Here is a 144,179-nt window from a genome sequence, read left to right on the forward strand (position 1 = left end):
GGATTTGATTACTAGCATTATGATAATTTTTGTAGCATCATTTATACATAGTGATAGCATGTAATATTTTGATTATGTGTCGTATGTTTATATCTTTATATATAGAAATAATATATATAAAATGAGCCGATGAAAAATTAAAATCAGGAAAAGTCGTAATTAGAATTCTAAAAATTCAATAAATCAGGAATATGAAATCAATGACTTCAAACAATTCACCCTCTCTCTCATAAGATAAAATGTATTTGAGTGATATAATGCGTCATCTTTTGCTATTAAAGTTTCAACTGACTAGCTCAGTCTAAGATCTCTCTTAAAGAAATCTTCAAAAATTTTGATAACTTCATCTTATTACAATTTCCAAGATAAATAAATAGAGAAGAAAACTTAATTTTCGATGATTGTCCTCTAGAATGCATCATTTTATGTTATTATTATTCCCTTCGTCCTTCTCATTGGTTTACAGTTTTTTCTACTGCTTAGTACTTATTTAACTCTTATAAAACATAATATCATAACTTATTTTTATGATTTTTTTTTTGTGTGTAAAAACTTAAACGCTAGATTTTCATTCGGAAGAAAAAAAATTATTTATGAAACTACATCTTTTGAAAACCATAAAATACGTGTAACTTATCACATCCAAGTACACGACTTTGGAGACATAAAAAGTACTATATATAACAATACAAACATATATCAAATCATCAAAACATTATAGACTACCACTATATTTTAATAATGCTACACAGAAAATGTAATTCCAATAATCAAATCCGAACCTGACTTCAGTGACAAAAAAAAAAAGCTGAACCCAACATTAGTGAGTAAAATAAAAATAAAAAATATTAGAGTTGAGTTGTTAGTTTCTAAAGACGCAATAGGTTTAATGACAAAAAAATTTATCTTAATGCTAGTAATCAAATCTGAATCTAAGCTGGTGGCTAAAATAAAATTCAAACCTAACATTAGTGACTAAAAGAAAAAAAATTTAGTTGAGTGGTAAGTTTTTAAAAACACAATAAGTTGAGTGGCAAAAAAATCTTTTTTCCCCAAAAAAATGCTAATGATGTTGCAGATTTCAGAAAACAACAGTTTGGTAATTTTTTAATATTTGCTTATTTCTAATTAGAATATAAAAAAATATTGTAGATTTTTCCAAAAGAATGGAAGGACCTATTTTTTCTAAAAGCATTACCAAAGAGTTTTCAAACAAAAAACTGTTGTATCTGCCTTAAACTAGCTAATAAAGCTAATAACCGGTGCATGCAACCATCTATACTATCTATCTATACTATAATAAGCCAACATGGGTATAATTTGTAGTCCAAGATTTTAGTTATATTTTTTGGTTTGATACTCTCCTTTTGGGACTATAAGTCTACAAATGTGGAGTCTATTAGTATTATATTGTTAAACAGTTTCAAATACTAAAAACACTCATAACAATACATTATCATATAATATTTCATTAAAAAAATTATAATTATGTTATAAATAAAATTATAAATATACAATTTTGAATATCTTTTTTTAAAAGAACTTTCATATAACTCTTTTTAACTTAACGTGTTCTATTTCAATACAAACACGAACCATTACATAACTCTATCTAATTTTAATCTCAAAAGTTATTGTTGTCAAAAAAGCCAAGATTAGAAAATTAAGTTGAAATTTGATTAATTAGATTACTTAATTAGATTACTGAATCTTTCGAAGGTATTACACGATCGACTATGTTTGGAAAAGATTTAGATTTTATGATTTTTTTTATTTTTAAATATACATGTACTAAATTCGGATTAAATGTACTAAAATCCTTATAATATATATTAGAGTTTGTCCATTTTCAAGTAATCGGGAGAAAATATAGTCAGTTAAAAAATATAATTTAATTAAAATTCAATCCATTAATACTAAAATACTAATAAAATGATGTTAAAATTTAAATTATAAATAATAAATTACAAACTATATACCCGCCCGTGCTTCGCACGGGTTAAAGGTTAGTACTTTTTAAAAGTATAAGTTTATTTTAATAATTTGTATGATATATATGAATATTTTTATAATAATTATCTGTATTAATAATATATAATATATAATATATAATTATTAAATTTATTTTACGAATTATTTTAATAATCTTTTATATGCTGATTTATACGTGATTAAAATCAAGATTTTTAAATAAGTGAAAATAAAAAAATTTGGTGATGATTTAATAATTATATTCTTATTTGAATAGAAAATTGAAAGCGGGAAAATAGTTATGAATTTTATAATAAAAATTATATTATATTTCAAAACCTTCTTTTATTTGGTTTTATACATAAAAAGAGTAATATTCTAATTTCAAAACCATTTTTCTTTTTGAATTTCACAAAATCTACTTATATTTTGTTTCGAACACAAAAAAAATATTAGACCTATTTTATTTTTGACGTGAATGGAAGAATACATTAAAATATAACTGCCAAGTACAACCTGACTGTGAAACAAAAAAACGAGATAAACAAATAGTCGTTTTGTTTTCGGATTACTTTACACATAGAATATCCAAATTCTTTGATCTAGGAAGTGTTATAACGAAATTTTGAACAATCCAATCAACATCAATTATGAAAGTAGCAGCAAGACAATTGACCTTCACATTGGTACCATCTGCAGCCCAATGTTCAGATCTATCATAAAAGTGATTTAAATCATCGATGGTGTAAATTATTTTTCATATTTAAATTTTATATGTATAAATATTTTGTTATTATGAATATAATTGTTTATCAAACAATAAAATCTAACAATTCGTATTTATATTTTGTATTTAGAACATACAATGAATAAAAGTCATATTTCAATTATAAAACTTACTTTAATTTGAATTATACAAAACCAACTTTTTTTTTGATATTTATGAAACGTACTCTTATTTTTTTTTTTAGAACATAAAACCAATACATAATATTTTATTTTATTATTTTGAAACAAAGGTGTTAATCTAATAATAAAAAGCCATGCGGCATCTACACCAATAATCGAGTCGAACAAACACTAATTTGCAATCGCCTTCTCATAAAGAGACAGTTAAATGATATTTTGAAGAAAATGTATATACAAATACAAGTACCCGCTTCATGCATGCTCGTTGGATTATTGGTACTCTCTTCATCATGCCCTGACAGAGATATCGTTTGAGCTATCGACCAAAACGGCGATTCCATACAAACTTTCATCACCAAATCAAGACTCCGCTTACAATTAAGAAGCGAAAAACAAAACCCTCACCAAGGAGAGAAAACAACCTTAGATCTGAAGAACAACCACAAAAACAAGAGAAACCGGACTGAAAATCCACCCGCTTGAAACAGATAAGAAAGACAACGAAATCTCCGATGGTTTTAGATCTAAGAATTCTCTCGAGTGTAGATCCGGAGCAGAACCACAAAAACAAGAGAAATCAGACTGAAACTCACCCGCATGGAAAAAAGACAACGAAATCTCCAATGGTTTTAGATCTAAATTTCCCGAAAGGATGTATTATTCAAAAACTAGAATGAAAAACAAAGCAATCAAGTGATTCGGGGCTTTCCAACGGTGAAAACCGATGGAAGCCCCAGACGGCTACGACAAGAGAGAGGTTAGAGAGAATTAGGGTTAGGAGAGAATATTAATACATAATATATTTTGTTAACAAAGATATTTTATTTACAAAACCTACTTTGCCGTGCACATTTCATATGGACGCACAGGGCAACACACCACTGCACTTAACTGCAAATTCAGATGCAGAGGGAACTTATTCATTTTGTGCAAAATCATTATCTGGATATGATATTTTCTTAGGTTCTTCTTTAATATCTTGGAAAACTAAGAAGTAGAGAAAACAGTGTCTAAAGCAGTGCAGAAGCTGAGTACAAAAGTATGAGTTATACAACTTCCAAGTTGATTTGGCTTGAAGGCTTATTCAAGGATCTTCATGTTCAAATTCCTCTGCCTATTGACCTTTATTGTGATCACACTTCATCTCAGCATATTGCAGAGAACAAAATCTTTCAAGAGAGAACTAAACATTTGAAGATTGATTGCCATTTCATTAGGCAATATGTGGATTCTGATTTCATTCGAATTTCACATATTAGCACTTTTATCCGGCTAGCTGATATACTAACAAAACCATTAGATGCAGCACAACACAAGTTTCTTAGTATCAAGCTTGGTCTTCAATTTGATCCGCCTTGATGACCAGCTTGGGGGTATTGAGCTATATACATTGTAAATAGATTCTAGAGTCTTCTGATGAATAGTTAGTTAGAGTTAGTTACAAGAGAATATTCTGTTAGAAGTGATGTATATATGTACATGTAAATGCAGCTCATGGACCAACACAATTCAATATACAGTTTTTCATTGTTCATTTCCTTCTCTGCATCACTGCAATGGAGATCAAATAGGCTACATCTTATCAATCTCGGTAAGTTTGGAAGGCTTTGGCTCTCTTTTTCGGATGTAACAAGTAAAAGCAGATATCATAAGATGCTATGCTACAGTTACTATAACTTCCTCCCAGTACTTCTGTAATGCAATATGTACAAGCACTGTCATTATGTATCAGTATAAAATGCCCGCAAGAAAATCTACGACTTGATCAACTAAGTGGAGCTATTTGCATTGTCAATCTCTTGGATAGAGAAATATCAAAGTATTGGCTAGACGAAGAATCTGATTCCTGAGCTTTTCTGTCGATAAAAAAACCAGGCTGCTTCGGACTAGGCAGCTCAATGTTACTACTCAGCATCAGAACCACAAATGACATTGTCGGCCTATCTTCAGGATATGGCTGCACACAAAGTAAACCAATTTGTATTGATCGCAACACTTCTGACTCATCATATGACTCCACAATCGCACTTGAAATCAAATTCACCAGATTTCCCTCTTGATACAGCCTCCATGCCTGCAAGAAAGTGTGAATGAAGAGAGTTGGTGGTTTACATCATATATTATGATCCGCGAGAAAGATATTGACACTTACATGGCCAAGAAGGTTAAGGTTTGGGTCTGGATCATAAAATCCTTTCATCCTTCTGCCGCTTACTATTTCTAATAATAATACACCAAAGCTGTAAACGTCAGATTTGAGGGAGAATATTCCATCGAGGGCATACTCTGGAGACATATAACCGCTGCAAGAAATTTGAGGCAAGATCAGATCTGGAAAATAATGGATTCAAAGATATAAGTGTTGTAAAGTTTCTTACAATGTCCCAACCACTTTTGTTGTATTTGTAATCCTTCCACTTCCTCCCAAAATTCTAGCCATCCCAAAATCAGATATTTTTGGATTCATCTCACGATCGAGCAAGATATTGCTGGCTTTTAGATCTCTGTGAATGATCCTCAGTGCAGAATCCTGATGTAAATACAGAATTCCTCTGGCTATGCCATTTATGATGTTGTAGCGTTTTGGCCAATCCAAGGACTTGCTTAGTTCTTTGTCTGTTCAAAAGAAGTTTTGCTCATGCTGTTAAACAATATCATTATTAAATCTAGTACTTCTTGGAAAAATTTACTCAACAGGCAGCAGATAAGAGACTCAAAGATTAAGAAATTGTATGGAAACTAAAATAAACCGTACCAAATATTAGGGAATCTAAACTTTTGTTTGGCATGTATTCGTAAATCAACAGCATTTCCCCTTCCTCAATAGAACATCCAAGAAGCCTCACAAGATTTCGATGCTGAAGTTTGGCTATAAATGAAACTTCAGTCTTGAACTCATTTATACCTTGTTTTGAATCCTTCGAAAGCCTCTTAACTGCTACTTCCTGTCCATTGTCTAGAGTTCCCTGAAAAATGAGTGTGACAGTTCACTATATTGCTCAGTCAGGTGTGTTAATTTGGTGGTCCTTCCGACATTGTCTTACATAATATGATGAAACTAGCACTACCCAATACGCCAACTAACATATGCTACCAAGAAGTTCTATACCACAATATGATTGCATATATTCTCATAGTTGCGATACAGCATAATAATTACCTTGTATACAGAGCCAAATCCGCCTTCACCAAGCTTATTCTTTGGTGAGAAAAAGTTGGTAGACTTGGCAATTAGCATGACATCAAAGAGAGGTAAATCAAAATAAGGCTCGTCGTTTTCTGTGGTACCAATTCGTTCTTGAGGGAGTAGTACTATTCCTGTGAATTGAGATATGCAACTTGAGCAATTGTAAGACAATCGAGTATATAGATATAGCATTACATAACATACTCTAACTAGTTTGAAACCAAATTGTTATAATTGAGCAAATTATAGGTATTTTTCGGGTTTAAGCAGAGTTCCAGAAATACTGTCCCCTTGAATCAGCACATCTAAATTTCACAGAATATGATTGGCAAGTGAAATGCAAGTATATAGTTAACGACAAATTTACCTCTTATCCTTCGCATCCTCTTCCTTAATGCATGAATCACATATAGGCCTACTAGCACTGTTAGTACTACTAACAGAGAAATGCTTATGTTTCTGACTCGCCTTTTCCCTTCTAAGCTCCCCGCTGCCTCTGACGCACTGATTCTTACATAAAGATCTAGCCCATTTTCCCTATAGTTTCTGATATCAATCAAATCGCCAATCCACATCATGCATCCAATCCCACCTTCTCTGATATCTATATTAGAGTAAGCTTTACAAGAGCAATTCTTAATACAAGTACTTTCACACTCCTCCAGGTTCATGTTTGGATTAAACCACGTCCGACTTGTGTCTGGCAATTTCAGGCCAGAGTACCTCACAAACCTGTCCCCAGTACCGCAACCAAATGGAGTTTTCAGGACACATCCATCTGACCAATCTGTTAATCTCCATTTTTCTGGGTATTTAGGCTGATATCCTTTTAAACATCCGCAGATGCTCTTACCTAACTGGGCTTGCGCAATATTACAACTACCATATGGCCCGCATAATGCATAGCGATCACAGGCATCCCTCTCTGCAGTACTATATGCTTCCCAATTTTGAGTAGCATCAGACCATCTAACAAATTGTGCTTCTCCACTCAGCTTCAACACGACTCTCATAGCAATAGAACTATTAACAACATCAAACGATACCGTAATTTCTTTCTGATTGTAAACAGGAAATACATTAAAACTTAGATCAAGTATAGACAGTGATGAGCCACTAAATTGTACACCATCCCATGGTCCAAATCTGAATTGCACGTTTGTACCTCTTAATACAAGTAACTGTGGAATTCCATTACGGTTAACCCTTGTCGTGTAATTACCTGGAGAAGGGTCATCGGCACTTTTCCAAGACGTTAGGTACGTGTTTAGTCCTGTGACCAAATCCCATCCAAGCTTCATGCCTGGCAGAAGACTATCTGTAGGATGATCAAAACTCTGCCACAAAAAATTCACAGGATCAGCCTCTTTACCATATTTCACAACAAGATTTCCTGAATCCAGTAACTGTGCCACTGGATTAACCGCGGAGCTAGATGAATTTGATGACCAAATCACAAGATCACTACCATCAACCAGGACTAAACTCCCATTGACATTGATTCTCAACACTCCTGAATTATCACGAACTGGAATCCCTCTGTTGGCTACCCACACTACCGTCCTATTCGCTATATTTTTGTACCATATCCCTATGTACCGATTTGTAGAATGACCTGGACTGAAAAATCCCAGTTCAAACATTCCACCAGCTGATACAATGGTCAAATTCATGTCATCTCTGAGACCTTGCTTTGCAGATATGGTATCTCCTGCAGAGGAATTTGCTACCAAAGTCGAAAATATAATGCAAGATAAGAAAATTATGGCTTCGCCGCTATAAATTAATCCTCTCATAGCAGTCTGAAAAAAATGGCTTGGTCAGGATGAAGATGAATGTGACAGAAAATCTTAGTTGATATGCAATATAAATGAAAGCATCCAGCTGGAATAGTGTGTATAAATCTGCAACCATCACAAAGTCAATGGCTGATAATATGGTTAATATAAAAAATGGTTATTAATATTCCGTGAGGATCTTATGACTAATAAAGAATTAGTGTGTATGATTAGATAGCACAATATACAATCAATAGTTGCTCATCCTGGCTGTTGTTCAGCTTGTCCACACCTATGTTCTCATAGCTTTTCTGCCACAATATATTATTTTGATATATGGTTATTTTGTTCATACTTACTGTACTATTTAGGCAAGTTTCATTTGGGTTGTTCAAAAGTTTTCAGATTATAAAAAAGATATATGTACTTAGCAGGTACTTGTGCCTGGATATGGATTAGGTGATGATTATGTTTGTCATAAGATTGAGAAAAAGAAAATTCTGCTTTTCATGATATGGGCACATAAAAAGATTCAAAATTTTAACTTCCTTTTTCTAATGCTTAGCCTGGGTTTAGAATTGGCAAGTTAACAACTTTTTCGAACAACAAATTTTTTGGCTTGGAAGCTACATGTCTCACTATCAAATTATCAGAACTAAACTAATACATATAGAGCACGATTGGATAGCCCAGTGGTGGGTTTATCCTCTGTTGTCCCGGGATACCCGGGTTCGACTCTGGCTCACCCCGAGAATTATTAGAACAGATACTAATTTGTAAGGCATATAAGCCTGCATTGTCAAAAAAAAAAAAAAAAAACTAATACATATATCGTAAATACTATGAAACAAATATCTGCATACTCTCTTCATGCTTATAAAAAGGTAATAGTTTCAGAAAACTTTCATACTATCCTAATATGTATTTGTAATTAATCAACTCACAAATTTTGTAGAAGACAGTGTCTTTTTTTTTTAGTTATTACCCTAATACGTATTTGTATTTTATGCTATGTTACTCAGACTTTACCGGGAACGACACTTATTCTGTATCGAATTTGAAATGTGGACACTTGGATAGAGAGAAGTAAAAATAGAAAACAAGAAAAATTTTATGGATTGATATGGAAAACACGACGAGCATGGAAGATGAAGATCGACTCAGCAAGTTGCCAGTTAATTTGATTCATCAAATAACTGCTCTTTGTGGATACAAGATTCACAGTTCAAACATGCGTTCCAAGCGATGGAAGCATCTTTGGACTAGTCTTCATTTTCTCAATTCCAATGGAAACAAGCAAACATTCATGGAATCCAGCGTTGGAGTTTACCGAACCTAACAACTCTACTTCTGGAGTAGTACAAATATACTTAAAAATCCAATTTTCCAAAATCATGTTTATAGGCCTTAAACATTTTGAGTTGCCAAAATCTTTCGGTTTGTCTGCTTTAGAAACACTTCCTCCGGAACTGTGCACTTTTCATATTCCTACTTCCTTTTTTGTGTAATTGAAATATAATGAATTGGAAAATATGCAACTTATACCAAAAAAATCCAGGTGATTAGTAAAGGGATGCAAAACGTAAAAAGAGTTCAACTTTAAGGAAGATATTACATTCCAGGAAAAAACAAGTTCATGGAGTTCAAATTCATAATCTATATGGGGGTAACAGAGCAAAATTATTGATATAATAAGCCTATTACACTAGCTTCGTTAAAGATTGACCAAGTTCTAAGAACTTGGGTCAGTTTAGGGCATATTCTATCTACTGAGATTGAAGATTAACTGTATAAAGATCATGACCAGATGTAGATGAAGAGCCATACTTTATATCATCAGATGTATCACCAAAGGTTTGTGAGTGAGCACTTGAGCTTCCGTATATGCCCTGACCATACTTATCTCTGAGCCCTTGAAACTTTAAATAATCTTCCCCATGCATTTCTGTATGATTAAGTTTTAGCTTCTGAATGCGCATATCACCTTTAAGCATACTCAATACACAAGACATAGTTGGCCTAAGTGCTGGAGATGAATTAGTACATAGTAGAGCTACTTTGATCATTCTCACCGCCTCTTCCTTGTTGTAATTCGAACCCAATCTCTGATCAACTAGATCCAGCAAGTTCCCATTTTCTTGTACATTAAGAGCCTGAAAAACAAGATTGTTAGGTTGGATATGGAAAAAGATCCATTTTTATATATTTGTAATTAATTTCAGATCACAATAACTAAGAAGTCGTTAACGGCAAGGAACAAAAATATCCAGTCTTACCCAGTCAAGAAGACAGACAAAATTTTCATTTGGACGATATTTCATGTTGTTCTTGCCAGCAACAATTTCAAGTGCAACAACTCCAAAACTGTACACGTCTGCTTTATCTGTCAAATAACCCCATAGTGCATATTCTGGTGCCATATATCCACTGGGACATAAAATCAAATATCAAAAGATGTTCTGTCCACTATATTTTGCTATCTTTTACCTTAAAAATTTAGTGTCATGGTAGTGGTTGGACATAAACTGAGCACAATGGTGCAAAAAGCTAGACTCATAAAAGTGCAACTATGGTCTAGACTTTTGCAAGTTATTACAGAGAGAACTCAATCCGGGAGAACTGCATAAGAACATTTAATTTATATGATAATGAAATTTACTTATTATTTTTTTGAGTGAGGAAGAACTCTTACATAGTTCCAGCAACTCTAGTTGAAATATGAGTGTTTTCCTCTTCATCGAGCTTGGCTAAACCAAAATCCGAGATTTTTGGATTGAGATCCTTGTCTAGAAGAATGTTGTTTGCTTTGATGTCTCTATGGACAATTTTAAGAATTGATTCCTCATGCAGATAAACCAGCCCTCTAGCTATACCAATGCAGATATTTTGTCTAGTAGCCCAGTCCAGATCCAACCGTGATGTTTCTGGACCTGCAAATGAAATTACTAGACCCCTTATATATAGTAGAACAATATATTAAAAATAGAGATACAATGTAACAGTATGATACTATCAACTAAAAATTATTGCAATGATAAGAATTATCGATATGTTTACAGAACATATTAAAAATTAAACTCACCAAACAGAGCCCGAGCAAGACTGTTATTTTCCATGAACTCGTACACTAGCAATAATTGTTTACGCTCAGTACAGCATCCATGCAATTTTACTAGATTTGGGTGCCTTAAACCAGAAATCATGCCTATCTCATTCACAAATTCACGAGACCCTTGATTTGATTTTGATGAAAGCTGCTTAACAGCAATTATAGTACCATCCAACAATACACCCTGCAATGTAGTGGAATATAACAACAGATAGCTTCTGTTAAGTTAAAAGCCTGTTTAATTATATTCAAAGCAAAGGAGAAGGCAGAAGCCAATATATATCGATATTCAAAATTGCAGTGTGTGTTCCTGTAAGATATATGTTGCTATTTACTTTGAATACAGGTCCAAAACCACCCTCTCCAATCTTGTTAGCTGCAGCAAAGTTATCTGTAGCAGCTTTTATTTGTTGAAAGGTAAATACTCCAGTCTGTAAATCCAATCCTTTCAGTGCTGTAGAACACATTTTTTAGAATGTTAATCAAATCTTCCAAACCAAGTAGTGTAGTGATTTTGCATATTCTATAATTCTGTTTTTCTTATCCTTTCGTAATAATATACACCAATCAATTTTACTGTTTGTTTTATTTCTTAAGTAGAATTCCTTAATGATGACCAAGTATATGCAACATATATTGTCCTTGTATGCATATATATCTTATGAATGAAAAACATAAATTCTTTGTTAATATATGAATAAAATGTACACATCACCTTCTTCCCTTGATAGTCGACTTCCCAGATAACCCTTCCACCAAGAAATACCAGAAAAAGTAAGAAGCAATAATCCTAAAGCAACAACCACGACTGCAATGATAATCTTTCGTTTCTGATCAGAATTTGAAAGTTTAGGAGGATTATCTGCAAGACAAGAAAATTATGGAAAAGGTATATTATGATGCACAAATTCTGTCCGTTGGCATTCAAAGACAACGGGTAATATATTTAGTAGCAAAATTAACCTTTTTACCTGAAGTACATCAAATCTATTGATGTGTTTCCAAATGTTTAAAGACAGAAAATATATCATAAATATAAAAAGAATTTTAAGCAAACTATATATCTTACCAGATTCTATAGAAATGGCTGATATTAGAGGGCCATAAATTCCTCTAGTAGGTACAGCGTTTGTGCCCTTCCCCGTGTAAACAAAGCGAATTTGTAAAGTTTTGTCATTTACAACTGCATTAATTTTTCGTTTTACTGCCTTGTCAACTCCTTTTGCTTCGTGTTCAATATCATAATCCTTTAGTTTTAGTTCATCCTGTACAGGAAAATTAGTTGAATGCAGCACACTACTTCACAATAAATGAACATTAAAATGCTATCTACAGTGGTATAGATAACCTGGACATAAACATCAAAAATTCGTCTTCCAAGACTCTGATAAGAAATATTATCCCTGAATATGATCTCAGCGAAGTGTAGTGTCACAGTGTAGTTTCCATTAGCTAAACAGCGACCATAGTACGTTAATGACACGGGAGACATGCGGGCTCTTGTGTACAATTTCCAGTCATTCATTCTAAGAACAGATGCATTGTTTGCTGTATACTGATCATTTGACACTTCTTTAGTCCACAAAAAGTATCCTGTAGTACTAGCTCCCCAGTATCCTTCTTCATAATCATATTTTGCTGGACCTACTGAATCTTCATCCCCTTCATAAGTTCTGTTGCCAATAGTAACTTTTTCCCCCCCACAATTAATATGCAGTGAATACCGATCTACAAAACACCAGCATTTTTAGATATTATCTTTCAGTTATGCCGTCATTGTTTCTTTTGAATGACAGAAGATCATTCAGTACCTTTTCAATATTATTGGACAAAAGATTCTTGATTATAATATTCAGCTTAGCCAAGTTTCTTGAAAGGGGAAAGATTGAAAACCATCAAATGCAACTATATATGATGCTATGTGCCTTGCAAGAATTAATATTTCGTTTTTTCAAGTACAAGAATATTGCTGGTTTGTTTTTGAACATGGTGATACTAGAATTAGGAACGGTCGAATCTAACATCTGACTGAGTCAAGGCCTCACACTTGAGCCTTTAATAGGTTCTGGAAGAATTAGTTACTCAATATGGTATCTAAGAGGCTCTTGTGCTTGAGTCCTCCCACCCCTAGTTATTTGAATTTTCATTTTTGTTTGTTTGTCTGTTGGATGTTGTTGTCTATCTGTTCACTCGCACGAGTGAGGACAAGTGTTGAATGTAATATGTTGTCCAATTAAAGACTCCACCTAACACTTGAAGAGTTGGTTACTTAACAGAAACAAATGCACAGAAGGGAAAAAGTTTTACCGGGGGGGGGGGGGGGGGGGGGGGGAGCAAAATTACACAGAATAAATGAAATGAAAGATAAAATGAAAACAAAAGCACGAAATTAAAAGTGAAATACTTACCCTCTGAACAAGGAAGGCGATCAAGGCAATTGCCATGCGTCCTGGTTTAAATATTTAAAGCAGATAAGTAGACAAAGCCTCAGTAAGACATACAAACCTAAACTAAGATTTCATAAGCGCAAATGCAAAAGAACCAATTCAGAGCTTACAAGTTATTCCCATAGCTTCTGAACAAGTTTCTGTTTAAAGGAAAATAATGAAGTCTTAGTACTTGAATTTTTTGTGAATGTCAATAAAGGAAAGCTAACATATGTATTTCACAGCTTACAATGAATCCCTGCAAGGTTGTGGCTCAAGAGAAAATTTATTGTACGATAGATCTATATTACTGCATAGAAGCAAACATTTCGTTAGAGGTTATAGTATTTGGTAGAAACGTGTGTAAGAATTATAATAGACAAACATAATGCAGCAGAGAAAGCTACCATATGAAGTTCGAGAAATAGGATGTTGCATTCTAACATTACCCGGGTAATCATGATTAAACCTAGTCTATTGTCTAGCTTGATCTCAATGTATGTATGCATCTATGGAATAGATTAGTAACTTATATCAAAAGAGAAATTATACTCCAAAATCTTGAGCAGCCATTTCTCCATACAACCTCGGCCAATTCGAAACACAAAAAGACATCTCCGTCGTCAGTGCAAATCATTGTCATCAATCACCATCAGAATCCCATCAACCCTCCGAAATTCCTCTATCAAAGTATTTCTTAATTAGACAGAACTTTTAATCTTACCTCCTTTTTACGTAATTTTAATAGTATTTTTATATAATTTATAACACATAAGCTAAATTATAAATACTGATATTAACATTTTAAAAATGTTTTATACTACAAAAAAAAATATATGTATCACCAATTCACCATGCACGGGAATCTAGTATCAATATAAAGCACCTAAACGTACATTGTCATATTGCATATATTAGGCATTCTCCCACTTCAAGCTCGAGAATGAAATTTGATATAAGAGATCCCCGAGCTTAAAGCAACTAACAGTTATTCCCCAAAACAAGCCAGGTTGTAAGATGTTCATAATTCAAACTTCACATCATCAATTATCCAGCATGCCAGCATACAGTTTACCAGAATTTATAGGAATTGCAGTAATACTAATCAACACCCCTCGTTGAAACTCAGAAAGCATGACTTAGGCAAACGTCTTATAATACATCCTTTTCTGTTAAAAAGTCAAATACAATTTTATGTTAAGATCCGTAACCAACTTTTATAAAATTTAAAGCATCATAGGAAGGCCTTAAAAGATCATATTATTCAACACTCCCCCTCAAAAATAACCAAACTTATGAACCAAACAAACAAACAAAAAATTACATCAAAAAACAATGAAGGGTATTAGAGGACTCGAACTAAAGACCCCTCCATAATCCGTTATGTTACTAACTCATTAAAAAACTTAAAGAGGTAGGAGGAAAGCCTGCCAGGATCATATGTTATTCGACATGATCAAAGATCTCTTCTCCTTAATTTTTGTGCTAGCCGATTATTAGAAGATTGATAATAGGGATAGCTCATTTATTTGAATATAGATCACTTATAGCAGCTGTAATACCTCATTCAATTGTGCAACTTGTTGTTATAATCAGCCAGAATTGTACAATATAAATAATCAATTTAGGACTTTGTACATGGTGTCGAAGCAGACTAGAGTCTAACACTTTTTATGTCCTTCACCTTAACATGTCTGAGAGTCATTATATCATCATGAAAGGCAAATTCCCCATTTCTATTGAACCATCAAAGGCATATTCACCTGATCCTTGAAACATTCATCATTCATACTGTTGAAGCCAATTTTAGTCACACAAAGTTGTAAGGAATTTGGGTGCCTGCTTAGAGAACTTAACTAAGTGTTTGTTGCTTATAAGAATTTTAGACTACACTTGAGAGCTTGTTTTCGAGTATTACAAGCATGTCGAATGGTTTAGCGATTTTAATGTTCTTATCTTGTTTTGTTATTTAAACTCTTCTCTAGGATGAAGATGAAAGTGATCTAATTATAACCTATGTTCTCTCGTTTCTGATTTGCTATTTAATTGATTTTGTTTATCTTGGTGTTCAATTCCTAAATCAGTAATGTTAACAAAGTGATTTTTATACCTCGTGAGATTTTAGTATGTTATCACTAGATGATAAACTTGATAGTATTATGATTGTCTCATTAATTAATAAATTTATTTTCAAAACAATAAATTTATTTTAGGACGAATAGAAAATTGATTAATAATTAGTTAACACAAATTTCATCTCAATATCATTTGTCTTCCCCTACACAAATTTTCTTCTTGTCATTTTATTGACAGCACGTCATATGAAAACAACTTGTTACTGGTGAAATCTATTTATCATATGTAACCCTTATTTACCATAATCTTCCAACCTAAAGTTAATTGAACCCTATACTGCTTAACACAGTTTATTAAACATAAAGCAGTAAGAAATTAAGTAACTGATAGAAAGTTAATTGAACCCTGTATTGCTAAACACGGTTTATTAAACATAAAAGCAGTAAGAACTTAAAAAAATGATGCAATGTATGAATGCATACTCTGCGGGATTTCTGTCTTTGATCCACTGCGGGATATTTCCAGTAAGAGAGTTGTTAGTGAGATACCTGAGTAACACGATGCAAATTCAATGGTTTAAGCACAAACATGCATATCTAATATCTTGTGAACAGATAATTTACAGATATAAATCCACGCATAGTATCATGTAATAAATCATCCATTTGGTTCAACTCAGACTCTACCATACATACAGAGAAGAATAGAACTCTCTGATTATGTACACCAGAAAATGCCCATTTAATCATCCTATGATATTCACAGTTTGATACATACTGGTTGCCATATAACATGTTATTATTATGTTAACCATGGGTTAGCTCTAAAGTTAACACTCAACTGATAACTCCTATTTGCTAATATAAAATAAAATTCAGTTTCTACTGATTGCTTACAATATCTCGAGAGATTTTAGGTCAGTAAGATCGCTGTGTATCTCTCCTGCCAAATTGTTAAAGCTTAGGTCTCTGCAATAAAATAAAACAATGATGCTTCAAACAGGGACTTCAAGACATTCACAAACGCAAGTCCACAAAAAATAAAGGAGACTGTACGGAGGTAGCTAGTATTACAATTTCTGCAACTGTGAGAATTGAGAGAGATATGTAGGTATTTCCCCAGATATATTACAGCTCCTCAACATTCTGTAAGACAGCAAAGAATACTAATAATTTTTTAGAAGTACGGAAATTGCAAATATTATATATGTGTCACTTCTTAGTACAAGTAACTCACAAGGTCTTCAATTTTGTCATGTTTTCTAGCTGTGGAAATTTTGATGCCCCTCCATTTAAATTGGTAATATATCTGCATAGAGGCAAAAGTACTATAGAAGATATGAAAGCGCAAGGATGCTTGTCAAATAACCACTAAAGAGTAGTGCAGATAGTTACTTACAACTCAGTTAAATTACTCAGGCTGGAGATGCTAGAAGGTATCGGTCCATCAAAACCACTAGCTATAATCTCTCTGTATAGCACATTCAGATGGATATTTCACTGTAAGTCCTCTATGATGAGCTATCACTCGAAATCTAATTATATAATTATGAACATATAAATTGTAAAAGGAAAAAACTTACAACTTATCAAGTTGTTTCCAACTCTGAAAATCGGGTAATTTTCCGCTGAAGTTGTTGGTACTTAGTCTCCTACATTAGCCAAATCAGTTGTAACTTCATTGTTAAGAAGAAAAAAAAAAGGGGGGAAATGAGTAATTAGATATCATAATGTAGTACAACAATTAGCCAGCAGACTCACATTTCTTCCAAGTTAGTTAAGTTACTAAGCTCCATAGGCAATTGTCCGGTAAGATAGTTAACATTAATAGTGCTTCAATGGACAATAATAAAAAAAAAGTTTGAGTGCAAGCCATCTGTATACAGTGAGATACAAAATGCATTTCATCGTCAAAATATTAGTACTGAACTACATAACTGAATTAGATATAAAGAAGCCTGACAGGTTTATCAAATTAGCTAGCTTCCCGAGCTCAGGTGGCACTGTTCCATTAAACATGTTGTGTTCAAGGCTCCTGAAAGAATGCTTATTGAAGTTATAATTTCAAGATGAATATGTGTATGCATCTTTGGTTGTGGGAGAAGAAAGCATACAAATATCTGAGAGTAGAAATATTTCCCAAGTATCCAGGAATTGGTCCTGACAAACGATTCACCGTGAATGATCTGAGATGAATTACAAATTTTCACGCGGTTAAATAAGTAATCATATTTATTAATGTACTTGTTATTTATTGTTATATTGAATAAAAATAGCATTTATGTTGATTATTAAGTAAAAGTCAAAAAAAATCAATACTCACATATATTCCAAATTTGTCGAAGCCCATTCAGGGGGTATATTGCCATGAAGGTAGTTGCGAGTAAAATCACTGTAAAAATAATATTGACTTTGCATTGGCAACATGAAATCTCAGTAACTGAAACATATGACTGAAAGAATTCTTACACATGTTTTATGTGAAGCAGCTTGGCTAAGGATGGTGGAGGTATACCATCAAGATCCTGCCCTTTGAGGAACCTACATCACAAAGATCCATTGTCAGGTCTGAAGACAAACATGGAGCTTTTAGATTTTTGCAATCCATAAATGCTGATATATTACAACTGTTTTTTGCTAGTTTACAAAGCCATGCTTTGGTTTGTTAAAACCAATCAAGGTTATAATTTAACTAGTGAATACATACATGCTCTCAACGTGACATATGTCACCAGGATAGGAGCAATTGCAGAGTACAGAATTGTTATACTGTGGCATTTCCTTTATTTTTGTAGTGTTCCAATTTGAGATGTTTGGATCATCTTTATCACAAGGATTTACACTGAAATTCCAGTCCTTTTTTCCCACTTGATTAGCTATTTCACGTAGGGCTTTTACTGCATATATCAAACTCACATGTTTCAGCAAACTAGTACTATTTAAGTTAATCATTCAGAAAACAGTTTTCAAGATAAAACATGTAGCAATCTATTGTAACAAAAAGGAATGTTTGTTTATATTTCCAAGAAAGAACTAAAGAAAAGAAACCAGGTGAATCCGTGTATTGAGAAAGTTGTTTTCTGGATTTTCCTTACCTTCCTCCTGTGGAAGATGCCCACTCTGCCCTTCAACAAAGCCTTCTTTCAACCCTGCTAACATGACAAGAACAAGTGGAAGAATAAACGTAGATCCTAAAGTATGCAAAGCTTTCGCCATCTCTTTTCTCTTTGTACTAAAAATCTTAAGCTAATGCAGACTATGCTTATACCATTATATAAATGTAATAATATACACCATGATTCTATCAAGTTGCAGACAAGTAGGAACTTTCCTCCTCATCGATAAACCAGGTCGTTATAAGTAGTCATTTCAGAGACGCAGGAGTTACTATTAGTGGATACTTGAGACATGATGTCCCATGATAGACATTATAAAATAAAATTCAACTACAATTATGTTGAAATCATTCACAAATTGATGCAAAAAGATGTCAACGGTTACTAAATTTAATGTGGACGACCAATACTGGTCTTGATCTTCTTAAAGGAAATCAAATCTAGTTAGAAATCACATCAATCTTTTCTTCTTCTTTGACTATGCTAATTACACCTTCAATACAGGTCAAGAGCTCAGTGTTAATCCTTCATGACAACTATCATTCCGTGAATCAAACACACCGAATGGCAATTTAAGCGATCAATTCTCCTAAAACATCGAGATATAGGAGTAGGGCTTACAATATGAGAATATTGGGGGTTGCAAGACTCGAGTCTCGTGCTTGAGCTCTGATACCTAATAGGCTAATACCAAGTTAAGTGACCCCTGGGAGGAAGTTTATCAGGATCATACTCTATTCTATCCGACTTGTAAACGTTAATAAAGCAGGATGAAGCTTATGTCGCATTCTGAATCAATTCTCTTTAAATTTGTGTCTTCTGGTGAGTAGGAAACCATATGGAAATATTTAGACTTTTGGAGACTCGTGTTGTTGACTTGATCAACTCGAACATGAATACTGTACTTGGTGAATACTTTTCTCGAACATGAGTACTCTTCTCCATAAATATTCTAGTAGCACGGGGAAAAGTCTGGCGCTCATATTCTAGTAGGAAATTTCCTTCATTTATCGAGTCCCCATTGATAAACCAGGTCGTTATAAGTAGTCATTTCAGAGATGCAGGACTTACTATTAGTGTAAAGCTATTTTCTCTCTTGTAGCATGTGGATACTTGAGACATGATGTCCCATGATAAACATGATAAAATAAAGTTCACCCTCAATAATGTTGAAATCATTTGTAACTTGATGTGGACAACCAGTAGTGCTCTTGATTTTCTTCCAAAGGGAAATCAAATCAAATTTGTTACATCATTCTTTTCTTCATTTAATATGCTAATTACACCTTCGATATAGGTCAAGTGTTAATCCTTTATGACTATTAGCATAAACATAAGTCTATCAATAATGATCTTGAAAATGGAGTTTCGAGTGAGGAAACGTACCAACACATAAGCATAATATATACTCTAGCCTCCTCAACGCACCCTTTTCTTGTAACTTGTTGGTGATCTAACACACACATTGCACCCACCAAATGCCAATTAGGCCATAGTTGAAGAGTCACCTTCATAAAGCTGGATAAATCTACAAGTGTCAAAGCCGTGCAAGTGGAAACGGGGCCTTGCGTTGATCAAAGGGTCACGGGTTCGAATATCGCTAAAAAATTCTCACCCATTGGGTCGGATGTCCTATAACACGCCTTTAACCAAAGCTGGATAAAGCTCATGTCCCATTCCGAATCAATTCTATTTATTTTGTGTCTTCTGGTGGGAGACTCATGTTGTTGACTTGATCAACTCGAAGCAACATGAATACTTGGTAAATACCAAGAACTCTTCTGCGTATAATGGTCATTGCTAGCTGCAGAGGTTCGGGCCAGCTATGTATTACTCTTCCAAATTCTTAATCTGAAATCAATTTTTAGATTCGTCCGCAATGTCTTTGATTTTTGTCAGAGATCATCTTTAACCAAGGATCTTGAGAGGGATGGATTTCTAGTTTTCAAAGAAAATCACCAACTTACATTTATTTTCTTTATGATGCCGATTCAAAGAAAATCACAATTTTTTAAGATAGGGCCAAGTTCGAAACATGTACTGTGTTTAAAGTCTGCTGGGGTGTTTTAAAAATTATTGTGTCACAAAAATGCTGAAAGTTGTTTGGTAAATATTTTTTATATTTATACATTTTGAATTGTAATATTGATAAATAATTTTTTGGTTGAGATTTGGTTGTGAAATTTATAACAACTTCTTGTGAAAGTGGAAAAGCAGTTATTGAGAACATACTTTTCTTAAAAACAGCTTTTAAGTTAAGAGATGTTCAACAATTTTTCACTTGCTTCCAACAAAAAGTTACTCCCTCCATCCCGGCTAATTTTTACATTTGGTTGGAACACCCAAGTTAAAAAAATGTACTATGAGGTAGTGAAAAAAGAGAAAAAAAAAGGTGGGTGGAGTAGTGATTGTCATTGATTTTTAATATATAAAAAAAAATTAGTGAAATGAATAAAGTAGTGTGAGAATTGGAAAAACAGGAAATTAGTGAGACTATAAAGAATCGGAATAGATATCTAACAGTAAAGAAATGATTGGAATGGGTGGAGTATTGTTACTGCGGGCAACGTAAACAGTACCTTAATCTTTGCAGTGCTGGACTGCTGGTGGCAATAGGCGAGGCAAACACTTTCCCGGGAAATGGTGAGAAACCTAGCTGGCCATGTATTATAGCCAAATTCGACATCAACATTGAGCCTACCATCTCCGTCTCCTCCACCGACACTTGCTCCTGCACCTCCTGGTTGATGAAAAGATTGTTACACATTCCATAGTGCAAGCCAAAGGACTGCAGTATTAGAAATTTTATTTGTATTTTTCATTAAAACATTCTAAGCGGTTGTTTGGCTGAGTTTAAAATAAGTGTTTCTTGCTTAAAATAAAAAAGTGAAGTAGAAGTGAGAAGCAAGTTAAGACTTACAAGTGATTGGAAGTGTTTGGGAAAAAAACAGAAGTCGTAGTTAGCATTCCTAACTTTTTATAAGTCTTTCTTAATTTTTTACACAAACGGTACAAATAAGTGCTTGTAACTTATAAATCGAGAAGCTGGGCTTAAAAGCCCGGCCAAACACCTCCAAAAACATATATTACATGTAGAGTTATATTTATAATACACTCAATACTCACATTCACAAAATCATAATATTTGATAATTTATAGAATAAATATTTAATAAGACAAATATTGTATTATTAAGTAGTTATTAGTTAAATGATTAAATAGTTAAATTTAATTAACAAATTATTTAATTAACAAGAATTCAATAGAGAATACCCAGAAGTTGAGTCCTCGATGCAGACAGAAGGTTTAATTATTTCATACGGTATTCTTTATGACAATTAGATGAAATCAGAGGAGAGTAGGATCGTATATGTATGTAATTGCTTATATCTTGTGTTAGTTGTTCTTCGTTTTCTTCTTTTTTTTCTTTGTGCTAAGCTCGTATCTTTTACGGGTGTTTAGTTCATGGTTAACGAGCCTGGTTAACAGAAATCGGAACTTTAATCCATGACAAGTGTTTGGATTAATTATTTGGTGCTATGGAATGGGAACCCCAATCCTTTTAGAGGGTTAAATCATACCCTTCTCACCTCTTGGGTTACCATGCCATTCCCATTCCCATTCCCATTAACCTCCATCCTCATACCCTCCATTCTCATTTCCGATTCCAATTATCAACCCTAATCCAAACGACCCCTTAGTATTTCCTCTCGTGCTAAAGCGCTTCTTCACTGATTTTGGTTAACGGGGCATCGATGGTTCATCTACTCTTCTAAGCTTTATAAACACATCAGACAGAAAAGAAACATATACGGTTAACCATGTGGTAAATAGTTAATCCGCGCTCCTGAACTTTAAACGTTATAACTGCATTAGAGAAGAGAAGAATACATCGGACATAAGAGTAATAAGAAAATTTAATTCTTAAGAAAATTATGATTTGCAATTTTGAGAGTCGAATTAATGTTTCAACCACCATTTCTCCTCTCTTTAATTTTCATTCCCTTCACTCATTAAACTCTTTCGCTCTTCTATTTATCAGTACGTTTTTCGATAAAACCAAGATATGATCATTTTTGGATAATTTATTGTTGTGTTATATTCTGATGTTTTTGTGTGATTTATTATGAATTGATGATGTTTCTAAGAAGAGCATATAAGATATTTTAGGTGATTCGTAAGGCTCACAGCGAATATAGCATAGTAAATATTGTAAAAACTCATCTTTCATGATAAAAAAATTTCATTTTTTGAAAGTCAGTTGATATAATTGGTAGTTAGACTAGTGATGAGGCTTATAAACGTCAATTGCGATGTTACTATGTTCACAACTCATGTAAGTTGGATCACTTCAGACACGATAGTAATATTTTTTTAGATTAAAGAACTTTAATTTTCTATTTGTTAAGCGAACTGAAAACAAAATGACTATTTATTTAGCTCGTTTTTGTTTCACAATCAATTTAAGGATTTGTCTCGACTGGATTTCAGTATTTTATTGAATTTATCACCTATCTTAAAATAAAAGATTAATTGTCGCTATTTTCTAACAGATATTTGTAATTGAATATATAACTGTTATAGGAAATTGGTATTTGATATCTCATTCAAAAAAAATAGTTAGAGTTCAGTGTGTCCTAAAAATCAAAATTAATTGATACAAAGACAAACTTGACTTAATTATGATCAAATATCAGTATAAATTGCTCACCATAAATCTATAGAAATAAATACTTAAAATTAATAAAATGTAATATAAAATTCACATAATTCTAAATTTCATATATTATACTTTTATCGGTATTTGGCACATCCATTTTTACATCTCCTTGTTCTTTCATATTTCGAAACTTTTAAGAATAGTAAAGAGGCAAAGCAAAAGTGGTTCGCACTTCGTATGGCTACTTTACTGTTCATAAATACAAAAAATAATTTTTATCATTATTTTTGTTATTTCACGCTATTTTATTTATCTTTTAAACCGAATTGGATGAAGCCAGAGAGTATTTAGGGGCCGTTTGGATGCCTAAAATAAGTGCTTCTTGCTTAAAATAAAAAAGTGGAGTGGAAGTTAGAAGTAAGTTAAGACTTATAAGTGATTAAAATGTTTGGAAAAGAAGTAGAAGTTCTGAAACAAAAGCTAGCATTCCTAGTTTTTTACAAGTGCTTCTTGACTTTTTACACTACGAACAAGTGCTTATAACTTATAAACCAGAAGCTGGGCTTTTAAGCTCTAAACAAACACCACCTTATTAAATTAAATTTACAGTAATTTTGATTGATCAATCCAAATAACGAACTTCACAGTGTTGTTATCACTCCAACCAAATATCTATCGAAAGAAAATTTACTGTATATCCGTTTAGATTTTAACCGTCAATACGTTCGTAGGCGAATACTTCAGTGCTAATGTTATATTGGTCGTTATCCATTGAAACTGAAAGCGCATGCATGTAACATCACATGAATAATGAAGACATCGGGAAGATTGTTACGTACACAGATGTAGAGATAGATCATCAAGAAACTGCAGGTGAGGCTGCTGACAAGAGCTACCGACCCTTGCTCTATCATTTAGAGAGAGAAGGCTAGCTACACCCCAAAACAAGAACCTATTTCATTAATAACCTGTTTTGACCAAGTTTGCGTAACCTTAAGTAGATTGCTAAACGAGAATTCAAGATTTGAGTTGGAGGATGTGACTTGGTCGACGATATTTTTTATTGTGTACGAATTATTTTTATAATTTTATTTTATATTTTATATTTAGTTGATGTTTATTATTTTGTTAATTTATTTTTGTTTAAATTAAAGATTCATATTTATTGCAGATTTACTAATTATAATCTTATATTTTAATAAGTATAAGAAGGATAATTTGATTGTTTGATATTGTACTGTAGAGTAAATATGAACACTAGAATTTTATTTTATTTTTTTAAAACAAAGATGTTAATTTAATAATAAAAAGTCATACGACATCTGCACCAATAATCGAGTCGAACAAACACTAAATTCTTATTGTTATCGCTTGTTCTCATGAAATGATAGTCAAACGATATTTGAAGACAACACGCATCCCGATTGAATTACTAGTACCCTCCTCATAATGTCCCGATGGAGCTATCGCGTTTGAGCTATCGACCAGAATCACGATTCCATACAAAAATTCATCATCGAATCATGACCATCGCTTATAATAAAAAAGCGAAAACAAACCTCTCCCACGGAGAGAAAACAACCTAAAAATATAAGCCGAAGACCGAAATAAAAGCAAACTGAAAATAAAAAATTTATATCTGATTGTTAAAGGCACAAGATATGCGATTAATTTTCGAATCCAATAAGCTCCGTTTGAATCGAAGAAAAAGTAAACCAGAAGCTCCGCCGATTTAGATCTAGAAAAACAAACCTAACCTGATAAAAAGATGGAAATCCTTTCCCGAAGAGGAAAATAAATGTAGAAAAAAATTTAAATAAAAGAGTTTTCAGCGATGAAACACTACAACCTACAAAATCAACTCAAAATTATTCCCCAATCTCTACCTTCACAACTTCACAAACTTTTTAAAGCAGCGGAAACAACTTATTAACAATGACGGACACACAAGAACAAGCCCCGAACCACGAGATCTCAAAGTCCAACAAGTCAAGGATCTCCTTCTCCATCTGACACCCTTCCCAACGCACTAGCGACACCGTCATCTCCTGCCTCATCAAAACCATCTCCTACCCCTCCATCCTCTCCAGGCGCTACGGCACGCTCCCGAGGTAGAGCCGCCGCCACAGCCAAGCTCATCGAGGAAGAAGCCTTCACCGCCGCATCTAGCTCTGCCGCCTCCGACGACGACGGGATTGAGATTTTCCAAGGGTACTCAAAGGAGATTAGTAAGTGGATGCTCGAGACTAGGAGCGGACTCAGGTTTTTTTTTCTGCCCGAGCTGGAGTAATTTATTTTTCTTTTACAGCGAACAAATATATAAACTAGCCAAAAAAAAAATACAAGCGAACAAATGTGTAAATTAGTCAAAAAAAAAAAAATTACATTGGAAGTGTTAAATTATTTATCCATATTACTAACTATTAGAAATTTATATATAAATTGAAAACAATAAATCAATATTAAATCTAAAGAAACAAATAAAATATTAAAATTATAGTGCCCGTGTACAGAGTACACATAAATCACATACTCAAAACACATCTTAAGAACTTTTTTTTTGTCATACATCTTAAGAACTTAAATAGCTAAAAAAAATGAAAACATATACAATTTAGTTTTATGTACAAGAAGATGAACTAGGCTAATTAACAGGCTCTTATTTTTTTTCAACCGGGTTGGACTTTAATACATATATAAATGTTAATGGGCCGGTGGAGATTTCACCCGGACTAGGGCCAACCCTAGTCTCTTTTACGGTCCGCCCTAACAGTCTCGATCCGGTGGGCCCGGTGGTGAGAAGGTGAGTGAAGGACACGTGGCGGTGGCGGTGACGGTGAAAGTTGAGGAGGAGGAGGAGTCAAGTAAACCAGAAGCTCCGCCGATTTAGATCTAGAAAAACAAACCTAACCTGATAAAAAGATGGAAATCCTTTCCCGAAGAGGAAAATAAATGTAGAAAAAAATTTAAATAAAAGAGTTTTCAGCGATGAAACACTACAACCTACAAAATCAACTCAAAATTATTCCCCAATCTCTACCTTCACAACTTCACAAACTTTTTAAAGCAGCGGAAACAACTTATTAACAATGACGGACACACAAGAACAAGCCCCGAACCACGAGATCTCAAAGTCCAACAAGTCAAGCATCTCCTTCTCCATCTGACACCCTTCCCAATGCACTAGCGACACCGTCATCTCCTGCCTCATCAAAACCATCTCCTACCCCTCCATCCTCTCCAGTTGCTACGGCACGCTCCCGAGGTAGAGCCGCCGCCACAGCCAAGCTCATCGAGGAAGAAGCCTTCACCGCCGCATCTAGCTCTGCCGCCTCAGACGACGACGGGATTAAGATTTTCCAAGGGTACTCAAAGGAGATTAGTAAGTGGATGCTCGAGACTAGGAGCGGACTCAGGTTTTTTTTTCTGCCCGAGCTGGAGTAATTTATTTTTCTTTTACAGCGAACAAATATATAAACTAGCCAAAAAAAATACAAGCGAACAAATGTGTAAATTAGTCAAAAAAAAAATTACATTGGAAGTGTTAAATTATTTATCCATATTACTAACTATTAGAAATTTATATATAAATTGAAAAAAATAAATCAATATTAAATCTAAAGAAACAAATAAAATATTAAAATTATAGTGCCCGTGTACAGAGTACACATAAATCACATACTCAAAACACATCTTAAGAACTTTTTTTTTTTGTCATACATCTTAAGAACTTAAATAGCTAAAAAAAATGAAAACATATACAATTTAGTTTTATGTACAAGAAGATGAACTAGGCTAATTAACAGGCTTTTATTTTTTTTCAACCGGGTTGGACTTTAATACATATATAAATGTTAATGGGCCGGTGGAGATTTCACCCGGACTAGGGCCAACCCTAGTCTCTTTTACGGTCCGCCCTAACAGTCTCGATCCGGTGGGCCCGGTGGTGAGAAGGTGAGTGAAGGACACGTGGCGGTGGCGGTGAAAGTTGAGGAGGAGGAGGAGTCGGTTGCGGAGAGTAATTAGGCGTTTTATTGATTCTATGAGAGAGAGAAAATGAGGTGAGAGAAGTGGAGAGATAAGTAATAAAGAAATGAAAATGTTAATTAAAGAATGTAATATATTTGTAAATAAGATTGAAAAGATAGTATATTTGAAACATTTTTGAAAAGGTAGTATATTTGTAAATAAGATCCAAAAAGTAGTATACATGGTAAATACCTTATTTATTTTATGTATCTAAATATAAAAATATTAATTATTTAGAAATCATTTTCACTATTTTTGAATTTAAACTATTTTATACTCCCTCCGTCCCATTCAGTTGTATACTTTTGTTTTTCACTATTTGACACGCATTTTTAGATTCTTATAATATATAGTTTTATAACTTATTTTTAATTTTTTTTATAAAAATATGAGTGTTATTTTTTTATACAGAAAAAATAATCTTAAAAATAAGTTGCAGAACTATATTTTATTGAAGTATTAAAATCTGTGCCCCGTCATCATGGTTTGCAGTTTTGAGAGTCGACCGTCAAGATTCCAGCCGCCACTTCTCCGCTCTTCATCCTTCATCCCCTCTCCTGATTATTCATCTTCGCTCTTCCATCTTCTCTTATATTTATCAGTTTTATCAATAAAACCAGTATCTAATCCTTTTGGGTGAGCTCTTGTTGAGTACCTTGTCATCAAGGTTGTGCCCATCTTTTTGGGATGTTTGTGTCTGTTTTGATGTTTATGTGTGTCTTGTTATGGGTTTCGATAACGTTTTCAAGAAGGTGTTGCATGATATTTTGGATAATCCGTATGGCTTGTATCAAATATGACACGGTGGTAAAAATCGCAAAAACTCACCTTTCACGACATAATATTGTTCATGTTTTGGGGTCATTTTTTGATCTAATATCAGTGGATGTAACTGATAATTCTGAACATCGGGCTACAGATGCTGCTGCTTATGTGAAGGTCGATTGTGATGCTATTATGTTCACAACTGATGTAGTTTGGATTGTTCGAGATTTGATTGTTATACTTTTTGGTTCAAAGAATTTAAATATTCTATTTGTTAAGCGATCTGAAAACAAAGCGGCTATATGTTTAGCTCGTTTTTTGTTTCTTAATCAGGTTGTAATTGACAGTTCGAGGGTTTGTCTCGACTGAGTTTCGGTTATTTATTAAATTCTTCCCATTGCGTCAAAAAAAATAAAATCTGTGCCCCGTCCCCGCCCCAAAGTATACTATGGACGGGGACAGTAGGAGTAACTGATTAATGTCAGAATTAGTATATAAATAAATTTAATATATTATTTTTTATATGAATGCAAATAAAAAAGTCTATAGATTAGAAATCATTCAAATTTGAGGTAATTGCATATCGCACCCCCTAAGTATCGTTCAAAAACGATAGGGTACATATACTTTAAGAAACTCAACTCGCACCTCTTATGTTTACTTCTCAAAACCGAGATGCACCCCCTGCCGTTAACTTCCGTTAACTCAGTCACTCCGTTAAGTCACTACATATATAATTGCAATTCGGACCCCCTAACTTACGTTCAAAAACGATATTGTACCCGTACTTTTGGAAACCCAAATCGCACCACCTATCATTACATTTCAAGGACGATACATTTATTATTTGCGAAATTCGGGCCCTCTATTATTTGAGAAAACAAATAGACTAGATTTACTTTTTGATGATATTTTTTTTTAAATTTTTGTTTAATTAAGTTATGCCCAAGTCAAAATGATTTTACATATTCAATGATTTTAAATTTTTAGTGACATATGTATTAGGTACTTAAAATATACACTATTTTAAATATAAAAAATAAAATTTATGTGATATTTATTATAAATAATACATAAATTTACTATTGATTAAAATTTATAAATTTTAATTATTTTGTTTTGAAAAATTGATCAAAAAAAAATTTTAAAAAAATATCATCAAAAACTAAATCTAGTCTATTTTAATAAATACATATTTTCAAATAGTTGGTCAAAAATTAGTCAATTTAATTCCTCAAAAAGCAAAAGAGACATGTAAATTGAGACGGGGGAGTATTTTAACGGAAGGTAACGAAATTCAACGGAGGGGTGCGTATCGTTCTTGAGATGTAAAAATAGGTGGTGCGATTCGAGTTTTCAAAAATATGGGTACAATATCGTTTTTGAACGTAAGTTAGGGGGTCCGAATTGCAATTATATATATGGTGATTTAACGGAGTGCACTGAGTTAACGGAAGTTAACGGCAGGGGGTGCATCTCGGTTTTGATAAGTAAAGATAAGAGGTGCGAGTTGAGTTTCTTAGATACTCTATCGTTTTTGAATGATACTTAGGGGGTGCGATATGCCATTACCTTTTCAAATTTTGCAGGTAACTTCCAACCTTGACCCACTTTGACCCTGCGTTGTTTGACAGTAGAATAGTGGGAGCCACTGTTCTGGATTACTCGCTGCTGACTGCCCCATCCTACTGTACTTTGCTCGAAACTAAATATTTTAATATTTTTCAACTCGTTTTCACATGTTTGATATATATAAAATTAAATAATTGAAAGTTGAAATATTAACATAAAATAGAATAAATAGTAAATAATAATAAAATATTTGTTATTATATATCTGAAAATATATAAAAAAAGATTAGAAAATGATCTTTTTTTTGCCCCTATCTCTTTTGCCTTTATCGCTTTCTATGTTGCACAGATACAAAGACCGTATATGTAAGCCAAAGACACAACGTAATCGTTTGTTTTATGATTAGTTGCCAAAATAAAATAATAATATAATACTTATAAATAGAAAATTAAAATTATTAAAGTGAAATGATATTGTCACATACAAACGATATAAACATGCCTTCCATCCCTTCAAGTAGACATAAAACATTATTAACAAAATTTCTTTTTTTTTTAGCTAGATTGAAACTTTGTACATGGCATCTTGCAACTTGGATAACTCAAGCCATTGTGTACAATTAATATTATATTAGTTAGGAAAATGTAAATAATGTTGATAATGTTAATTTTAAATCAAATTATTAGTAAAATTGTGTAAAAGTCAGCTCTATTTTTTTCCCTTTTCCTTTAACTACGTATTGTTATTTTCACAAATATATATATTCATCTCAAATTTTCTTGTTATTTTAATATAGGTAGACTATCCCAATTATATATTATGTATTTAATCCAAATGACTAAAATAAATGAATTTACAAAATAAATGTTAAATTTTTTTGGACTTGATTAATTGATTGCTAGCACTTGTATAGTTGTATCCACCTAATATGTTCATTACACACAACATGAAACACAAGCTCATCACATTTCATCACCAATGCTAAGCTAGCATAAATAAAAACAAAGCCAAACAAGGCACTATGACCATAATTAACCTTTCCCTTTATTTATTTCTGTGGGTTGTTGGTACTTATTACACCACTTTATCTCTCTTCTTGTCTTGAGATAAACAAGGGGAAGAGCTTTATTCAAGCACTTATATAACCTCAGGATACTTCCAATTTCTCCTCTCAAACTCCATCTAAAAACCCAATTCAAATATTAAAACAAAATGCACACTTTTCTTGATGACTGATAGAGGAGGCTGCCTCTCTTGTACATGAGAGAGTGCCTTCCTGTACATTCTAAGACCGACCCATTTCAAAAGAACCTAAATTAAGAGACCCCATTTCTTGAAATCTTACAAAAGCCCATCATTTTAGAGTTTCATTTCTTGCAGATATAGTGTTTGATAGTTTGTTTAACTGAATGGGGGAGTCACAAATGGATTGTAGCAAGTATGTGAGGTATACGGCTGAGCAAGTTGAGGCTTTGGAGAGGGTTTATGCTGAGTGTCCGAAGCCAAGCTCTTCGAGAAGGCAACAGCTTATTAGAGACATTCCTATTCTCTCTAATATTGAACCTAAACAGATCAAAGTCTGGTTTCAGAACCGCAGGTTAACTTCTTTCCTTCAATTAGAGTTTATGTGTATGTGTGTATGTTCCTTTTTGTGTTCCACTTCATTATTATCTTACTTGTAATTTGATTGAAAGGGGAAGCTTTTCTTGAAGTTCATATGGTCATTTGCTTGGATGTTATTTTCAACTTATTGTTTTTACAATTTATTATATGAACTTGAAAGTGTTAATAGAAGCACAATGATAATGTCTGTGTGTGTGTGTGTGTTTTTCTTTTGTGTTTCATTTTCTTTTTCTTTTTTAGAAATTGATAAGAAAATCTTTTGTTGTTGGTCATTCACCTCAAATGCCTGGAATTCAAGATTGATGTTATTTGAACTTGAGTTTTGTCAGAAGTTCGAAAGGAGACATATAGATTGCTATTTTGTGTTAGTTACTAATAATAAAAGCTAAAACAATAAAGTTTGCTTAATTTAGTGGGTTTGATCTGGCTATTTTGGTTCACATGTATCATGATATTGGATTAGTGTTATCATGTAATAGGGACAAAGGGTCTTGCATGTAAAGCTTTTTGAATCATTTTAGTTCTCTTTCTTTTTTTTTGCTCAATGTCCCTCTTTATTATCCATACCCAGAATAAGCCTCTCTGTTGTTATGTTGGTCTGATTTTGAGATTATTTTGGTATTTAATTAATAAAAACTAGGCAGGGCGGCTTTGGTATACTAATTGTACGTAATAATATCTTGCCATATAAACTTGCTCTATGTTTTGGTTAAGACTTAGGATGAACATTTATTATTCTGATACTATTTTGGACTTGGTTTTCAGTGATTTATTAAACGCACACATCTGGCTATAGTGTTTAGATGCTCAAACTGTAGGTTTGACGCGGGAATCATTCTTCGAACTGTTGTATTAAGTTGTGATCATGTGATATAATCTTCGAAGGCTTTTTGAGCAAGATATTTTTTGTTATAAGTAAGATCAATGAAATGTAAGCCTTTTAGTTCCTATGACGACAGAATAAACGTGCTATTGCTTTATTTTATACTTAGATGCCGTGAAAAGCAGAGAAAGGAAGCATCTAGTCTACAGACTGTGAATGGGAAGCTGAGTGCCATGAACAAGCTGTTGATGGAAGAAAATGAACGCCTGCAAAAGCAGGTCTCTCACCTAGTTTATGATAATGGATGCATGCGTACCCAACTGCACACTGTAAGTTCTATTTTCTTAACTTTCTTATTCTATTTTATTATAATATTTTTTTTTCTATGATCTGGACCTGAATATTAGGTTGTCGAATATTATTCTTATATAGTTACTTCTGAATTAGATGATTATGCTTCTATTTCTCTTTCGAGCTAACCAGTAACTATGTATATGAATTGTTATAGGCATCACCAACGACCACTGACACTGGCTGTGGGTCTATGGTCGCGATCTCGCAGCAACAACAGCAAACCTCAACATCTCAGCATCCGCACAGAGATGCTAACAGCCCAACTGGGTAACTGAAACATCTCTACTTAAATGATAAATCTACTCGCTGTTTGAAATTATTGCTTTATACAATTCTTGACTTTATTTCTGTCCTAGTCTTCTCGCAATAGCTGAGGAGACCCTGGCAGAGTTCCTCCGCAAGGCTATTGGGACTGCTGTCAACTGGGTACAGATAGTTGGAATGAAGGTACACCATTTTATACAGTATAGTGCACACACGCACACACATACATGTATACATGGACAAAGTTATATTGCTAATAACTATCGATATTTCAGGCTAACTAATGAACTTCTCACACTTTTTTTTGTTCTTTATCTTCTGTAGCCTGGTCCGGATTCTATTGGCAGTGTTGCCATTTCCCGCAACTGTAGGGGAATAGCAGCTCGAGCCTGCGGTCTTGTGGGTCTCGAACCCAGAAAGGTGGATAATTAGAATCTTATAAATTGCTGTATCTCCATATCCTTAACAATATTAGGATAATTTATATATAGCTTATATCTCCATATATCCTTGAACATACTTTTATCAAATTTGCCAAATATTATGGCTTTCTCATTCATGTACTCAAATACTTATACTTCTTAGGTCGCTGAAATCCTGAAAGATCGTATATCTTGGTTCCATGACTGCCGTTGCCTAGATGTATCGAGTGTATTTCCAACTGGAAATGGAGGAACATTAGAGCTCCTATACATGCAGGTTCGAAGCTGACTGATGGTTCAGTTCAAGCAATTAAATTGAAGTATATTGTTTATGTAAACATGCACTTGTACTTACTTGATTATTTTCTCCTCAGACTTATGCACCTACGACACTGGCATCAGCTCGAGATTTCTGGACATTAAGATATACTACAACTTTAGAAGATGGAAGTCTTGTGGTAAGCTTTTGAGCATGATTACTTTATTCATTTAATATGCTTTACTTAGTATTCGGCCATTGTTTATCCCACTTTTATTATTTCAGGTAATTCTAAACTTAGTTCCATCCATGTATATTCTGTAATAATTTATTTCTCTGTTAGTTGTCCCTTTTCGGTTTATGTTATACGACATTTGCAGGTATGTGAAAGGTCACTGACTTCTTCAACGGGTGGTCCTATGAGGCCTCCCACTGCATGCTTTGTGAGAGCCGACATGTTACCTAGTGGCTATCTGATAAGACCTTGTGATGGTGGTGGCTCCATTATTAACATAGTTGATCATATGGACTTAAATGTAAGTTTCACTTGACTCTGTTTTTTTTTTCATGCCATGGAATCTTATGGAGTAAAATGTTGTGTGTTCTAGCCTTTGACCGTTCCTGAAGTTTTGAGGCCTCTATACGAGTCATCCACAATTTTAGCTCAGAAAATGACTATGGCGGTAAGGATAATAACTAGTGGTCACTAAATTTACTATTATCTGGTTTCTTCTGCAAGCTCATTATTTCTGAATCTCATTTGTAGTCATTACGACACATAAGACAAATTGCTCAAGAAACCAGCGGTGAGATTAAATATACTGGCGGGCACCGGCCTGCTGTTCTCAGGGCATTTCGTCAAAGATTGTGCCGGTAAAAATAAGCTATTAGTTCTATAAAATATATTTAGCGATTTTTCTAACATCTTGCTTTTGTGTACGGCTGTACGGATGGAATTGTTCAAAATTTATTGTCTTTTCTTCTTAATCTTAGATTTGATGAAATTGCTTCGCAGGGGCTTTAATGATGCTATTAATGGATTTGTTGATGATGGTTGGTCGACCATGAACAGTGATGGCTTGGAGGATGTTACAGTCGCCATTAACATGTCTGCAGGGAAATTTCTTAGTTCCCAGTATAACGCATTTTCGATGCTCCCAACTTTTGGTGGAGTATTGTGTGCCAAAGCATCAATGCTTATTCAGGTAACTAAAGATTAATTTTTGTTCTAAGAAACACCGCATTATATCTGTTACAAATGTTCTTCACAGTTCAACCCTTAACCCTGAGTTCGTGCTTGTAAAATTTCTGTGTACATTGCAACTGTGCACATCTAATATGTAGGATGTTCCCCCTCCTTTGCTTGTTCGCTTCCTGAGAGAGCACCGCTCAGAGTGGGCGGACAGTATGATCGATGCTTACAATGCTGCATCACTGAAAGCATCTCCATATGCTGTTCCTTGTGCCAGACCCGGTGCCCCTCCTAGTACACAGGTCATTTTGCCTCTTGCACATTCCATGGAGAATGAAGAGGTAAACCTGGCTCATCTATCTCTCTTCAAAGCTTCAACTGTTCATAATCCACTTTGTAATTACTCCAGGATGATCTTGATAAATTTGTTTTCATTTAGTTGTTGGAGGTTGTCCGGCTAGAAAATCGGGCACCAGAGGACCTGACTTTGACGAGCAATATGTACTTATTGCAGGTTGGTCACTTCTTTAAATACAAGTACTGCCTTTCTTGTTTTTTTACTGGTGTGGCTATTTACTCTAAAACCACTGTGACAGCTATGCAGTGGAATTGATGAGAAAACGGCAGGAGGCTGTGCTCAACTTGTGTTTGCACCTATTGATGAATCGTTCGCTGATGATGCTCCCTTGCTGCCATCTGGTTTCCGTGTGATACCATTGGATCCTGAATCAGTTGAGTCACGTTTCTGATTTGACAATTATAAATTAAGAACAAATCATCTAAAGACATATTTCTTCCACAAGAGTTGGATCTGCTGTGTTATTTAATCTCTTTCTTTTTTCTGTTTCAGGATAAGTCTAGTGCAAACAGAACATTGGATTTGGCTTCTGCACTTGAAGTGAGACATGGTGGTGCACACCCCCATGGGGAAGATAATGCTGGAAATTATAATCTTAGGTCAGTTTTGACTATAGCGTTCCAATTCCCTTTTGAGAACCACTTTAGAGACAATGTGGCTTCTATGGCTCGTCAATACGTACGGAGCGTTGTAGGCTCTGTTCAGAGGGTTGCAATGGCTATTTCTCCATCTCGAGCTAACTTCAATTTAGAGCCAAAACAGCTACCTGGGTCTCCCGAAGCTTTCACTTTAGCACGCTGGATTAGCAGGAGTTACAGGTAGTTCAAATTATACTGAATGCTACATATAGCTTTTATTAATCAGTTTGCGCTTAAAAGATGGACAATAAACTGGATCAGTTTCTTGTTGGTAGCTGAATATTATTAATTCTAGTTGCTGTTTCAAAGCATGCTAGAGTGTCTTGACAGATAGATTTACTGCTGCTTTCTTTATCCTCCTCTCACTTTGAATAAGTAGTTGTAGCAATTTATATGGATGATAATATATGCTGTCACTAACGTCGTTCTATCACCCCTGTCTCGTTATCCTAAATAGATACTAGGAGTCATATTTTGTTTCAATAGTACTTGATCTATCGTTTACTGTCTTCCACTTTTTATAATATGTGCCACTATTGTTGTTCATTTAAGGGTCCACACTGGGGCAGAGCTTCTCAAGACAGAATCTCAAGTGGGCAATGCTGTTTTGGAGCATCTGTGGAATCATTCTGATGCGATACTTTGCTGCTCTGTCAAAACAAATGTAATAAACGAAAATCACAATATATTTGCTTTTTTTACCATACTGCTTAGTCTTCTATTTTCTTCCTTCTTTTAGTGCTTATTGAATCATACTGTATGAACAACATGCTGCTTGATTATATCTGCCTAGATCTGAAAAAGGTCAATATACGATGCTCACAAATTGTGATATTTTGGCAAAATTTCTTGCATAGATATCTCCGGTCTTCTCCTTCGCAAACCAGGCGGGTCTAGACATGCTTGAAACTACATTGGTGGCCCTCCAGGATATAATGCTTCATAAAATTTTGGATGATGCTGGTCAGAAAGTTCTCCTTTCGGAATTCTCAAAGATCATGCAACAGGTAACAATCCTAATAAATGGTTTCTAAATTTAGAGCTAGAAAAGTTATCCTACTACATATATTGGAACTTAATTACTAGAAACCCAGTACCCTAATTTCTTTGATTTTAATGTGTTCCTCAAGATCGTTAAACTGTACTACAATTGCATTGGTTGCAGGGATTTGCTTATCTACCAGCGGGTGTATGTTTTTCAAGCATGGGCAGATCCATATCTTACGATCAAGCCATTGTGTGGAAAGTTCTCAAAGACGATAATTCTGATCACTGCCTCGCTTTCATGTTCCTAAACTGGTCCTTTATCTAGTAGAGATACTATGGAACCCTTTAAATTCAGTGCTTTAAGTTGTGCAACTATATGACATCACTAGTCTGTTTTGCTGGATTATGTAATATGACCTATGCATGTTGTTCTGGAATATTTCTATCGACTTGGATATGATGCATATTATTCTATTTTGTTATGCTTTCTGTTTCTGCATTATATTTACAGAAGTGTATTTTGTATAATGAGTCTTAATATATGCACATCTTATGAGTTCTGAATTGGATGCAAGTGTCCAGTCACTTGTTCTCAGTAGATACTTAAAGAGGGAGGTAGACCAGAATATACTTTCTATATCTTTTTATATGCATAACTTTTGCTACCATAAATTTTTACAATCATGATGGAGGACTTTGCAAATCTTACATGTAAAAATCTACCTCTGATAGTATATTTGTGTGCATGTGTCCAGCTTTCCACAGCCTTTGCTTTTACCAGAACTGTTCTGAATTCTGCTTATGATGCTAGCAATAGCATCTTTTACATAGGCATATACATATAGGGCTGAGTCATTAATTTGAATATGTTTTGGTCCCCCCATGCTGTTTGTCTCTCAACAATAATTATCCTTCTGAACAAACAATACATCACTTTCTTACTTTCTTCTGAACACATTCAAGAAAACAATTTCCACATTCTTTGTATATCGCATTTTTAAGATCCTACCTCCGGAGTGATGGATCCTACTTCCGAGTGAGATATATCGACAAGACATCGATTTAATTCACACATCCCATATAAAAACCAAAGTTCTGTATTGCAGAACACAGATCATGTTGTATACATTGTATTATAAGCTACAAAATGCAGGGTTCTACTAGGGGTGTGGTGAGATGGTGACAATACAATTAACATTGTGTAAAACCAGACCAAATTAGAGGTATAGCCACATATAGTTCCAAACAAAAGCATTTCACCAGCCTCTAATTTATTTAATTAATAACAAACAGTGCAATAACTGCAAGAAAAAATCAGTGTTGTGAATAAAGGCTAGGAGGTAGCAGCATGATTATGAGTAGTGTAGTAGGATGATAATGGGGGATGGGTTGTGAAAACAATAGAGTGGCCCTGCATTAACCACCAAGTAAACAAGAATCAGATTGACTTATCAACATTTTTGACTACTCCTTCTCTATCTACTTTTGCAGTTGTATTACTTCTTAACTCAGTTATCAGGGGAGCTAGTAGCTGCAACTGTTGCACCCCTTTAATACAGTCATTGGTGGTCATTCTGTACTTTACTTCTTTTTATTTTATATATCTTTTATGTAGTAAGGTAAATCTGGATTTTTTTATTTGGATTTACTCATTGTGGATTTGTTATTGATGTGACCAAGTGCCCCTCAAATATGTAGTTGTGTACAAGTATTCTTTCAAGTCAAAATTGTCAAAGCACCTTCTGATATATATCAGAGATGTCTTGGCATATACATATACTGATCTTGAAGCCATGTGACAGATGTCAACTTACAAAATTCTGTACACCATATTGTGATCCATTTCAAGGTCCCATTCGTCAAGTAAAACTGAGAGACCTGGGAAATCCTGGCATTTCATATATACACAAAATCTTACTATTCACGTGGAGACACAATCACCTTACTCTTCTACAGAGCTCACATTGTTAGAAGCCTAGCGACATAGTCCTAACTCCTAATAGAATTGCCAAAATTCTCTCTCCATTATATTATATAGATAAAAAACGATTTTGTAAAGAATGAGTTAAACTTTGGAGTCAAATTTGGTCTTGACCTTTTTCTTTATAATATGAATAATGATTAGAGAAATTATATATAACTAATTATTCAAACTTGTTTTTATAATAATCGCTAATTATTCAAACTTGTTTTTATAATAATCGTCGAATGTATACTTAAACTGAAATATTGGTAATGTGGTTATTCATTGTAAAAATCGAGAATCCAGATTAATCGATGGATGTGTTTATTAGGGAGAAATCTGATGATCGGAGATTAGTCAGAAGGATTAATCAGACTTAAAATTGGATATATTATAATAATATTTAATATATTAGTTTAATTTGATATATAATACTATATCTTTTAAGAAGAATTTATAATGATTAATCGGATTTTAAAAATCATTGCAGAGGCATGCTTGGATTAATAGTTCAGTCCAGAATTTTTAGAATCATGATTATTAGTAAATAACATTTACTTATATATATTATATAACAAAAAGAAAAATATTATGGTTAAGTTTTAAATTTAAACACTTTACACCAAAATTTGATTAAAAGAAATTTAAAATATGAGGAGAAAAATGAATTCCAAATAATTCTCCAAGATACTGAGAGTTCTGAGTACCGATTTGCCCGTACCACAACACCAATTCTCGTTTTTTATAACCTTGATAAAAACAAGGTTTAATTCTCTTAACCAAATGTTTAAGATTCTTGTACCCATTTGTTTAGCAACTGACTGTTCAAGCAGCAACAGATGCAGGATCATCCATGGAAAATGCACACGCACAAATGCATGTATACTCTGGTAACTTTATGAAACTGTAGTCTACAAGTTTAAAGATTTGAAGTTCCATTTTTTTTTTTTTTTGAAAAACATATCTCATGCCCAAATACATAAATTTTATCAGACAAAACAGAAAAGGTTTTGCTACAAACTCCTAATGATTATTTTTGTAATCCCAGACGGCCGATTTATATTGATTTATCATTAATCAAGTGAAACCAGGAATCTCCCCAGGCATCGGAGCCAGCTCATTTTTGTTAAACCTATCCTCCTCATAGAAGGAGGCCCGCACCACCCTACCCCCAAAGAAGCGACCTTCAAGATCAATAAGTGCTTTTGTTGCTTCTCCTTCTCTCTCAAACTGCACGAATATTCTGACTGCTTCATCTGTTGGGAAGTTTGGCTCTGTAATCTCAAATATTAGGACCCTGGTCACATTTCCATACTTCGCACACTCTGAAGCTACCTCCCCTTCTAGATCATCATCAACCTCACCAGGACCCACCTTTCAGAAAGAGCGGATACATGGAGAAAATTAGTACAAGTACTAGATAATATGGATATCCTTTTCAAATAAAACCAACTAGTACTTAGAATCGTATCTATCTTTCGGTCACAAAACTTGTGAAAATATTTTGTGATATAATGTCTTGAGTGAGTAAGAGCAAGTCCAATAGGTGTGCTAAATCAAGTCTTAAATCCAAAAATAAGGAATATGGGATAAAATTGCACTCCAACACTATGCTAGTGATGTGCTAAATCACTAGCACAAGCTTCCCCTTCCCTATTTTTAGAATATGCTAGCCACTCCTAAACTATTTTTATCATTAAAATATTCATTTCTCTCTCTTCTCCACATCATTTCCCTCTCTCCTCCACATCAAAGTTGTTTAAATTTAATATTATTATAATAATAGGGAATGAATATAGGGAGTACTATTGGAGCTCATGTGCTAAATCTTGTGCTAAATCACTAAGACATATTATTTTATAATATTTTTAGGGAACCCCTTAGCATAGTGTTGGACTTGCTCTAATTAGGAGTGTTAAGATATTCCCATGTTTCATTGGATACATAAACAAATTTACAGATGCCCTAATAAGTATTAATAGTGAATTATTTGTAATGCAAGCAACTCGTAAGGTTGCTGTATATATACCAGATAAACACAGAGGCAACAATATAAAGACAAGTTGCAGATAGAACGGGCAAGACAGAGTGACGAAAGAGGTAAATGAAGCAAATCATTGATGATACACCCGAACTAGCCATATATTAAGAGTGAAAGATACAGTCAAAATTTTACACTTGATGATATTGATAACAAGAGAAAATGCCGATTGTGAAGGAATTGGTAGGAGATAGTAAGAACCTATGCATTTAAAACTGAAAACCAGGCATAGTAAGTATCGAATCGTGTCATTTGTAAAGAATAATAACAAACCACTGACTACAAGTTCGAAGCAGCTCTTTCTAATAAATACACTAATAATGTTCATGACCCATCTACACCAACAAGAATACTGATTGTGGAGGACTTAGTAGGAAATATCAAGAACCTATGCATTTAAAACTGAAAATTAGGCAAAAGAAGTATCAAATTGTATCATTGTAAGGAATAATACTAAACCAGTTCTTACAACTTCGCAACAGCTATTTACCAAGAACAACAGTAATAATCTTCATGCCCAATCATAACTCAAACTCAATTAAGCATAGGTACAAATGTCACAATCCTTAAGTATATCAACAGTTCAACACATTAAATGTAGCATGTGTTTTAAAGAGTTACAAGTTTATCAATTGTTAACAGATCATATTCAACTTGTAACACAGCTGAGGGTATTGGCTAGATGTGCTGCTTAGTTTTCCTACCAGACTAGCAGTACATAATTAACAACTTCCTAACCTGATAAACCAACCTCCCCATCTCAACATACTATACGCCTACAGGTTCTGGAAAATATGCATGTGATGGCGTACAACCACTCTACCAGTACCAATCATGACAAGATGACAGTAAAATTAAAGAAAAGAAGTCAACATCTGGAAATCACATAAAGATTTTGTAGGCCTTAATCATGCCAATGCTTTTGTAAGAAGCAACGCATTTAAGATTTGTATCAAGTTGGACATAAGCAATTAGAAAAACTTAATATTCAACATTTAAACAGCAGATAGCAGTAAGTTAATGGTGCGGATCGACCAAAATGATCTATATTGTTATCACAAAGACTACTAGTCAACTCGAAGGTACTCGGGCGCTGGGTTCCTCAAAGCTCGACTTGTTGCCTGTATAACCATGATTATGGTGTATCATCGCCCGATCCAATCAATGACAATACGCAGGAAGGCGTTGGGCATGAACATGATATGATATTTGCTTGTTTTTATTTGGCTAAACATTGTTGAAAGTTGGTATTTGGATGCTATTCTAGTAATTACACTTAATTTGAATTTATATTTCTATTATTTTTTTTATTAAAATTATAAAAATTAAGTGTAATTACTTTGCGACGATCCAGTGTACTCGGGTCATATGTACTCATCAGTCATATGTACTTTGCGATGCTATTCTAGTCATTTTGATCCTGTATAACTCGGGTCGGGTTAAGGTTGATCCAGTGTACCCGAACCCGCCCCGAAATATTTAATATATATAATATATTATGCTAATTATATATTTTATATTACAAAATTACATAAATTTATGATAAATTTATATATTATTAAAGAAAATATTTTTATTGACATGCAAAAAAAATTTCAACCCGTTTCGGGTTCCGGTTGACCCAAAAACTGGACCGGGTAAGACAACCCGACCCATTACCCAAAATTGCCACCCCTAGTGATGATGTATCATCATTCATCCAAATGCAAAGCAAACTAATGTGTCATTCGATATGAATAGTAAGAAAGCATTGTTCAGAAGTTAGCAACAGCTTTAATATGCAATTAAAGACAGAATCAGTACCCATCTCGATCAGATGAAGTCTGCTTGAAGTTCTAAAAAACATGTTTGTGCTTTCACTTACATACTACCAGTACCCATATCGATCAGATGAAGCGCTGCTTTAGTTTAGCTTCACTCCAAGATAAAAAAAACAGCAACTTCCTAACTTGATAAAGTTAACCCCCCCCCCCCCCCCCCCCCCAAAAAAAAAAATAAAATTACAAAAAAAAAAAAATACAACAATACACACCCCTCCAGGACCTAAGAAAATATGTAACTAAGCTGACATACTACCAGAACCCATTTTGCAAGTAAATGTGTTACTTCAGTCTACAAATAAGTACAAAAAAACAGTATATTTTTTCACATAACACATCCTCTAATAAAGTCAAGTTCCAGACAGAATATTGACTGGTATAAAATGCCATAAAAGCAACACATTTAAGAATTTGAATTAAGTTGAACAGAAGCAATCAGAAAAGTCTTTCGGTGTATAAACAGCAGATAATTTAATAGTTCATTGTGCAAATTCGAGGAAAATGATCAACACTGAGATAAGACTTACATGAGTTAAGTTTTGGTTGATATGAATACTCAATTAAACATATTGCCATCTGTGGAATTATGATCTTCGTATATTTTATTCAGTCTCGTGACTCCTGAGAAGAGCTTTAGCTAGTAGTAGAAGAGCTTTAGAAGCGACCCCCACCCCACCCCACCCCACCCCAAATTAAATAATAAAACTACCCAAAATCAAACAAAAATCTTGTGTTTTACATGTTCATTACTTTATCATATCATATTATCATCCAACAAACCAAGGATATTCCTCAACTCACAACTGCTTAAGTCTAACACACGGCAATAAAGAGTGCCAGCACTTTATACACGCTAGAATTAACAATGTATAAATTACTTATTACGAATACAGAACAGACTGATATGTACTTCAAAGGATCACTGACTTGGTATTTTATACATAAATCATACTAACTTCAATGTCATTAGCAAGTATTTCTGGTGTTGAGGAGTTTTTACAGTTTAGATTGTTTTCAGATACTAATTCTTCGCAAATATTAAGAACGGCTGTTCTCTTAAATATCTATACAGAGCAATTCAATGAAGTATCTTCTAAACATCAGACGTAACATCCAACAGCCAACAAACAATCAAACATGTATCAACAATACAAATAAGCATACTACTACAAATAATAACATATCATATCACACGTACCATATTCCTAAGCAACACGACCCTGGTCGGCGTCCCATTAATATTAACACTCTTAACCTTCTTCTCCTTCTCCTGTTTCTCACTAGCATTCACAATAACCCCAGCTCTCCTATCCGTCTTCTTAGCCACCAAAGGCGTGGTGATCCCTTGCTCCTGTTTCCCCAACCCCTGCCCCTGCTTCCACCCCATCTTCGCCATCATCCTCTGTGCCGCCGTCATCTGCCCCCCCGCCCCCACTCCCAACCCTCCCGTCTCCGACTTCCCAATCAAAAACCCATCCCCACTCCCCGTCGGCGAATCCTCCCTCTCTCTCTCCCTCTCCCTCCCCACACTCCCCCCACTCATCGCCGCCCTCCTCTTCCACGCCTCCTCCCCCGAAACCCCCACCTCCCTCTCCCTCTCCCTCTCTCTCTCCTCCCTCTCCCTCCTCTCCCTCTCCTCCTCCTCCACCCTCCTCCTATCCAGCTCCCTCTTCACCCTAATCTCCTTCTCTCTCTCCCTCTTCTCCCTCCTATACTCCTCGTAATCATTCGGCCTAGCCGGATCATACTCCTCCACCACCGAGGCCGTAACGCCAACAAGAGCCTGCTCTCTCCCCACCACAGCCACAACTGGCGTCGAAACACTCACACTCATCGCAGGCTTGGAAGCAGAGGGCTTGGACTTGGCCTGGGCCTTCTGGAGCACGCTGGGGGAGGCGAAAACAGAGGAGGGCTTGCGGAGAGTGGGTGGGGCCATTTTGACGGTGGAGGACCAGACATTGGAAGTGGGGTTCGATTGGCTTTTAGTTTCGTCAGTTGTTGATGATGGAGGTGGCAGATCTCCGTACAATCCTCCTAGCATTGTTAAGGTTGTAAGAGAATTAAAGGTTTGTGTTTGGAGTATTTGTTTGAGTATGAAGTATGAACCCTAGAATTTGTGTTCTGTAAATTGGGGGTAACTTTATGTAAATTGGGTGGTTTTTATGAATGAGTTTGAGCTTTGAGGTAATAGTTTGTTTTGAATTAAAAGATATTTTATAATTTTGGAGTATTTAACTAGAATTTAAAATTATTTTGAAATTTGAAATGAATTTGATCGTAACTTTAATTTATATTTAAAATTCTTGTGATAATATAAAATATATTAAAATTTAATGATGATTATAAGAATGCAAATATTCTTTAATAAAAATGAAGGAAATATATTAAAAATGAAGGAAATATATAGAAATTTTTCGATTTTGTATGTTTGAAAATTGAGTATTTTTCATACTAGCACTTTGAACAAATAGAAAGTATGAATTCGGATATTAAAATTAAAAATTTTAATATCCGAATTTATATTTTTTAGACAAATAAATTGTAGAAAGAAAAATATATAAAGAAGAACATATAGAGATATTATGTATGAATGAAAAATACAAACAGTGTGTAATCAAAACTACAATAAATATAAATATAACCGTTAAAAAAATAGAGTTTGATGGATAGAATTAGTATATACAGAACGGCAATTTCACAAGTACATTAACAGTTTTAAATAATCACATACTATATTCGAATATGTGTCGGAGCAGGTGGGCTTGACCACCGAAAAGGACATTGAACAGGTTTTTTCTACACTCCGCTAGTGCTGCCCAGCACTAATATGCCCATGTCCACATATCTCTTTTCAAGACGAAAAATGGTCATAAAAAAAAATCTATGTGGCAGCTACTCCAAGGAGCCACTGCAAGTAAATGAGTTAGGTAACCTCCGTTGCAGCTGCTCTAAGGAGCCACTATGAGTTATGTAAGAATACTCAGAAGCCCCACTGTCACAAAATAGTAATCATTAACAATAAAAAAAAACAAGTAGTTGCTCAATTAAATATGAGCTGTTGAAATTAACTACTTGATAACATGTTCGCGTTGAAGTGCATGTCATCGTTGTTGAAGTGCATGTCATCGTTCTGTGCAGCAGAAAAGGAGATATAAAACCTCTTCATCCAATCGTACGAGAACACAAGCATTGTGAAGGCATCGAAATTCTCAATGCCTAAAGCATCACATATCTACTTTAAACCGGTTAAAATCCCCTCCCTCCTATAATAGTACCGCAGAACTCATCGCCATTGTCAAGTACATATTTCACCTTTGCTGGCATTTTTTGAATTATTCGGGTCATGAAACTATGCGGGGGAACCTATGATTTCAACAACACAATCAGTACCAAAGAAATTAAATGATAATTGCTACAAAGGTATACATATAAATGCACTCACTAATTCATCAACAAGATATTCTTCGAATCGGATCAAGTACACAAAGTGCCAATCATCTCGGGTGCAGATAACTACAAACATGGGGAAATACATTACAATCGAAAATTGGCTACAGATTGCTACATATAACATGTATCAAGAAAACTGTACTTACATGGAGTAGGACTACAATCCTGTGATGAATGCACAACATTAGGATATTGAATTTCACCAAGATGCTCTCCAACAATGAAAACATTTAAAGTACTTCGGTTTAATGTCTCGAAGAACAAGATTTCACCCCTTTTCAGAGAGAAATCCACGAACAAGTCATGCATGCCTTGAAACCGCTTATTCTGCCTATCAAGAGTGACCCTGATACGATACTCATTACGGAACTTGAGTTTGACAGTGTCGTTCAAACGATTTCCATGGTAATGGATGAATTTCCACGGTATGCACCGCAAAACCATTCAATATACACACATATTCATTAAAAAAATGATTTATACCGTTACCATGCTAATTATATGGAGTAAACAAACCTAATCACTGACCAGGAGATCTGATTGACAGTCATCAACATCCAAAAGCTTCACAAAACGCGAATTACACATATATGATGCCATGAATACTACAAATCACATGCGACAGTTAGGATTTAAACAGGTCAATTGAAGGAAGAAAGGATGAACAAGTACCTTCAGTGAAGAGAAGAATTCAGCTTGCCACTTCAGCAACAACAACATATAACGAGGCTTATGTCTATACTTTTAACTTTTCAATTCTTTTCACATGTAAATTGGTCTAATATGTTTTAACTAATAAATATATTGCTTATATCTTGTTAATTTAGTTTTCAGTTTCAAACTGATTGATTTATAATAACTTCTTTGGGTTGACATAGTTTTTATTACAATTTGTGACATTCAACAATTAATAACTAATAACATGGAGAAAATTGGTTTCAAAAAAAATAACATGGAGAAAATTCCTTATAAATATTTAATATTAATTTTAATATCATTCAAAATGAAATATAGTTTTCCAAACTGACTAATCGAAGCATTAAATTAATAATTTATTTAAATAATGTTAATTGATAACATAATGATTCTATAGACCGTTGTTGCAAAAAAATGAAAACGGACTTAATCAATAAAGTCAAAAAATAAAGAGACAAAGCAAACTAATTAAAATAATCAGGGATTAATCAGATCGATCGGTGATTCATAACAAGCATGATCAGTTCGAGAAGTTATGAACGAGGGATTATTCGATTATTAATCATTAGTGATTTTGAAAAATCATTTTGCATAAAAATCAACATAATTTATTTCTCTTGAACCAAAAAAAAAAAATTCGTAGCAATATATATAAAAAAAACCACCTGCAGGCTGCAACGCAGGCAAACATACTAGTTCAAATATGTGCTAGAGTAGGTGGGCTTGACTACCGAAGAGAACATTTAACAGATTTTTTCTGCACTCCGCTAGTGCTGCCCAACATTAATATGCCCATGTCCACATATCTCTTTTCAAGATGATAAGTGGCCATCAAAAAAATCTATGTTGCAGCTCGAAGGAGCCACTGCAAGTAAATGAGTTAGGTAACCTCCGTTGCAGCTGCTCTAAGGAGCCACTCTGGGTTATGTAAGAATACTTCTTTTATAACAACTTTATCATGACTAGGGGTGTGCATTCGGTTCAGTTAACCGAAAACCGAACCAAAAAACCGAAATAATTTCGGTTCGGTTAACCGAATTTTTAATTTCGGTTCGGTTTTCGGTAGCCAAATTTTGATTTTTCGGTTTTTCAGTTATTCAGTTTTTAAAACCCGGTTAACCGAAAAACCGAATGGTTAACCGATTTTTATATATATTATAAAAATATAGTATTTTTAATTAATAATATAAATAACTTTATAAGTTATACGCGTGTATCTAGTTTGAGAATACATGACTTAAACCTAAATACCAAATTAAACATCAGTTACCATCGGCCATCGCTACCTACAGCTGCGACACTGCGATTCTGCGACACTACCTGCTGCTCAAAGCCTCAATCACATATTCACATCCGGTGATCGATCCAGCCTTGTGTAACTGTGTTGGGTTGTGTGTGTTTTAGATTTGTGTCTATTTGTGTGGTGTGTGTATAGTTGTATAGTTATGTCGCTGATGTTCACTTTTGTTGATGTGCCGCAAGAAATACAAGATTCTGGGTATTTTATTTTTAATAATTTTGACAGCAATTTTCAGTTTTTCATACACTGTTTAACAATTTCGGTTTATAATTTCGGTTTTCGGTTTTAACCAAAATTTAAAATTCGGTTCGGTTACAAAACCGAAATTATTTCGGTTCGGTATTCGGTAGGGATTTTATAGAAATTTCGGTTTCGGTTAACCGAAAAAAAATTCAAATTCGGTTTCGGTTTCGGTTAACCGAATGTACAGCCCTAATCATGACTGATGACTAAGGTAAAAATAGTTCAGCTTTATCATGACTGATGACCAAGCTAAGAAGAGTAAATCTTGGCACACATCCTTATACACTACAAATACACTACTAGTATTAAAAGAACGCCCCTGGCGGGGCCCATTTTAAGAAAATAAAAGACAAACGGTTATTTATAGTGCAATATACTAGTCTTATAATCTAGGTAGTGTTTAAGGATGGGTATCAAGATTTATTCAGTTAAGAATACTTCAGCTTTATCATGATTGATGATCAAAGCTATACAAATATCCAAAATGAGCGACCATATCAGTTCAAATTGAGTATAGATATCAAGATTTATTCAGTTAAGAATACTTCAGCTTTATCATGATTGATGATCAAAGCTATACAAATATCCAAAATGAGCGACCATATCAGTTCAAATTGAGTATAGAATTTTTTAAAGTTCTCGAATTGAAGAGCAGACCTATTAAATTCAATGTTTGGACCGGACTAATCGAAAAATCTAGTTCGGATCAGATTCGAACCTGTTTGGAATGATCGTATTATATGTAAATATGTCTTTTTCTAATTTTTTTATTCAGTATTATATATATCTATATAAACTATATTTTGAGTTTATATAAATTTAGGAATAACTACATATCCTTTTGTTCTGAATAAAAACAATGTGAATTTCAGTTTATCAATGTAATCAAAATATTACTTAATGCTCTCTAAAGGCAAGGTCACGGTTTCATGTTGTGCTCTCTCTAGTATGCTACTAGATACTATGAATTTAATGTTTGGTGAAATATTCTTGTATTTCAAAAATAGAAAAGGAAGAAAACATATAAGCATCTTCTATATGACCACTTAAATAAACTATATGCTGGGACAAGTTATCTATTTATGAACATTGTTATCTTCCAGAAATTATGATCTTAATTCTTTTCTCCGAAGGCAATTTATCTGATTCCTGAGAGATCAAAATATAGGCATCAAGCAACTTCTGATGAGCACTTAACTAGGGAGAAGTACACTCCATGTACACATCAGCCCAACATTTTCCGATGAAAGTATATTTTATTCAAGTATACAGTTTTCATCAGAAATCTGCAACATTAAACGAGAACTAGATTACAACAACTGCATCCAGAAGGCAGATGAAAAGACTGGAACCTCCGGTATATAAGTTACCAATCTATGCCAAGATCTTTTGAGTGGAAGAGTTTATCAATGTACAGAATCACTGCAGCAGATGCGCCAATATATATCTGCATCTGAGTCCTCGCCGAAACCTCTGAACTCAAAATCAAAATAAAAATCCGGGATCGCCTTTAGAACAAGTAACATATGAGATAAACTACTTACAAATAATCAGTATATATACACACTTCCAGTATGACGGCATCTTGCTGTTTACACCTTTCAATAAGCAATTTGCCAAGATTTTTGACCGAGGAGAAACAAAGCATGCATTAGATTATCAATTATTTCTTTTGCACAAAAATGTTATTTACAGCTTACAAAAACAGCCGAGAAGGATCACAAACTTTTGAGTTGTATAGTTGTCTGATATGAAGGTTTTACTGACATATAAGACATTACAGTATTCATTTGTCATTTACCATCCTCCTGAGTACTTGCTACCCTAGGCTTTTATAAAGGGGTCAAAGGAAACTATTTCTAATTATGCTTAAGCTAAACAGGGTAATACCATAAAAGGGAAACAATTTTCAATCACAGTGTATTTGCCAGAAAAAACTCGATGCTAGGAACACAAAGGCCTCATTTGTTTTAATATAACCCACTAACTGCTAGTTCCTTTCAATTGAAATGGGTTGACACTGTTTGGTTCCCTGAATTTTAAAATTAGACGAAGTAACTTATAGTTCCAAGGTATTTGTGGTTACTACAAAACAAGGGAACCTAGTTGCCTAGGTTCCCCATAGTGACCACAAATTACGTAGCATTTGATTTTTGTAATTATCCAATGTACCATGATTAACTATGCAAGTTCTTACCTAAATAGCACATACAAACCAAATCAGTGAAATTTAAGTTTCATATATGGGTACATCACCAACTCCAAGTACGTTAACACCAAAGTTTCTACATGTCTCAGAAAATGTATTGTAGAATGAAATAATCTGTCAAAGATTGACTCACCATCTTCATTGAGCTTCATTAGAAGTTGTGCTTTCGTGGGAAGAGCATACATGCCTGCAGCGACAGCTTTCCTGATAGCCCAATTATGGTGTGGAGCAAACACCTGCGCATAAGCTGTTGAAGCTGGACTCTTCAGGGAATTCTCACTGCCAAAGAAAAACAAAGCAATAGATAAGGACACATGCAGTTTCTGCAGCTCTCCCATTGTGAAAATTTAGTATACTGACTTAAAGATGCTAAACAGCGCAAAGAAACTATTTGAATCCTGCTTTTCTTCAAGACGTGCAAAACAACAAATAAGTGTATAAACCTTGTACAGATTCTACTCATATATTCTTATTGAGCTTATTTATGTATTCAATAGTATACATAGGATCATTTGATTAACAAACTTGTGCCAAGCTCAGATTTCAATCAATAGAGCTAGTAAATTAAGTGACCCATGAAATATGACACTCATTTACCATTTATAAGCCCCATTGAAATCTGGGGAAGCAATAGGGCTATTTTTTGCTATGAGTTGCTAATATTCAATTTTTAGGTAATTTCACTCATCTTTCATGTGACCTCTTCCATTTTGTTACATGTATTAACTAAAAAAATTACACACATACAATTCATAAAAATATATAAGAAAAAAATTACTGATTTCCTGTACGATGTCCTTTTACAGCGAGGATGGAGGGGAAATATAATTTTAATATATATCTTTGTCATTCGATTAGTTATAGTGCATATAAAGGCTATAAATGTTAAGGTCCTAGACAAATATTGATAGAGCAAGTACAGTAGTCCAACCCATTATATTAGTACTCTGTGTACATCCTCTTTTTTTTTTGTGAGACGACCAATAGTCCCAAAACCAAAAGTTCTGTAGTCAATAATGACATTTCTTCTGGATAACCTTAGCACCATGTCTCATAACATCTTTCCACTAGGAAGATCTATATTTTTCTTTCCACAACAGCTAACTTAATCCTAAGCTAAGTTGATCCTTGAGACAAAAAGAATTTTCCTTTGTCCTAATACATTAATTCTCATAGGTTATTATCAGCCTTTGTCTACATTGAGATACTTAAATAAAATTGTTCTAGATGACCTTTTAATGGCATACCATAAGCCAAGAAAACCACTCATGAGTCATGATCAACAATAATCGAATTCCCACCAATTACCCTAGGCTCAGATGGATCCGAATCCACAGGGTTTGACTTGGATTTAAAGAGAAGTAGGAGAATAAAGCAAGTTAGTTCTCCACTGTTGTCTATGTATCCAATCCATAAGATTCTGAGATGTTGAAGATAATTTGTCCCGGGGATTTACTTTGGTGTTGTGGAAAGAACATTACAGATTTTTTTAGTGGATTGGGGAGAAACAACAGAAGTTAGCATGATGGAGAGAAGGTGGGGAGACAAAGAAATGCCTAGATGACAATGGGGTGTGTTTTCTCATCTCTGTCTGAATAAAGGTGACAATGAACAGAGAGTATTAATATTGTGGCCTGGGCTAGTTACAACTCTGGCAGGGTATAAAGAAGTAATTATTGGGCTATCAATATTGTATTTGTCTTTATCGGACCCTATGCTAATAGCCTATCAATATATTATTGTTATTATCACTATTCAAAAGCGGCAGTGACACAACTCATAGGAGTTCATAATCAAATTAGTTTTCCCCTCCATCCTCACTATGAGCGAGATCCTACAAGAAATCGAGAATTTTTTAACACACATTTTTCAAGAATCTTACTAGAGTGACAATAAAGGTATCAGCTTGTAGCCATTCATCCCATTAAAATAGCATATACACATAAAAATGCTCCAAACGAAAACAAAAACATACTCGGTAGCTATAATCTGCTCAAACAAAACCCGGACCATATCAAGACCGCGCTTCACCCTCAACAAATTCCTCGTATGACTGCCACCCTTCCTCACACAGTTAGACTCGATATCTCCATCCATCATTGCTTGTAACGTCGATATTGACTTGGACGCCTCGACAAGATCATCAACCTAAGTATACACATCAAACCACCCAATCCAGATTCCGATCAATAAACCCACTCAAACATATCAAATTCAACAATTCTACACAATATCCTTACTTCATAAACGAATCCTTTTCAAAATAATCAACCTAAGTATACATACACATATCATACTCACTTCCAATGACAAATATCGATCAAAATATGCCATAAATACATCAAAATTCAGTCATTCAACTTGAATCAAATGAAACAAACAACTCGATTCCAAAATAATCAACCAAGATAATGCATATCATATTAATCTAACCAAACATATATTCGCTTGCTTCCGAGACACAAAATCACAAAATACACATATCATCAATTAATCACTGAAACAAAAAAACATATAAAGCAGATTGAGATTGAGTAGCAGGAGTTACTTTGGCGACGTAATCCATCTCGGCGAAGCGAAAGGCGATACCGAGACACCGAAAGAGGGGAGACACGAGAGAACACGCATTTGAGAACGGCGCAAGCTCCATGGTACAGCTATCTAGGGTTTCTGAAGTAGTGTTGTTAGTATCATCATCTTTGTTGATTGAGTTGCTGAGAGATTTAAATGCTTCGGCTATTTTACGCAGCGGCTTGTTGTTGTCATCGGCGGCCATTGAAGAAGAGGGATTTTGGTTGTTTCAGTTTTGAGTAATGGAGTCAGATTTGGTCATCGAAATGCTGTAAGTTCAGACCAAGTACAAACTCATCTATGTGGCAATGGTGAAGAGAAAGGAGTTTTTGTGAGGGAAAATAGACCACTCAATTTATTGTTTGTTTAGAAATTTGCCACCGAACTATATATTTTTTCTTTATATCATTAATGTTAGGTTCGGATTTATTTTTTTCCACTAACGTTAAGTTCGGATTTGATTATTAACATTATATTATTCTTTTTAGCATTATTGAAACATAATGATGGTCCGCAATATTATGGTGATATGATATGTGTCTATATTTTTATATGTAATACTCCATATGAGTCCTAAGTAGTTTACCTTACAGGACGAGAATTTGACACATATTTTAAGGCTTCTAAAAGATTTAGTTTCATAATTTTTTTTAATTTTTTTCCCGAATAAAAATTATGCATTTGAATTTAGGCTTAATGACCTTTTAGCCCTTGAAGTTTGGGTAGAAGTTCCGATGCGGCCTCGAAGTTTAAAAACGTTCCTTTCGACCCTCAAAATATCTTTGTCATACCTTTTAACCCTTATGGCGTATACCGGTATATAACAGGGTGGACAAAATTGACATTTCACACATGAGGTTTAAAAAGGGCATTAAACATTAAAGGTTAAAAGAAACATCTAATGTATTTTAATGTATTCTTTAGGGGTTAAAAGGAACGAGATGTATACTTTAAAGGTTAAAAGGTACGCCCAAACTTTACCCCGAATATGAATTGTCAAGTTTATCCCCCGATTTATACCGGTTTTTTTAAAAAGGGCTAAAAGGTATGGAAAAGATACTTTGAGGGTCGAAAGATACGTTTTTAAACTTCGAGGCCGCATCGGAACTTACACCCATACTTCGAGGGCTAAAAGGTCATTAAGCCTTGAATTTATATACACAAAAATGAAAATCTCAAAATTAAATTATGAAAATTTGTTTTATAAGAAATGAGAACCTTAAAATACGTGTCTATAAAAAAAATTGGAGAGCGGGGGGAGTAATAATAACATAAATGAGCGGTAAAATCGAGAATAATTGTATATATATTGTCTACTTTTTTTTATAGTATTCGTCCTTATTTTTTTACAATAGTATAATAATTGTAGATGACATCTAACCTTGATTTTTATGAAACTATATATAATATAGAGAATAGACAATCATAACTTTTATTTGGCAAAAAAATAAAAATAATTTATGAAACTAAATCTTTTAGAATTTTTAAAATACATGTCAAACTCTCGTCCTCCAAGGTCAACTATCCAGGGGACATATAAAGTAATATATACAAAGATATAGACACATATCAGATCTTCATAATATACCGCAGACTACCACTATATTTTAATAATACTAAAAAAATAACATAATGTTAATAATCAAATCCGAACCTAAGGTTAGTGACTAAAAAAAATCCGAACCTAACATTAGTGACAAAAAAGAAAAAAATTATAGTTCGGAGGCAAATTTCTAAACAAACAATAAGTTGAGTGGCGAAAAAATCTATTTTCCCTTTTTGTGAATTTTGGATGAGTTTGTTTAAATTATAAGATTAATTGAGATTTTAGTGGATTTTCTTTAGTCTTTGGATTTTAATAATGAAATATGTGATTTTAATTTTATATGATTTCTTGATAAAATCTCCTTTGATATAAATTCTTTAGGATATTTCAAAATCTCATAAATTCTGGTGGGTCAAAAACCTTAAAATACATCGAAATTTTTTGTATAATCCATCATTTTATTAAATTTTAAAAAACCTATTAGTATTTGAATACCATCAAATTTTAATCGATTTTAAACAATCACAATTTAATACCATCAGATTTTAAAGCATAATTTAAAATTCTAATTGAATACCACCAGATTTTGAAAAATAATTTAAAATTCGAATTGAGTACCCGAAGATTATAATGAATTTCAAACAATCGCAATCAAATAACCTCGAAGTTCATGAATAAAAAAAATATTTTAAAATTCCAACATAATACACCCATGTAAAGCGTTTATGTGAAATATTTAAGAGAACGAGATTTTGCTATACTTGCCATATGCAGCGAGAAAGAGAATATTGCACCATTATTGAGTTCAAAAGGTTAATGTACAATTTTTTTATTTTTAAAATTTAAATTTATGCAGCTATACAAAATTTTTCTTTTTCATACAATTATTTATATTATATTATTATTAATTTTTATAATTAATAAAATAATCTCTTATCTAAATAGATAAATTAAAAAATTATATTCACTTACAAAAATTTTAACACAATAAGCCACTGTCCGAACTCAGAAGTAGCGAAAAGGTAAGAAGAGAATAAAACTTACAAAAAGTAATCAAAAGTACAGAATCAAGACAACTGCATTCTAATTTCTAATTCTCTCTCTTTCTCTGTTCTCCTAAAGCCTAAACAGCAATCAAAATTCCCTTGTTCTTCTTGCTATTCTCCTTGGTAAGTTCCATATCAGATCTTCTTTCCATTTTTTTTATGTAAAATGATTTTGAAGCAAGATCATAAAGTTTGATGATTTGCCGCATTTAATACCAACATTTTGATTGATTGTATAAGTAGAGGAAAATTGTATTCTTAAGTACTTGATTGATTAATTAATTAGTTCAGCTATACATTTATAGTACAAGAAATGAATTCAGTTCTTACTGAAATGCAGAGTTAAAAATAGTTTCTTTTGTGGTTTATGGTTGTAAAGCTTGAAACTTTATCTAATTAGTCTTTTGAATTGGGTAATTATATGTGATTTTTTTTTTGTTATTATGTGTATACAGTTGGTAAAGGAAGGTATTGTTGGATATTGGTGGTGAGTTAGCAGAGCAATGAGTTACGATAAACCTGAGCCTGGGCTAGACTCAGGTGTGCTCCTACGGATACCTAATCGATTATGTTTATTAATCACTTCATCGATCAAGTGTTGCCTCGTTCTTTGCGTTAATGTCTTGAAAAGCTTGTTTTGTCTTTTCCTAGTTTATGATTCCTTTTCTCATTTTATGCTTTACTCATATATGTGGTTAGAGTGTATAGTTTGCTATTCTCTTGAAAGTGTAAAAGTCGACTAGCTAGGAACTTATATGGGACTGAGGACTAGTAGTCGGATATATGGTGGCAGATTGTTTGCACATTCCGAAGAATTTCCTATATAGTGTTAGTGGGTTGGTTTTAATCCCAACTGATCCCAGAAATTGCAGTGTAAAAGATTGTGAAGACTGATATTCCAAGTGTAATTTGTAAAGACTTGTGTAAATATTGACTTCCGTAAATCAATTTCTAAAATCATCATGTAGTGTCATGATTTATGTGGTAGCTGTATATATAACTTTCAGAAGTGGACTCACATATTTGAGTACAAACCCCATAAGAGGGGTTAACTCGACATTTTTTCTGTTATGCAGGCAAAAGAAAACTAAAGTATCTGTTGCTTGAAAAAGATAATCGTGTTTGTGCTGATTGTTCTGCTCCAGAACCCAAATGGGCGTAAGTGCTATCAAGTTGGTTAATGTGTTATCTGCAGTATTCCATTTCTCCGCCAAATATGCAATCAATGGTTATGTAATATTGAATAATGCTGTTTGTATTGTATGGGTTGCTGTTGTTCAAGAAGTCTGCAATGTCCTTTATTTTTTGGTTTCACTAAAATGTGTTTTGTATGGTATATGGTTGCTAAAACTCAATGTTACATGGTTTCTAATCTAAGAGCATGGATCATTTTAAATTTTTTACTTTTAAGATAGAGACCAAGTTGAACCAACTTTTTATTGATGCTAAGAACCCAATGTAGGCACTAGGCAGTAATCCCGGACCCAATGTAGGCATTAATAAATATTTAGGTTAGATTTCGAACTCAACTCGGTCGTTAACAAACTCGAGTTCGAACATGAAAAATTGATTGATAAGCTAATCGAGTTTGGCTCGACTCATTAAGAAAAAACTCGACTCGGCTCGGTTCGTTTACAGCCCTATCCAAGAACATAGTGGTCAAGGACCGGAGGAAGACTGGTAATAGCATACCAAGGACCGTACTTTTGTTGCGGATAATTAGTGTTCGTGTTTGTGGCTTTATTACTGGAAGTCTACATAGTTTGAGGAGGCCTACAGGATTGTTAGAAGATATTTTTTAAATATATGTTGCAAAATCAAGCTGACCCTCAAAACATGTATTCTCAGACCACCTTGCAGTTATAAATACATGTGAAAATGTACTTAGGCTATGGGTTAATGTTTATGATATGTGAATAACAGAAACTATATCCTTAACTTCCCCACACACAGAATCGTAGGCATGAATTTATTTTTCATAGCAAAATCTTCAATTTTTGTTATCTGAATCCTGAACGGTCAGTATTTATTATGGGTATGTAGAATACATTTTTTAATTTCCATTGTGAGTTATTAGAGGATTTGTTGAACTTGCGATTTCAGGTCTGCCAATATTGGAGTTTTTATATGTTTGAAATGTTGTGATGTGCATAGGAGTCTTGGTTCTCATGTTTCAAAGGTAAACTCTATTGCCCTCTTCCTTTCCCTCTCCTCTTCCTTTAGCTCCTGTATGCATTTTAGTATGTTAAGAGGTCATACATGTTTACTTTTAGGTATAGTGATGTCTGAACTCTGAATACATAAGGTAGTATGTTAAAGATCTTCTCTAGTTTTTCAATTTTTAGGAATTGTCATGTCTACTTGTATGAGGTTTCATGTTCCCGCAAAACAATGAAACCTAATAACCGGACATTATCTATGTTATCTTCATTTAGATATATGAATACACATTATGATTTGAATTTAACAAAATGTGTGTGTGGGTGGGTGGGTTGGGGGGGGGGGGGGGGGATTATTTTATGCATCTCCCATATGATAGTACTCAGAGCTAATAGGATTATTTTATGTATCTTCCATATGATAGTACTCAGAGCTTATAAACAAAGACTGTCTTCAATCATCGGCAGTCATATTCAGATGGGCTGAGTACATTATCTAATATGTCTAATGTTAAACGAAATGTTACATTCTATTTTTTTTGGTGCCGGGTATATGTATAGAGGTGGTCTTTTTTGTATTGTAAGGAGAAATCAGTTCATATGCTTGCAAAACTACCGCCTTTTCAACGTCCACGCATAAGCAATTTTCCTAATTGCCATTGAATTTCATCTTAGATGTCGAATGGATATGAACGTGCTATGTATTTCCATATAACTGTTTTTTCTTTTTAGTACAATGAAGTTTTTGAGTTATTCATGTTTCCTGAGTTTTCCCATCATTATGCTTACATGTTATTAATCCTTAGGACTATGTAGTTATAATTAAACCTGCTACATGTGGCGGCAGGTTTTATCTGTGACACTAGATGATTGGGATGATGATCAAATCGATTCAATGATCGAAGTAGGTGGGAATGCTGCTGCGAATTCAATCTATGAGGCTTGTATTCCTGAAGGAGTCTCAAAGCCGGGACCTGATGCTAGTCACGAGGAACGTTCTAAATTTATTAGGTCAGATTGCCGCAAGTCAATTTTTGTTCAAAAGCAACTTTTTAATTAAGCTACATTGTAACATGAATACTATCTGTTTTGTTGCCTAATTTGAAATTCTCTTTGGTCAATCCGATTTATACTCTCTCAATCTGGTAATAACAATTGAGTCTCTAACTTTCCTGGTGGAAGCACTCACTAGGGATGCCAAACATTGCCAAACCATCATAAAAGTCGCCTATCTCCCATATTTACTTATATTACATAATTCTATAAATATAAAGGTACGGTGACATATGTCATTTGGACAAATGTATATGCTCTAACCATTTATTGGGGGTGCTGAAACTTTGCAACTTTTGTTGACACTCTTTGTGACCCTTGTATGTCCAGTCGAAAGGCACCTAGAGTGCGTCATAGAAAATGACACTCTTTTGGCACCCTGTACTGGATATGCACTTAGATATCAATTGGCATGATGCCTTGAACAGATTCTGAAAAATACTTTTGAGTAACCTCATTTTTTATCCAATATATTTATTTTTTAATTTCCACCTTCTGCAGAGCTAAGTATGAGAATGAAGACTTTCTAGAGCCCAGCTTGCGAATTATGTCAAATTCATCTGACAGGGATTCTCCTAAGAGAAGTTCCTCACAGAAATTTGTGGATGATTTAAGAAGTAGTTCATCAAAGAATACGGTAATTTTGTCATTTGCATCTGCTTTATGTACCCTTTCAATGTGTATTCAATACTCGATAAAGTCTGAGAATATTATAAATATATTCTTAGGAGTCAGTGCTACCATATTGAGTTTATAAGAATTATAGTTAGTGTTCCTACTGCATCTACCGTTTCCACTTGACTATTTCATACGAAGATTCATTTCACACATGTAATGATGTTAGTCTAGGTTTAACGTTTGGGCACTGAAAAACATAGCCAGTATGGATATTAGTATTACTTGTGTTTAGTTCTATATTTAATTACTTTCATCCATCTGACAGCAGGAAGCCATGGTGGTATTTATTGGAATACTAAAGGTCAAAGTGATTGAGGGCAGAAATTTGGCTGTTCGAGATGTGAGGACAAGTGACCCTTATGTTCTCCTGCGGCTTGGAGAGCAGGTTTTGTTATTCTATATGCTAATGATCTTTTGTATGATTAGAAAGGTGATAGGTTAGGATGTTATAACAGGCGATACTTCTCAAGGTGTCAACATCCTTACACAGTCTTTACTTTAGTTTTAACGTGCAGATTTACCTTACCAAGAGCAGGGAAACATGTTAGTTTAGCTATTTTTTTTCAATCCCATGTAGAGATTTATTTTATATGAGTTTTTTTTTTCTGTGATTAGAAGGTCCAAACAACTGTTGTCAAAAGCAATTTGAATCCTGTATGGAACGAGGAACTGATGCTTTCTGTCCCTCAGGATTATGGACTCTTGAAAGTGGTATTATACGATTACTTTCTCATTCATGACAATTTCTTCATTAATAAATTATTGGTATTCTTTTTTTCTCAACTCAACCTCAGAAACCCATCTATCTATATTATATGATTGAAGTCGAACAAAAGAACTTCAGTAGTCGGTCACTTGGGCCAGCCTAAATTGATAAAATATATAAATTGGTTGATCTTTTGTCGTCAGTAAAATAATTGCAAGTCTAAAAGAAATTTCAATTAGTCTAAAGACTCTAAACTACATATAAGTTAATGTTCTGCAATCAAACTAATAATATATATTACCTATTAAAAGCAGGGTCTTAAATAGTATAAATAATTAAGTAATAAAGAAAAATGATTCATCAAAAAATATTTATATTAAAATGCACAAATAATTATAATATGGAGTCTTAAAATAGATCCTACTAACTATTGGTAATATATTTTCTTTTTCCAAATTTCTGAGAGACTAATATATATTAATATACTGGCAAATGTTTCACAGTTTGTAATGCTTGTAAAGAACTACTAGAATTTCTTTATATCTTGATTAACTCCTCATTCCAAGTCCAATGTATCATTTTCTTTCAAAGGCCTCAAATTTCATTTGCATGTGATAGATTTCTTGTTTAGCATAATTTGTTGCCTGCGGAGAGCATCTACCTGCAATCAAATGATTTAAGCACATTCTTTGATGACATTCTTATAATATCTTATTCTCTTGTTGGTCCATTTTCGTATTCTGTTATTACTTGTTATAGATCCTGGGTCTTTTGATTCCACAGGAAGTTTATGATCAGGATACCTTTTCCGCTGATGACATTATGGGAGAAGCGGAGGTTGATATCCAGCCAATGGTAACCTCCGCAATGGCATTTGGAGATGCTGGTATGTTTGGGGACATGCAGATTGGTAAATGGCTGAAATCAAATGACAATTGTCTAACAGAAGATAGCACAGTGAACATCATCGATGGTAAAGTGAAACAGAAGATGACTCTAAAGCTTCAGAATGTAGAATCTGGCGAAATGGATCTAGAAATAGAGTTGATGCCTCTCGACTCTTGAGCAATAGTCAAATACAAAGTTGGTATACTGTTTTAATTTATTGCCACCAAAACTGCAGCATGTGATTTGTATCTTCTTTTCCAGCTAGCTAATGTTGAAATAGATGTGAACCTGAGAAAAACTGAATATGATCAGGATTCAAGAGGGGAAGAAACTTGTTTACAACAGAGGTAGTCCTGTAATATGATTGATGTTCATGTAATATATTCAGAAACAAAGAATTGAAAGCATTTTAGGAATTATTCCTGTACTGTAACATTTAGCAGGCCGGTTGTGCATTTGAATATTGCATGTACAAGCTTTGCACAACTGTTTCAGAAGAAAATTGAAAGGTTTTCTTGACACCTCTCTAGTTTTCTCCTCCGCGTCTTCCCCTTCTTGCTGCATTTCTGCAGTCTCTACTCGCCCCTATACGATGGAAGGACGATAGGTGTGAAAAATGAAAAAATCGCCAAAATTCCATTGTACAAGTTCAAAGTATCTTGGCAGAATGTTGTCTAATATTGAATACCTGAACAGGATTTTACTCTATCTAATCTGGAACATTTGCCAATGACAAAAGGGAACTTGCTGGTTTATATTGTGTAGGTGTGCCCATCAAGCAAAGAACTGCTTCCAAGTTGGAAGTAATTTTTGTTCTTTTTTAGTACATTGGAAGGGAATAAGTAATTTTTACTGTAATAAAAATAGAAAACCCCAAGAAAAGATGAACTAAATATACCAAATAAAATAATGGTAACAAAAGCTAATAACTTGAACTTTTTATGGTCCATCTGGTTATCCAATGAGACCATTTCATTTATGATGAGCTGAGTACTGCTGCAGTTGTTGGTGGATCTTAATCCAAAAAAATTGCACTTTGAAACCAAAGGCTTTCTTGTCTCTTGATTTTGACACTCTGCACAAGGGTTGTTTCATTATCTACCAACAAATACTACTATAGGTTTAGGCGTTTAGCTATAATTAACATCTTAATTTATTGTAAACAGATATGCCAAAATCCCTTCCAATCTTGTTCCATGTTTCCTTTAAAAATAATATTACATGTGCATATAATAATATTATTATACTCTGACTTTTACTTTCAACTTTAATCCAGATAAAGATTAAAATTGTAAAATATTTCTGTTTAAAAAAGCTGATTTTAACATAAATTTATCCGTTTCAAAAAAAAATAAATTTATCATAACATATGAAATGAAAAGACTTTTTTGAATATGAATGTTCAGGTAAGTTCTTTCTTTTTCCTTTTACCTCGAATTTGTTCTTTAATTTTTATTTTATAATTCGTTAATTCGTCATTTGATGTCTCGAATTTGTCCCTGATTTATATCATTTTATAATTTATAAATTCACCGTGGGATGTGTAATGGGAGAGAATTTCATGTCACCCGCCTTTTATTCAACTACTGCAAATAGTTTACGGGTTAATTATCTAGTTGGTCACTGAAGTGGGCTTAATGTATCAATTTGGTCACTGAACTAAAAACGGTATCAAAATGGTCACTAAAGTCACCATAAATATCAAACAAGCACCTCGAAATATAAGTTCAAGCGGTAAAAATATTATTTATAGAGTTTTACACATTATTTTTAAATGCTACCACAATCAACTAAAAGATTATAGATTCTAGTATTTATGATAATATATTTAGATTTTATCAAGTTTATTTATTATTTATTTTTATTATATAATTATTTTCTTTATTTTAATGAAAAATAAATAATAAATAAATTTGATAAAATCTAAATATATTATCATAAATACTAGAAGTCATAACCTTTTAGTTGGTTGTGGTAACATTGAAAAATAATGTGTAAAACTCCATAAATCATATTTTTAATGCTTGAACTCATATTTCGAGGTACTTGTTTGACAATTTACTGTGACTTCGGTGACCATCTTGATACCGTTTTGAGTTCGGTGACCAACTTGATACATTAAGCTCACTTTAGTGACTAACTTGACAATTAACCCAATAGTTTACTCCAATATCTGATAATTTTGCACAAAACCTAAGCAAAAATATCAATATTCAAAATATAAAATAATATTTGTTATTTTAATAAAATATATATGGATGCACTATCATAGTAATGTTAAATTTCATTTTAAATTTATTTCGGTTCAAATGTCATGAATGACAAAAACGCGTTTTGTGTTAGAACTAAATTTAAAATAATACTAGAATAGTTTATTTAGTATTCTATGATTCCTATTATGAGATCATTGTTTACAAGATAAAAAAAACATCTGACATCTTTGTAAAAACCCTTTTTTTTTTGCCCTTTTAATTTTGAATGATAAAGACCTATTCTTAGTATAAGCTCGATTAAGAATATATATATTAATAGGACTTAATTTAAAAAAGTGACTTATCAGTAAAGTAACAAAATGATTTATAATTGATAACTGAACTTGACTTCTAAATTATTAAAATAATTTGGGTAACTTTTATGTATAAGTCCATTGAGTGTTTGGTAATTTAAATTTATAAATTAAAAAAATTCAAATTATTAAAATAAAAGAAACTCTTTTAAGAGATAAATAAGTTTGTTATTTATTAAAAAAAATTAAAAACTTCATAATAAAATGCAAATCATTAAAAAATCTCAAAAAAAGCGAGAGGCCGTATGATTTGGCTTAAAAGAAATGACTTATTGCTTAAATCAGAGAAAAAAATTATAAGTGATAAGTAAACTTGACTTATAAGTTATTAAGAGTACTTATGAGTCAATTGGGTGTGTGTAATTTAAATTTATAAACTGAAAAATTCAAATTATTAAAATATAAGAAACTTAATTAATAAATCAAAACTATTACACATTAAAAATTTAAAAACTTCATAATAAATTGCAAATCATTAAAAAAGCCTTAAAAAACCAGCAATCCAGCTTCTGGTTTTAAAAGCCCCAAAGAAGCACTTATGCTCTTTTTGCCACATGATGAGTAAAAAGTAGAAGAAACTTAAAGTGCTGGAAGAAGCTGAAAGCACGTTAGCTAAACAAGCCTCTAGTATTTGAGGCTTAATAACCCAAAATAAACACTTCTGCTTCTTTTGACAAATATCGTGCCTATTTGGCAAGAGCCGCTTCCGGCTTTTCTGGATAATAAGTCGAATTCTGCTTTTCTTGTCCCGTTTGTGCAAAAAACCAGAAACACTTATAAAAAGTTGAGAATACTAGCTTTTATTTCGGGACTTCTGCTTCTTTCCCAAATAGTTTAATCACTTATAAGTCTGGGCCGTTTGGGTGAACTTAAAATAATTGTTTCTTACTAAAAGTTAAGACTTATAAGTGATCAATGTGTTTGGAAAAGAAGTAGAAACCATGAAACAAAAGCTAGTATTCCTAATTTTTTATAAATACTTTTTGACTTTTTACACAAACAGTACGAATGAATAAGTGCTTCTAACTTATAACTCCAGAAGCCGGGCTTAAAAGCCCGAGCCAAACACCCCTAATTTACTTCTCACTTTTAATCTATTTTTTTACCTTAATTTAAAGTGCTAAAAAAATCCGTAAATGTTTTTTTTTGACAGTGCAGGCTTATATGCCTTACAAATTAGTATGTGTTCTACTAATTCTCAGGACACTGGACAACAGAGGATAAACCCACCACTTGGCTATCCAATCGTGCTCGTAAATGCTTATTTAAAGGTATGCTAAACAACTCCCTTCGTCCCAATGAATAATATACATTGTGATTGAAGACCAAGAAAAAGTGTAACAAAATGAGTGAAGTTAGATGAAAAGTGGGTAAAGTAGTGGGACCCATTTATTTTAATAATAAATTTGAGATAGTGAAGGAAAGTAGTGTGTGTAATATTGTTTTTATTATTATAGAATGGAGATAGTAGAAGAAAGTAGTCACCATAATAGTGTTTTATAGTTTTTATTATCATAGAATGGAGATAGTAGAAGAAAGTAGTCGGTGTAATAGTGTTTTATATTATAAAATGTTGCTATTTTGGGAATGCAAAGAAGTGATGGGACATTCCAAAAAAAATGTATAGAAATGAGTGAGAGATAGTAAATTTTCTAAAAATAATGAATGAAAATGATAAAGGGACACAAAAGCTGAAAAATATTTTGAGTATCTGATTAACAGACAAATGCATGTGAGCCACCTCAGAAAATGATGGAGGTGCATCTTCTGCTGCTGTCAACTCTTTTATATATAGGAAAATGGTCTGAACAATTATTAAATTATTGTCTGATAAGGCAGTTACAACAAATGCTCTGTTAATAAAGTGCATGTATGTAATATTAATATATTATTATACATACATGTTTGTACCTGTACTTGACCCTTTTCTAAACAAACCAAACAGTACAGGATGACATGAATCTTAACCATTACACCCTGTTATGTAACTAGTACTGTACTGTTTTTTATTTTGGTCCCGTCTCTTAAACCCCCCATGTTCTCTGTTTGTATTGTTTTCAGAAAAAAAACAGCTTTTGGACCACCCCTTTTGGTAATTTTTAGAAAAATATTTAGTCCCAAGATTTGTGTCTTGTAATATTCAGTCATATATTCTTTGCCATTCTTGGTTTGCTCTGTCCCCTTTTTCTGGTTATATGTGTTGATTCAGATCTGGGTTTTTGCATTTTGGGTGTTTGCTGTTTAAAGATAGTTTCTTGGATGGTTCTCATGCTGTTCTTGAATCACCATTGATGATGGAGTATAAGCTGTAAAGATTTGTTTGGTGAAGGTAACTTTACATATGTCATGCTGTTTTGAAGTGGGTATTTTTATGGTAATGCTTGTGTATTAGCATTATTATTTTTTTTTTATTGTTTTCTTGATTGATAAAAAAGGGATAGTAACTTTGTTGAAGATTAGGGTTTCAACTTTCATGATTTTCCTTTCATTTGTTCTTTAGTAGTGGTTGGTACTTTTGTGTTAACTGTAAAGGATCTTGAAGTTGAGGTATAAAGAGGAAGAGAGCTATCAAAGTGGTGAGTTATGAAGATAAATGGCAGTAGATTGTGCTTAAATTTGTTGATTGTAGTTTCTTTGTATGTGAGAATTGGAGAAGGTCAGGGAAATTCTATTCTTTTAAACTGTGGTACAAATTCCACCATCAATGTGGGTGGTAGGAGATGGGTTGGTGACTCGGCCACCGGGGGCAATGTTACCCTTAGTTCTTCTGGCATTGAGGTCTCAACTAGTACATTTGATGGAGATCAAACTTATACACCACTTTATAAGACTGCGAGGGTGTTTGTGGATAGCTTGAATTATACATTTCGAGGAGCACAAGGGAGTTATTTTCTTAGGCTCCACTTTTATCCATTCTCCTCTGAGAATCGAAATGTCAATGACTCTTCTTTCGTTGTTCAGGCAAATGGGATAAAATTGTTATCTGGATTTAATGTCCCTGATGAGATATTGCAGAAGAATCTGTACATAGCGAAATTGGGAGGGAATTCGAGTTTTTCATATCTAGTAAAGGAATTCTTTTTCACTGTCAGTGGGGATGTTCTTATGGTTGAATTTATTCCAGCAAAGGGATCTTTCGGATTTGTCAATGCAATAGAGATAGTAAATGTTGAAAATAAACTGTTTGTTGATTCAGTCAGCAAAGTGGGTAGCAATGGGGAGACAAGTGTTTTGAGTTTGAGCAAACGGGGGATTGAGACTATGTATCGACTCAACGTTGGTGGTTCCCCAATTAAAGCTGATGAAGATTTAAGTCTTGGAAGAGTTTGGGAAGCAGATTCAAGCTACATGTTAACTGCAAATGCAGGATCAGATATCCACACTCGTGCAAACATTACTTATGCTTCTGCAAATGATACTTCAATAGCGCCACTTGTAGTCTATAGAAGTGCAAGAACTATGTCCAACACCCAAGTGATGGAGAAGAGATTCAACATGTCATGGAAATTTGAAGTGGATCCTGATTTTGATTATATGATTCGTCTACATTTCTGTGAACTAAGTTTTGACAAGGCAAATGAAAGGATTTTCAGAATCTACATAAATAATAAAACTGCAGCAGACAACTTTGACATTTTTAAGCAAGCTGGAGGGAAATACAAGGCATATCATCAGGATTTTCTTGATATGGTGCCATCAGTGGTAAATACCCTCTGGATACAACTAGGTCCCGACCCGACAGCAGGTGCTGTTGGAACTGATGCACTCTTGAATGGACTGGAGATTTTTAAGTTGAGTCGAAATGGGAATCTTGCCTATGTGGGCAAACTTGAAAATCCAGGAGCAAGAAAAACTTCAAAAAGTGTGATTCTATGGGTGAGCATTGGAGCTGGAATAGCTTCTATTGTCATTATTGCCGCATCAATTGCACTAATCACTTGTTTTTGTCAGAAGAGGAGAAACAAAGAAACTGACACCAAGAAACATCCTCCTGGATGGCGACCACTATTTCTTCTAAACAGCACAGCTAATGCAAAAGCATCTTTGCATCAGAGTTTACACGGGTCGATGGCCCCTAATAGAACTGGTAGACGCTTTACATTAGCAGAGCTTAAAGCTGCAACTAACAGTTTTGAAGACAGTTTAATAATTGGAGTAGGAGGATTTGGTAAGGTGTACAAAGGGGAGATAGAAGATGGAACACTTGTAGCAATTAAGCGAGCCAACCCGCAATCTCAACAAGGTCTGACGGAATTCGAAACTGAGATTGAAATGCTATCAAAGCTTAGGCACAAGCATTTAGTCTCCATGATTGGTTTCTGTGATGAACAGGATGAGATGATCTTAGTATATGAGTATATGGCAAACGGGACCTTAAGAAGTCATATATTCGGAAGTAATCTCCCACCATTAAGTTGGAAGCAACGAATTGAAGTTTGCATTGGTGCAGCTCGGGGGTTGCATTACCTCCACACAGGAGCAGACCGTGGCATCATTCATAGAGATGTTAAGACAACCAACATCTTGTTAGATGAGAATTTTGTGGCGAAAATGGCTGATTTTGGGCTATCCAAAACTGGTCCCTCTCTGGAACACACGCATGTTAGTACTGCAGTCAAAGGAAGTTTTGGATATCTCGATCCAGAATATTTCAGGCGACAACAACTGACTGAGAAGTCTGATATTTATTCCTTTGGAGTGGTTTTGTTTGAAGTTGTTTGTGCTCGTGCTGTCATAAACCCAAGCTTGCCGAGGGATCAGATCAATCTTGCTGAATGGGCAATGCGATGGCAACGACAAAGATCACTTGAAACCATTATCGATCCTCATCTCAAAGGAACATACTCACCAGAATCATTGACAAAATTTGCGGAGATTGCAGAAAAATGTTTAGCAGATGAGGGAAAGAGCCGGCCTGCAATGGGTGAAGTCTTATGGCACTTGGAATATGTTCTACAAGTTCAGGAAGCTTGGTTGCGTTCCATCAATGGGGAAAACTCTTTCTCTAGCAGCCAAGTTTTGGCAGATCACGAGTCAAGGGAAGAAGTGGATGTTCCAGAAGCCACGACATCAGACAGGGGGACTGATTTAGACCCAAAAAGGTTTGAAGATGCATAAACATCAAGATACTTTGGTACAAAAAGTAGTGTTTTTTACTTAATTCTTTTATTTGTTGTTTCCTATACAGAGACCCGAAAGTCTCCACAACATCTATATTGATATGTTGCGAGCATGATTTGTATCTAGTATGCATGCTTATAAGTTTGCTCTTTATGCACTCTGAAGTCTGATCTTCTTATCGGAGGCTTTCTTGAGAGCTACTTACTAGCAGCTATTTATTCTTTTATTCTTCTTTACGTTCTTAGAGAGTTGGGGAGTAGGATTGTAAGCTTGGTTGGAGAAGTTTACTCTCAGATTTTCCATTTATGGATACTAAGATTTTGTTGTCTTAATCCAAGGTATGTTTCTGTTACTAATTCCATGCGAGCTCTTCATTTGTGGTCTGTTTTGAAACCTTAAAAACGGTGTCCTTGTTAATGAAGAATTAGACTGTTCATAATGTTTGCTCACTGATCAGCATATCTCTAACCAAGACAAAAGTTTTTAAAACTCCGGAAATAATTATTCGAGTAAAATACTGCCGCCTCAAGTTTCTCCGAGATTCTGTCAAGGCTGTCAAGGCTCTAACTACGCATAGATGAGGAACTAAGCCTGAACTCCAAGCTCCAGCAATAAGGTGTGATTAACTTTGTCAGATTCCGGGCCAACAAATTGGATCGGACCTGTAAAATGGAGAGCAAGAAGTTACTTATGAGCACTTATCAGCACTGTGTTGCTCATTTGTTGTTCAGCAATGTAAAATAGGTGTACCTGGACTGATGTATTGATTTGTAAGAGCCCACTCTTCACGCATGGATGCAAAACTTTTGAATGGTGCAGCTGCAGATTCATCACCGCAGATTAGATCGCGGTTAGTCGGATATAAGCAGACTAGGACTAAGAAACATCTTCAGCTAAAAACCACGCATTCACTATATAACATCTACTTAAACAAGCAGAGAAGAGGGACAGGGCAATCGAAAGTTCATTTCATTTATCAAGGCAAGTTATGAACTGTAATCTATAGTAAGAGACATCAGAGGGACAGTGTGCTTAAATTTCCTACCTTCAAGCTCCACCATTGCCTTTTTAATGACAGGCTTGAACTTACCTGCGTCGAATGAATCAATATTTAGAAAAAAATATCCAAAAAACGAAAATGAAACAGAGAGAGGAATCCTCAAGCATCTATACCATGTCTCCTTTCAACATCCATTAAAGAGGTCAATGCAGTACCACCAACGGTCCACTCCTCAACTGGGGCAGCCAAATTCCCGACCTACCATGATATCGGAACAAGGCAATTGAATCATGCTGACACCGTAGCTAAACAACTTTTAATGTCATAAACTACAGAACACTGGTTTTTTAGAAGTTGTGTAATGGAAAAGTATAAACTGAAGAAAGCACACACAGAAGAAATCAATCCTGTCTTTCCGCTGTGAAGTAGAGCTCCGGCACCATAACCCAATGCATAGCAGTATGTAGCATCAAACATAGAAGGCAAGCCACACCTACCTTCATAGCTAAATAGTATACATAAAAAGAAAAAGTAGCATCAAGCACTTCTTTCAATAACAGAATGGAGGAATGCGCTCATCAGAAAAAATATTAGAGACTAAATGATCTTCTTATGATAAGAATTCTTATTAACGGTGGTATGTACCCAAAAAAGTGGGATTGTCCTTGAAACTGAGCCTTATATCCTCCCACTTTCTTCCTCTGCTCCAATTCAGCTTCAACCATCTCAATAAGCATTTTCTCTGTTTCGATTTTGGCAACCTAGAGACAAAAGACGAGTGCATATAAATGTTACCATGCACAGCTCAATCTGGCGAATTCTCACATTAAAGGAAGAAAAAGATGATTACCTGGACATTTCCATGTGGATCTCTTTCAAGCATCAGTTGTTCCTGAATTGCAGTAGGTAGTAGTTCAAACAGTTGCAGAGATTGAGATGTAAGCTTCTGTTTCCAGAGACCACCTTCATCGACAGTTTCATGGGCCAAAACTTCATTTAGTTCAGCAATAAGCTGCTGTACCTGTAAATAAGGACAGCAAAATCAGGAGGGATGTATTTTAAAAAATGTACCCATAAAGATAAATTATGTGAGCACAGATTTTTTGATAGTGTCACCAGCATCAGCCAAAAGGACACCAGCATCAAGAAGCTGGTATAAACCAGAGCTCGGGGTTACCTCGGGAATGAAATCAATAAGCCCTTCTGGAATAAGTATCACACCATAGTTATATCCAAGTTCTCCACGCTTGCAGATCACATCAGCAATGTAGTTGGTGACATTTTTAAGAGTCTCCTTTTTGCTGGCCACCTGCAGCAACATTTTACAAAGTTCAGTAAACAATGAGATGTGCATCTGATTTCTGATTCCATAATATTTCTGTAGTGCTAAATATACAATACAACTTCTTTGCTTTAGCTTACCTCTTCTCCAATAAGAGTAATATTTGGATGAGTTTGTAAAGCACACTCCAAGGTAATGTGCGAAGCAGCACGTCCCATCAGTCTTACAACTGTGAATCAGTAGTGCATACAAGAGCAGTTTATGCTTAAAATCATTAGCGATATAAAAAGAGGGAGAATGATTACACAAGGCAATTGCAAAATGGTAAAGGGCATTTGGACATATTCACAAAAGTTATATACAAATTTGTTAAATTCTGTAGAAAATCTCAGAATAAAAGTTATTACATCTAGTGGTCTTTAGTACAATCTGCTAGATGTGAACTATATGATTCTAGTATAAATGAACTGCAATAAAATGACAAAGAGTGTTTGGATGGTCTAACAATACCTCTTACAAGAGGTGGTAGTGGACCATCTATAAATCTTTGAACCTACGAATATTTATAAAAATAACTAATAAGGTCATCCAATATTGAAATTATTCTTACAATGATAATATTTTCCAGTGGAACGAGCATCAGTCATGACATTTCCAATCATCTCAGCATATATCTGCATAAATATGCACACTGTTTACTTATATTTTCATAAATGGAATGAGCAAGTTAATCAAATGGAGAACAATGACATAAAACAGAACATCATGAGTGCAGGGAAATGTTTGATAGGGACTCATCGATCAACATAACCTATTGTATGATGCCATACTTCATCCAAATATATAGCAAGATAATTTTTTTATAGCAATGTATTAAGTTGACAATTTTTGCTCAACCGACAGAATAAAAAAAATAGTATATTTTTAAACAAATACAATAAGATACACTATATAAATGTCAATGCAGCTAAACCACAAACTTCATTAATTAAGGAACAATATATATATGGAGTATAATTGTATAGCATAGTAAAGCTTTGCGATGAAACCTTGCATGCAGTATCAAATCCAAAGCTTGTAGGGACCTCTTTGCATTTCAAGTCACCATCAATTGTCTTGGGGCATCCGATCACCCGGGTTTTCAAATTGTTACTCCTGAGTTGTGCAATTAAAGGAATATAAATCAATGAGTATGTTCAACAGAAGTAAACAAGATTCATAGGCAATGCATAACAGAGTACTGATAGAGTGACATTCCTAATCTTTACGGTAATATCACCTAAAGTTTTCAGCAAGGAGGCAAGCATTGGTGTTTGAGTCATCCCCACCAATCACGACAATCCCATCAAGATCCAGCTTCTGTGCTGTTTCTTGAGCTTGCTTAAACTGGGATCAAACACATGTGATATCAGTTGTCTGAACATCATTTGCAAAAAATAATAAATTGATATAATAGTATTCTTATAGAGTATTATTTATGTAATTAGGAACATGATATTAGGACACGGTAATGAAGCAAGAGTAGAATCAAACCTGTTCTTGAGTCTCAATTTTGTCTCTACCACTGCAAATCATATCAAATCCACCCTGATAAAAGAAATTTGATTTATTAAATCTGACTTCGTCTAGACATCTTTAAAAGTTAAACACTTTGATAAAAGGATTTGACAAGCCAAGTAGCCAACACTAATGCACAATCAGCAAAGGAGCAGTTTATGTATTTTGCAGAGCATACACCCATAGACACACATAAGCATGGCAGGAAAATTTTGTTTCTAGTACAGGAGCATTCATACATATAATGATTTCACTTATTAATCAATTGGCTAAAAGAAATTATTCAGGTCATATCAGAACACAGGCTCGGTAGATACTTATATAAATATGTATCCCAATTCTGATTCATTGTATTTATAGGATAAAAGCAAAATTCTGCACCTGATTTCTGTAAGGGTAAATGTATTCTGAGGTTAATGTCACATATTTACACTTCATGATCCCAGCAGGTCCACCTTTGAAGCCATACAATGTGCTCCCTTTGCAGTGCTCCTGCAAATAATCTATTTCACAGGTACACAAATTGCTTCAATTTCAATCAAATATATAACTTTTGCACAAAAACTAATATACTCATCATGTTTGTCAATCTGAATTAAAATCTCCTGCTATTACTGCAACCAAGATGAAAAACAAAGCAACTCTACACAATTCACTTACGAGTTCCATCAGTAAATTTTTCAGTATTGTAGACTTATAAAAGACTAGGAATCAGAATGTACAGATAACTAGAAAATATAGTGTAATAATTCGTTTTCAGTATAATTAGTGCCTCGTTAAGATCTTTGTCTAATTTCTTTCACAACACGATGCTACAAACTTCTGACAGAAAAATATACAACTGTTGGATCCATTGAATAAGAGAATAGTGAAGCTTTAAATCATCGGAATCATGCTTCTAATACAAGAGGTTTAATTAATGATACCGAAAGCAATGATCCTTACCAAAAATACCAGAGATAACATTATGTCCTCCAGGAGCTTGGCCACCGGACAATACCACACCAATCTTCAGCTTCTGCTCAGATGCTAGTTTACTTCCATCTGCCGGTACCAACAATGCTGATGGCTGTCCGTAAAGACATGGAAACAACTTCGCAATCTCATCTGCAACCACCAATTCATTACTAAATTACACCAATCTATATATCATAATTCACAAATTAAAACAGCTCTTATTATCCACATTTACAATTATGGAAGTGAGTGTGAACACGAAAATATACTAATATACACCTCACTTCTTCAGTTTTAGTGTATAAATAATTTCCGCTCACATATTTATACACTAAAACTGAATACAACAGTTTTAAGGTGAGAACACGTGTGAGACCTGGATTTCCTGCCGCGGAACTAGCAGGACCGTCAACAACATCGAATTGATTTTTGATAACTTTAGGAAGGGGAAGAGAGTGATCCAAACGACTGTTCTGCACGTCACTATACACCGTCGCTAAACGCCCCGTCACCGGAGTTTTAGCGGCGGAGATATCGCCGTTAGCGTGCATTGGAGAAGGCGCCATTGAAGAAAAAGAAGGTTCTGGAATGCAAATGATCGTTTATCGTTTTTCACGCAGCTGTTGTGTTATGGACTTATGTGTGCGTATTTATAGTAGTGTCATTGGAGTGTCCGTCAAGGTGGAGAGGCGGGGGTAATAGTGGAAATTTTTGATGTGCGGTGTGAGCCGTTGATTTGTGTAGGTTGTGATGCGGTGTCGGAACCAAGGAAGAGCTGATTAAGGTTGATTGAAGTTGTGCGCGAATTTGAGAGATTTATTCCCAATACTGAAAATTATTATAAAATAGGGTAATTCTAACTGATATTTAGAATATTAAGATTTCAATTTTTTTCAGAGTTTTAGTTGGGATGTTGGGTTTGTATGGTCAGTGACAGGATTGCAGAATTGTATAACTCGGTTGCCGAATGAAGCTTGCATTAATTTTTTTGCTCGAGTATTCCAATCTGCTAGTCGTGATCAATGTGCTATGATTAGTATGACCTGTTGGAGTTTGTGGAATCGTAGGAATAAGTGGGTCTGGGATCGAATAAATGGCTCCGCGTTTAGTGTTAAAGCTGCTGCTCTGAACTTGCTAACAGATTGGAGAAAGGCTCATGAAAATAATATTCAAAGTACGACACAGAGTCAAGATGGAGTAGGGAGGTGGTGTGTACCACCTGCAGGTTGGAACAAGATTAATATAGACGCTGCTATGCTGCCAGGTGAGTCTATTGGTGTAGGGGCTGTTGTTCGGGATTCAGCAGGCCAATTCATGCGAGCTCGGTGTGGTCAGATCTTAGGTGCTTGGCAGATTCGAGAGGCTGAGGCACTAAGTTTGAAAACAGCATTGTGTTGGGCTAAAGATTTAAATCTTGATCACTGCATCTTTGAATCAGATTCGAAGACCCTTGTTGATGCTTGCAAAGGAGAGCAATGAGATAGTTATTTTCATACTATTGTGTTGGATTGCCTTGATTTGTGTAAGCACTTTAATTTTATGCAAATTGTGTTTGCTCGTAGGTCCGCGAATAGTGTGGCACACATGTTAGCTACACATTCTATGTCTGGCTCTGGAATGGGTTGATGCCCCTCCCGAGTTCATTGATCATGTTTTTATTTCTGATCTTGCTTAAGTAATGAAAGCTCGTTTATTCAAAAAAGAAGGAGAAAATGAGATTGCCATGTTTACAAGATGCATCATACTTTAAAGATTGCTCAATCATTCAAACAAAGACCAAACATTCATAGTCTACCCACAACAATTTTCATTTTCCGTGCTAACATAAATAGTGGTAGTATTTGTCTTTAAATGAAAAAAATACTATTAATATTAACACAAAAAAAATGATAAGTAATATTTTTTTTTATTAAATTAGTTATATTATGTTCATATTCTACACACAGTGTACTAGACATGATCAGTAGTGAATATAAATAATGTGATTAAGCTATCGATGCCAAGTACTAGTCACTTACAAACATGACTATAAAAATCAGGAATCTTAACTAATTGATGACCTGGCGAATCAGAAATTTATTGGAGTATTTTCGCTAAATCGGTAAAATATTTTTCAAGAATTAATCAAAATTTTTTCAATAAATACGGAATATTTAAACTGCTAGTAGGTGCTAATGTGAATGCATAGGAAATTTATGTAATTTAAGTAGTTTGTTCGAATAATTACAAAAGATTTTGATACTCCAAAATATGTAACCATCTACGAAGAGTACAAAGATTATAAGGGAAAATGTAAGATGTAGGTGTCAAGTTTAAGTTATGTTATATACATATTTGTATGTCCCTGATCATTTTAGCCAGATGTGCAAGCCTCTATATACCAAATAGATAACCAATGACAATGCTACCAATAAGAATAAGAATCATGTTTTTGATTAAAATATATAATCAAATAATTAAAGCAAGATCTTTCAACTTAAAAAACAAAAGCAAAAGTAAAGTTCTGTTTTTTGAGTGACTCATAGCATGTCAATGCACCTACTTCTTGGTAATTGTTCTCTGATCACTTGATCACTATGTGTCCATATATCACAAGTACACTGAACCCTCCAAGAGATTCCTCTCCAGCTGTCTGTAATCTTTGTTTTCATGGAATTCTGCAAAGGAGAGGATGCTTGGTAAAGTTTATTGCTTCATCATTGCTTGTTTTCAATCATTTTGCTACTTAGTTTGCTGCATAAAGAGCTATACTGATTACCAGACAATGTGGCTAAGTGTAGGGTACTAAGTGTTTAATCTTTAAAACTTTAGCAAAGGGCTTGTTTATATGATGAAGCTCTTTTTAATTTATAGATGAAATGATCAAACCATGTGAATCTTATCTGTTAAGACAATTTCATAACAGTGGTTAGGTTCCCAACTTATGACCTTAAGTTAATGGGATAGACGTTTTATCCAGTATGCCGCGAGTCATTTTCTGGAAACAACCATCGCGACTCTGTTAGGTAGGGGTCAGGCTGCGTACATTCCATGCCCTGACCCTGATAACTTGGTATGTTTCGGCTCACCTAGAGCTAGCGGCTCAGCTTGTTGCTCGTTTACTTTTTATCTTGGTGCTGTTACAGATTGAAAGGACAATAATGGAAGTCCATGGAACATTTCAAACCAGTAATTTATTCAACAAAAAAGAGCTAATTTCCAGTTGCCCTCCAATCATATTTTTCATAATAATAGCAAATTGTCTAGACCTCAGGGAGAATCATGATTACACCAACCAGCTTGCAAACTTTTTATGTATTAAATTGTTTGCTCAAGTCCTTCATTCCTTTATAAGAATGAAGGGCTCTGGAGAATTAAAGAACCAGAAGCTTAAACCCAAGGGGTGGATGAAGGCCTTCTGCTGCAGCTGTAGGCTAAGTGTGTCTTCATACGACGAAGGTGGGAATTTGGACAGATCCACGACGATAGCAAGTGCAGAACATACTATGGTTCAAGATAAGCTGGATCAGATGATTAAAGAACGGAGGGATGCAAGGCATGAAGAGAGAAGGAAGTCTAGAAGTGAAGGGACTAAGTTTATCGTAATGGTGGCAACTGAGAAGTCATCGTATGATCCTAGAGAAGATTTTAGAGAATCCATAGTGGAGATGATTACGACAAATAATATTTATGAGCCGAAAGATTTAAAAAGTCTGTTGAATTATTATGTTTCAATGAACAAGGAAGAATATAGAGGAGTCATACTTGAGGTATTCCATGAGGTCTGTACTTATATGTTCTTGAATTGTAAATACTACTCATGAGCTGTGTTCATTGAACAGATAGTTATGGCGGAGCTATCCGACTCTGTTCTTCAAACAGATAATTATGGTAGTGCTATGCACTTCCATGAACAAAGACAATATAGTTTAGATGGAAGGAAAGACGATCATGAGTCCTAAGTCCTAATGTCTTAAAACTACCATGTATTTCACTAATGAAGTTGACAGAATTCACCTGTTTTTCAAGCAAGTGTAGAAGACAGGCGACCTTTGAACTCTGTCCTGCAAGAACACATTGAAACAATATTACCTGGCCACAACTGTTCGATTATTCACACTGCACAAAACATGTAATTTTTATTCCACTGTTTATATCTGCCAATAGGCTATAAGCCTATATCACATACATATAATGATAGTTAAGTTGAAATTCTATATAACATTACATACACATATAATACAATAACTGTTCAGTTTGTTCTCCTATAATATAAAATTTCTAGAAACCAGAGTCAAAGATCACCACCATTCTGCAGAATACATATGGAGTTTTAACTTAGCATGGCAACATATCATGGCAACAGGAGGGGACTGCCTTCCTTTATTAGGACAAACACACTTCCTGCATCTCCTCTTGAGATCCGAATCTCTTCATCAAGGTATGTTGTCAAAAGCCAAGATTCTGCATTTCTGGCTGGGATGTTAAACTTAATGGGAGGTTGGCTTGAAATGGTCTTTGCAACAGAGGAAGCGGTGTCTTGCACAGAAGTGAATAAGCCTTTGAAGGGTGATAGGTCTACGCTTTGTCCAAACAGTTCCACATTTTCCGGTAACACGATGGAGTCTGTCAACTGAGGAGTTCCAATGATACCTTCTTCAAACTTTATCTGGTGTTAAAAATAAATTTATATAAGAAAAATTGAGAGCAAAAGGTAGCATATAATGGTATTTAAAATGACAAGGTAATGATAAATAGTTTTTGTGTTCTTAATATTATCTGTGTTTCCAAAGGCAACAAAATAATTTCATTATATCTCATTCGAATTTTGTAAGAACTGAAATATAAGCATTTATATCTCTTGTAGAAGATACATGTAGTGAGCTGCACAGTCTATCGATCATATAATTTATCTGGAGTGATATTTCCAGAACCCCCTAAATATCTTAAATAAACAAAAGTATTCATTAGCAGGTTGAAGAAAGTAAAACACTGACAAGGTAAACAGAAAACAAACCTGAACACGTTTGGGACTTCTGACTTCAAACTTGGCATTTGTAGTGAAGGAAGAGGTAGAGTACGGTCCTGCAAACTGAACACAGTTCTGTACAGTGAAACTGTAAGCATCAATAGTCTGTGATATCTCCTCCACCTTCACCAACGGAAGCGATCCTCTTGACAACAAAGGAAACAATCCCGAGAATGATGTGTACCTGCCGCCCAGCGAAAGAAGTATAAATTCATCAACATAATCACACATTATATACTTATGCAATCATAAAATAATATTATGCAAATCATCATGTCGCATCTCTACCATCATTTTTCATCAACTTGATCATTTTCATATGTTTGGATGAAAACCAGCAACTTCGAATTTTAGTAGTACTATTTAGGTGATATTCTCATGTTCTCATCCATAATCTACTAATCTACTTAGCAATTCCCTTCAAATATAACTTGACTTATAAAGCTATTGCAATCAAAGGTCAGATACACCATCACGAGTGTGAATCGATTTGGTCTTTTCTACCCATAGCTCCTCATCTAACATAGTATACCTTATCAACTATCTAAAATTTCAATAAGCGACTTCCCCCCAACCAATTGCAATAAAATGAAGAATTAAATCAAAATCAACAGAGTATAAGAAATTCCCAACAATTATAATCCGGACCACTAAAACTTTAATTTCTTCAAGCTACTATATTAACTCTAATAACAATCACAAACACAGTAAAACATTCTCTTCACATTTCTTATATAAACAATTTAAACCTTTTTCACAAAATTTCAAAAGATTTAACTCAATTAAAACAAAAAAATTAAAAAAAAATTAATTTTAACTATCCGGTCAACCCAAACACGAAACTTACGAAAGAATCCATTTGCCATCAAGCAGGCTCAACGCCTCAGTAGGAGCCGGCGTGGGATTCATGGCCTCGAGCTGCGTGATGAGCTCCACAATCTCCGCTCTCGTCTCACTCGTCGCACTCAACCCCCGGTTGGTTCCATAAAACGAATCCACCAGCTTCTTCTTCAACACCTCCACCTCCGTCAACTCCTTCGGCGGCTCCTCCGTCGCCGTCGCCGCCTCCGCGGAAAACTCGCCCTCAGCACGAACCCTAACCGCTCGCCCCGATTTTCGCGCCAAAATTGAAGAGCGGGAGCAGCTTTTAGGGTTCGTGAGCGCGAAATTGACGGAGCTGGGGGTGAATAGGGAGGGCTTGGAGGCGAGGCAGAGAGATTTGCATTGGAATTGATTGAGCTGTGATGCCGCTGATAATGATGAAGATGATAATACTCCACTCATTTTTGCTTAGCTAGAGAGATTATGAACTGTGCGTGTGTTGTGACTTTTGAGTCTCAGAGTCGAAGTGTATGTAGATGAAGATACGTGTACCTTGCATTTGTAGGACTTAGGAGACGTGTATATATGTTTAGTTTTTCTGATTGGCGTGGTAATGTAAATAGACAGTTGTACCCTTGTAAAACCCATAATCATATTTTTGAAAACCGAAAAATAATTACTCGACGCTTATCTCTCGGTTCCAACAGGTTATTTACCTTCTCATTTTACACGCATGTTGAGACTCTTATATAGTACAATATTATTACGTATTTTTAGTTTTGTAATATAAGTTTAAAAATCAAATTTTTATGCAAAGCAAAATAATATTAAAAATATAGTGAAAATATATTTTATAAAATGCTCAAGATATGTACGAACAAGTAACGTAAAGAATCTGTTAAGACAGATGGTGTAATATTCTATTTAAATAAAGATTGATCAAATTAATTTTTTTACTTTTTATGATGAAGAGTTAAGTAATATACTACTCTCTCTGTCCCATTTAATTGTATACGTTTCTTTTCAACTGCTCGACACGCATTTCAATACTCTTATAAAATATAGTTCCGTAACTTATTTTTGAGATTTTCTTTTTCTGAATAAAAATATAACATCTAAACTTTAATTCAGAAAAAGAAAATTTTAAAAATAAATTACATAACTACACTTTACAGGAGCATTAAAGTCCGTGCCGCGTCCCTGTCCCCCAATGTATACTAGGGGTAATCAGAAAACCGCCCAAACCGCATAAACCGCCCGCACCGCACCAACCCGCACCACAAAATGCGGTTTTTAATTTTCGTGGTGCGGTTGCGGTTTGAATTTTTCACAAACCGCGCGGTGCGGGGCGGGTTGCGGTTTGACATATTAGTAGTGTGGTTTAAACCGCACCGCACCGCAAAACTATAATATACATATATATATATACATAGAGGGCTACTCTAATGAGAACTTTAAGTGGTGAGAACTAGATACCAGGCTTAAAACAAAAATAGATACTGGGCTTAAAATTAGGACAAGGCCCAATAACATAAACATCCTGGACATCGACGGTTTTTAAAAATTAAAATCAGTATCAAACGTAACCATACACCGTTACCCACTCAAACTCTCACTAGCAAATCACCCCCAAATCACAAAAATCTCTCAACTACGCTGCTCAATCGCCGTGTTTTGCTGTTGAACGCTCCTCAACGCTGCTCAATTTGTTCTTGTAAGTGTTCGACTGTTCGTACACATTGTTCCTTTCACTACTCTAACGAATCACTTTAAATTTGAGTAGTTATGTAAATAGATTCATCATTACGAATCACTGATGTTAGACACTTTGTTTTTCTGCAGATTTCGTGCTTGGACGAAACTCGAGCACTAAAAAACCGGTATGTGAGTTGTATATATCGTATGCATGTGTTTTTAGTTAGTTTTTGTGAAGTGCATATCACTAAATCACTTGCAAATCAATAAGTTTGTATTAATTTTTGATTTTAACTGTGATGAAAGTAACTTGTATACGTGTTTAATTAAAAAATTTGCTTAGGGTTTCGTTCATGATTTAATCAGTTTAAGATGTGCAGAGCAGTAATTATGTATTTGTAGTTTAGTGCTCAGAGGATTTGTGATAGGCAACAGTATGTTTATTGGCTTCCTGTGTTTGCATTTGATTTGTGGTGTTTTTTTTTGTCAAATTGAAAAAGTGGAAATGTGGTTGAGGGGGAGTGTGATCTGAAATGGTAGGATATATATGTTTTCAGCCCCTGAGAGATATATCCACATTCTAAAAGAAGAAAAGTGATTTTCACAAGTTAAGTTGTTTAAGTTGAAGTATCAAAAAGCTCAGGTGAGCGTTTTTGTTTCATAACCTTACTTACTCAAAACTTTAAGTATCAGAGCGCTTATGTATAGAGCGTGTGTGTAATATTGTTTATGTTTCTTAGGACTAGTTCATCTGTTGCATTTATAGTTTTTCCACTTGCACAGGTGCATTTTAGTATCCCGAGAACTTATGTATCAGAGCTTGTGTATAATGCCTCTGGATTGATTGAGTGCTTCTTACCATGGTTGATAGGTTTCACTAAGTGAAGGGGAAGCAAGGTCTTTCCTGTGTAATATGCATATGGAAGGTAAGAAACATATTCACTGATTTGTGCCTATATTGTACTTTTGGCATTTTGTGGACAGATCAAACACAAATCAGATATACATTATATAATTCTGTTGCTAGATATAGGTTTTAAGTGAACACCATGTATGTAGTTGTATAAATACATAAGTTACCTCTAAGAAATCAGTTGTTCTCTTAATTGCAAGCTCTTTGAACTGTTTTATTCACCAATATAATTAGAAATATGCACAAAGCACTTATTAGCACACACAAAGCACTTAATTATACATAAAAAAACACTTAGAGGTATAAAAAATACACTGATTTATAAAATATGCACAAAGCACTTATAATTACACACAGAGCACTTAATATTTAATAAATAAATATTAAATACTCAAGGTATCTAATCTGTTGTTATGTGCTACATGCGCGTGATTTTAAGTGATATATTTTCTTGTATCAGGATCCAGTAGAAGGCAAAGCAAAAGATTAAAAAAAAACATATCTCGAGCACTAAAAAATTGGTATGTGAGTCGTATATATTGTATGCATGTGTTTTTAGTTAGTTTTTGTAAAGTGATTATCACTAAATCACTTGCAAATCAATAAGTTTGTATTAATTTTTGGTTTTAACTGTATTGGAAGCAACTTGTATACGTGTTTAATTAAAAATTTTGCTTAGGATTTTGTTCATGATTTAATTAGCTTAAGATGTGCTAAGCACTAATTATGTATTTTAAGTTTAGTGCTCAGAGGTTTTGTGATAGGCAGCGGTATGTTTATTTGCTTCCGGTGTTTGTATTTGATTTGAGGTTTATATTTTATCAAATTGCAAAAGTAGAAATGTGGTTGAGGGTGATTTGAGGTGTATATTTTATCAATCTGAGCACAAAAGTTCTTTAGATTCTGAGTCAAGCACCTCTTTATAATGTTGCCAAACTGCTGTACTGTAAATTCCAATCTGGATGAAATATTGCTTTGGCATAGGTCAATTAGAAAATAAGTAAGTGATATAGCTGAAACAGCTAGAATGATACCGTTATACGAAGATTTTTCTGATATATCCATATTTAAAAGAGAAGAAAAGTGATTTTCACAAGTTAAAGATGTTTAATTAGAAGTATTAAAAAGCTCAGGTGAGCGTTTTTTATTCATAATCTTACTTACCCAAAACATTAAGTATCGGAGCACTTATGTATAGAGCATGTGTGTAATATTGTTTATGTTTCTTAGGACTAGTTCATCTGTTGCATTTATAGTTCTTCCACTTGCACGGCTGCATTTTAGTATCATGAGAATTTATGTATCGGAGCTTGTGTATAATGCCTCTAGACTGATTGAGTGCCTCTTACCATGGTTGATAGGTTTCACTAAGTGAAAGGGAAGCAAGGTCTTTCCTGTATAAATTTGCATATGGCAGGTAAGAAACCAATTCACTGTTTTGTGCCTATATTGTACTTTTGGCATTTTGTGGTGATATCAAACACAAATCATATATACATTATAGAATTATGTTGCTGGATATAGGTTTCAAGTGAACACCATGTATGTAGTTGTATAAATACATAAGTTACCTCTAAGAAATCAGTTGTTCTCTTGATTGCAAGCTCTTGAACTGTTTTATCCATCAATATAATTAAAAATATGCACAAAGCACTTATTGGCATACACAAAGCACTTAAGTATACATAAAAAAACACTTAGGGCTATAAAAATATACACTGATTTATAAAATATGCACAAAGCACTTAAAATTACACACAGAGCACTTAATAAATAAATATTAAATACTTGGAATACCTGCAACTATTTTAACCTTTTCTGTATTTTTTGTTGATTCAGATGGGATAGAGAGCACAACTTCAATGATTAAGGGTGAAATACTCAAATGCAATCCTTACACCTCACTTGAATGAATACAAAGAGATTGAACCAAAGCGGGCAAAAGGCTTCTACAAAAAGATTGCAAACAAGACACTCATGTCCATTGTACTTGCATCAAGTTCAAAGAAACCCAAGAACACAGAGATTCATGGAAATGTTATATTTTCAGACATTGAAACAGAACATGAAGAAGCATGATGAAGTACCGGCTGCTAGAAAGTTTAATGTATAGAATTCTATTTGTCATAAAAACATATATCACTTGTATTCTACATTTGAATTTCAGTCATTACTAGTGTTTTAAGGAACTTATTGTATTATGCATGTAGAATTTCAATCATTACTAGTGTTTTTTACTCCTCTTTTACATTCAATAAGTAACAATTCACAAATACATAAGTCATTGGAAAACTAAATAGAAAAGAAAGAACTTAAATATCACCATACACATAACATATATACACCAAATAATTCAAAATAAAAGAACATAACGATTCAAAAATTAACATGCACATAGACATGTATAACACCTAAAAAATATGTATTCAAAGCCCCAAAACATGTAATTAAATCACCAAATATACATAAGCTAAAAAATAAAATACAAAGCACTATATATATATATATATATATATATATATATATACAAAGCACCAAAATATATACACACAAAACACTAAAAATATACACAAATCACTAAAATAAAAAATATCTGCTGAACTGAAAACGATGACTAAATCTTGACATTATCATCAATATATTATCTTTACAGAGTCTTAAAAACCACACTATAATTTCTTAACGATATTACAGAGTCTTCAATAAAAAAACTGAGAAAAATAATAAAGTATTTCAACTTAATCTTCATCACTCCCATCAATTTGATAATCCTCTCTGGCAGGTGATTATTTTCTTGCTCCTGCTCCTATGAGCCTCCGTGGCCTTGTTGTCCTTGGCCCTCCTGAACGCCACCACGGCCTTGTTGTCCTTGGCCATGCTCATGTGCCAAGTACGGACATGCCATCTCAAGTTGCCCAGCTCCATTCATCACCACAAAGATCTTAATTGCCTTGGAATCAAATAAGATAGTTGCCATGCTTCCCTGAACAAAAACATCAATCAAGATCACCCTAAATAAATAAATTTATAAACATCGACATATCCAGTGAGAATGAAAAGAACATACTTGTGTGATGTTAGTAAAGGAAACGGTAACATCAAAATCTTCGAGCAGCCTAAAATCTCTAGGTTTAACCTCACAGAGCTCACCAAACTCATTTCATTCAACGGGATTCTGCATTAAGATATTAACCTTGTTCTCTGAATCACCACCACCGAAGGCAAAGGCCACCGAAAAGACATAAAGTCCTAAATAAGTACACAAAGCATTTATTCTGTTGTTATGTAGAATTGAAACCTTTATTAAATGCACAAAGCACTTACTAGTATACACAAAGCACTTACGTATACACAAATATCACTTAGAAGTATAAAAAACACTTAAGAATAAAATATGCACAAAGCACTTAAAAGTATACACATAGCACTTAATAAAAAATTCCTTAAAGTGACAAACTTTAAGGAATTATGAAGACTGTGGGATATTTGTTATGAGACATATGGAGACTTATATGGGTGGACGGAATACCTCGAATACTGGATTTAAAGCAGAGAAGGTACTTGAAACTTAGAGGCGTTTTCACATTATATTATCAAACAATTTACGCAACTATTTTAACTTTTTTTCTATTTTTTTGTTGATTCAGATGGGACAGAGAGCACAGTTGAACGATTAAGGGTGAAATACTCAAATGCAATCCTTACATCTCACTTGAATGAATACAGATTGATTGAACCAAAGCAGGCAAAAGATTGAAACCCAAGAACACAGAGATTCACGAAAATGTTATATTTCCAAACATTGAAATATGACATGAAGTACCGGCTGCTGGAAACTCACACCAGCTACCAAAGAGTCAAACAACTGATCAACAAATGTTCTACAACTATTATCACGACACTTTGGCAAATAATACATACTACCTCCTAGAGTTATACTAAGATTTGAAACAGGGTCATTGCTTTCCACACCCGATGCACTACCAGAACCCTTACCACAAACAGATGTAGTATCATCAACATATCGCTTAACACGTGTTGAATCTACACTACCAACACCTACACGAATTATCACAATTAGACATTAAAAGAACAAACAAAAAAACAGAGCACTATAACAAGCTCTATTGCACAAAAAACTTATATAACATGCTCATCTATTCACAGACATAAACAACAATAACAACAAAACTCAACAAAACAACAAAATTAATAGAACTAACATCACAAAAAACAGTTAAAAATAGATACAACACAAAAAATATCATAAACAAAATAACAAAAAATAAAATTAACAACACAATCAGCAGAATTAATATTCAGAATCTCACAAAAACAAAAATCATAAAAAGCTCAACAAATAGAATCAGACTTTTATATACATAAAACTGAACATTCAATATATTCAAAAATACCTTGATTGTCACTGATTATTAAAATATCTTGAGCAATCATACCGAAAAATATAATATCGATTCTATTGAAGGAAACTACTCAATACTCGATAGAAATAGATTGTTCATAATACTCGAATAATTCAATCACCAAATTCAATTAACACATACATATGGAGCTACATAGCAGTGAGCGATATAGAGAGATGCAGGACCGAGCAAGAGAGAGAGAGAGAGCTGCGGAGAGAAAACACCGCGCGAGAGAGTGAGAGCGACAAAATTAAAGAGAGAAAACACCGAGAGAGAGAGAGAGAGAGAGAGCGGGCGGGCGGGCGGGCGGGAGGGGGGGGGGGGGATAGCATCGGAAGTAATCACAACGAGAAAGTGTCCAAAAAAGTATAAGTAAATCCATATAATTGAGCGGCCAGGATTAACTTTGCTCTTAAAAAAATGAATGGTTGATATTAAATCTCAGTTCTCATTTTTTGAAAAGTTCTCATTTGAGCACAAGCCTATATATATATATATATATAGGGGCTTACTCCAATAGAAACTAAATTAGCCTAGAAACTAGAAACTAGTATCTGACCAATTTTTTATCACTATTTTTGACTGCAAATATCACTCGTTTGTACATCACAAATCACTATTTCCTATACAAGAAATCTCAGAAATATAGATATATAAATATACATATATACAACATATGTCATCATCATCTTCACTCATACCACATTAATGAACCTCCGGGCATCATTATCAACCCATTCCACTGCTACCGCGGTCACCTATACCCACGATTGACCTACCACCGCTTGTCACCATAACTTGCCATTACTAGTGATTATTTACCACCACCACACACCTCATCTCATCATTTTTTTACCATCATAGACCTCCTACAACTATAATTGATCATCAATAATCGATAACCACTAGCAAACATAAGTAATCTTCTCAATTATCAATAATAAAAATTGCTAATTTAACTGCATAAAATAGTGATAAATAGCGTATAAACGAGTGATATTAGTAGTTATAAATAGTGATCATGGGAGTGGTTTCTAGTTTCTAGAATAACATTAGTTTCTATTTGATCACTTGCCTATATATATATATATATATATATATATATATTTGTGATTGTCAAATATAATGATATGATAATACATATATATTATTTATAATTATGTTATATATATATTTGTTAAATCTCTTCAAATAATAGTTAATTATTATTTTATCAATATCGCATTACTATTATACCAAATTTGTATGGAATGATTATATTATTATAACATGTCTCTTTGTAGTTAGTTTTCAAATTTATTATCATATTTACACTTTTGTTTGTGTTATCTAGTAGTTGTTGTGGTTTTGAAATGATAAATATCATATAAATTCATTCTAAGAAAAGGTTTTAATTATTATATATTTAAATTTTATTTTGAACTTCAACTAAAATATTTATTCTTATACAAACCGCACAAACCGCACCGCACCACACCGCATTTTTGTGGTGCGGTTTACGCGGTTTTTATGCTAGCGTGGTGCGTTGCGGTTTGAGTTTTCAACCAAACCGCATACGCGGTTTGGTTCGCGGTTTTAGCGGAAAACCGCACCGCGATCACCCCTAATGTATACTACTCAGGGGGACGGAGGGAGTAGTATACTATTTTATTGATAGGAATATAGATATTTAAAGTACTAAATTTTATATTTGCGAATAATTTTTTTTTTTTTAATGTGAGCCTATATTTTCGGATTGTTATTATTATTACTAGTATATTATATTATAATATTGAGATATGAAGTCGATGATGTTACATGGTGGGCTGGGGGCGATTTGGGCAATATATGTAAAGAGCAAGGGGTACAAGACGCCACGTGAGTAAATTGTGTAGAGGTGTTGGGAGTTTACACTTTTCTTCTCCAACTCTTCTGTTTTGTCGGTTTCTCCAATTTTAGGACGGAAAATAAGAGGCGGATAACAAGTATAGTCACTTGGTGTGTATTTCTTGTCTAGAATGTTCGTTTTATATTCATATTCTTCTGTTATACTCCAAAGTTTTATGATTTATTAGAAAAAGTTTGATTAATTTTTAAAATATAAAAATTTATGATTTTAAAAAAATTTAATAAATTTTTGAGAATTCTGAATCAGTAGATCAATTAATTAGTTCCAATATCCGATTTCACAACCATATTCACGCTTTTTTTACATATCCAATTTTTTTTTTTTGAAACTATTACATATCCAATTTTGATTTATTTGTGTTTCGGATAATTTAGAAACTGTGATTTTTTGTTAAACAAAAACAAAATATATATATCTCTTTAATGCGAATTAAGCAAAAGCTATACCGAAGCAATGTTCAAGAACTCATAAGGTTCTGTGCTCCTGAACTGCACAAGGGGCGTCTAGAGTTCCAAAATATTTAGGACTAGCAGGAGACTAGCCTAAAACTATTTTTCGATATTATTTCACAATTCTAAAATTTTCAAACTTGTAAAAATACTCCCAGAAAATTTGAAAATATAAAGATATTTTCCAAAAATTTGCTTGGTGTTTCTGTAAGATTTTAATCCTAGAACCAATCCGTCCTATGACCATGCATCGGTGTGTATAGCTGCAGGCTGCAGCAGTCTGCATTCCACTATGTTTGTTTCTAGCCACAAGGTCAGGGTTTTGAGTTTTCAATTTCTTAGCATCAGTCTATTAAAATCCCTGCAGGTCGAGATAATCGGTCCTGAACAATAGCAGGACAAGAGCTGGACTCCTGTCAATAGCGATAACAGCATCACAATTCACAGTCCTCCATCTTCCTCTTACGTCCTCTGATGATCCCTGAATCAGCATTATCCATCAACTCATAGAGTGAAGCATCAGAATCAGGGGATACTTCATCCTATAAGCCGAGCCAGATAAACCAGTGCCAGAATCTTGGAAGATGTAACCATGGACTAGTCGTTTCCCTGAGAATCTTTGAATCATTCTAGAATTTTTATAGATGATACTAAGAATGGAATCGAGTTTATAGATCTTTCTTAGGCCAACAACATTGTAAAGATTTAATGCATCTTTCTGAAACGATTCAAAGTTAGTTAAGCATAGGCCCTTGAACAAACACATGACAACAAGAATTCCAAGCAACACAAGCAGTATTCACAAAGCAATCGGTTGTTTACCATAGCTAATATCATTTGCAGCAACTAGATCATTCTTTAAAACTAAAGCTAAAACCAAAACTTTTATCACATAACTTCAAGAAATAAACGAGAATATTTAGGATGAATCCAATATCATACTTTTTTGCACATTCCAATATCATATGAAAAAGTAGATAGCACTGATAATTTGCTAGAGGCATAGCTTAGATCAATTATTAATCTCACTAGAGGAAATGTGTTCTTAAAATTCTTGAATAAATATGATAAATTTGCATAGAAATTACCGAGGATCAAACACAGAATTATAGTAACATTCTATCAAGGTCTTTTTTAGTTCTTACAGTATATCATCTCTAAGGTAGCCAGCAGTAACAGCAAGGCTGTTACTCATAGTTGGAAAGCTTTCTCAATGTGTCATTTGTATATGTAGTATCAATCAGCTTCTTAGTAGGAGTTTCCAAGGCTTTTTCTTCCACCACATTTTGAATGGAAAGAGAAACAGCTGGCGTCATTTGAGCAATGACATTGTCCTGAAAAAAATTGATAAACTACGGTGAGATCTATCATACCAACATCCTTGAGACATGGGTTTTAATTTCCAACTCCAAGCGCTCTCTTAAGAGGAGATTTTTCTTGGACGTATCATGTATATTCAAATCAACAATAATACATGGCAAGCTCAATGACGGTCATTAAGTACCCACATAGCCGCCCTTGGATATCCTGGCAACTATATCTCATGAAAACCAGTAGTTCAAAAGAACTAATTATACATAGTACTTAAAATAAAAAATAAAAAAAGCTAAATCAAGTGTAATGTTCAATGATCATAAGACTAATAAATAGTGCACCATGTCAACGAGTAGTGTGTGAGATAAAATACCTGAGGCATTGGTTTGACAATGCTGGCACCAGGAGAGCCACCGAGTAAGTAGTTCCTGACAGCACTAGATACACTTGATTCTTCGCATCCACGTGGTAGCTTCAAATGCTTTAAGTTATAGAATGGACAATGCCAATGTGCAACAATGTCTAAGAGTTGATAAAGTATCTAGAGGAGTCATACAAAACTTGATTAAGATATTATCCAGTAAGCCTTAGTACAAAGTGAAATAATAATGATTAAATACAAATGGTCGGAAAACTGGTCATCAGCTATCACTCTGGACCATTTATTCTCGGGGTAGAAGAGCACTCTCAGAAGAGACATTACTTAACTTTGATCAAGGCAGAAAACACACTGCATATCGTTTTTACATGATTAGTTCAATAATTGGTTAGTGGGTGAATATGCAAAATCAGTTCTGGCAGTTTCCCTGTGTTGTTCATCGTGCTTAAGTCAGCGTGTCATCAAAATTTAGGAGTCTGTACTATGCTTTATGTTTTACAGAATAGTGTGCAGTTGTGCTCTACTATACCTATGAGTTATAGTTATATTTAACCGACCAATATAGAGTAGCAGAGCAAGCAACATATAGTTTATAACGAATGGTTTCTATTAAACAAAATGTGAACTATTGAACCACCAATAGACTCCGCAATTTGTTGCATTAATCTTGACTAATTTTGATATATTTATATGCAAAATTTCAGATATTGTATCCTGTGAACGACACATGAGACTATGAGAGGGAATATGCCCTGAGAGTTATTTTAAGAGCAAGCCAACTGAATAACATAAAGATATTGGTAATGCAAATTCCTGAATAACAATCAATTTAGATATAAAGTTACCTGAATGATCGCCAAGTCAAGACTAAGAATCTTGGTGCTACCGAGCTGGGAGAACATAGTTTCAATCACATCTTGATAGTGTCTCCAAACCGTCGAGCTTAATGGAAGATCCTGATATTTAATAATTGCATTCTCCAACTCAGAGCCTTCATAGACCATCCGAAAGAAGCCAATTGCTTCAAAATTGCACAGTTTTGGTGCCAACACCACAATTTTGTGCTCAAATATATATACAGCAGATAAGCTGACCTTAATTTTTAGGTTCACCAAATGGGAGCTGGATATAACAAGACGTCGGATATAGTGGTGGCCAAAGTCAATGACAAGATTCCTTAGACTGGCCAGTGCAAGAAAGTAGTCACTCATATCCTCAGGAAAGACCATATCACCAAGCTGTAGAGTTAATAAAGCCGGAAGATCCCAAACTTTTTTGGGCAAAGTGCACTGTTCGAGACATAGTGTTGTTAACATTGGCAGACTAAAGAATTCAGGCAACTCACAGTCTTTAAGAACCAGAATTTTCAAGGCAGGCAGGTTTAAACATAATTCGTGAACCTTATGTTTGTTAGGAAAACGATATCCATATCTCTTCAAATGGAGGGTTGTTAAGTTGGGTAAAGTCCAACAATCCGCTTTCATAACATCCTCAAATTCAAATGGCATTGTAAGTTTAAGCTCTTTTAAGGTTTTAGAGTTGAAGGAAGATAATGAACAATAACGGTGTGATTCAACAGTAAGGTGTTGAACATCATGTGAAACTGCGTACTTAATATACTTTTTCAACAACCATAGATTGAGGCCATTAGTACTACACAAGTTGAGTTTGAGTATCCCAGATATATGGTCCCGCCTATCGAAGACATGGTTCATGAACGTGTAATAATCATGTATGTTATACTCTTTGAAATCGAGAAAAGGGAGAGTAGTCCAGACAAGCTTCCATCGTTTCGAGAGAACGCTGGTTTGAACTGCTAACCGAGCATCCAAATAAGACAATATCTGATGAATCACATCGTCTGACAACATGCTTATTCTATCTTCATCTCCTATTCTAACCGCCTTCTTCCCATCTTTTATACGTGAAATCTCCATGAATAATTTTGACCTACGATCTCTGACCGACGTGCTAAAACTAGGGTTGAGTATGGTTGTGTCCGGGTCCGGAAAAATCCATATAGGTGTTTCGGGTTTCGGTTCGGGTCTAAGAATACTTAAAAAGATTTAAAGTTTATGTATCCATAAAAATATGTGATGTATCTTTAATTTCTTGGTGCAATAATGGGGATTGGGGGCGCCGCGGCTCTTAGCCTCTGACCCTAGTTTTGATTTTGAAAGAGGCAGCGTAGCGACTAGCGAATAACGAGCGCGTGTATGGATTTGGCCCATTTTGGACTATTTGGATTATTGGTTAGTTTTTACTTTTTAGGTTATTAAAATAAAAAGATAAAAATATATAATTCATAAATTATAAATTAATAATAACATGATAAATTATATATTTGTGTAATAATAATAATAATAATAATAATAATACTCTCTATGTCCCATAATTTTTGGCTTGTTATATCACAATTAAAATTACAAGAGAATTACATGTAATTTGTATCATTAAAAAATATATTTTACGTACTTTATCATGCTTATTTTATATTTTTAAAATTACAAGAGAATTACATGTAATTTGTAGCCAAAATTCGGTCAATTTGATCATAAAAAATCAAACAAGCCAAGAATTATGAGACGAAGGGAGTATAATTATACAAATTAATTCAAGTCCCACTGATATTATTATAAGTTGGACATGTGTATTACTATATTAAGAACATATACAAAATTTCCTGGTTTGTAATTTGAATCTAATCAACAACATTTTATAGAAATATATGATATCAAAAAAAACACACACGTATATATGGTTAAGTTTTATAGAGTACAGTAACATACCGGAGTATTGGGGTATGATTTATTCTTTTTAGTTTAATCAAAAATATATAAGTTGTATTGAATGTAATTATCAGTTAATCAATAATATCTTTCAATTTTAACAAGTATATTGCGGAATATAGTGCACTCTGATTCATATAAATAAATAATTAATTATTTTATGTTTTGATTAGAAGATTATGTTGTAAAATATAATTTGTAGGTTGTCAAATGTTTACAAATATTGTAAAGTAAAAAAAATTAAATTTTGAATAACTAGATTATATTTTATCCAATTTCGTACTCCAACACTTCAATACGTATCTATGTCTATATTCGGGCTTTTGCGGGTTTCGGGTTCGGATCGGGTTTCGGATACCGGGTATTTTTCGGGTTCCGATCGGATTCGGATCGGATATCAGATTTCAGATCGGATTCGGATCGGATATCGGATTTCGGATTGGATATCGGATCGGATATAGCTATATCCAAATCCAAATCCAAAAATTTTCGGGTACAAAAATCAAATCCAAATCCAAATCCTAAAAATCGGGTTTGGATTATCCAAAAATTCGGGTTTCGGATCGAATTTTTTTGCCATCCCTGTCTTTAACGTGCTAAACTACGTTTTGAGCGAATTTAAAGTTTTAAACCAAACAAAATTAAAATTCGGTTTTGAAAATCTAAAAACCTAATTTTAACCGAATACTATAAACCAAACTGAACCGATTATCAGGGGATTGGTTCGCATGTTATTTTTGAAATTACGTTTTCTTACTAACCTCAAATAAATAAATTCATATGTTATCATTATTTTTTATCAATAAATTTTTTAGAAAATAAGATGTTATTTGTATAATTTTTCAATAAAAATAATTATAAGTGTTATCTTTGTATGTTAGACATATGTGTTTTGAAAATCCCCTACTTTATCAATTAATCTATGATTAATCTCATGTAATATTATCGTCTATTCAATTTTTGAAATCCGATTAATCCATATAATTTTTTCTTGATCGAAATATATAATAATTTATTAAAATTAAAATATTATATCACTTTAAATATGAACTATTATAGAATTTATGATACTGTAAAGATATATTTGTTAATGAATAACTAATATTTTACCTTGGTTCACGTAGTTTGCAGGCTATTGCGTGAGCTCGTGGGTTTTCGGATGTAATTGAAGGCAAAGAGGGAAGATTTCGCGAGACTTTGCTTGGCAAACGAGTCGATTATTCAGGGCGTTCCGTCATTGTCGTGGGCCCCTCACTTTCATTATATCAATGCGGATTGCCCCGCAAAATAGCAATAGAGCTTTTCCAGACATTTGTAATTCGTAGTCTAATTAGACAACAGCTTGCTTCGAATATAGGAGTTGCTAAGAGTAAAATTCGGGAAAAAAACCGATTGTATGGGAAATACTTCGGGAAGTTATGTGGGGGCATCCTGTATTGTTAAATAGAGCACCTACTCTGCATAGATTAGGTATACAGGCATTCCAGTGCGCACCCGAAGGGTAGCGGCTGCGGGTTACTACGTTAAAAAAAATATATATATAAAACAATATTTAATATTGAAATATATCTGATTATCACTTTCAATAATCTGACCGAATAATTCCCGTTTTTCGATTAACCCTAAATCGATATTTTCAGTCGATTAGGTATGATTCCTGATTTTTGTAACCGTGGTTGTTACGAAAAAAAATAATTCACTTAATTTATAAAAAGAAATTATTTATTTAAAACAGAAAAGAAGATAAATATGGAGAATAGTTTTAAAACAGAGAAACTGCCCGAGAGTCATGTACGACATTTAAATATTTAAATTTACTTATAAAAATTTTATTTATAAAATATACGTCTTAACGGTGAGATTCAGTAATTTTGAACGCTTTGAAATGAAATCTGAATCCAAAACAAAATTTTCAGTTTCTAATTTTCTATTACCAGAACCAAAACAAAACCAGACCATTTAATAACCTGTGTGAATAGCTGCAGCAGCCTCAATTCCAGTCGGTTTGTTTCTAGCCACAGGGTCAGGGTTTTGATTCTTCAATTTCTTAGCATCAGTCTATTAAAATCCCTGCAGGTCAAGAGATAATTGGTCCTAAATAATAAATTGCAGGACAAGAGCAAGACTCATGTTATATTCACAAAAGAATTCCCAGTGTTTACCATATATAGCTATTATCATTTGCAGTACTAGATCATTCTTTGAAACTAAAGCTAAAGCCAAAACTTTTATCACACAACTCCAAGAAAGGAACGAGAAAATTTAGGATGAATCCAATATCATTTTTTTTTTTTTGGACATTCCAATATCATATGAAAAAGTAGATCACTGATAATTTGCTAGAGGCATAGCTTATATTGACTATTACTCTCTCTATAGGAAATGTGTTCTTGAAATTCTTGAATAAATATCATAAATTTGCATAGAAATTTCTGACAGAATTATAGTACTATTCTATCAAGGTTTTTTAAGTTCTTACAGTATATCATCTCCAAGATAGCCGGCAGTAACCGCAAGGCTGGTACCCTTAGTTGGAGAGCTTTCTGAATGTGTCATTCTGTCGAGACGAAGAGTCTGCAGATCCTGTATTTTAATTTTGGCATCATTTATACGAGTGTCAATTGCAAGAAGTTCGTGACCTATAGTCTTTGAAAACAAGAGCCGTTCAATACGGTTGAGATGGTTTATCAGCCAATTTAACTTGAATCCCCATCTCTGCAAGTCAGTAAAAAGAGCCCGATACTCACAGAGCACCTCAGCATTTACCTCAATTTTGGGAGTTTTAACTAAGTTGTTGACTAAGGAGCACAATGTATTCAGCTTCACTGTCCAATTTTTTTTGTTTTTTGTCGGCAACTGCCTAAAGGTTTCTGGATAGCTTTTCATAATCCGGTCAAGCACGCCTACAAACTCCGGATTAACCTCGTGTCCTTGCCATAACACCAAATTACTAATATCTCCTCCAGAAGTTGCTGGAACATTCCTTGCCACTGCAACCGGAGCTTTAATTTTTTGTCCATTCCCAGTGCTTTTATTTGTATATGTAGTATCAATCAGCTTCTTGGTTGGACTTTCCAAGTCTTTTTCTTCCACCACATTTTGAGCAGATAGAGAAACAGCTGGTGTCATTTGAGCAATGACATTGTCCTGAAAATAATTGTTTAACTACAGTGAGATCTACCATACCAACATCAACTTTGAGACGCGGGTTTTTAATTTCCAACTCCAAGCGTTCTCTTCAAGGAGATTTTTCTTGGACATACCATGTATATCCAAATCACCCTTGGATATCCTGGAAACCATACATATCTCACGGAAATAGTAGTTCAAAACAAATAATTATACAGAGTTCAATTTTCTAAAAAAAAAAAAACTAAATCAAGTGTAATTTTAAATAAACATATGACAAGTAATAAATAGTGCACCAGGTCAACAAGTAGCGTGTGTAATAAAATACCTGAGGCATTGGTTTGACAATGCTGGCACAAGGAGAGCCACTGAGTAAGTAGTTCCTGACAGCACTAGATACACTTGATTCTTCGCATCCACGTGGTAGCTTCAAATACTTTAAGTTATAGAATGGACAATGCCAATTTGCAACAATGTCTGGGTTTTGAGAAAGTAGCTAGAGAAGTCATACAAAACTTGATTAAGATATTATCCAGTAAGCCTTAATATAAGTGAGCTAATATTGATTAAACACGAATGGTCGGGAAAACTGGTCATCAGCTATCACTCTGCACCATTTATTCCCGGGGAAGAAGAGCATTCTAAGAAGAGACAATACTTAACTTTGATCAAGGCAGAAAACACATTGCATATTGTTTTTACAAGATTAGTTCAATAATTGTTTAGTGGGTGAATATGCAAAATCAGTTCTGGCAGTTTCCCTTTGTTGTTCATCGTGCTTAAGTCAGCGTGTCATCAAAATTTGGCACTCTGTACTATGCTTTATGTTTTAACCGACTGATAATGAGTAGCGGAGCAAGCAAAATATAGTGTATAACGAATGAAAGTGGTTTTTATTAAACAAAATGTAAACTATTCAACCACCTATAGATTCCGCATTTTGTTGCATTAATCTTGACTAAGTTTGATATATTTATATGCAAAATTTTTAGATGTTGTATCATGTCAACGACACATTAGACTATGAGAGGGATTATGCCAGAGAATTATTTTAAGAGCAAGGCAACTGAATAACATAAAGATATTGGTAATGCAAATTCCTGAATAACAATCAATTTAGATATCAAGTTACCTGAATGGTCGCCAAGTCAAGACTAAGAATTTTGGTGCTACCGAGCTGGGAGAACATAATTTCAATCAGATCTTCATAGTGTCTCCAGGCCGTCGATGTTAATGAAAGATCCCAATATTTAATAATTGCATTCTCCAACTCAGAACCTTCATAGACCATCCGAAAGAAACCAATCGCTTCAAAATTGCACAGTTTTGGTGCCAAAACCACAATTTTGTGCTCAAGTATACTTACTGAACATAAGCTGACCTTAATTTTTAGGTTCACCAAATGGGAGCTAGATATAACAAGACGTCGGATCTTTTGTAAGGCAAAATCAATGACAAGAGTCCTTAAACTGGCAGGTGCGAGAAAGTAGTCACTCATATCCTCAGGAAAGACCATATCAGCAAGCTGTAGAGTTCGTAAAGCTGGAAGACCCCAAACTTTTTTGGGCAAAGTGCACCTTTCCAGACATAGCGTTGTTAACATTGGCAGACTGAATGATTCAGGCAAATCACAGTATTTAATATCTAGAGTTGTCAAGGCAGGCAGGTTCAAACATGATTCGTGAACCTTAAGTTTGGTATGAAAACGATATGCATATCTCTTCAATTGGAGGGTTGTTAAGTTGGGTAAAGTCCAACAATCCGCTTTCATAACATCCTCTGATTCAAGTGGCATTGTAAGTTTAAGCTCTTTTAAGGTTTTAGAGTCGAAGGAAGATAATGAACAATAACGGTCTAATTCAACTGTGAGGTTTTGAACATCATGTGAAACAGCGTACTTAATATACTTTTTCAACAACCGTATGTTGAGGCCATTAGTACGACACAAGTCGAGTTTGATTATCCCAGATTTGTGGTCCCGTCTCGCGAAGACATGGTTCATGAACTTGCAATATATGAAGCTACGAAGTTCCTCCTTGTAATGTATGTTGTACTCATTGAAACTGAGAAAAGGGAGAGTAGTCCAGACAAGCTTCCATCGTTTCGAGAGAACGCTGGTTTGAACTGCTAACCGAGCATCCAAATAGGACAGTATCTCATGGATCACATCATCTGACAGAGTGCTTATTCTATCTTCATTTAATATTCTAGCCTTCTTCCCATCTTTTATTCGTGAAACCTCCATGAATAATTTTGACCTACGATCTCTAACGTGCTAAAACTAGGGTTGGGTATGGTTGTGTACTTGTGTTTGAGCGGTTGTCAATGTCTAAACTAAACCAGAGTGAAATGCGATTTTGAAAATCTAGAAACCTAATCCTAACTAAATACTTCCTCCTTCGCTCCTCATTTGTTTACATCGTGGGGACGGGTCTTGGCACGCGTTCTGATAAATTATTTTCAACTTCTTTTTCTTCTGAGTAAAGGTTTGATGTTTATATTTTCATATAAAAATAAATATTTTTTCAAAACAAGTTATATTAATTATATTTTATATACGTCTTAAAATGCATGTGGAACAATGTAAAATGCGTGTGGAACAATGTAAAAAAGCTATAAAGAAATGAGAGAGAGGGAATACCATAAAACCAAATTGAGCCGTATTCAACAAGTATTTTAATAAATTTTATTTACTATATCAATTTTAATGACTTGTATTTGATTTTGATTTTATTCTGATTTTAGATAAAATTTCACGGAGTAAACAAGAGTCTTTTGAGATTTAAGCATAATGCTTCTAAATTTTATGAATTTTGATGAGATTTCAGATATCTTAAAATATACTGAACAATATCACAAAATTCATCATTTTATAGAAGTCCAAATTTTTTTTTATCAAAATTTAAATAAAATCAGATTTTAATGAATTTTAAATAATCTCAATTTAATAATTACTCAAATGGTGGACCCCTGACTCTACAAAAATCACACCAACTCAAGTGAGCCAAATACATAATTTAATAATTAGCATGTGCATATGAACACACACTAGACTACTCGTAATATCAAACGTTAATTTTAAAATTATGTTATCCTACTAAATTGAAATATATAATTTTAAATGTTATCATTATCTTTCTCTTAATAAAATATTTTATAAATAAAAATGATATTTGTATTACTTTCTAATAAAAATAACTATAAGCGTTATCTTTGTATGTTGTTATGAGGAAAAATAATTCATTTAATTTATAACAAGAAAATATTTATTTAAAATAGAATATTTTTTTTCCAAATTATTAACTAGTAGTAAATTAATGGGTTAATTATCAAACTCATCACTGAAGTGGACAAATGGTATCAACTTCATCACTGATCTCCACGGGGTCTCAAGTTGCTTACTAAACTCGCTTAATGGTATCAAACTCATCACTGCCGTTAAAAAATAGTAACGGAAGTTAGACGGGAGTGACAGATGGGCGGTTGACGTGGCACATTAATAAAAAAGACCGAAGAAAAATAAATGAAAGAAAATAAAAAATAGAAATGCCACATAATTTGAAGTTTATATGTAAATAAAGCATGCAAACTTTTTATTAAATTGATTTTAGGATATAATTATCTAAATAAACGTATCAGACTAAATTTTAATATCTAATTAACTAAACAATTAAGATTAACTTTTATTTTTTTATTAGATTATAATTATTTTTGAATAATATTGAAATGTTTTCTCTTTTAATAAATTTTATTTATGTGAATATTATTGTTGGCAAAAAAATATTTTCAAATTTTGTTTATATCACCAACTTTTTTAAAATTTTAAGAAAAATCTAGAGATTGAACCTAAAGAAATTCATTTCAATTTTTAACACTTCTATTTCTTTTGGAGTTTCTTGTACCAAACAAAAACATGAAAATAAATATATGTAAATTTAACATATGAATCAACACACACCGTCCAAATCTTCAAAAACAACACATAATGTTTAAAAATATTTTTTTACCAACAATAATATTCACATAAATAAAATTTATTAAAAGAGAATACATTTCAATATTATTCAAAAATAATTATAATCTATTAAAAAACATAAAAGTTAATCTTAATTGTTTAGTTAATTATATATTAAAATTTAGTTCCATACATTTGTTTAGATAATTATATCCTAAAATCAATTTAATAAAACATTTGCATACTTTATTTTCATATAAACTTCAAATTATGTGGCATTTCAATTTTCTATTTTTTTTATTTTCTTTCATTTGTTTTTCTTTAATCTTTTTTATTAATGTGCCACATCAACTGCCAATCTGTCACTCCGTCTAACATCTGTTATTTTTTTTAACGACAGTGACGAGTTTGATACCATTAAGCGAGTTTAGTGAGTAACTTGAGACCCCGTGGAGATCAGTGATGAAGTTGATACCATTTGTCCACTTCAGTAATGAGTTTGATAATTAACCCGTAAATTAATTATAAATAAATATGCATATAAAAGTGGAGAATGATTTTAAAATGGAGAAACAACCCGGGAGTATTGTACGATATTTAAATATTTAAATTAAATTATAAAATTATTGTTTTAAAATATGTGGTTCAATAGTTTGATTCGGTATTTGACCAGTTTGAAATGAAAAATGAAACAAAATCAAAAAATTTCGATTTTCTAATTATAAAAAGTCAAACCAAGCCACACCATTTAAAAAACAGAGCACTACCTTCTGCGTTGCTAGAAGCATTGAGACCATCCACTATGTTCTGTTTCTAGCCACAGGGTCAGGGTTTTCAGTCTTCATTTTCTTAGCATCATCCTAGAATGCATCTTAAAATAATTCTAGAATTTTCATAGCTGGATATTCGCAATGAAATTGTGTTTATAGATCTTTCTTAGGCCAACAACATTGTCAAGATTTAACGCATCTTTTAAAAACGATTTAAAGTTAAGCATAGCTCCTTCAGCAAACTGCAAACACATGACAACAAGAATTCCAAGTAACACGAGCAGTATTTACAATAGCAATCCAGTGTTTACCATAGCTAATATCATTCGCAGTAACTAGATCATTCTTTGAAACTAAAGCTAAAACCAAAACTTTTATCACATAACTTCAAGAAATAAACGAGAATAGTTAGGATGAATCTCAATTGAATATTTATCCAAAATTTCTGATAACTTTTTAAAATCCGAGTTAAATAACCTCAAATTTCATGAATGAAAAAAAATCTTTAAAATCTCGATTAAATACACTCTCCTCACTTTGTTTACCTATCAAATTTTGATATATATTTATCTTTCGGATAATTTAAAAACATAGTGATCATCAGGGCGGATCAAGTAAGAGTTCCCGGTAAAACTTTTCTTTTTGACATTTTTTCACAATTCCATATTTTACAAAATTGTGCAAGTGCTCCTAAAAAATTTAAAAAAAAATATATTTTTTTAAAATTTGTTTGGTGCCTCCTAAGATTTCAATCCTGAATCCGCAACTCGTAACCGTAGGTGTGTATAGCTGCAGCAGTCTGCATTCGACAATGTTTGTTTCTGGCCACAGGGTCAGGGTTTTGAGTCTTCATTTTCTTAGCATCAGTCTATTAAAGCCCTTGCAGGTCCAGAGATAATCGGTCCTGAATTATAAATAGCAGGACAAGACCAGGACTCCTGCCAATAGCGATAACAGCATACGTCCTCTGATGATTCCCGAATCAGCAATTATCCATCATCTCATAGAGTGAAGCATCAGAATCAGGAGATACACCGTCCCTATAAGCCAAGCCCGAAAAACCAGTAGCAGAATCTCGGAAGATGGAGCCATGGACTAGTCTTTTCCCCGAGAATCTTTAAATCATTCTAGAACTTTTATAGATAGATACTCACAATGGAATTGTGTTTCTAGATCTTTCTTAGGCCAACAACATTGTAAAGATTTAACGCATCTTTTTGAAACGATTGAAGTTAAGCATAGGTCCTTCAGCAAACACTTGACAACAAGAAATATTCCTAGTAACACAAGCAGTATTTACAATAGCAATCGAGTGTTTACCATAGCTAATATCATTTGCAGTAACCAGATCATTCTTTGAAACTAAAGCGAAAACCAAAACTTTTGTCACATTACTACGGTGATATCTACCATACCAACATTAACTTTGAGATGCGGGGTTCTAATTTCCAACTCCAAGCATTCTCTTAAAAGGAGATATTTCTTGGACATATCATGTATATCCAAATCAGCAATAATACAGCTCAATGATGGTCATTAAGTACCTACAGAGCCACCCACAAAAACCAGTACTTCAAAACAACTAATTATACATAGTTGATTTTTCTAAAAAAAAATATGCTAAATCAAGTGTACTTTTCAAGAAACATATCTAAATTTTATAATGTATCTAATAGAAGTTTGTTTTGATTGCAGAATACAAGAATGTCTGCATTCGTGCCAGCTAAATGCGCTGATGAATTTTACATGATGATAACTGTTGGGAATGTTTATAGCATCAACAAGTTCACAGTCCAGCCATACAAGCCAGAAACTAAGTTTCTTCCAGTACGAAATGACTATCAGCTGGTGTTTAGTAACGACACAAAAATAAAGACATTGGACGTCAATGACACTGAAATCAAAGAAAATAGCTTTGATTTCTATGATCACGGAGATCTTTTAAGCATGTCAAAGCAAACAACTTACTTAGCAGGTATTATATATACTTTCGGCCTCCAAGACAAAAAATTGTAATTTATGTTTCTAATATTTTATGTATTCAACACTCTAGATGTCATTGGAGTAATAAAGAAACTCCCAGAAGTATCAGACTTGATTGACATGGAAAAGCACAGAAGCAAACAAAGTTCTCTATCAGTGATGGAAGGTTAGATTCTGCGAATCCTTAAAGGACATGGAAGCTAGAACAAATTAAAAAATTACAGAATCATCTAACTGTTTGCAGCTCTATTGTAAATGGCACATTCTGGGACAATGATGGAGTCAATTTCTACAAGGCTGTGAATGAAACAATGGAATATCCTGTAATCATTATCCTGGAAAGCTGCAGAGTTGGAACATCGAATGGTAATGTCATTCTAAAGATATATTAGTTTAGGTTTGTCTTCAATAATTTGTTAAAATTTTTGGCTGCAGATGAAGTGGATCTAGGATGTACACACGCAACAAAGTACTACATTAACTACAAGCATCCATGTGTCTTAAATATAAGGAAAATGTAAGTTTCCTGTGGGTTTGGTCTGACATAAAACTCAAACATTTGTTCATATAAAGATATATCTTACTATATTAAAGTTAAGTTTATTACTAATATTACTACTGCATGACTGTTGGTATATGCAGAACACAGTTTTAGCACATGTGAAAGTTAAATCTGTACAAGAAACAAAAAACTGGTTCTACAATTGCTGCACAACATGCGACAGAGCCATTCAACTGGAGAATGAGTTCTTCTTCTGTACACACTGCAACAGAATCATACCACACCCTGATAAGAAGTACACTCATAAACAATAATTTGATATTCAATGTGAATATTTTAGCAACTCAAAAATTGATTAATTGGAAATATATTCACAGGTTCAAAATACAAGTCCAGGCTTACAATTCTACAGGAGATATAGAAATTGTTCTCGGTGATCGGCACTCGGCAGATTCGTACTATTATTGGAAAAAGAGCATATAATGTCATCAAGAAGGTATGCTAGCTCTTATACATTTTTTAAAAATTTGTACAAAAAATTATTAATTGTTATTATTTCTCTTTCAATATTAGGATGGTAATGAAGAAGCTTTCCCACAAGAGCTGAGAACTATAATCAATCAAGACTATAGTGTGATTCTAAGGATTACTGAAATTAACACTGCAAATAAAATCAACATCTACTCAGCAACTAACATATGCAAAGGCTTCCAAAAACCTGAAACAGAAGTGGAGGAAATCATGGAAACCAGTGAACAAATTGGAACTGAGGTAAGAAGAAGATGTTTACACTTATTGTTCTGTTGCAAATGATAAATACTGATTTTTTACCCGTATTTCTTACAGGCAACAACTTCAACATACCACCTTGACAGAATGTCAACACAAACAACAAGGACCTAAAGCTATGGTGGATCACACAGCAGTCATGATTTTTTATCATATCTCTTTAATCTGTCTTCAAAAAATATTTGTGCTCAAGAATGTAATATTGTAAACTTTGAACTTATCAAGATCACGGCCAAAATGGTTTTTTATTGTTGATATCAGCTCTTCTTAGTGCTTTTTATGTTATATATGGTTTCACATATTGATTTAACATGTCATTAAAATAAAATCAATGCAAGTATATATAATGTAAAGGCCCTGCACCGCGGGCACAAATACTATAGTATATATATGACAAGTAAGAGTGCACCAAGTCAATTAGTAGAGTGTGAAATAAAATACCTGTGGCATCGGTTTGACAATGCTGGCACAAGGAGAGCCACCGAGTAAGTAGTTCCTGACAGCACTAGATACACTTGATTCTTCGCATCCACGTGGTAGCTTCAAATACTTTAAGTTATAGAATGGACAATGCCAATGTGCAACAATGTCTGGGTTTTGAGAAAGTACCTAGAGAAGTCATACAAAACTGACTATGATATTATTCCGTAAGCCTTAATATAAGTGAACTAATAGTGATTAAGCAAAAATGGGCGGGAAAACTGGTCATCAACTATCACTCTGGACCATTTATTCTTGGGGAAGAAGAGCAATCTCAGAAGAGACAATACTTAGCTTTAATTAAGGCAGAAAACACATTGCATATTGTGTTTACATGATAAGTTCAATAATTGGTTAGTGGGTGAATAAGCAAAATCAGTTCTGGCAAAATTTTCAGATATTGTATCCTGTCATCAACACATGAGACTATGAGAGGGAATATGCCAGAGAATTATTTTAAGTGCAAGGCAACTGAATAACATAAAGTTACCTGAATGGTCACCAAGTCAAGACTAAGAATCTTGGTGCTACCGAGCTGGGAGAACATAGTTTCAATCATATCTTGATAGTGTCGCAAAGTGGTTGAGCTTAATGGACGATCCCAAAATTTAATAATTGCATTCTCCAACTCAGAACCTCCATAGACCATCCGAAAGAAACCAATAGCTTCAAAATTGCACAGTTTTGGTGCCAACACCACAATTTTGTGCTCAAGTATATATACAGAAGATATGCTGACCTTAATTTTTAGATTCACCAAATGAGAGCTGGATATAACAAGAGGTCTGACATATTGTAAGGCAAAATCAATGACAAGAGTCCTTAGACTGGTAAGTGCGAGAAAGTAGTCACTCATATCCTCAGGAAAGACCATATCAACAAGCTGGAGAGTTCGTAAAGCTGGAAGATCCCACACCTTTTGGGGCAAAGTGCACCATTGCAGACATAGCGTTGTTAACATTGGCAGACTGAATGATTCAGGCAACTCACAGTATGTAAGATCTAAAGTTGTCAAGGCAGGCAGGTTCAAACATGATTCGTGAACCTTAAGTTTGTAATTAAAACGATATGCACTTCTCTTCAAGTGGAGGGTTGTTAAGTTGGGTAAACTCCAACAATCCCCTTTCGTAACATCCTCAGATTCAAACGGCATTGTAAGTTTAAGCTCTTTTAAGGTCTTAGAGTTGAAGGAAGATAATGAACAATGATGGTCTGATTCAACAGTAAGGTGTTGAACATCATGTGAAACTGCGTAATTAATATACTTTTGAAACAACCAGACATTAGTACGAAACAGGTGGAGTTTGAGTATCCCAGATATATGGTCCCGCCTAGTGAAGACATGGATCATGAACTTGCAATATACGAAGTTATACTCATTGAAATTGAGAAAAGGGAGAGTAGTCCAGACAAGCTTCCATCGTTTCGAGAGAACGCTGGTTTGAACTGCTAACCGAGCATCCAAATAAGACAGTATCTGATGAATCAGATCATCTGACAGCTTGCTTATTCTATCTTCATCTACTGTTCTAGCATTCTTCTGCTCATATTTTATACGTGAAACCTCCATGAATAATCTTGACCGGTTTGAGCGGTTTTAAAGGTCTAAACCAAACAAGATTGAATGGTTTTGAAAATCTAGAAACCTAATCCTAACAGAATACTATAAAACCAAATTCACTCCGATTAATGTACGACATTTAAATATTTAACTATTTAAGTTTATTTATGAAAATATTATTTGTAAAATATTGTCTTAATGGTCAGAGTAATTTTGATACCTAAACCAAAATTTTCAATTTTCTAATTACCAAAAAAGAAATCAAACCAAACCATTTAAAAACCTGAGCATCAGCTTCTGCGTTGCTAAAATTTGCTAGAGGCATATCTTACATAAATTACATAGAAATCCGATGATCAAACATAGGATTACAGTAACATTCTATCAAGGTCTTTTTTAGTTCTTACAGTATATCATCTCCAAGGTAGCCAGCAGGAACCGCAAGGCTGGTACCCTTAGTTGGAGAGCTTTCTGAATGTGTCATTCTCTCGACACGAAGAGTCTGCAGATCCTGTAATTTACTTTTGGCATCATTAATGCGAGAGTCAATTGCATGAAGTTCGTGAAGTGTAGTCTTTGAAAGTAAGAGCTGTTCAATATAGTTCAGATGGTCTATCAGCCAATTTAACTTGAATCCCCATCCCTGCAAGTCAGTAAACAGAGCCCGATACTCAGAGAGCACCTCAGCATTTACCTCAGTTTTGGGGGTTTTGGCAAAGTTGTTGACTAAGGAGCACAATGTATTCAGCTTCATCGTCCAAATTTTTTTGTTTTTTGTCGTCAAGTGCCTAAAGGTTTCTGGGTAACTTTTCATAATCCGGTCGAGCAAGCCTACAAACTCAGAGTTAATCTCGTGGCCCTGCCATAACACCAAATTACTATAATCCCTTACAGAAGTTGCTGGAACATTGCTTGCCACTGCAACTGGATCTTTAATCTTTTGCACCTTGCCAATGCTATTATTTGCAATATCAATCAGCTTCTTGGTAGGAGTTTCCAAGGCTTTTTCTTGCACCACATTATAAGCAGACAGAGAGATAGCTGGTGTCATTTGAGCAATGACATTGTCCTGAAAAAAATTGATAAACTACGGTGAGATCTACCATACCAGCATTAACTTTGAGATTCGGGCTTTAATTTCCAACTCTAATCATTCTCTTAAAAGGAGATTTTTTCTGGACGACTCGTGTATATCCAAATCAACAATAATATATGGCAAGCTCAATGACGGTCATTAAGTACCCACAGAGCCACCCTTGGATATCCTGGCAACCATATCTCACGAAAACCAGTAGTTCAAAAGAACTAATTATACATAGTTCATAAAATTAAAAAATAATGCTAAATCAAGTGTAATGTTCAATGAACATAAGACAAGTAATAAATAGTGCACCAAGTCAACAAGTAGTGTGTGTAATAAAATACCTGAGGCATTGGTTTGACAATGCTGGCACCAGGAGAGCCACCAAGGAAGTAGTTCCTGACAGCATTAGATACACTTGATTCTTCACATCCACGTGGTAGCTTCAAATGCTTTAAGTTATAGAATGGACAATGCCAATGTGCAACAATCTCTGGGTTTTGAGAAAGTACCTATAGAAGTGATACTAATAATGATTAAACACATATGGTCAGCAAAACTGGTCTTAGCTATCACACTGGACCATTTATTCTCGGGGAAGAAGAACAATCTTAGAAGAGACAAATCTTAACTTTGTTAATGCAGAAAACAGATTGCATATTGTTTTTTACATGATTAGTTGAGTAATTGGTTAGAGGGTGAATATGCAAAATCAGTTCTGGCAGTTACCCTGTGGTATCGCGCTTAAGTCAGCATGTCATCAAAATTTGGGACTCTGTACTATGCTTTATGTTTACAGAATAGTGTGCAGTTGTTCTCTACTATACCTGTGAGTCATAGTTATATTTAAACGACCGATATAGAGTAGCAGAGCAAGCAACATATAGTTTATGACGAATGAAATTGGTTTCTGTTAAACAACATGTGAAATATTGAACCTATAGACTCCACATTTTGTTGCATTCTTGACCAATTTGATATATTTATATGCAAAATTTTCAGATATTGTATCCTGTCATCAACACAACACATGAGACTATGAGAGGGAATATGCTAGAGAATTATTTTAAGAGCAAGCCAACTGAATAACATAAAGATATAGGTAATGCAAATTCCAGAATAACAATCAAATTTAAATATAAAGTTACCTGAATGGTCACTGAGTCAAGACTAAGAATCTTGGCGCTACTAAGCTGGGAGAACATAGTTTGAATCATATATTGATAGCGTCTCAAGTCCGTCGAGCTAAATGGATGATCCCAAGATTTAATATTAGCATTCTCCAATGCAGAACCTTCATAGACCATCCGAAAGAAACCAATAGCTTCAAAATTGCACAGTTTTGGTGCCAATACCACAATTTTGTGCTCAAGTACACTTACAGAATATAAGCTGACCTTAATTTTTAGGTTCACCAAATGGGAACTAGATATAACAAGATGGCCTATATATCGTTTGGAGAAATCTATGACAAGAGTCCTTAGACTGGCAAGAGCGAGAAAGTAGTCACTCATATTCTGAGGGAAGACCATACGACTAAGCTGTAGACTTAGTAAAGCTGGAAGATCCCAAACTTTTTCGGGCAAAGTGCACCGTTCCAGGCATAGTGTTGTTAACATTGGCAGTGTGAACAATTCAGGCAACTCACACTCTTTAAGAACCAGAGTTTTCAAGGCAGGCAGGCTCAAACATAATTCGGGAACCTTAGATCCTCTGTAAATCCGAGATTGAATATTGCTCTTCAAAAGGAGGGTAGTTAAGTTAGGTAAAGTCCAACAACTCGCTTCCATTACATCCTCAGATTCAAATTGCATTGTAAGATTAAGCTCTTTTAAGGTCTTAGAGCTGAACAAAGATAACGGACAATAACGCTCTGATTCAACAGTAAGGTTTTGAACATCATGTGAAACTGCGTACCTAATATACTTTCTCAGCGACAGTAAATGAAGGCCATTAGTCCGACACAAGTCGAGTTTGAGTATCCCAGATTTATGGTTCCGCCTGGAGAAGACATGTGTTATGAACTTGGAATATATGAAGTTACGAAGTTCCTCCTCGTAATGTATGTTATACTCTTTGAAATTGAGAAAAGGGAGAGTAGTCCAGACAAGCTTCCATCGCTTCGAGAGAACGCTGGTTTGAACTGCTAACCGAGCATCCAAATAGGACAGTATCTCATGGATCACATCATCTGACAGCTTGCTTATTCTATCTTCATCTACTATTCTAGCCTTCTTCTTCCTATCTTTTGTACTTGAAACCTCCATGAATAATTTTTGGCCTTCGATCTCTAACTTGCTAAAACTAAGGCTTCTGGTTTATCATATTTAACAGGCGTAATCTATCTCTCGGAGAAGCTGTACAGGCATGTACTTTGGAATTCAAAGAATCTACTTGAACCATTTTGAATTTGGGCGCTGATATCTGTAGACAGATTATTTATTCTTGGAAAAGGCCAAATAAATTTACAGAGACAATAAAAGAAACTTTGCATAGAAACGAGGGGGGCCGATAGTTAATGGGTAACCAAGATGAGTCTAATATTTTCGAGTTCCATTAAATAGTTCGGGATCGTGTCTGAGTTAATTCACTTAGGGGTCATTTGTTAAATCTGAACAGTCATTTCTGGATCACTGAGACTTCTGGATGATCGGTTAATCTTTATTTCTGGATGAGAAAAGTTGTTTGTTAATATTTTTTATAATTTAGCTGAATGATGAATAATATTTAATGTATTCTACTAAATGATACTCTCTGTGGTCCAATTTATAAGTCCTTTAATTTAAACATAATTTTAGATGTTTTGATCATATAGTAAATATTTATATGTATATTTTTAAAAATAAAAAAACAATATAAATATTTTATTTAAAAAAATTGAAAAAAAATAATTTTAGATATTTGGTCAAACCTCCTAAAAATTCTTGTAAAAAGTCACATCAAAAGAGCATGTAATATAGTATATATAAATATTTGATCACGAAGCAGATGAATATATTATTAACGGAGGGAGCCATACTGAGGTGGATTTTTTATTAGACACTCCGCTGGATGACTGAGGGAGAGGAAATGAGGTCATGTGGTTCAGAAGTTTTTCTTTGTCGTCCAGCCTGTTTAAAGTTTATCAAACGATCTTAATCAAAGAAATTCTGGACGAGTCACATAATTCCTCTCGTTAAGGTGTTATCAAATGAGCCCTAAGTCACAATTTTTGGTTTCATATGAGTTTAATAATCTCAAACTCGGCTCGAAAGATCAATTCAATTTTATTTTACTCGATGATATTAAAAGCTTGAATTTGATAAGTTCCATTCGAGTTCTACTCAATCAAATATATAAAATTTACTCAAATATAAAGTACATATTTAATAATATTTGACTAATATATAAAAATTAATAGAAGCTCGATTATGTTCATGAGTCTAACGAGTCGAGTAATGTCAAAGTTTAATTCAATTGACAGAGTATTTTTAATAACTCTGCTTAATTACCGCCGAATAGAATTCAAATATTTTATGACTTTAATTCGAATAAAACAAGAACGGGGGTTGACCAATTTGCACCTGGACATAGCACAATCAATCCTTCCATATAATTTTAATTCAGTTTTAATTCAGGATATATTCTTTCACGTTTATGAGTTTTTTTAATTTCTGATATAATTAACCTTATAAATTTTTATCTCTAAAAAAAACATACACAGTAGTCAAATTAACCTTGTAAATTTTTTTCTCTAAATAAAAAAACATACACAGTAGTCCAAAAAAACATTTAGCTAGATGTATGTGCTGTGCCTGTTACTAGTATTGAATGCGAACTCTGTCCTTCAAATTGTACTACTCCGTGTTCAATATTTACATGGCATGAGTCAATATAATTTCATTAAAAGAACAAAAAGTAGAATAGTAATTTGACGGAGGCATAGCTTAGATTAACTCCAACTTCTTAAAAATCCTAAATTTTTTACAGTACATCACCTCCAATGTAGCCAGCAGTGACAGCAACGCTGGTGCCGATAGTTGGAGAGCTTTCTAAATTTTGTAATTTTCTTTTGGCATCATCAATGCTAGAGTCAATTGCATGAAGCTCGCAAAGTCAAGAAACAAAGAGCTGCTCAATATAGTTCAGATGGCTCATTAGCCAACTTAAATTGAATCCCCATCTCTGCATGTCGAGAAAAAGAGCCCTATACTCAGCCAGCATTTCAGTGTTGACCTCAGTTTTGGGGGTTCTGGCATAGGCATTTACCAAGAAGCACAATGTCTGCAGCTTCACGGTCCAGATTTTCTTGTTTTTTGTTGGCAACTGCCTAAATGTTTCAGGGTGTCGTTTCTTGATCATGTCAAGCACAAACTCAGGGTTGATCTCATGGCCCCGCGATGACATCAAATTACTATTGTCCCCTGAAGTAGTTGCCGGAGCATTGCTTTCCACTGCAACCGGAGCTTTACTTTGTTGCACCTTGCCAGTGCTTTTAGTTGTACTTGTAGTACCAGTCAGCTTCTTGGTTGGAGTTTCCGAGTCTTTTTCTTGTACCAAATTTTGAGCAGACAGAGAAACAGCTCGCATCATCTGAGGAAAATTTTTAAAAATTATAATTTTCAAGTGTAATTTTCTATGAACATATGACAAGTATAGTGCACCAAGTGATTGAGTAGAGTGTGTGATAAAACACCTGAGGCATTGGTTTGACAATGGTGGCACCAGGAGAACCACCGAGCAAGTAGTTCCTGACAACACTAGATATACTTGATTCTATGCATCCATGTGGTAGCTTCAAATACTTTAAGTTATAGAAGGGACAAGGCAAACGTGCAAAAATGCCTGGGTATTGAGATAGTACCTAGAGAAGTCAAGAAACACTTCATCACAATATGGTCCACTGAACCTTGCTATAAGTGAACTAGTAATGATTCAACACACATTGTTGCACAACTGGTCATTAGCTATCTCTCTGGATCATTTGTTCTTGGCAAGAAGAGCACTCTAAGAAGAGACGCTACTTAACTTTGGTTATGGATGCAAACAAATTGTTACAAGATTAGTAATAAGGACTCAATTGTTTGAACTGCAGACATGTTTTGTCCAATAATTGTTGGATAACTGTAATTTAAATATAAAGTTACCTGAATAGTCTCCTTGTCAAGACTAAGAATCTTGGCGCTACCCAGCTGCAAGAACATAGTTTCAACCACGTCTTGGCAGTCTCTCAAATCCTTCGAACAGAACCAATGCCAAAACTTAATACTTACAGTCTCCAACTCGGGACCTTCATATGCCATCCGAAAGAAACCATTAGCTTCAAAATTGCAGAGTTTTGGTGCCAACACCACAATTTTGTCCTTAAGCACATGTACAGCACAGTAGCTGACCTTAATTTTTAGGTTCACCAATTGAGAACTAGATATAACAAGACGTCCAATACAGTGTCTGCCAAAATCAATGACGAGATTCCTTAAACTGGAAAGTGCAGGGAAGTAGTCACTCATATTCTTAGGAAAAACCATATTGATAAGCTCTAGAGTTATCAAAGCTGGCAAAACCCAAACTTTTCTGGGCAACGAGCACTGTTCCAGACTAAGTGACGTTAAACATGGCAATCTAAACAATTCAGGCAACTCGCACTTTTCAAGACTCAGAGTTGTCAAAGCAGGCAGGCATATCAAACATGATTCTGGAACCTTGCAGATTTTATTAGATTCATTGCTCTTCAATGTCAGAGTTGTCAGATGAGGTAAACTCCAACAATGTGATTCCATCACATCAACAGATTTAAGTTTCATCGTCAAATTCAGTTCCTTTAACGAGGCAGAGCTAAACGTAGATAATGAACAATACCGATCTGATTTAACATGGAGACATTCAACATCATGTGAAATTGCCTGCCTAACGCACTTTTTCATCAGACTTAAATTAAGGCCATCACTAGGACACAGTTGGACTTTGAGTAACCGAGACTTATGGTCTCGGCGAGAGAAAACATGGTTCATGAGGTTAGAATATAAGAAGTTCGAAAGCTTTTTCTCGCGATGTTTGTTACATCCATAGAAATTGAGAAACGGAAGAGTAGTCCATACAAGCTTCCATCGCTTGGAGAGAATGCTGGTTTGAACCGCTAATCGAGCATCCAAGTAAGACAATATTTGATGAATCACATCATCTGACAACTTGCTTATTCGATCTCGATCTTCTACTTTAGCCTTCTTTCGATTTGATTCCTGCATGAATAATTTTTGGCCTACTCGCTCTTTGATCCCTGACATGCTAATAGTATAAATATACAACGAGTGTAATTTGTTTTCGCTCGAAAAAGTCAGGAAAACTCTATTAAATACTTTTGGGTGCCGTGATCTGTTTAATGAAAGGGTGACAAAAACTACATTGAACATAATTTGTATTGAACATTGAACGTGATTTGTATGGAAAAGGGGAGCAGAGAGTAAGCGTAATCAAACTGTTAATATAATTTTAATTCAGTATTTTATATCTAAGAGGGTACGATCAAGAGGCAATTAAAATTTGAATTAAACTTGAAACCCTACTTGTGGATCTATGTAACTGAACACTAAATCATGAAAGAACTTACCCATAGATCTCCAATTGTTTTCAAGTTGGGTAAGTATTGATTCATAATTAACTCTCCAATTGCATCTTATTGTCAGATTGAGTTCTTTCAACGCCAAAGAGCTGAATGTAGATAATGAAAACAACAACAATTTAATTGAACATTCTCTTGTTTTCTGTAGGTAACTGCTCAAAGGTTCCTGGATACCTTTTCATCAGGTGATCAAGCAGGCCTGTGAATTCAGAGTTAACCTCGTGGTCCGGCTTCCAGTCCTTCCAACGTGATCGGAAAGAAGCCAATAGCACTGAAGTTGCAGAGTGTAGGTTCCAACACCTCAATTCTCCAGGCGGATGCATTAGAACTATTCAAAGGGGCCTTGATTTCCAGGTTCACCAATCGCGAACTAGATATAACACAACATCCTATATCCTCTCTTTCAAAATTTATAGCAAGATTCCAGAGACGAGTAATGACTCATATTCTTAGGAAATACCACACTGCTAAGTTCAAGATTTAATGAAGCTGGAATATCCCAAATACTTTCTGGCAAGATGCAAGATTCCAGAAACAATGTTGTTAAAGAAGGCAGACAGAAGAATTCAGGTAACTCACAATTCTCAAGACCGAGAGTTGTCAAGGAGACAAGCATATCAAACACGACATCGGAAATTACTAAGGTGTTGTTTGGAAACATAAATTTCATTTGAAATCCAGAATTTTAAATCACGGATTTGAATTTCAGAATTTTAATTCCAAATTCTTAGTTTGGTAAAAATAAAAATTTCAATTCCAAGTTTTTTTTATGTAAACATTATAATATATCGAGAATTTTTTTTCTTATAGACAAATTATTAGATAAAATATTTCGAAGAAATTTATCAGAAACGGACAAATTTCTTGAAGAAAACAAATCTCTTCTGCATACATAGTACCCACAGAGCTACAATTTAATGCTGCTCTGGCTCTATCAAACAGAAATCATAAACTAGTAATCCAAATTCCAAAGGAATTATGCATGCAGAAGAGATTTTTTTCTTCAAGAAATTTGTCTGTTTCTGATAAATTTCTTCGAGATATTTCAACTAAATACTACGTACATAAACAGTCCTGATAAAAATAAACTACATAAACTGTATTTTGTAATAATAACAATTGACTACACCTCAAGTAATTGAGGTGTATAGTATATGTGTCAAATGTCAATAAGTAACTGGTACTATGTTTTAACAATGGTAGCACTTGGAGAGCGGCCGAGCAAGTATCGTCTCACAGAACGAGATATATAGGATTCCTCGCATCCACGTGGTAGCCTCAAATACTTCATGTTATAGAATGGAGAATACAATTGGTCAAGAATCTCTGAGATTTCAGATAATGCCTAGCAACAATGAAAACATACATATTAGATTATATATAAGAGTATACATTGAAAGTTTGAAACATGATATTATAATGATATAATTATAGTATTTAATTGTATCACATGATTACTTTAAATTAATTTATTTCTGGACTGATTGAAACAGAATTGCTGGATGACCATAATAACATAGGCGATGACATAAAGAGGATTGCAGCCTAACAAGTATGTTCCTACATTCAGTGGTTATAAAATCAACGGACCAAGGAGAGCGATGATAATCGAAAAGGACAGTGCGGTGGTGTTTGTGTTGTTGCAGATACATTAATGCTTCTTGAAAAAGATAAAACTGTTGAATGAAACGATCTATCTCACAATGTTAATAAGCATTGTCTATTAACTTTCCTTCCAACAATGGTATTTATAATATATTGTGTGATGTTCACTAGAACATCAGTTTTCAGTAAACATTTGTCTGACTTAGACAATGCTTTGTCTAAAACTGTTGTTTCAAGATAAATGAATTTATCTACGTACAACATTTCTACACCCTTATGTTAAAGAGTTCTAAACAACAGAGCTCGAAATAATTGTTGCCTATTTAAAGCAATGCACACAACTTAGACAGGAACCCATATATAGGAAACCATCTGTTTTTCTGTAAACCACCATTTGTCTGCAATTTGCATTTATGACAAATGGATATACTTATATAATATGATGTCGGGGGATGTGTAGTACAGTTATCAAAAGTATAGTAACTAAAGTGCATTTGGCCCTAAGTTGAAGATGAGATTTGCAAATAACTCTAATATAAACGATTAAAGACATACAAAAGTTCAGGAACTCTTTTCTCAAGTACACATTTTTTGAGAAGAATATCAACCCAGAAGTTAAAAAGAAGACGTGATGCTTCAATTGGTTACTAAAATACTTAACAGGGGAATTTTTTCAAGCGAAAAATTCAGTTTTTACATATGATGAATCAATTACTCAAAGTCAGCTTCTAAAAACTGCAAATATGGTTTATATGATTGTTGGAGCATAACTATAATTTTAGGCTTGGTTTATTTTGTCAATTTTGTGATTACAGATATAACTAGTTATAGTATCATGAAAGTAAACTATAATTTATAGTTCCTAGCCAGGAATTACACTTCTAATGTTTTGTTCAAAACTATGCAATTAGAAAGTACATAAAATCTGTTTGATAATCGTGTTATGCAACTTGTGCTGACCACAGGTTCCTTGATAACCTGGACCCCTTATTTTAGAGAGCAATTATAAGTACTGCACGACTTACGTAACTTTTGACAGACCATAAGATCCCTACTGATTCCCTTTTAAGAGTAATTACAAGTTTAGGTGAACTACAAGTTATTTTGGGTTACAGGGGAACTAATAATTATAGAGTTGGGTTATATTGAAACAAAAGAAGCCTAAATATTATAAAGGTACCTGAAGGATCACCAAGTCGACACTAAGAATCTCAGCACTTCCCAGTTCTGAAAACATCGTCTCAAACAGGTCTCTATGTAGTTTCAACACCCATGACGGCGTCCTTTTGCTTGGGTACATAGTTCGATCCCAAAATTTGATATTTACTCTCTTCAACTCATCACAGCCTTTCAATGTTGTCCAAAAGAACCCTACAGCACTAAAATTACAGAGCTTCGGCGCCCACACCACAATTTCCCCCTTAATTGCATTGGCATCATTCAAGACGGCCCTGATTTTCAGATTCACCAGCTGGGAGCTTGATATTTCACAATTACATCCTATATCAATATTACCAAAATCTATTGCCAGATCCCGTAGACTGACAAGTGCAAGGATGTATTCACTAAAGTCCACAGGAAAATGCACATTACTAAGCTGCAGAGTTAATAAAGCTGGAAAATCCCACACCTTTTCGGGTAAATTACATGACTCTAGACATAACGTCTTCAAATTAGGCAAACTGAAAGAATCAGGCAACACACATCGGTTAAGAACAAGAGTCGTCAAGCCAGGCAAACACGTCAAACAGAGTATCGGTAACTGACAACTCTTCGTATGACTGTATGATTTTAAACTTAGAGTGTTTAAGCTAGGTAAACTCCAACAATCTAATTCCATGACCTTAGAAGTTTCAAAATTCGTCGTAAGCTTAAGTTCGCGTAACGAGCTCGAATCGAAAGTAGATAACGAACAATAGCGATATGATCTAATATTCATTCGTTCGACGTGGTGTGAAGTGGCGTATTTAACGTACTTTTGCAGCTTCCGTGCAGTGAGGCCATGAGGAGGATGGAGATCGAGCTGCAGGATTTGATGTTCATGGTTTCGATCAGCGAAGACTCTCTTGAGAGTGTTGTAAAAGGCCAATTTGTTAGGGTAATAATATTTGTCGTAGCTATTGAAATTGAGAAAAGGGAGAGTAGTCCAGAGAAGCTTCCATCGTTTCGAGAGAATGCTGGTTTGAACTACTAATCGTACATCTAAGAAACGCATTATTTGATGAATGAGTTCATCGGGCAATTTGCTGATTCGATCTTCTTCTTCTTTACATCTAGCCTTCTTCGTCCGCCTAGCCATTAGACAATGTTCTCCGTTCTTTGTGTGGTCTAATTAGGGTTTGATCTCTCCCTTCACTTAAAACGGTAGTCACAGGCTTGTAGCACGTCTAAGGATAGGATCGGATTTTTTGACATCCAGTTTCGATTCATTAGATATCAGGTCGTCCGGTTCCAGGTCCGGGTATCAAAATAAATATCCAAATTCTATATATCCGTCGGGTTTTTCCGAGTTTCGGCCTCTCGGGTTCGGGATTAATTCGAATACTTAATAAAATAAAATAAAATAGGCTTAATGACCTTTTAGCCCTCGAAGTATGGGTGCAAGTTCCGATGCGGCCTCGAAGTTTAAAAACGTACCTTTCGACCCTCAAAGTATCGTTGTCGTACTTTTTAGCCCTTTTTAAAAATACCGGTATAAATCGGGGGATAAACTTGACAATTCATGTTCGGGGTAAAGTTTGGGCGTACCTTTTAACCCTTAAAGTATACATCTTGTTCCTTTTAACCCCTAAAGAATACATTTAAATACATTAGATGTTCCTTTTAACCCTTAATGTTTAATGCCCCTTTTAGCCCTCACGTGTGAAATGTCAACTTTGTCCATCCCGTTATGTACCGGTATTTTTAAAAAGGGCTAAAAGGTACGACAAAGATACTTTGAGGGTCGAAAGGTACGTTTTTAAACTTTGATGCCGCATCGGAACTTTCACCCAAACTTCAAGGGCTAAAAGGTCATTAAGCCAATAAAATAATTATATACCTATAAAATATGTGATGATTGTTTTTTTTAATTTAGAAATATAGAAAAAGGGGCTCATATGTTTCATCTAGGGGTGAGCATAATCAGATATCCGGTCCGGTTATAAATTAGGATATTCGGTTTTTCGGATCACTAAAATTCTATTCCAGTTCCGGTTCCGGTTTAACCGGATATTCGGATATCTTCTTAAATCAGATCAGAAAACGGATTATCCGGATCCGATTGATACTCATTTCTCATTTCTTTATTTTTTTGCAAATAATATTAAAAAAAACATTTTTATAACCTGCTATGTGTTACCTTTTACTAATAAAATAGTAAATAGATTCATATTAATATTTGATAAGTGAAATAATAATTAGAATGCAATAAGTATCATCTGGTCTAAGTGAATATAGGATAATAATAATAATAATAATAATAATAATAATAATAATAATAATAATAATAATAATAATAATAATAATAATAAGCTAGCATAACATGAGCAATAAATGTGTAAATAATGATTGAATTTGGAAGTCCACAGAAAATTATAAAACACATGTACTAGGCTTAATAATATAAAGTGTGTATTCCATATTTGCTTGGTAACGAGACTGAAATAAAAAGCACTGAGAGCATCTCCAATAGTCTTCTAACATCCTCTTAAAAATAATATAAATAATGTGGCTCCTAACAAGTTATTACATAGATTCTCGTGTCCAACTCCAACAACACTCTTTATCTTTATTCTCTATTTATATTAAATTCATATTTTGAACTCCACTGCTGTACTGCCAACGACCCTTTCTTCCAACGGGAATATGTGCCAATATGTAGTATATAAAAACTAAAAAGTCTGCTTTATCAAGTCACCTGCTTCATAATTTATCTTTTATAAATCAAAGTTAATCACTTCACTTGCTTCATATTTCATATCAATTTCTTTTATAATGGATCCTGATGATATCATAGCATATTTAGATTTAGATCTTAAAAATCTATTTAAAATTTAGTGTTCTGCAGCTGAACCTTAGTAGTTCTATGGTTCTATTTTAAGGACTGGTTCTCTCTTGAGCGCGACCCTATATATATAACTAATAAATTATAGAGTAAAGTGCACTTTGTGTACTCGCACTTTACTCAAGACACCACTTGCAATACTGTAATTCAAAATCAAACACTTGCAATATCAATTTTTGTATTTCATTATATTTTGTTGCATTCCGTTAATTTGAGTTAACTACGTTAAATATTTAGAGAGTAAAGGACACTTTGTGTACTCGCACTTTAGTTAAAGTTCATTTTGTGTACTCACACTTTACAGTAAATTTTCAACTAGAGTATTGCAAGTGATGTTTTTGAGTGAAGTGCGAGTACACAAAATTCACTTTACTCCTTAAATTATTAACGGAGTTAATCCAAATTAACGGAATACAACAAAGTGTAATGAAATACAAAGATTGATATTGCAAGTGCTCGATTTTGAACTACAGTATTACAAATAATGTCTTGAGTAAAGTAGGAGTACACAAAGTGCACTTTACTCTAAATTATAATATTTCAATATATATAGCATACATATAACACACACACACATAACACACACATATATAGACAACCCGACCCGACCCAATACCCAAAATTGCCACCCCTAATTTAGATGAACGAATAATGTCATGTCATTTGGACTTTTCTAAATTGAAAATCATATCATGTGCTGAATGTCGCGTCTCCGAAATCCTATATGACTCGTTCATATATTTGTATTTCACCTTCAAGCTGTTACTTGTCCTTTAGTCTAGCTGTATCACATTAATACGACTGCATATATAGAATGATTATATAAAATAGAGTTTATTGCAAAACGCACCCCCTTGGATTTCCGAAAAAGCATTTATGACCAATACTTTACATAATTGCAGTTTGCACCCCGCTAGTTCGTTCGGCGCGACATTTTGCACCTCTTCTGTTAATTTTGACTGTTAAGGTTAAAAGTCTCAGGGGTAGTTTGGGAAATTTAAAAAAATTAATTTTAACCAGATTTTATTTATTTTTTTAACCCTATAAACGATATTTTTTGAAAAATCTTAAAGAACAAAAGTTGTAAAGAATGAAAAGGTCCTTTTAAAACAATAAAATTCAAAATTATTGAAATCTTTTTTGTAATTGTTTAATAAATTATAAAAAATGGAGATCTTGTAAAAATTCGTAATAAATTCAATTAATTTCGGATTTTGATGATTTTTGATGACTCGGAAAACATTTTCAATTGCCCATAACTTTCGAATTTTATTTCGAACCTGGAATGAATTAGAACCTACTTTAATTATTTTAAAATAAATAATGATTTGTAAACATTATTTCGAAAATATTTCGAAACATAATATGAGGAAACAACATGAACGAAAGTTATAGGCAATTCAAAGAGTTTTTCGAATCATCAAAAATCATCGAAATCCGAAATTAAATGAATTATTACGAATTTTTACAAATATCTAATTTTTGTAATTTATTAAACAATTACAAAAAAATTTTCAATAATTTTGAATTTTATTTTTTTAAAAGGATCTTTTCATTATCTACAACTTTCGTTCTTTAAGATTTTTCAAAAAAATTAGTTTAGAGCGTCAAAAAAATTAAATAAAATCTGGTTAAAATAATTTTTTTGAAAATTCCCAAACTACCCTAAGACTTTTCACCTTAACAGTCAAAATTAACGGAAGAGGTGCAATGTGACGCGCCAAACGAATCGGCGGGGTGCAAAGTGCAATTATGTAAAGTATTGGCCGTAAATGCTTTTTTGAAAATCTAGAGGGGTGCGTTTTGCAATAAACTCTATAAAATATATATTTGTTTGAATAACAATATTAATAATAACAGTAATATTATAATCATAACAACAACAACAACACTAATAATAATAATAATAATGATAATAATATTAATATATAAGTAATTCTATTAGTAACTATTTGGATGATAAAATTTTAACTGATTTTTTAATATTTTTAATCATTATAAAAATGTCATTCAGATATTATTATATCAAATAATATTATTCGTTCAGCTTTCTCTAACTAAAGCTCATTCAGATATAAATAGTTCAGATTTGCCAAATGACCTCCACCATCTACATCTCATCCTCATTTATCTAATAAACTGCAAATATTTCCAGACATTGTGTCTGTTAATACCAATTAGAAAGCAAAAATTACATAATCCGTATATAATTTGGTACATGATTTAAAACTTATCAATATCTGAGATTATGGTTGTCCATGTCTAACATTAAAACATAGGGAAATCTACAAAACTACCTACCTTTTCTTTTATTGTTTTCAAAAATACTACCTTTCAGAATTATTTTTAAAAATACCTTTTCATAAATTTTTTTTTTTTCAAAAATACGGTTTGCAACTTTTGCAACCTCATTTGCAACCTTGGGCGCAGCTGTAGAAGTTGCAAATGAGGTTGCAAATGAGTTTGCAAAAGTTGCAAATGAGGTTGCAAAAGTTGCAAATAAAAATGAACTGTTGCAACTGTTGCAACTGCAATTGCAACTAGTTCAACTGAAAACTGTAAGTTGCAACTTCGAGTTTTCAGTTGCCATTTTCGACCTCTGTTTCGACACACACACACACACACACAAATATATATATATATATATACAAATATATATATATACAAATATATATATATATATATATATATATATATATATATATATATATATAAAAGAATGGCTGTGAGGAGGGGGCTTCTAGACTGAGAATATTGATCAACATAAGAAAGAATAGCTACAATAAAGACGAGAAAATAAAGACTATCTTTCGAAGACGAGATGTCGACGAGATGCGAAGAATAGCTACAATAAAGACGAAAGAATAGCCCTATAACGAACCTCGGGAAGGACCAACCTGTTCCTACCCATTCATCTAGAAAGAAACACCGGAAAGAATGCGAAGGGCCGGTGGCTATATATATATATAAATGACATTTGAAAACTGGAACTTGAAATCAGGAATTCAGTTGCATATGAGGTTGCAACACGGCTGACAATTTTTTTATTCTTTTATGTGAATATTTATGCAACATTTAAGGGTAATTTTTTTGTATTTATTCTTTTATGTGGATAATATGTTGTAATCTTTGTTATTAATTGGTAACTCACAATATTTCAAAATATATATTATACCACATAATATTTATCACTATATTCACAATGTAGCTATATTCCGCATCCCTCTCAATTGGGGGAACCTCTGTTGACCATGAGTATGACCCCATCACAAAGGTTGTATATTAATGAGGACCTGTTTAAAAGAAAATGGTGGCATTATTTTTAAACAATGTGTTGCAACGTTTATATGTGCAGCGCAATTTAGCTAGTAAGTTAAGTTAGCTACGCTATATAGATCAGAAAACAAAGTATGTAGAGTTTCAAATGCATTGACATAACTATATATATATATATATATATATATATATATATATATATCTCACGTAATGCATTAGCTTTCTTGTCTATTAATACTAGATTTGTAATAAATCATAGACTAGATTTCTAATAAATCATAGACTAGTTATTCAAGTTTGTGTTGTTCAAGACAACAAGAGTTTAAGTTTGTGCTGTATGTTTATCTTGTCTATTAATACTAGATTTATGATGTACCCATATAACTCCACACATGAACATGAGATGGACTTTTTCTCTTTAAATAATATCGAGGCAAAATAAAAAGAAGAAAGAATAAAAAGTTGGTTGATTTTAGCTCTAATCTCCTATATATATGCTCACAAATTCTTGCTCGGGGATTTTGGACTGCATATTCTGTCTTCCGACTTTAGACTGTTACTATGGTCAGTTTGCAGCTCCGTGCCTTATCTTTTGTAAGGGAGATATAATGGTGTTGCGTATTTTCATATCAGGAACCCAGTTCGCCAAGAAAAGTCTAAATCAAAGCTGCCATCATCAAGTTTGGGTGCTAGATTTATGGGATTTGATAGCTTGAAATTCAAGCAGCCAATTCACACAAGACTTCGTCTGTAGCCCCGCAAGGAGATCCTCACTTGGTTGACGGGGGATCACATAAATTGAGGTTCAACGAGCAGTCGGAGTGCAAAGACATTTTTGAAGACAAGTCAGGCTCCGATAGAGCTGCAATTCTGGAGCTTCTAAAGAAACGCAAACAACTGTTTGTGAAGCATCTGCAGGACGTGCAAGAGTCATCTTCTAGATCTGTTTGCAGTCACCTGACTATTCCAAAGCAATCAGCTAGCCCCTGAGAAGTATCAAGCTATAAAGATCAAAACTTTCCGAGAAGTACTTCAAAAAAACATTACACTGGCCTTGAGCATGTTGAATTTTTATAAAGATAATAATAAGACTACTAATATAATACAGAAAAACTAACACTTGTATTTATAAACCAGAATCCACTTAATGGCTACATTGTGTTCTCTCTGTTGTAAATAAAACTGAATGTACATGTAGGATATATATACCCTGATAGAAACTGAATGCAAGAGAAACACTAGCTAATAACTACTTCCTACAAATACTCCAACATCCCCACTTATTCAAAACTCCTCCTGATATTACTGAAACAAGCAAATAACCTATTCTATCTCCTATCAACCTGGTTTACGTGATTCAGCACTAACCCAAATAAATAAAACATAATAAAAATATTATTATCTAAAAACATGTTTTAGATTAAATCCCAACAATCTCTCTCTTAATCTAAAACTTGTGAAACACTTCTCTTCATCTTGTGATGCACTTCTCACCACCATCTTTTCATTTTGTGATGCACTTCTCACCACTATCAAGTTTAATGCACTTCTCATCAAAAACAATTTTGAAGTATTTCTCTCCAGGGTGCACTTCTCACCCACAATTCTAAATTAAAAATTTCTTTCATGACCACTTGTGCCATGATTTTCTTCTCACGAACTTCTCCGGCATCGCCTTGTCTTTCTCGGCAACCCTATACTACACATGCATCCCATACTACAAGTGTAGCTTTGCCACCATCCTTCTGCAACGCCTACTTAAAACTACATCTTCTCTGCAACACAACGCCTCTGCAGCACAACGCTCGGCACCCGTGACGCCAACACCCAGCAACAACCCAAAGATCGGAGGAAAGGCTGTTAAGCCCTGATACTCTCTAACCTGGCTCTGATACCATGTTGAATTTTTATAAAGATAATAATAAGACTACTAATATAATACAGAAAAACTAACACTTGTATTTATAAACCAGAATCCACTTAATGGCTACATTGTGTTCTCTCTGTTGTAAATAAAACTGAATGTACATGTAGGATACATATACCCTGATAGAAACTGAATGCAAGAGAAACACTAGCTAATAACTACTTCCTACAAATACTCCAACATCCCCACTTATTCAAAACTCCTCCTGATATTACTGAAACAAGCAAATAACCTATTCTATCTCCTATCAACCTGGTTTACGTGATTCAGCACTAACCCAAATAAATAAAACATAATAAAAATATTATTATCTAAAAACATGTTTTAGATTAAATCCCAACAGAGCAGACATATGAGAATACCGTTCCAACATGATCTTCTATCCCTGCAAGTACTCAGAATCGTCCCAAGCCATCAAAATTTGGCGGGGACGAGAAAGATACTTCAAGATTTGTAATTTTGAAACCAGACTACAGAATGGCACAGGATGCTGTTCACTGCTTTTCATCACATGATCCTTTTGGTCCTAATATCTAGCTCTCATAGTAGAAAATTTGAAGGGAAACCGAGTGATTGAACAAATGATGAAGACATTCTCGAAACATCAGATTTTATTGATGCCCTATCATTCTCAGCATCTCGAGTTAGAGAGACTAAAACAACTGGCAAAAAAGTGGTCAAGGAATTAGGAGAGCCTTCAAAAAATTTTAAGGCAATAGAATCTAAAGAAGCTGCTAAAAGGTTCAGTGGAGAATTGCAAGAGGTCTTTAGTCGCATTAGAACTGATTTTCCATCATATGTTAGAGAGATACATGGTACGCAATGTTATTCATAAGTTTGATATGAAAGAATATTTTGAAATAGTTATAGAGACCTTTAATTTTGAAATATTTGTTAAGTCAAATTTTACAAACAACAGAAAGAAAATGAATTTTACAAACCCATATGGCTTGTTTAAACCTGTATAAAAGACTTCCTCCATTCCAAACCTCACATTCTTCTCTTATAATATTATGTCATAATAATTGTTAATTATGTACAATTTGCACAAGTTTACCAAAAATAAGAGTTCAAATCCATTAGATAAATTTGCCTCTAAACATACAATGAAATGAAGCTTTTATATCTTGCAACATGTGCAAACGATTTAACATTAGTCACTCCATCTAAATTTTACTTTATATTTTTCAATGAGAAAAAGAGGACCAAAAAAAAAAATACTTAATATGATTATTCATGAGTTTTCTATGTTAATGATAGGTACATTATCGTTTTAAAAAGATAATATTTTTATTTTTGTTATACATTTAATTTATATGTGGCAAAAAATTCTACCGAGTTTCACTCTCGAGAAGTTTCTCAATGTTTCTGGACACTTCTAAACACTTTATATATTTTCACTCCATCATTACATGGTATATCAAATATCTTCCTAGAATTCTCTTCGCCCAAGTCTAATCCCATTCATTACAAAATCAATAATTTTTGGCCTTCAACCCAGTTTGCACTCGACATAATCTTTGACAATCGGGAGTCAGGAGGGTCGGCCTAGAAAGAGACTAGTGGCTCGGGGTTTGTCTCCGCCTCTTAGACTTAGAAAGAAGCGAAATCCTACCGTCTTTCATTTAATCTTGGTAAAATTGTCCTCTCGAATTAATCCGATCTTTCTCCTCATTCGATCAGTCTTTTCTTAATTCATCTTGTGTCGCCTAGATCTTGGATGACTTTACCTATCTTTGGTCAGATTTGCACTGTCATACTTGTCTCCTTAACTTTTCTTGAGTTAAACAGGTAAAGCCTCACCTATATTTTCATTCTTCATAGTTGTATACACAATCACTACACAATCACGCATCGGGATTAATTCAAATAGCCGTCATTTTAACGTGTTTTCATTTTACTAGTTATCTTTCTATTTTTATTCCAAATTTGATCAAATATTACATTTTATGAAATATTTTGATGATAAACTTATGTTTATATTTCCATTTAATTTATTTCATGCAGACCTTCCCTGAATAATGAAGAAAATGCTCCAACAAGAATTTGGGTCTTCACATTCTGGGCACAATTCTTTTTTATTTATGTAGCATCTAAGGGTAATTTCTTGTATTTATTCTTCTATATGTAGATAATAAGTTGTAATGTTTGTTATTAATTGGTAATTCACAATATATCAAAATATATATTATACCACATAATATTTATCACTATATTCATAATAACCTAATTCTGCATCCCTCTCTCAATTGGGGAAACCTCTGTTGACCTTGGCTATTACCCCATTACAAAGATTGTATATTAAAGAGGACCTGTTTAGATGAAAATGGCGGCATTATTTTTATATAATGTGTTACAACGTTTATATGTGCGGCCCAGTTCAGCTAGTATGTTAAGGTAGCTGCGCTATATAGATCAGAGAACAAAGTATGCAGAGCTTCAAATGCATTGGCATAACTATATAGATGAGGAAATTAAATGAAGGACTAAAATGTGTTGGCATAACTATGTCTCACTTAAGAGTGCCTCAATATTTACACTAATTTTGTCAATAAAGTCAGGGATCACCTATACATGGTTCATCTGAATGAGTTTCTATTTTTCATTTGTTAGGTGCTGAAGCAGGATCCTCAGGAAGCTCAAAGGAGGTTGACCCGAGTAAAATTTTGGCTCTGGAAATTCCTTCCGAAAAGGATGTGTCATTGACCTGCGTGGTAACAATTAAGCTCTTGCCCTCTGATTTTTTTTTTGCTAGTTCTAAAATTAGTTCTATTTTTTGAAAGAAAGCTTACCTAAATTACAAGCATCAGAAGCATCAGAATTATAAGTGTTCATGAAAACAGGGACGAGTAACGGGAATTCAGCAAATCAAGAGAATGTGAAGGTTGATGTGGAGGTCGAACCAAAGGATTTGCCACCTATGCCGCCAGGATTTCACTTTGTGCAGTCTTCGGCTGTGTTAATTCTGGAGTACTTAGTTAAAAAAATTGTGGGCATTCCTTTGGCTTCTGATTTGGTCAAGGTTAGGGATGGGGTTCAGGTTCTCGATCCTGAAGAACATAGATTTGGTGAGTTTAGTTTATTGATCTACCATCTATAACATTTTTTAATAACAGTGATTTGGTTTTGGATTTACTGTGATTTATTCTTGATGTAGCTTACTTGTTCATCCATTCTATAATATAGTTTTGTGGAATTTCTAGACATTTAATTCTATTAATAATACAAACTTGCAGCTGAAGTATTTGCTTCATAATTAAAAGTGTTCATGAAAACAAATATTTCAAAATACTCATGAAAAAAAAAATTAAAACTATGGGGTGCAAAGTGTAAACCCCACATCTGTTAACTTTAACGGTCAATTAAACGGAGAGTAGTCAAAAGGGTGCAAAGCAAAGCGTTTTTCAAACTTTAGGGTGACTTGATAATGTTGGCCATATTTTGTGAAGACCGTCTTCACATATTTTCACTTGAATGAGAAACATGTGTAGGACGTCAATTTCAATATTGTGTCTATTTTGCATGAAATAGTCAGTGTGATCCGAAGTTTCCTCTCTGAATTTGATGACTTCTGTCACTTGTATTGAGTGCATTAACCATGTATCCTCCTCTTTAAGGAGTGTGGAGTATCTATGAAGTTATGTTCACATTAATTTTGCTGGTGAAAGTCATTAATTTTTGTTAAGGAATGCAGGATTTGACTACATAGCATTGGATGTTAATGAGCTAGTGGGTTCTCACTGCTGGAAATCTTTCTACATTGCTGATGTATTAACTGAAAGTGGTCTTTATGATATGGACACTGACACATTCATGCCAAGTTCAAATGGTGTGAATCCCTCTTGGGTCTTTGCATATTGGTTTATCATTCATAATTTCTACTTGTGAAGTGGTGAATTTTCAAAAAATTCAATTTGCACATTAGGTCACAAAAGTGGACTTCTCTCTTGTGTGTTAAAGTACGAAATCTGAAGGGAAAACGAGCGATTGGACAAATGATGAAGACTTTTTCGAAACATCAGATTCTATTGATGCCCTATCATTCTCAGCATCTCGAGTTAGACTAAAACAACTGGCAAAAAAGTGGTCAAGGAATTAAGAGAGCCTACATAAATTATGAAGGCAATAGAATCTAAAGAACCTGCTAAAAGGTTCAGTGGGGAATTGCAAGAGGTCTTTGGTCTTAAAACTGATTTTCCATCATATGTTAAAGAGATACATGGTACACACCGTTATTCATAAGTTTGATACAAAAGAATATTTTGATAAAAATAGTTATAGAGACCTTTAATTTTGGAATATTTGTTGAGTCAAATTGTACAAACAGAAAAAATGAATTTTACAAACCCATATGGCTTGTTTAAACCAGTATTAACTGCTTATTATGAACAATTCGCACAAGTTTACTATTCAAAAAATAAGAGTTCAAATCCATTAGATAAATTTGCCTCTAAACATACAAGGAAATGAAGCTTTCATCTTGCAACATGTGCCAACGATTTAACATTAGTCACTCCATATAAATTTTACTTTATATTTTCCAATGAGAAAAAGAGGACCAAAAAAATACTTAATATGATTATTCATAAGTTTTTGTATGTTAATGATAGGTACATTATTGTTTTAAAAAGATAAATATTTATTTTTGTGATACAATCAATTTATATAAGTGGCAAAAAATTCTACCGAGTTTCACTCTCGAGAAGTTTCTCAACGTTTCCAGACACTTCTAAACACTCTATATATTCTTCACTCAATCATTACATGTTATATCAAATATCTTCTTTTTCCTCGCCCAAGTCTAAACCCATTCATTACAAAACCAATAATTTTTGGCCTTCAACCCCAGTTCGCACTCGATATAATCTTTCACAATCGGGAGTCAGGTGGGTCAATCCAGAAAGAGACTAGCGGGTCGGGGTTCGTCTCCGGCTCTTAGACTTAGAAAGAAGCGAAATCCTGTCGTCTTTCATTTAATCTTGGTAAAATTGTCCTCTCGAATTAATCCGATCTTTTTCCTCATTCGGTTAGTCTTTTTTTAATTCATCTTGTGTCGGCTAGATCTTGGATGACATTACCTATCTTTGGTCAGATTTGCACTGCCATACTCGTCTCCCTAACTTTTCTTGAGTTAAACAGGTAAAGCCTCACCTATATTTTTCATTCTTCATAGTTGGATACACAATTACGCCTCGGTATTAATTCAAATAGCTGTCATTTTAACGTGTTTTCATCTTAGTAGTTATCTCTCTATTTTTATTCCAAGTTTGATTAAATATTTCATTTTATGAAATGTTTATATTTATATTTAATTTAATTTATGCAGACCTTTCCGAAATAATGAAGAAAATGCTCCGACAAGAATCAAAGGATTTGCCACCTATGCCGCCAGGATTTCACTTTGTGCCGTCTTCGGCTGTGTTAATTCTGGAGTACTTGGTTAAAAAAATTGTGGGCGTTCCTTTGGCTTCTGATTTGGTCAAGGTTAGGGATGGGGTTCAGGTTCTCGATCCTGAAGAACATAGATTTGGTGAGTTTAGTTTATTGATCTGCCATCTATAACATTTTTTAATAACAGTGATTTGGTTTTGGATTTACTGTGATTTATTCTTGATGTAGCTTACTTGTTCATCCATTCTATAATATAGTTTTGTGGAATTTCTAGACATTTTATTTTATTAATAATACAAACTTGCAGCTGAAGTATTTGCTTCATAATTAAAAGTGTTCATGAAAACAAATATTTCAAAATACTCATGAAAAAAAATAAAACTATGGGGTGCAAAGTGTAAACCCCACATCTGTTAACTTTTAACGGTCAATTAAACGGAGAGTAGTCAAAAAGGTGCAAAACAAAGCGCTTTCAAACTTTAGGGTGCATATTGCTAAAAAATATTATTTGAGACCAAATCGAAAAAGCGCCTAAACATAAGGAGTGCAAAGTGTCAATCACTCTAGATTATACCATCTGGTTACTATAAATAAAGCTTGATCAGCTAATCTGATAGTGGACAAATTATAAGATGCTACAACTTGACTCTGCAATTATAGTGAGGTGACTTGATAACGTTGGCCATATTTTGTGAAGACCGTCTTCACATATTTTCACTTGAATGAGAAACATGTGTAGGACGTCAATTTCAATATTGTGTCTATTTTGCATGAAATAGTCAGTGTGATCCGAAGTTTCCTCTCTGAATTTGATGACTTCTGTCACTTGTATTGAGTGCATTAACCATGTATCCTCCTCTTTAAGGAGTGTGGAGTATCTATGAAGTTATGTTCAGATTAATTTTGCTTGTGAAAGTCATTAATTGTTGTTAAGGAATGCAGGATTTGACTACATAGCATTGGATGTTAACGAGCTAGTGGGTTCTCACTGCTGGAAATCTTTCTACATTGCTGATGTATTAACTGAAAGTGGTCTTTATGATATGGACACTGACACATTCATGCCAAGTTCAAATGGTGTGAATCCCTCTTGGGTCTTTGCAATATTGGTTTATCATTCATAATTTCTACTTGTGAAGTGGTGAATTTTCAAAATTTTAATTTGCACATTAGGTCACAAAAGTGGACTTCTCTCGTGTGTTAAATTAAGATACACATGAATTCACGTCTTCAAGAATTGCTTTTGGTAATTAATGGAACTTAAAATGAATAGCATCAACAGATTAACCTTATTACTAGACGATACTGTATTTTTTATGTCTATGTTCAATAGATAGCAACAATGTGAAAGACACTAACTTTTACATTATAGGTTGATCTTTAATTACTCTATCAATGTTATAATTTTAAGTAACAAAATAACTGACTATTTGCAGAATGGGGATAGTTTGTTTCGTAATGCTTCTCACTTTTTGCAGCTTAAGTGCACTCAAGTTCCTGCACAGGGGGGTGCGGCTAAAAGAACTGCAGCCCCATTATTAACACGGAGCACAAAAAGTCGAGGAAGTTGGTGGAAGATAGCTGCGAGGAGCACAGACCTAGTTACTCAGCAGCACCAGTTAAGGGGAGTTTCATCAGTTATTGGAGACATAAGAGATCCAACAATCATGTTGCTGTTCGGACATACAAGGAAATGAAGCTTTCATCTTGCAACATGTGCCAACGATTTAACATTAGTCACTCCATATAAATTTTACTTTATATTTTCCAATGAGAAAAAGAGGACCAAAAAAATACTTAATATGATTATTCATAAGTTTTTGTATGTTAATGATAGGTACATTATTGTTTTAAAAAGATAATATATATATTTTTGTGATACAATCAATTTATATAAGTGGCAAAAAATTCTACCGAGTTTCACTCTCGAGAAGTTTCTCAACGTTTCTAGACACTTCTAAACACTCTATATATTCTTCACTCAATCATTACATGTTATATCAAATATCTTCTTTTTCCTCGCCCAAGTCTAATCCCATTCATTACAAAACCAATAATTTTTGGCCTTCAATCCCAGTTCGCACTCGATATAATCTTTCACAATCGGGAGTCAGGTGGGTCAATCCAGAAAGAGACTAGCGGGTCGGGGTTCGTCTCCGGCTCTTAGACTTAGAAAGAAGCGAAATCCTGTCGTCTTTCATTGAATCTTGGTAAAATTGTCCTCTCGAATTAATCCGATCTTTTTCCTCATTCGGTTAGTCTTTTCTTAATTCATCTTGTGTCGGCTAGATCTTGGATGACATTACCTATCTTTGGTCAGATTTGCACTGCCATACTCGTCTCCCTAACTTTTCTTGAGTTAAACAGGTAAAGCCTCACCTATATTTTTCATTCTTCATAGTTGGATACACAATTACGCCTCGGTATTAATTCAAATAGTTGTCATTTTAACGTGTTTTCATCTTAGTAGTTATATCTCTATTTTTATTCCAAGTTTGATTAAATATTTCATTTTATGAAATGTTTATATTTATTTTAATTTAATTTATGCAGACCTTCCCGAAATAATGAAGAAAATGCTCCGACAAGAATTTGTGTCTTAGCATTTCAGGCACAATTCTTTTTTATTTATGCAGCATTGAGGGGTAATTTCTTGTATTTATTCTTTTATGTAGAATATAAGTTGTGATATTTGTTATTAATTGGTAATGCACAATATAATAAATATATATTATACCTCATAATATTTATCACTATATTGACAATAACCCAATTCTGCATCCCTCTCAATTGGGGGAACCTCTGTTGACCTTGGCTATTTCCCCATTACAAATGTTGTATATTAAAGAGGACCTGTTTAAAAGAAAATGGCGGCATTATTTTTAAATAGTGTTGCAATGTGTTGCAACCTTTACATGTGCATTGGAGTTTAGCTAGTAAGTTAAGGTAGCTACGCTGAGCTCAAACATGAAGGACTAAAATGTGTTGGCATAACTATGTCTCATTTAAGAGTGCCCATGTGATAACTCCAATGGACAAATACATTAGCATACTTATAGTGCTCAAATACAAACTCCTTACAGTACAAAAGTACAAAAAATCACTAAATGTGTTGAACAGAATCACTAAATGTGTGAACAGAATCACTAAATCCACGAGGGGGTCTGATGGAGAGATAAGGGGAGGGGAACACTTACGGGGCGGAGTAGCCGCGTGGTGGTGCAGCGCGATCGGCCGCAGCCGCGACCTGCAGTGCTAGAAACATGATTGAGAGAGAGAGACACGATTGAGGGAGAGGAGGATAGCAGTGGTGATATTGTGTGCGTGTGTATAGCACAGGTCGGAGAATACGAACAACCACCGATGGTGGAGGCGGCGAGGGACAAGGGAGGGAGGGAGAGATGACTAGTGTTCGGCAGTGGCGCTGGTGTGTGGCGCTAGTGGGTGATGGTGGTGGTTGGTGGGGTGGTGGTGGTGGTGATTGGAGGTGATTGTGGTGGTGATGATGTATGTATGTATTTGTTAAATTAAAAACTGCTAATCACTAAATATCATTGATAGAATCATTGGTTTGCACGTTTGTACCCTAAGCAGTTTGTATTGGAGTAGGACCCTTTATATATATATATATATATGTACAAATATATACATTAGCATACTTGTGTGTGTATATATATATTTGTACATATTATATTATATAGGTAATAATTGTAGTGATATTTATAATATCATTGGTTTGCACGTTTGTACCCTAAGCAGTTTGTATTGGAGTAGGACCCTTTATATATATATATATATGTACAAATATATACATTAGCATACTTGTGTGTGTATATATATATTTGTACATATTATATTATATAGGTAATAATTGTAGTGATATTTATAATATCATTGGTTTGCACGTTTGTACCCTAAGCCGTTTGTATTGGAGTAGGACCCTTTATATATATATATATATATGTACAAATATATACATTAGCATACTTGTGTGTGTATATATATATTTGTACATATTATATTATATAGGTAATAATTGTAGTGATATTTATAATTTTCGATTGTTTTTGCTTTATCAATTTTATCTTCTTTTTCAGATGCATGGCCGCCTTAACGGGAATAAAGTTTGTGTTTGATGAGCTAGGCACACATGTGGACACTCTGGTATGTTTTTTTAATTATTTAGTAAAATTACACTTGTGAAATAAAATATAGTAACTTATATTTAATACAATGCACATTTTTGACATTTTCTATTTTCTTATATATTACAACTTACTTATCAATATAATTTTTGAAATATTTGGAATTTAGAAATGTGTCCAAGTTGGAGGAGATATCTTAATAATATCGATATATATATATATATATATATATATATATATATATATATATATATATATATATATATATATATATATATATAAAGAATAGTTATATTTATTATAAATAGGAGGAGTTATTGGAGTTACTCTATTTATCAATTTAAATATTTTTAGAGAAAGATAAATACACAGGCTTAATTTTATAAAAACGATTAACGAGTAAAACAAAAATTTCAAGTACCTACCAATTATGAAATTTTAAATATTTTTATTTTTATTAGATATTGTTATATGTCATATATTATAGCTGTATTTTGTTTGTATTATTAGTTGTAAAAACTGTTCTCCACTCAACATGACCCTATATATATATATATATATATATATATATATATATATATATGGTTGCGCTCCTTAAAATAGAACCAGATAATCTGAACCCTAAATTTTAAATAGATTCTTAGGATGTAAATCTAAACACATGTTTTTTTTGATGTTTTTTTGATGTTCTATGTGTTCAAAAATAATTTTTAAATATAATATAGAGATATTGACATTTGTAGTAACGTGAAAAACTTACTAAGTAACGTAAAGAAATAAAAGGAACATGCCAAAATAGTAACCGTAAAGAAAAGAAATGAGAGCGACAGATGAGTAGTAAAGTAGCCCCAAGGTTGGGAACCGCTCCTTTTATGATTGTATGTAGGTTAGTACGTGCTTGCATTTAATTCTGTTTAGAAAAATGGATACACTTGGACGTCTCACAAAATCCAAGACTTTCGTAAAAAACAATCAAGGCGACCAATTCTTTCTTTCTTGTTAATATTCCTTGCTCATGGTTACAAAAGTTTGAGTTTGAGTTTGTGATGTTTGTTTGTCTTCTCTATTAATACTAGATGTTTCTTCCTTCCTTCTCGTTATTATTTGTTTACACTCCACAAAAATTTCTTTTCAAAAATGCAGATTGTTCTTGTGTGTTATATATCGTGGAGAAGTTGGATATTCCTTAATTCTTAGCTCTCATGATAACAAGACTTTGAGTTTGTGCTGTTTGTTTGTCTTGTCTATTAATACTAAATTCCTGACGATGTACCCATATAACTCCCCGTGAACATGAGATAGGCTTTTTTTCTCTTTAAATAACATTGAAAGCAAAATAAAAAGTTGGTTGACTTTAGTTCTAATCTCCTATATGCTCCCAAATTCCTCCACGGGGAGTTTAGACTGCATATTCTGTCTTCAGACTTTAGACTGTTATTATGGTCTGTTTGCAGCTCCGTGCCTTATCTTTTGTAAGGGAGATATAATGTTGTTGCGTATTTTCATATCAGGACCCAGCATGTTCGCCAAGAAAAGTCTAAACCAAAGCTGCCATCATCAAGTTTGGGTGCTAGATTTATGGGATTTGATGGCTTGAAATTTAAGCTGCCATCATCAAGTTTGGGTGCTAGATTTTATGAAATTTTAAATATTTTTATTTTTATTAGATATTGTTATATGTCATATATTATAGCTGTATTTTGTTTGTGAGAATGAGAACAATTGTTCTGCGCTTCTTAGAAAGTGTAGAACAATTGTTTTGAAAATTTTTCACTTTTTGAATGTTGTATTATTAGTTGTAAAAACTGTTCTCCACTCAACATGACCCTATATATATATATGGTCGCGCTATAAAGAGAACTACTCTTTAAAATAGAACCAGATAACCACTGAGGTTCTGAGAACCCTAAATTTTAAATAGATTTTTAGGATCTAAATCTAAACACATGTTTTTTTCATGTTTTTTCAATGTTCTGTGTGTTCAAAAATAATTTTTAAATATAATATATAGATATTGACATTTTTTGTATGTGAACCCTGACTAATACTAGAAATAAGGTAGAGTTCTATGGGTTCTCTTTAATGGTTCTCTTTTGAACATGACCCATATATGACCCATATATATATTCAAGTATAATTTGTCTTAAACAATCTAGATGTATGAGTTATTTTTTCCTATAAAGGAGTTTAAAAATCTATACTGCTGGAATAAATTATTGAGCAAATAGATGGTTACAAATTTTATCATAAAATGAACAAGTCTAGTATAGATTAGCATTTATGGGTTTTTGATTTTTCTAAAAAACATCCAATAAATACTTATGTTATTATCTCAAATCTTGTTAGAAGTGTCTACAATGCAATATTTTTATATCTAATTTATTAATATTATATAATTTGATTCATATGCAGCTAGAACGGAAAGTGCTTGCTAAGTAGACAAACAATCATAGAAAGCAATGCCGCAAGAAATACGAGAGGATGCTACTTTTTGATCGTGTACGTTCAGCAGTTTTGGAGATTTCACAGTCATGCATGAATCAATGTCCATGGGTGAAGCCAGTGTCAGCTCAATAGCAAACGACCTGCTGATGGAGCCTGTAATGGAATTGCAATTCGATGTGTAGTGTGAGTCATAGGGTTGCAGTATATATTGAAAACAGAAAAAGTGTCTACATTTTACTGTACATGTAGGAAGGCTTGTAATGTTTTGGGGTTTTGATTCCATTGAGTTGATGATTTCGATTATATGGTGTGATTCCTTTCATCCTGGTTTTGATATTCTATGATCTTGTGTTTATCTGCTTCAAAAATAATAGAATTTAAATATTGTTAGAGATGAGATTCTTTCTCGCCTTGTGGTTTCCAAGTCTTATCTAGTTTGGATGCTCGAGCTACTTCTATGTTAGTCTCAAGTGTTTCAGTTAACAGGTTTGCTGGTTTATGTTTGAACAAACCAGAAAATATATAGAAAATGTGAATCTCTGCTTCCGGCTTTAACCCACTATAACACCCCAGTCCCACATCGAGAAGAGTGAGAATATTTGTTCAGTTTATAAGCATAAGTACTACTACCAATTGCACCAACAAATCATGATCTTTTGGTGGCCTGTGGTGGGCTTGTGGATTACCCAAGTTGTTGCAATTGAGCCAGTTTATTTCGGTTTATTTTCGGATTCAGAATTCGGGACTTGACCCGATTTTCGAAAAAGGCTCGGGATTTGACCCGGGTTGTTTCATATGGTATCAGAGCAGGCTCTCGAAAGCTTGTTTCGTCAAGTTGCCGGAGGTGGGGACACGAAGGCTGGTGGTATTATCCCGCAATGGACAGAGATCTGGAGGCGGGGACACGAAGCCAGCCGGTATTATCCCACAATGGCCAGAGAGGTTCGATCTGGGCCTACTACCAATTGCACCAACAAATCATGATGTTTTGGGGGACTGTGGTGGGCTTGTGGATTACCCAAGTTGTTGCAATTGGGTCAGTTTATTTCGGTTTATTTTCGGATTCGGAATTCGGGACTTGACCCGATTTTCGAAAAAGGCTCGGGATTTGACCCGGGTTGTTTCACCCACACTATGACAAGTAGCAGTAGATAGCAGTTAAAGAAGAGTTCGGAATTTCTCTGAACTCCATTTCATACAAGTCATACTAGAGTTTTTCAACCTGGATGATCAATTTTTACTATATAGAATTATTAACACATATAAGTTTTTGAAAAAAAAATTAAAACTTCTGAATTTCAACTACTTTATAAAAAAAAAATTATATCACTTTCTTGTTACACAAATATATATTTTTCAACCTACACTTTAATTAAACCAGAGGTTCAAAGCATCACCAAACATAGTCGTCCAACACCGTGTGAGATTGCATATCAACGAAACATTTTCATCAACCGTAGATCCAGTCGGTTAAAAGAATTGATAGCAAGTCTGGCTATCCGAGATTAATGATTCTAGTGGAGAAGACATGGTTGACAAACTTGGAAAAAACGATTTAACAGTACAGTAACATATAAAAGACATTGAAATCGAGAATTCGAAGAGTATCCATACAAACTTGCATCGCGTTGAGAGCAGATATAAATGCAGTTATTAAGAAAAAATAACACATGTAGTTGGTGATATCTTCATCCTCGTTTATCCAATAAACTCCAAATTTTTCAAGACATTGTGTCTGTCGATACCAATTTTAATTGGAAAAAAAATACATAATCCATAAATATTTGGCACTTGATTTAAAGCCTATCAATATCTGAAATTATGGTTCTCCATGTCTAACATTAAAAGAGATTGCAACAGGGTTTACACTGGTATCAAATTGCATAGTAATAGTAAACATGGCATCTGAAAAATCTACCCCGAATATTAGATTCCCTTGCAGTGTTGTGAAGTAGTAGCCTAACAACAATTATCTCGCAAGCATTCTATGTCAATTCTTGCCAAAAAAAAAGCTTAGAGACTTACAGTAAACCATCTCCAATATAGGAAGCAGTAGCAGAGTGGCTAGTGCCCACTGTCTGTAAGCTCTCGGAATCTGTCGTCTTCAACATATTTTATAATTTGTAAAGAGAGCCTCAAACTCAGTGAGCATCTCATTGTCGACCTCAGTCATCAAAGTCGTTGTAAAGGCATTTACTAAGGAAGCCAACGTATTCAGCTTCACTGTTACAATTTTCTTATTTTTGTTGGTTAACTTCTTAAAAGACTGTGGATACTTATCCATGATGAGATCAAGCATGCTTACAAACTCAGAGTTAACCTCATGGCCCTACCATAAGACAAAATTACTTTTTTCTCCAGTTTTTGCCCGATCATTGCTATTCCCCGAAATCTGAGCTTCAATTGGCGAAACCTTGCCAGCATCTGCTGCACAATTCTCCACCTACACAATTGAAACCCTTTTTGCCAAGGGCTCTTCTAGCACCCCATTTTGTGTTACTAAGGAAACAGCTGGTGCGGTTTGACTAGTCAGATGATCCTGAAAGAAATTTAAGATCCAGGTGAAGAATAGCGATATAAACAATAATTTCAAAGGCATTGGGGAATAATATCCATCTCCAAGCTTACACTCCGAAGATTTATCCTAAACATATATTATAATTAATTAAGGATAATGCATGGCTGGCACAATTTATCACTAAGCACCAACAGAGTGGAGCAGACAATTGATTTTCATCATTCCCCTGTCAAAAAATCTGTAATTTATAGCAGTTCTACATAGTTCAAAACTTGAATGGCACTCAAATTGTACTTTGCTAAAATCACATGACAAATTATAATGCACCAATTAATTGGAGACTGGAGATCTCATCAAGTACCATAGGAAATGTTTTGACGATGATGGCACTTGGAGAACCGCTGAGCAATTACCATCTGACGTGTCTAGATATACTTGATTCTTCATATCCATGTGGTAGCTTCAAATACCTTAAGGAATGAAATGGACAGCGCACATGTAGAAGAACATGGGAGATTTGGGATAGTGCCTATAATAATTCAAACAATATCAAGTAGAATATTAAATATTTGTCAAATGACTTTTCTAATATGAGCCAATATCAAAATGATTTAACATAGATCAAAAGTCAGTTGCTTGTGTACTTTCTTCCTCGAGTATTTATCCATCGGTTAGAAAAAGAAGATGCCCTACATGCCGTGCATTCAGAAAATTGATGAACGAGATGAATTTTTATATAGTAACTATAGATACAATTACGTTAATAATTGGTGAACATAGCCAAGCCAATTTTAAGATTTAACCTCTAATGATAGGCTAAAACTCAACTTAAAGAGACCTCTAGTAATATAGTTGTCCGAGAATTCTTTATATATATAAAAAATCAAATAGAGTGATATCTGAAGGATCCACATGTCAAGAGCAGGAATCTTGGCGCTACTCAATTGTGAGAGCATAACTTTAAACAGGACTTGATATTCTTTTAACGTCCGCCATGGTGTAATATAGTCGTTATCCCAAAATTTGATGGTTACATTCTCCAACTCAGAACTTTCAAATCTTGCCAAGAAAAAACCAATAGCATAGAAATTACGGAGTTTGGGTGCCAACACCACAACTTTTCCATTGGTTAAATTTAAAGAGTACAATGAGACCCTGATTTTCAGGTTCAACAATAAGGGACTAGATATAATACAACAACCTATGTTCTTCACGCCATAGATGTAAGATTTTGCAGACTTGTAAGTGCAAGGAAGTAGTCACTCATACTCTCCGAAAACACCACATTAATCAATTGTAAAGTTAATAAAGCAGGAAAATCCCACACCCGTTCAGGCAAAGTGCACAATTCTAGGCAGAGTGTAGTTAAGGTAGGCAAGCAAAAAAATTTCAGGCAACTCAAATCGATTAAGTCTCAGAGTTGTCAAGGCAGGCACAGATACAAAAAATGATTCTTCAAATTTGGGGATTTTCTTAAAATTGTTGTGGTTCAAATCTAGTGTTGTCAAGTTAGGCAGTTTTACGCAATCTGATGTCATAATTTTACAAAATTCAGATTTCATCGTGAGATTAAGTTCCTTCAAAGAACTAGAGCTAAATGTAGATAATGAACAACATCGATCCAACTTGACGTGCAGACGTTAAGATTGTGTGAAATAGCATACCTAACATACTTTTTTATTGAACGTAGATTCAGGGCATTACCAGGACAAAGTTTGAGTTTTATTGCCAGATATTTACCGTGTCTGCGAGAGAAGAAATGCTGAAAAAATTTGGAAATATTGTTGTAATGTTGCTCATTGCCATCGAAATTGAGAAACGGAAGAGTTGTCCAAATAAGTTTCCATCTTTTCGAAAAAACGCAGGTTTGAACTGCGAGATGAGTGTCCATAAATAGCATTATTCGATGCATCAGATCATCTGGGAGCTTGCTAATTCGATCTTCATCTTCCACTCTTGCCTTCTTCTTCTGTCTATCCATCTTCCACTCCGCGAAAGCAATTAGTTCACTTTTACTTTCTGCGGTTCGCAGAAATTACAAAGATTCCAAATATAACTTTTAACTTATTAATTGTATTCAACCCTAATAAATATGTATATTTGTAGCATTTACTTCAAACACTTTTTTACTTTTTTAAATTTTAAGATACTTAGATTTTAGTAACTCGAAAACATATATTCTCTTCAAAGAGAAATTATAAAATATATATAGAATAAGAAACTGTTAACTTTTTAAAATTTTATGTTTGGGATTTTAGCCCATCCCAATTATCAGGCCCTGACATTATAGTCTCAAAATTTTAATTTGTTTTGATTAAATGAGAATGAACAAAGTAAAAAATAAAATAAACACGTCTATAAAAATTTAAAGAGATGGATGAAATTATATATAAAATCAAATATTTTAGTGATAAAATTACATATAAAGTCAAATAAAATTATATGAATAAATATTAAATATATAAATTATCTTTCTAAATTTTAATACATATTAGAGATTCTAGACCAGCTAAAAGTTATATTATAAAAAATATTAAGTATTTTTAACTAAAATATTATATCAGACACTAGTGTTATTTTTTTAATATTAAAAATCAAATATTTTCTATTAACTAAAATATTTATATCGAACACCAGTGTTAATTTTTTAATATTTTATGTATTGTGATTTTAGCCAATAACTTCCATAATGTTGGCACTAGACTCGTAGTGAAGTTTCAAAATTTTAACTTGTTTTGATTAAATAAGAATGAACAAAGTAAAAAAAAATTCCACATCAACAAAAATCAAAGAGGTGAATAAAAATATATTTAAAATCACATATTTTAGTGATAAAATTATATATATAGTCAAATAAAATTATATGAATAAATATTATATATATATATATATTTATTTAAATTATCTTTCTAAATTCTTAATACATATTAAAGGTTCTACGCCAGTTTAAGGTTATAATATAAAAAAAATTAAATATCATCTAATATAACCTTTTTAAGTTATTTAAATTAAAGTTGAGAATGAATAAGTAATGTTTAAACAAAAACTAATAAAAAAATAAATCAACATATATTGATAAAATATTAGTAGAAGCATTGTTCGAAATAAATAAATAAATATATTACTTAGTTGGCGCATGAATGTATTTATTGCATTCATCCATCCTGTTCATTGCACAAAAAACTAGGGCTAAATTTAATTCGGTATACCAGCTACACAAAATTTTAGGAAGGACATCTTTGTAATCTCTGGACTGAACAAAGTAAAAGTAAAATATATTTAGCAACTACTATGATTTTCTTTAAAAGTCAAGGAGTCGACTTCTTCGATAAGCTTAGGAAATAAAAGGTTGATATATTTTTTTTAATTCTCTATTTTTTTTTCATTAGACATTTTAATTTTCACACCCAGTTTTGGACTTTTTTGTATTATAAAATTAAGTAAAAAAGATCCTTTATGATTTTGTTGGACTAAAATTTGGATTTTATATTTTCAATGAGAAAAAATTTATATTAAGAATTTTGACTATATATTAATCAAGTCATTCAAAAATATATTAAAAATTAAAATTATTAATACAAATATATTATGATAATTTTATGGTTATTTATCTATTTTTTTATTTCTATAACACGTTTTAATTCTGACATTTTCTAGACTAACACGAAGGTAATATATGATAAATATTTTTTTTCTTGTTAGTCGAGATATATAAATTCTGATATACTTGATTTAAATTAATCCTCAAACATCATCATATATTATAATAAAAATATCTATAGATGTATAATAAAAATATTTATTATTTTTAATATTGATTTATAAAATATAAAAAAATCTTATAAAAGTATAATTTCCAGAAAAACGTATAATCATGGAATTATTATAGTTAATTAAATTTTAATTTATTAATATTAAAACACTAATATAATGATATAAAAAAATTACAGATAAAAAGGCTACTAAGCAATACTCTTTCTGTCCTACTCAATTCTTTATGGTTTTGATTTTGTGGTGTCTCATCCAATTATTTATCTTTCAAAATTTACAAAAAATAGTAGATGATCCCACCATTTCCCAACTTTCCGCCCTTTTTACACAAGTTTTAATTTTTTTCCACCCACTTTTACTTCACTTATATCTCTTTTATACATTAAAAATTAGTGGATTTCATAACTTCCCCCAATCTTCTTTATCTTTTTCATTATTTTATACATGTTTTTTAACTTTTGTGTCAAAACGGAAGTTAAAGAATTGGCCGGAATATGTGTAGGCCCTGTGGGCCCAGTATTACCTCTTACCAGTGTAGACTATCTCACTCTCTCCCGTCTCTCTCTTCCCCTCTCCGTGTAAATAAGTCTTAAATGTTGATGCTGCTTCTCATTTCTCAATCTCTCTCTCGCTGATCAATTTCTCTCTCTGCAATCTCTCTCTCTGAGCAAACTTTCTCTGTCGGTTGTTCTTTGCTGAGCCTCAGTTATAATCGCTCTTGGCTAGATTACTGTAAGATCAGTCACACTCCCACGCCCCTCCCGGTCCTTATAAATGGAGATTGCAGGTAGATTGTGTTTTATGTATAATTCTTTATTTATATTTCTTCTAATTAAATCAATGTATAATTCTTTATTTATATTTCTTCTAATTAAATCAATGTGTACATATGAGGTGTTCGCTTTTCATTCTGTTTAGAAAAATGGACAGATTTCGACCTCTCACAAAATCCAAGACTTTCGACAAAAAGGATCAAGGTGACGGCTTCTTTCTTTCTTTCTTGTTAATATTACTTAGCTCATGGTTACAAAAGTTTGAGTTTGAGTTTTGTGATGTTTGTTTGTCTTCTCTATTAATACTACATGCCTTTTCCTTTCTTTCTCGTTAATCGGTTTTAAAAGATGCATATTTTTCTTGTGTGATATTTTTATTTGCTCT

General features: G+C 33.8%; 11 protein-coding genes and 3 long non-coding RNA genes across 30 annotated transcripts; 5 read left to right on the forward strand and 9 right to left on the reverse strand.

Annotated features, from left to right (window-relative positions):
- Positions 1-4,388: 4,388 nt before the first annotated feature.
- LOC108198632 (G-type lectin S-receptor-like serine/threonine-protein kinase At4g27290) lies at positions 4,389-8,325 on the reverse strand. Its single transcript, XM_017366400.2, has 6 exons — positions 6,435-8,325; positions 6,041-6,198; positions 5,636-5,846; positions 5,259-5,496; positions 5,033-5,183; positions 4,389-4,954 (listed from the first exon to the last, which is right to left on the reverse strand). The coding sequence occupies exons 1-6, from the start codon at positions 7,861-7,863 to the stop codon at positions 4,646-4,648; spliced, it is 2,496 nt and encodes an 831-aa protein (XP_017221889.1). The 5' UTR covers positions 7,864-8,325; the 3' UTR covers positions 4,389-4,645.
- Positions 8,326-9,419: 1,094 nt separating this feature from the next.
- On the reverse strand, positions 9,420-21,304 carry LOC108199790 (probable leucine-rich repeat receptor-like serine/threonine-protein kinase At3g14840). 11 transcript variants are annotated; one of them, XM_064083064.1, is made up of 25 exons: positions 21,151-21,304; positions 18,551-18,604; positions 18,163-18,352; positions 17,925-17,996; positions 17,779-17,847; positions 17,570-17,641; positions 17,419-17,490; positions 17,217-17,288; positions 17,039-17,107; positions 16,855-16,926; positions 16,693-16,783; positions 16,530-16,621; positions 16,353-16,424; positions 15,939-16,004; positions 13,631-13,690; positions 13,512-13,541; positions 13,363-13,403; positions 12,303-12,682; positions 12,024-12,219; positions 11,670-11,816; positions 11,290-11,408; positions 10,928-11,138; positions 10,538-10,775; positions 10,122-10,272; positions 9,420-9,998 (listed from the first exon to the last, which is right to left on the reverse strand). In XM_064083064.1, the coding sequence occupies exons 3-25, from the start codon at positions 18,231-18,233 to the stop codon at positions 9,612-9,614; spliced, it is 2,850 nt and encodes a 949-aa protein (XP_063939134.1). In that variant the 5' UTR covers positions 18,234-18,352; positions 18,551-18,604; positions 21,151-21,304; the 3' UTR covers positions 9,420-9,611. The 11 variants fall into 11 exon arrangements, with proteins under 11 accessions (XP_063939134.1, XP_063939132.1, XP_063939133.1 ...); XM_064083062.1 differs by lacking the exon at positions 21,151-21,304 and adding an exon at positions 19,958-20,111; XM_064083063.1 differs by lacking the exon at positions 21,151-21,304 and adding an exon at positions 19,193-19,594.
- A 9,320-nt stretch (positions 21,305-30,624) lies between these two features.
- On the forward strand, positions 30,625-36,999 carry LOC108199848 (homeobox-leucine zipper protein ATHB-14). Its single transcript, XM_017367847.1, has 18 exons — positions 30,625-31,194; positions 32,213-32,372; positions 32,552-32,664; positions 32,754-32,844; positions 32,986-33,081; positions 33,247-33,360; positions 33,458-33,541; positions 33,723-33,878; positions 33,951-34,025; positions 34,109-34,215; positions 34,358-34,547; positions 34,687-34,875; positions 34,974-35,048; positions 35,131-35,265; positions 35,385-35,710; positions 36,083-36,194; positions 36,388-36,537; positions 36,696-36,999. The coding sequence occupies exons 1-18, from the start codon at positions 31,007-31,009 to the stop codon at positions 36,840-36,842; spliced, it is 2,508 nt and encodes an 835-aa protein (XP_017223336.1). The 5' UTR covers positions 30,625-31,006; the 3' UTR covers positions 36,843-36,999.
- Positions 37,000-39,353: 2,354 nt separating this feature from the next.
- On the reverse strand, positions 39,354-44,501 carry LOC108197126 (DNA-damage-repair/toleration protein DRT111, chloroplastic). The gene is made up of 2 exons (XM_017364640.2): positions 43,540-44,501; positions 39,354-39,854 (listed from the first exon to the last, which is right to left on the reverse strand). The coding sequence occupies exons 1-2, from the start codon at positions 44,380-44,382 to the stop codon at positions 39,558-39,560; spliced, it is 1,140 nt and encodes a 379-aa protein (XP_017220129.1). The 5' UTR covers positions 44,383-44,501; the 3' UTR covers positions 39,354-39,557.
- A 4,748-nt stretch (positions 44,502-49,249) lies between these two features.
- On the reverse strand, positions 49,250-53,174 carry LOC108197527 (accelerated cell death 11). 2 transcript variants are annotated; one of them, XM_017365174.2, is made up of 4 exons: positions 52,788-53,174; positions 52,215-52,387; positions 50,373-50,518; positions 49,250-49,503 (listed from the first exon to the last, which is right to left on the reverse strand). In XM_017365174.2, exons 1-4 carry the CDS (start codon positions 53,013-53,015, stop codon positions 49,397-49,399), a joined length of 654 nt encoding a protein of 217 aa, XP_017220663.1. In that variant the 5' UTR covers positions 53,016-53,174; the 3' UTR covers positions 49,250-49,396. The 2 variants fall into 2 exon arrangements, with proteins under 2 accessions (XP_017220663.1, XP_063939676.1); XM_064083606.1 differs by having other exon boundaries at positions 49,250-49,508; positions 52,788-53,120.
- A 2,214-nt stretch (positions 53,175-55,388) lies between these two features.
- On the forward strand, positions 55,389-61,407 carry LOC108197144 (ADP-ribosylation factor GTPase-activating protein AGD12). Of its 4 annotated transcripts, none has more exons than XM_017364659.2 (9): positions 55,389-55,525; positions 55,858-55,942; positions 56,479-56,560; positions 57,506-57,581; positions 58,409-58,572; positions 59,116-59,251; positions 59,558-59,677; positions 59,908-60,003; positions 60,782-61,407. In XM_017364659.2, exons 2-9 carry the CDS (start codon positions 55,906-55,908, stop codon positions 61,061-61,063), a joined length of 993 nt encoding a protein of 330 aa, XP_017220148.1. In that variant the 5' UTR covers positions 55,389-55,525; positions 55,858-55,905; the 3' UTR covers positions 61,064-61,407. The 4 variants fall into 4 exon arrangements, with proteins under 4 accessions (XP_017220148.1, XP_017220149.1, XP_063938749.1 ...); XM_017364660.2 differs by having other exon boundaries at positions 59,561-59,677; XM_064082679.1 differs by lacking the exon at positions 59,908-60,003 and having other exon boundaries at positions 60,782-61,305.
- Positions 61,408-65,596: 4,189 nt separating this feature from the next.
- LOC108199699 (probable receptor-like protein kinase At1g30570) lies at positions 65,597-68,925 on the forward strand. The gene has a single exon (XM_017367641.2). The coding sequence runs from the start codon at positions 66,036-66,038 to the stop codon at positions 68,568-68,570; it is 2,535 nt and encodes an 844-aa protein (XP_017223130.1). The 5' UTR covers positions 65,597-66,035; the 3' UTR covers positions 68,571-68,925.
- Positions 68,926-68,956: 31 nt separating this feature from the next.
- On the reverse strand, positions 68,957-74,048 carry LOC108199700 (pyrophosphate--fructose 6-phosphate 1-phosphotransferase subunit beta). Its single transcript, XM_017367642.2, has 16 exons — positions 73,746-74,048; positions 73,358-73,519; positions 72,794-72,915; positions 72,389-72,442; positions 72,135-72,241; positions 71,905-72,010; positions 71,466-71,529; positions 70,996-71,084; positions 70,751-70,882; positions 70,424-70,594; positions 70,219-70,334; positions 69,967-70,078; positions 69,747-69,831; positions 69,619-69,663; positions 69,324-69,392; positions 68,957-69,235 (listed from the first exon to the last, which is right to left on the reverse strand). The coding sequence occupies exons 1-16, from the start codon at positions 73,933-73,935 to the stop codon at positions 69,159-69,161; spliced, it is 1,701 nt and encodes a 566-aa protein (XP_017223131.1). The 5' UTR covers positions 73,936-74,048; the 3' UTR covers positions 68,957-69,158.
- Positions 74,049-77,468: 3,420 nt separating this feature from the next.
- On the reverse strand, positions 77,469-79,760 carry LOC108200067 (light-induced protein, chloroplastic). Its single transcript, XM_017368127.2, has 3 exons — positions 79,225-79,760; positions 78,366-78,561; positions 77,469-78,017 (listed from the first exon to the last, which is right to left on the reverse strand). The coding sequence occupies exons 1-3, from the start codon at positions 79,659-79,661 to the stop codon at positions 77,703-77,705; spliced, it is 948 nt and encodes a 315-aa protein (XP_017223616.1). The 5' UTR covers positions 79,662-79,760; the 3' UTR covers positions 77,469-77,702.
- A 705-nt stretch (positions 79,761-80,465) lies between these two features.
- Positions 80,466-84,005, forward strand: LOC135148416 (uncharacterized). Of its 2 annotated transcripts, none has more exons than XR_010286593.1 (6): positions 80,466-80,913; positions 81,042-81,079; positions 81,678-81,820; positions 82,268-82,328; positions 83,169-83,224; positions 83,647-84,005. It is a non-coding gene; the product is annotated as an uncharacterized LOC135148416 (long non-coding RNA). The 2 variants fall into 2 exon arrangements; XR_010286592.1 differs by having other exon boundaries at positions 81,766-81,820.
- Positions 84,006-103,147: 19,142 nt separating this feature from the next.
- On the forward strand, positions 103,148-104,448 carry LOC135148195 (uncharacterized). The gene is made up of 5 exons (XR_010286095.1): positions 103,148-103,404; positions 103,530-103,684; positions 103,767-103,885; positions 103,963-104,160; positions 104,236-104,448. It is a non-coding gene; the product is annotated as an uncharacterized LOC135148195 (long non-coding RNA).
- A 147-nt stretch (positions 104,449-104,595) lies between these two features.
- Positions 104,596-106,228, reverse strand: LOC135148504 (putative F-box/FBD/LRR-repeat protein At1g78840). The gene is made up of 2 exons (XM_064083755.1): positions 105,149-106,228; positions 104,596-104,787 (listed from the first exon to the last, which is right to left on the reverse strand). The coding sequence occupies exons 1-2, from the start codon at positions 106,226-106,228 to the stop codon at positions 104,596-104,598; spliced, it is 1,272 nt and encodes a 423-aa protein (XP_063939825.1).
- Positions 106,229-114,973: 8,745 nt separating this feature from the next.
- On the reverse strand, positions 114,974-117,811 carry LOC108198294 (F-box protein At5g03100-like). The gene is made up of 2 exons (XM_017366055.2): positions 116,684-117,811; positions 114,974-115,243 (listed from the first exon to the last, which is right to left on the reverse strand). The coding sequence occupies exons 1-2, from the start codon at positions 117,800-117,802 to the stop codon at positions 115,082-115,084; spliced, it is 1,281 nt and encodes a 426-aa protein (XP_017221544.1). The 5' UTR covers positions 117,803-117,811; the 3' UTR covers positions 114,974-115,081.
- A 20,712-nt stretch (positions 117,812-138,523) lies between these two features.
- On the reverse strand, positions 138,524-141,249 carry LOC135148374 (uncharacterized). 2 transcript variants are annotated; one of them, XR_010286512.1, is made up of 3 exons: positions 140,991-141,249; positions 139,612-139,779; positions 138,524-139,271 (listed from the first exon to the last, which is right to left on the reverse strand). It is a non-coding gene; the product is annotated as an uncharacterized LOC135148374 (long non-coding RNA). The 2 variants fall into 2 exon arrangements; XR_010286511.1 differs by having other exon boundaries at positions 139,612-141,249.
- Positions 141,250-144,179: the final 2,930 nt, after the last annotated feature.

The sequence above is a fragment of the Daucus carota genome, chromosome 8 (genome assembly GCF_001625215.2).
Source record: "Daucus carota subsp. sativus chromosome 8, DH1 v3.0, whole genome shotgun sequence".
In the NCBI taxonomy this organism is placed as follows: Eukaryota; Viridiplantae; Streptophyta; class Magnoliopsida; order Apiales; family Apiaceae; genus Daucus; species Daucus carota.

Excerpts from the sequence above, each read along its gene's own strand:
- LOC108198632 (XM_017366400.2), bottom strand. The coding sequence starts at position 7,863 with ATGAGAGGATTAATTTATAGCGGCGAAGCCATAATTTTCTTATCTTGC. Across the intron at positions 5,497-5,635 it reads TTTAGATTCCCTAATATTTG|ACAAAGAACTAAGCAAGTCC; the intron begins GTACGGTTTATT and ends TCTTTTGAACAG. Across the intron at positions 4,955-5,032 it reads ACCTTAACCTTCTTGGCCAT|GCATGGAGGCTGTATCAAGA; the intron begins GTAAGTGTCAAT and ends ACTTTCTTGCAG.
- LOC108199790 (XM_064083061.1), bottom strand. The coding sequence starts at position 18,671 with ATGGCGAAAGCTTTGCATACTTTAGGATCTACGTTTATTCTTCCACTT. Across the intron at positions 17,108-17,216 it reads TTAACTAACTTGGAAGAAAT|GAGACTAAGTACCAACAACT; the intron begins GTGAGTCTGCTG and ends TGGCTAATGTAG. Across the intron at positions 16,005-16,352 it reads CTAAAATCTCTCGAGATATT|GTATCTCACTAACAACTCTC; the intron begins GTAAGCAATCAG and ends CGTGTTACTCAG.
- LOC108199848 (XM_017367847.1), top strand. The coding sequence starts at position 31,007 with ATGGGGGAGTCACAAATGGATTGTAGCAAGTATGTGAGGTATACGGCT. Across the intron at positions 31,195-32,212 it reads GTCTGGTTTCAGAACCGCAG|ATGCCGTGAAAAGCAGAGAA; the intron begins GTTAACTTCTTT and ends TTTTATACTTAG. Across the intron at positions 32,373-32,551 it reads TGCGTACCCAACTGCACACT|GCATCACCAACGACCACTGA; the intron begins GTAAGTTCTATT and ends GAATTGTTATAG.
- LOC108197126 (XM_017364640.2), bottom strand. The coding sequence starts at position 44,382 with ATGCTAGGAGGATTGTACGGAGATCTGCCACCTCCATCATCAACAACT. Across the intron at positions 39,855-43,539 it reads TCGTGTTGCTTAGGAATATG|GTGGGTCCTGGTGAGGTTGA; the intron begins GTACGTGTGATA and ends TCTTTCTGAAAG.
- LOC108197527 (XM_017365174.2), bottom strand. The coding sequence starts at position 53,015 with ATGGCCGCCGATGACAACAACAAGCCGCTGCGTAAAATAGCCGAAGCA. Across the intron at positions 50,519-52,214 it reads GAGCAGATTATAGCTACCGA|TGAGAATTCCCTGAAGAGTC; the intron begins GTATGTTTTTGT and ends TTTCTTTGGCAG. Across the intron at positions 49,504-50,372 it reads AATGAAGCTCAATGAAGATG|AGGTTTCGGCGAGGACTCAG; the intron begins GTGAGTCAATCT and ends TTTTGAGTTCAG.
- LOC108197144 (XM_017364659.2), top strand. The coding sequence starts at position 55,906 with ATGAGTTACGATAAACCTGAGCCTGGGCTAGACTCAG. Across the intron at positions 58,573-59,115 it reads GAACGTTCTAAATTTATTAG|AGCTAAGTATGAGAATGAAG; the intron begins GTCAGATTGCCG and ends CACCTTCTGCAG. Across the intron at positions 60,004-60,781 it reads ATTATGGACTCTTGAAAGTG|GAAGTTTATGATCAGGATAC; the intron begins GTATTATACGAT and ends TTGATTCCACAG.
- LOC108199699 (XM_017367641.2), top strand. The coding sequence starts at position 66,036 with ATGAAGATAAATGGCAGTAGATTGTGCTTAAATTTGTTGATTGTAGTT.
- LOC108199700 (XM_017367642.2), bottom strand. The coding sequence starts at position 73,935 with ATGGCGCCTTCTCCAATGCACGCTAACGGCGATATCTCCGCCGCTAAA. Across the intron at positions 73,520-73,745 it reads TTCCGCGGCAGGAAATCCAG|ATGAGATTGCGAAGTTGTTT; the intron begins GTCTCACACGTG and ends TGGTGGTTGCAG. Across the intron at positions 72,916-73,357 it reads TGTTATCTCTGGTATTTTTG|ATTATTTGCAGGAGCACTGC; the intron begins GTAAGGATCATT and ends CCTGTGAAATAG.
- LOC108200067 (XM_017368127.2), bottom strand. The coding sequence starts at position 79,661 with ATGAGTGGAGTATTATCATCTTCATCATTATCAGCGGCATCACAGCTC. Across the intron at positions 78,562-79,224 it reads GATGGCAAATGGATTCTTTC|GTACACATCATTCTCGGGAT; the intron begins GTAAGTTTCGTG and ends GCTGGGCGGCAG. Across the intron at positions 78,018-78,365 it reads GAAGTCCCAAACGTGTTCAG|ATAAAGTTTGAAGAAGGTAT; the intron begins GTTTGTTTTCTG and ends TTTTAACACCAG.
- LOC135148504 (XM_064083755.1), bottom strand. The coding sequence starts at position 106,228 with ATGGAGGTTTCACGTATAAAATATGAGCAGAAGAATGCTAGAACAGTA. Across the intron at positions 104,788-105,148 it reads TTGACTTGGTGACCATTCAG|GTACTTTCTCAAAACCCAGA; the intron begins GTAACTTTATGT and ends TGACTTCTCTAG.
- LOC108198294 (XM_017366055.2), bottom strand. The coding sequence starts at position 117,802 with ATGGCTAGGCGGACGAAGAAGGCTAGATGTAAAGAAGAAGAAGATCGA. Across the intron at positions 115,244-116,683 it reads TCGACTTGGTGATCCTTCAG|GCATTATCTGAAATCTCAGA; the intron begins GTACCTTTATAA and ends CATTGTTGCTAG.